At 43.9% G+C, this 119,687-nt stretch overlaps 1 protein-coding gene, 2 long non-coding RNA genes and 1 other non-coding gene across 8 annotated transcripts; 2 read left to right on the forward strand and 2 right to left on the reverse strand.

The window, feature by feature from the left end:
* Nucleotides 1–36,188: 36,188 nt before the first annotated feature.
* LOC143844570 (uncharacterized) lies at nucleotides 36,189–94,383 on the reverse strand. 4 transcript variants are annotated; one of them, XR_013234038.1, is made up of 5 exons: nucleotides 94,256–94,383; nucleotides 91,559–91,645; nucleotides 88,161–88,257; nucleotides 41,210–41,343; nucleotides 36,189–36,727 (listed from the first exon to the last, which is right to left on the reverse strand). It is a non-coding gene; the product is annotated as an uncharacterized LOC143844570 (long non-coding RNA). The 4 variants fall into 4 exon arrangements; XR_013234040.1 differs by lacking the exons at nucleotides 36,189–36,727; nucleotides 41,210–41,343 and adding exons at nucleotides 74,014–74,365; nucleotides 75,402–75,558; XR_013234037.1 differs by lacking the exons at nucleotides 36,189–36,727; nucleotides 41,210–41,343 and adding exons at nucleotides 74,014–74,368; nucleotides 75,402–75,558.
* TRNAS-AGA (transfer RNA serine (anticodon AGA)) lies at nucleotides 94,114–94,195 on the forward strand. The gene has a single exon. It is a non-coding gene; the product is annotated as a tRNA-Ser (tRNA).
* Nucleotides 94,369–102,932, forward strand: CFAP418 (cilia and flagella associated protein 418). Its single transcript, XM_077351852.1, has 6 exons — nucleotides 94,369–94,584; nucleotides 96,156–96,255; nucleotides 97,207–97,277; nucleotides 98,201–98,266; nucleotides 100,240–100,335; nucleotides 101,070–102,932. The coding sequence occupies exons 1-6, from the start codon at nucleotides 94,421–94,423 to the stop codon at nucleotides 101,227–101,229; spliced, it is 657 nt and encodes a 218-aa protein (XP_077207967.1). The 5' UTR covers nucleotides 94,369–94,420; the 3' UTR covers nucleotides 101,230–102,932.
* Nucleotides 102,933–108,366: 5,434 nt separating this feature from the next.
* On the reverse strand, nucleotides 108,367–116,882 carry LOC143844202 (uncharacterized). 2 transcript variants are annotated; one of them, XR_013233857.1, is made up of 4 exons: nucleotides 116,671–116,882; nucleotides 113,601–113,713; nucleotides 112,220–112,299; nucleotides 108,367–108,862 (listed from the first exon to the last, which is right to left on the reverse strand). It is a non-coding gene; the product is annotated as an uncharacterized LOC143844202 (long non-coding RNA). The 2 variants fall into 2 exon arrangements; XR_013233856.1 differs by lacking the exon at nucleotides 116,671–116,882 and adding an exon at nucleotides 116,311–116,357.
* Between the last annotated feature and the right edge of the window lie 2,805 nt (nucleotides 116,883–119,687).

Raw genomic sequence — 119,687 nt, forward strand, 5'->3', positions numbered from 1 at the left:
GTCTTCCACAAAGACTTCTGATGCGCTTCTGACTACCCTTTTTCAGAAGACGGATGGCTTGTGGTCTTGTTGATGTGGCTCTGAAGAGGCTGCAGTCATTTGTTGCTTTTCCTGAAAGCTGAAAAACCACAACGTTACTGGATCATTTTGTATTAGTATCTGGGAAGTATTAAACCACATCCCTGATTTTCATCCAGTTCACTTTTACAGTAATTGAAACCCAACAGCCAAAATGTGGTGTTCATTAGAGTCTTGACTGAACCTGCTGTTTCCCTCTAATTAAATTAAACATGTTCATTCATCTCCCCCTTCCTCTCTTTAGCAGCTCCAGTGTAAAGAAGCTCGTGATAAGCTTTCTTGTCTTCAAATTTGTGTCTCAGATCAGCGGTACATAGAACACCATGGCCAGGATTTTCATTCAGTGCTATTCAAAGATGGTGGTAGATACCTTCCGTTCCCTGCCCACAGTGTTTACAGGAACCAAGTTCAAAAAACCCCAACCATCTACAATCGTGGCCCATTCATACCAGAACACAATTTGACAGTGCAGTCAAGACATGATGAGCATGCATCTGTGTGATGTAAGCTATAATTGCAAACATTTCTCCTATTTTCAGAAAGATTGAGCACAAATAGACAAAGGAAAATGAACTTGAAACTAATTTTGGAGGTGTGAACAACTAAAACCCATGAGTGCTTCAATTTGTTCCATGTGATTTTTTACAAAGTCACTGTTTATGTAGGGCTCAAATAGAGGAGATTTTTGGGAGTTTCGTGGACAGGGCTGCTGATGTTTTCTTCTCTGAAATTCAGCTTCATATAGGCCTGATTTGTATCAAGGTAATGGCATGGGGACACACACAATTTTGCCAAAATAAAATTTATATTGATTTAGAACATTCTTATCTCTTCAGGGTGGGATACATGGTTCTCTCCACTCCTCCATTTTAACCTTATCACAACCCTATGAGAAAAGTTGGACCGAGACATAGTTACTGGACCGATATCATCCCATGAGTTTCCTGATGAGTTGGGATTTGGGTCTGGGCCCTATCCTCAGCCCCAGCTCTCAACCCCAGCAAACAGGACCCAATATATTTTATTTTTTGAGAAAAAGAAAAACTGGGTGCTCTGTTCATGACGCTCCTTGCACCATGTCTGCTTGACCTCTTGAGGATAATGAGTGGCTCAAGGTCTTCTATTAAGCTTCAGGGTTGTCTGGGTAAGGCCCCTCCTCTGGCCTCCATCCCAGCAACACCTCCAGACATGCCAAAATTACTTGTGGGAAGCTCACAATGGTAAAGTCCCAAGCCCAACTGGATCTCTGTTCCCTTGTTTACAAGCCAGCGCTACAGATTTTAACATAACTACACATTTTCATTCTCATTCCAGAGTCTTAAAAGATTGTACACTGTAACCGACTAGTTGCCCTCACCTAAATGGCCCAGGCTAGCCTGATCTTGTCAGACCTTGGAAACTAAGTAGGGTAAACCTCTGCTAGTATTTGAATAGGCCACCCCCAAGGAATAGCAGGGTTGTGATGTGGAGACAGACAATGGCCAACCACCTCTGAATGTTTATTGTCTTGAAAACCCCATAGGGTCACCATAAGTCTTGACTATGGCTTAACAGCACTCTCTAGTACCACCACAAAACAGTTAGAAGAAATAATGGCCCCACTTGACAAGCTGAAAAAGTGAGCAGTGACTCATGAAAGCTCATAAAAAGGTAAAGGTATCCCCTGTGCAAGTACCGGGTCATGTCTGACCCTTGGGGTGATGCTCTCCAGCGTTTTCATGGCAGACTCAATACAGAGTGGTTTGCCAGTGCCTTCCTCAGTCATTACCGTTTACCCCCCAGCAAGCTGGGGACTCATTTTACCGACCTCGGAAGGATGGAAAGCTGAGTCAACCTTGAGCTGGCTGCTGGGATTGAACTCCCAGCCCAATGGGCAGAGCTTTCAGACTGCATGTCTGCTGCCTTACCACTCTGCGCCACAAGAGGCTCTTTGAAAGCTCATACCCTGCCACAAATTTTGTTAGTCTTTAAAGTGCTACTGGACTTTTGCCCTTACCCACTTGGATGGTACATAGAGTCAGTGAAGACCAAATATCTCATCCCTAACCAATGGATGACCCATCCTATGGGTCCAGTACTTTAGCTATGAACTTCAGGCTCCCTGTTGGATCGACCACCTGTTCCCAGAAAATAAGGGCCTCCAATGAAGTCAAGAATGGAATTTTGCCCTGATCTGGTCCAATGTGGTATACTGTTGTTTTTGGTTTAATTTCTGCTTTATGTTTTTCGAACAAGCATATACATCACCAGGTAATACATTCCACAGCACTCTATTTTTTTCTCAAATGCTGAACCTTAAACAACCAGAAAGAGAAACATCTTTCAATCCATCATCAAGTTTAACTTGAACAAACACAAACCTTCACTTGGCATCCAAAGGAATGAAATTTAGAGAAATGTTCTATACCTGAGGTTTTTTATGCTGAATTATGACCTCACTTTTAAAGATTTACTTTGGCAATATTTCTGGAATGAATTCAGAAAATGCAGTTTTCTGGAGGAAACATACTTCCGAACAACAGTTTCCCATATTGAGAAGCACAGAGTAAGTGACATGACAAATGCTCCCCTTTGAAGGAGGAAAAAAACCCCTAAGAGTCGCTCACATTGGCAACACCGATGATTCATGAAGGCACCGAACATTCATTGCTGTATCCTTTAAGTTCTACATTAAAGCTTGATTTCAGCAATGCATGGAATAACCTGACTTGATCCAGTAATGCTTCAACATGGGCATAACTCAAAGCAAAAGCAGACTGTTCTGCAAACACTAAAGGACTGTTAGATGTTTCAGCCCTTTTCATGTTGGTGGAACGACTCTTGAACAGATGGTCTGCTTCTGTAAGTAGCACCAGTATGGTCAAATGCAGAAAATGGGAAGTCACCGTTGTTAATTTGGTCCCCTTGAAGCAGGAGGCCTATATTCCAATAGGTTCTTATCACTCCAGTGGGCATGCAGCTCCAAAGTGTTACTGCTATGAACTGAATGGTTTCTTGGAAAGCACACCACACAAGCAAACTGTAAACTGCAAACTGAATCAGATGCGTGAAACAGAAATGCTTATGAAAAAGACAAAAATCCAAAACCATGAGAAAGAAACAGATGGTTACTGAAAATAATAAGCAGATAAAGAGGCAATGCTGAAGAATGAGGAAACCAAACAAAATTCCACATCAGTAGGGATTGGGAAGAGAGTAGAGAGGGCAAAAAAGTTGATATAATGAGAACAAATGCGTAACCATTAATTGCCACTCTGCCATCCTTCTGTCCTTCTGGTTTTAATTCAGTTTCATACTACCTATCAGAAGAAAAGCTGAGCAGACACGGCCCTCACCGGCTTGTGAGCTCTCAACCCTCCAGCTCCTGGGAAGTAGGGGAAGGGAAGGGGAAAGATAGACCTTTGGAAACATCAAGACATCCTTAAATGGGAAAAGCTATGGTATATGCCAAATCTGCTTTCCTTGTAGCCTTTTTTACATTTCCCTTGGTCAGGGGGGGTACCATGATGGCTCCCCAATTCTCAGAGGTGGGGAGAGAAGTGTAACTTAATTTTTCCCTCATTCACTGTTTACTTTGGAACTCAGGGGGCTGCAAAACCCCATAACTTTAATATGTTCTCAATATCACAAAACAACATGTTGGCCTAAGCTCTTCTTATCAGTCATGAAACTGGTCATCTTGTCTCCCAGGGATTTTTTGCTTTCTCAGCAATAAGCAGTTCATTCTGGGGCTTTCCAATGAAGAGTATTTCTGAAATAGCATGATCCTGTGTACTAACAGTGTGTGTGGTCTGTGTGTATCTTTCCCCCCTTACCCAGTCCTGTGTAATCTGGTTATTGGTGCAACTCAGTAGTATTTTACCTTAGTTAGCAAAGTTCATATTTCGGTGGACACATTAGTTTCTGAGCTTCTTTGTAACAATCCCAACAATCCCACGGGGAGGAGGTTACCAGAGTACAATCTGGGGTCCCATCCTAGCTGAGCATCCCTTGTAATACAATAACATCTAGTACTGAATCATTTGGCTGGACTCTGTAGTTTCAGTTGGGATAGTTGTTTCCGCCATCTTGTGGGTTCTATATGTATTGTTATTGTTTTAATGGGTTTTTTATGGGGTAACTGTTCATGGTTTTAATTGTGAGCCACCTCAAGGCAACAAAAGACATGAGAGGCGGGATATAAATCTAAAAATTAATTAAATAAATAAATAAACAAACAAACAAATAAATAAAAGAAGATAAAAACGTAGTAATCCAGGCTTCTCCTTGCCCCACAATATCAGGATCAAAGATCATTGGGATTCTTTTGTGGGCAGGGTCTTCTGCCCTCCTTAACAAAAGCTTTCCATCACTATTGAGGGCTTTCCTGGTGTTTCCAAACTCCTTGTGGTATCATTGCAGTTTTAGCAAACTAAGAGCCAGGATTTGAAATCCATACTGTTCAAAGATGGGAGCTGTTCCTCCTCCAGTTTAGGGCCAAAAAAGTTCCAAATTAGCAACAGTTAATACCAGAAATCAGAATTATATGACCAAAGGATTTGGAATCCTCCCCTAAGAAAGTACAGTTCCCACAGGAACACAGAATCTAATTGTAGTGTAAATGGCAAGGAGGCATTGGGTTTAGTGGAGCTTTCTGTAGTAGAAGCTTGGGGCATCTCTGGTTATATGCTGGCATCAGCTTTTATGTTGTGGTATCCTAATGGATGCTTCAAATAAGAGTTGATATGAGTCTCCCTGATATGAGTCTACATGGACATACTAAACTTGTGGCCATCAGCATGCTCAACACATCTGAAGTATGTAGTTCTCATTCTGACTCCCTCTGTTTCCCCCCTGGGTCTGCCCGAGCTTTTCTCACTCATTCAGCCCCCAAGTGAGCCCCGTCCACCAGACAGTCTTTCTGTACAGACTCCATTCCCTTCAGCTGAGATGGTTTGGGGATGTATTTGGTCATTCCCACCCTCCTAGGACGACTTCCACCGTGACAGTTTTCAGAAATGTACCCACAAGAAATACACGACAGGAATCAAAACACTGGAAGAACTTATGCCCGTGTTTACTTATGAATCAGACAGGGTAAGTCACGAATTCTGGAAGCAGATCATACCCATGTCTGGACTTGCAAATCTTACTCACATCTGATTTCCATCATAAGATTTGTAGACTTCTAGAAGCAAAAATGGCATTGGCAGAAAAAGTAGTCTGTATAGTCACATTTATTCCAATAACAACCTGCTCTCTCTCTCTCTCCCCCACCCCCATATTTGGTACTTTGACTTCTTATAGTTTGTCTGATTCACACCAGGTATAATTCATTAGGATGCCAAGAGTGTAGTCATAGATCATGAATTCAAGGAGCTGAGAAGGGGGTAACATTGTTTAAGATTGTTCTACAAGTCCCCCATGTTAATGTGCCATGAAAATGTTCTGGTGTCAGGTGGAGATTCAAGGATGCTACTCCCTCCTGATTGTACCCATCCCTATTCCCACAGACCGAGAAATATTGTTCATCAATAAGCTAGTATTCTCTATTCATCTTTCTTGGGCTTTCTTGGTCACTGGGGAGAGGATAAACTGGCACAGAATGGTATGGAGATCTGGTAAGAAAGTGGTTGAATTGCTACCTCCCATCTTCTTGTTCAAATCTCCTGACTGTACTAGTAAGAAATGAAAGTTATTTAATGTGATCCCTGGTCACAGTAAACTCCATGAAACTTTATGGGGTTCCTCCATGAAAAAGGACTCAGATTAATCCCAGAACATAATGAATTCTGTTGCTTACTTTGCATCCAACCACACAAACAAACAGTATATTCAGTCTTAACCCTTTGTAATCAACAAAATCATTTACATTTTCTATATTCTTTAGAACGTGAATGGCAATGTGGTATTTCATCAGAAAAAAGGGTGACATCTTTCGAACTGGGCAGTCAGTTCTTACTAGATGGTGAAATAACAGGGTTTGCATAAATTCAGTACACTAGTTTGACATCTGCAGAATGTCGACATTTCTTTTTAAATACAGTTGTCAATGGAGATCAGGGTCCTGATGGAGCTCTCACAGTTTCACAGGGGCTGTAAGAGAGCGCTCTTCTACCAGGCCTATGGTTGAGGTCAAAGAGATTAATACAAATGAGCCTCCCTCCATTCTCTTTTCAAGTTCCTTTCCCATCCCCCCCCCCCTTCTATTCCCCTGCTAGTGATCGATGTTACCTGACACAGACATCAGGCTGGTCAACTATAATGGCTGGGATGTGGAAGGGGGGGTAGTTAATTAGACAGAATTTTAATTGTTAGTGAGTTGATGCTATTTTTAATAATATTTCATTTTAATTTAACGTGCAAATGAGTTGGGATGGGATAGATTATTTGTGTTTTGACCACTTGCTTGTTTTATTGTAATTTTTAATGGGGATTTATTGTATTTTAATGTTTTATTCTGTGAACCACTGCGGGTTCGAAAATAAATAAATAAATAAATAAATAAATAAATAAATAAATAAATAAATAAATAAATAAATAAATAAATAAATAAATAAATAAATAAATAAATAAATAAATAAATTTTGATCTGTGTTGTAAACTGCTCCAAGCCCTTTTGGGAGTTGGGCAGAATTAAAACCCAATATTAAATACATTAAATAAATAAATAAAACAGCTAGATCCCGAGAACCCTGAGGAGGTGTGTCTAGCTGTCAAGCTCCCATGAATACAAATAGGATTCCTAAAAGAATGCTTCTTCAAGTATATCCTTGTTACCAGCTCAGCAACTCCAAGATAAAACAAGCAAGCTAAAATACCAAGCAAATGATAAATATATGAGATCAACACTTTGACATCATAGTTTCTTTGAATATTCCCTTAATGCATTTGGGTTCGTGAGATTTGCTACCCAATCCTATGAAACAGAAGAAAGTCCCATTATATTCAGTGAAGCTTACTGTCTGGTAACTGCATGGGAAGTGTAGACTTTGACAGTCAAATCCTGAAGATAACAGTAGCAGTCTACTGAGCTATAAGTGGTATCCTAAACAGACTTATGTTCTACTAAATCCATTGAAATCACCGGCACTTAGATTCAGTGATTCAGCACAGCTAGGCCCTTTCAGTATCACAGCTGAATATTAAGGTATATATCAGGGGTAGTCAAACTGCCGCCCTCCAGATGTCCATGGACTACAATCCCCTGCCAGCAAATTGTAGTCCATGGACATCTGGAAGGTCGCAGTTTGACTACCCCTGGTATATACAATGGCTTCATGTTCTGGATATTACCTGCTAATATTTTAATTATCCAACAATTTGCCTGTTCCAGAAACATTCTCAACATTTAAAATAAGCATATATTCTGAAATCAGGTTAAATTGTTTGTAAAAGGACAATGTAGATTCACTTTGCCAACTCCTGCTGTTGTCAGGGTCCATTTTCAAAGCACAACAAATGGCCATTGTCATGAATGGCTTGTTCAAAACTCTGTCGAGGGGACACCAGTGAAGGCCAAAGATGCCTACTGATGCTTAGAGAAAAGTTAGCAAGGAAATACTGGACTTTCGTTTCCTATGGAAGTTTCACATAGCACTATGGGCTAGCTTTGCAAACGCTTTATGAATGGTAAGTTTATTTATTTGGCTAAGAGCAAAAAAGCAAACCTGATGGGGGAAATGAGGGCTGAGGTCATTATTTCGGAGTCGGTTGAGTGAAAGAGACAAGGCTTCCTTTATGAAAATGAGCAGACCAACCCATACTTCACAGCTATGCATATTCAAAAGCAGAATGGCTGTGCATTGCAGAGCTCCCATAGAGGCCATAGCCATGGTCTCTAGCAAACTAGGAGGGACATGCATCATGTATTCCTGCAAATCCAGTGACCCAGTCCTTTGCACCTGGTTGGCTAACAGCTACAGGTACCAGTCCAGCTGAATGGGTAGTGGGGAACGAGGGTCCTTACCAGGTCCCTGTCAGAAGACCATGGAGGCATGAGGTCCTAGCTGCTGAGTAGACAGCCTGCACGAGAACTGGGGCAGTAAAGTGCCCAGTGCATAAACAGTCTGTCTGGCAGCAGCTCTCCAGGGCCTCAGGTGTAGGTCTTTCATTATCTTCTTACTGATCCTTTTAACTGGAAATGCCAAAGACTGAATATGGGACCATCTGTAAAGACAGGTTGTTGATTCATGGTCCCCTTCTCATTAGACTCTATGCCTCCATAAAGTTTCCACATCAGGATAACAGTCTTCAGGCTTGCATAGTTACTCAGGCTCTTTCCTAGAGGCTCGCTTGCACTCTGCCTTCAAGTATATTATGGTCATATTCCGTTTTCCCCAGTAATTTATAGCCAGCTTGGTGTCGTGGTTAAGAGCAGCATCTTCTAATCTGGCTAGCCAGAGTTGATTCCCTGCTCCTCCACATGCAGCCACCTTGGGCTCACCACAGCACTGATAAAGCTGTTCTGACTGAGCAGTAATATCAGGGCTCTCTCAGCCTCACCCACCTCACAGGGTGTCTGTTGTGGGGAGAGGAAAGGGAAGGCGACTGTAAGCCTCCAGGTGGCTTAGCTTATAAATTCCATGTTGTAGACCAGGGGTAGTCAAACTGCGGCCCTCCAGATGTCCATGGACTACAATTCCCAGAAGCCCCTGCCAGCAAATGCTGGCAGGGGCTTCTGGGAATTGTAGTCCATGGACATCTGGAGGGCCGCAGTTTGACTACCCCTGTTGTAGACTTTCAGATAAGTGTGCAGTGTGTTTTGATGCGTCCATAATCCCATGTGAGATTCATTTGGTAATAAATCCAACTCTGTGTAACTGTGCATAGATTTATAGATGGTCTGTTTTTCCCTTAAGTTTATATTTGTCACAACTGAGCTTTGACACAATTTCTTTATATGATGTCCTCCTTGAACCTGTCCGGTTTGCCTTAGACAAAGAGTCCCTGACAATTTATTTTAACTACTTTTCAAAAGCAGATAAACACACACACACATTTAATAATGTGCTACTGCTTCTATTATGCCAACCAAGTACATTTTAGTCTGCTTCACACTGAGTGAATGAGAGCATTTGCTATGGATACGGGTTAAAATTGTAACCATAAACAGAAAGACCAATCTTTCAATAATATCATTTTAAGAAAACAAGGGGTGACTGCTACACTGTTGTAATGAAATTACCCATGTATGGCTGTTGCCGTGAGGTTTTGTTGTTTTTTCCATTGGATCTGAGAGCATCATACAGGCTTTACCCAACGAATGCGTTTCAGTGAATGATTTCACTTGTTCCTTCTTTTCAGAAATGGATAAAGTCACCGCCTTCTGTTTAGTGTACCAAGCAGCTTAAAAGTGAAATTTCTGTTTTCATATTTTATCCTACCTGCCCATTAACTCCGGTATCAGAGATGAGTCAATGGCCCCTGGGATACCCAGGGGGTCTTTCCCACTCTTTCAATAATTCACAGTCATTCGTTACCTCTTTGACTGCATAAATAAATTACAGACTGAAGCAAATTGAGGGCCTGGTACCTCATTTTCGTTGCTGGTGTAACCAAGATCTTGGATGGATATGTCATGGTGTCATTTGAAGAGCATTGCCAAATCTCATGTGCTGCTAAGCCAAGCATCATTGTGAAGCATATATCGCTCTGCTCTGAGTTTAGAGCAGGGCTCACTGGAGGGATGGGTCCACCACAAGGTTTTAGAATGGACGGGGTTGTCATCACTTGGTTGTTCCTCCTCTTCACAGTCTTCTCCTTTGCTTCTTGTGGAAAAGGTCTGCCAAGATCTCCTCAGCCTGCTCCCCAGCTCCTTTTGAGGCAGACACTGCAAACTGTACATGCCTGAAAGCATTCTCTGATCTCTAACAAGGCATTGGGATGCCTCCAGCTGTTTTCTGAGGTAACAGAATGGCTGTAGAGCAGGGGTAGTCAACCTGTGCTCCTCCAGATGTTCATGGACTACAATTCCCCTGAGCCCCTGCCAGCGTTTGCAGGTAATTCCAGGTGGGTCCCTCTAAAGGAGTTCTTAGTATATGCATCAGGATAGAATAGTTAGAAGGGCTATTGTTTTGTACCCCACTTTTCACCACTCAAAGGTGTCTCAAAGTGGCTTACAATTGCCTATGCTTCCTCTCCCAGCTTGCTGGGGGGTAAACGGTAATGACTGGGGAAGGCACTGGCAAACCACCCCGTATTGAGTCTGCCATGAAAACGCTAGAGGGCGTCACCCCAAGGGTCAGACATGACTCGGTGCTTGCACAGGGGATACCTTTACCTTTACCTTTACCTCTCCCTGCAGCAGACAACCTGTGAGGTAGGTGAGGCTGAGAGAGCTCTGAGAGAACTGTAACTGGCCCAAGGTCACCTAGCTGGCTGCATGTGGAATAATGAGGAATCAAAAACATGGTTCTCCACATTAGAGGCTGCTGCGCTTAGCCACCACACCAAGCTGGCTCCAGTTAGCAGTTCTAATAAGACAACACACAAATTGACTTGGCTGCATCAGTAAGATGCCTTTTCTCATGTAACTATGAGAAAACACTCAGCCACATTAATACCATTACTTCAGATATGCATCAATGTAAGAGAAACTTTGCTTACACTGACCAAGACTAGAAATTAGAACAAGAACAAACCCATAAGCTGTGCTTCCAATCCTGGACCTCTCTGCCCAATTAGCTCATAGAAGGGGAGCCTGTGGTCGCATCGTCCAAACAAATTCTGACACCAGCATTCCCATTTGGAACTCTGATTCTGTGCAGATAGAAGGACAAAGAATTGGAAGTCACCATTGGCAGCAAAAGTGCAGGCAAATAAATAATAATAAGACCACTCCAAAAATCTATTGCCTGACCCATCTGGTCCAGGTCGCTTGATGGCAAGAACAACCCTACACGCTAAAGGCTCAGAAAAGCGCTTTATAATTTCTTCTCTTGCCAAAATGCCATACAAGTACAAATACCGAGTGTCAACGCTAATCTGTTTTATACCAGCTGCTGACACTCAAAGCCTTGCATCGCCCCTGCCTTAGCATTCCCCACATGACATTATAATGCCTCATCTTCCAGCAAGTGAAACCAACCCTCTGAGTGTATCATTTCTTTTATAATAATACTTGGCCAAGGTCGAGGAATGAGTTGAAATAAATCCACAGTTATTGCAACTTAATGCACAAAGCCTTCTTTAAGGGCTGTGTCAATATGAATAAATTTAGATTCTTTGGGGTAAAGATATAAAGCTCCTCAGCATCCATAAATTAAGCCTCTACAATAAAAGCAATATGCTGTAGCAGAAAATGACATGGAGCCATATTTGGGATTGCTGAAATTAATTCATGCTGTCTGTCCCAAGACCTGCCGGGGAGGCTGTAATTCAGCTGACAGTGTTCTCAACAGATGTTGCCTGACTGTCAGAATAATAAAATAAGATATCTGGGTTTAGCTCCAATAGAGATGTGAAATGGAAATAAATATTAAGTATTTTGCCATCTGCTACATTGCTGAGTCACTGGAGAATATCATCCCCAAATGCACATACTTGTAGATTAATTGGTCTAGAATTGTCTGGCAGCTAAAACGTTTAAAAATATTCTACAACTAAGTGATTCCACTGAGGTATAAAAAGATGTACAGAGATTGCTATCAGGAGTAACATTAGACGGAGGGGCAAAAAACAAAAACAAAAGAATCTGGCAAGAAGTCCTTGCACCTTTTTCTTGTGTGTTAATTGCAAGAGCCATTCCAGTACCAAAGAGGGCTCAATATTAACCCCTAGTGATCCGGAGAATATTGAACATTCCAGCCCGAGACTAGGTACAGCCAGATGCCACAATGGGAATTTAGTCCCCAGTGTTTTCCCACATTCACCGTAATGAAAATAAGTAAAGTGCTCTCCCTTCGACGCTATGCAATGCAACGAGAAACTGCATTGGATGCCTGATGTCCCAACTTGTCCCCAGTTCAACATGAGAAGTAGTGTAGGAAGAGCATTTCTTCAAGGCAGGTCCTTTGACAGATCAGGGTGCATGTTTATTGAAGAGGGAAGGGCACATGGGAATGGAGGACAAGTACAGATAAGAGAAATCTGAAACAGGAACAAAGCGTAAGGAAACAGAATTAGATCTTGATGTGCTTTGCCAGGCTTTGGCAAAAGTCCATGCTATCAGCTGCAAAAGTTCTGATCCCACAGAAATGGTTCATGCCTAAAATGTTATAGATGGAACTGCTTATAATACATGAAGAATGATTCAACTTTCAGTGGAAGGATCTCAGATTTTGCCATAGCATTCTTTCTAAGTCGAGGACATGTCTGTTTGGTCACACTTTGGAAATCACACATGGGAAAAACAGGAGTGCATTGGAAAGACAATTGGGAACATGGAAACAGTAGGTGGGGAAATAGTTAAACATCACCTCCTGAGGCTTTAGCCATTTGATTTGAACCATGCTCATTCTTGGATGTTAAATACTCTGCATCTAGCCTCACAATGGAAGATCTGTGGAATTGTATGAAGAACAATGGCGTTACTATACTGACTATCTTAAGAAAAGAAATTAGATGCATTATATGGAACAGTAGAGAAGAAAGAGAGAAGAGGACATTGTATTTTTTGTATAGATTATAAGATGTGAGGTTTAATTTTTTGTATTCCTATTTCAGTTGCTGTTTTGTCTCTTTGTTAACTTGATTTCATTCTGAATAAAATTAAATTTTCACAAAACAAACACAAACTGAGAAATACTCTGCATCTGAATGGAATTATTTTGCGAGATTCAAGAATGGTGGGGAAAGCTCAATGTGACAGTCATTCTGGTGTGTCACTGTCTAGTTTTGGTTTTCTGAGCACTGGAGGGAGCAGTGGCTGGGAGGAGAAAGTGACTTAGCCGGATTGCTCATGACATTAGCAAAACAAGTTCACTTAGACACGAGAGAGGGCTCTGGGTGAGGACAGCCTTGGAATGATGCAATACTACCCCATAGACTTATTTTTTAAAAACCCCATCAGCTGTACTTGGAACTACTTTGACCTTGTTGCCCAAGAATGAACATGGAGTTAATCAGTATGGTGTGCATTACTGAAATGGCCAAATTCTTCCTCAACTTGTAACATTAACCAGAATTATTCAATTGCACCGAGTTCATTGGGAATACCTCTTCCTTAATTGTAGCAGAGGGCTTCAGACGTCATTATGAACTCGGCCTGGAAACCCAATTCAGAATGTGTAAGTAACATTTAGTTTTGTCCTGCATCCACATCGTTGGATAGTGCGTTATCATTGCACTATAGCAATGTGTGGACAAATTAATTCAGCTGTGAATGGCTTCTATAATAACACAGAAATAGTACAATATCCAGTCATCATGGTTAATAGTTCTCTTGGATTAGCTTCCATGAGCATGTTATGCGTACTCTGAAGAAGAGTTGGTTTTTATACCCTGCTTTTCACTGCCCAAAGGAGTCTCAAAGTGGCTTACAATTGCCTTCTCTTCCTCTCCCCAGTTCAGACACCCACTAGATGAGGCTAAGAGAGCTCTGAGGGAGACTGCGCTAAGATGACAGCTTCTAAAAGGGCTGTGACTGTCCCAAGGTCACCCAGCTGGGTGCATGTGGAGGAGCGGGGAATCAAACTCTGCTCGCCCGATTAGAAGCCACCACTCTTAGCCACTGCACCATGCTGGCTCTCTGAAAATAGGGAAAAAACCCTGCCAAATTGTGCCCTTGAAGAGACTTTCCTGGAAACACCACCATTTCTCTCCTCCCTTCCCCAGTGATAACCTCATAACAGCTGAAGTCTGTATCCCTGTGATATCAATGCTGTTATAGAGATATCCATGTGTGGGAGAAGTTTGGTGTTCAAAGAATAGAATGGCTCTCAAGAAGAGATATGTGGGCACTCCCGGAGCAATAACAGCATTTTAAATTATCCTTTTAAAGGTGTACCTTACTTTTTTAAAATCAATTTGGGAGTGAAAATTATCCTTTGAAAACAGGAAGTTTATCTGGAAGACAGAAGTACCTGTAGATTGGGGGGGGGGGGAGTTAAAATGACCTGAATCAAAAGTTATGTGATATTTATTTTTAAAGGTGATTTAAAGCACACACACACACACACACACACACACACACACACACCCTATGCTAATGCTGCGAGAAAGCTTGAAAATGCTGCCATCAATTTTAGAAATGTGATATGCAAAAAAGATGAACTTCATACAGGACGCAAAAGACTCCCATGATATCCTTATACATACAAAGTGAAATAATTAGACCTTGGATGAAAAATGTTGACAGTACAAAGAAAGACCATGATCTAATATCAGAACAAGGTTAACAGATGTCATTAAGGGGGATGATTAGCTGATGACGGAAGGTCACACCCAGTTTACTTCTCACAGTTGAAAGATCAAAGTCATCCGCTCCTTTTGAGAAAGACTGAAACAGTTACTTTAGGAAAATCCTTTCACATAACATTAAGTCTCCTTTCCATCTTGTCTTCCTGCGACACAAATTGTCGGGAAAAGACCATACAGTGTTTGATAAATCAAGTGAACAGAAAAAAAAAACAAGAGTATGTAATTGAATAAATGTAACTGATAAATTACAACACACAAAGACATGCAGACAAAACCCACTAGATGTGGTGAATATGGTATTTACATACCTACACTTCCTGAAAAAGATATTATGGGAATAATTCAAAGCCACTACGATTCATGTGGGCCCCTGAAATACCTAAGGGGTCTTCAATGGCATAATGAGTCTGTATGTCAATCTGCAAATTGGGCAAGAAGTGGCATGAACTTAAAACGGCTACAGATCCATTCCTATGTCTTTATATGGGAGGAAGTTCCGCTGAACCCAGGGAAACTCACTTCCAAGAAAACACCCGCAGGATTCAATTGCCAGATCGTGGCCTAGAAAACAGGGGGAGCATCAGGCTCTCTGACCTCATTGACCTCACTTGTTCATTTACTACCGTTACATCTTTCTCTCCAATGGGGACCATATTATCTTCTCCTCCATTTTATCATGACGACACTGTGAGAGGAGCTAGACTGGGAGAGTGCGACCATCTTTTAAAAAATACATTTAATTCTCCTTCCAAGACACTATTCTCAGAACGCTTGCATTGCATAGCAGGTGGGCAGGTTTGGGCCAAAAGAGCACCCGGACACAGGCAAGGGAGTAAAACAAGGCCACAGCTTCATTTATTTACAGCAGCAGGCCCAGCATGGGGGGACCTGTCCTCTCGCAGTCAGCGGACTGCTTGGGCCATCAGTTCCAGAGGCCTTTCTTGCAGCTGAGGCACACACTCCAGGCACGCCATTGGGGAACCACCCTGGAAGGGGGACAGCCAATGGGCATGAGCCTCTTGAGTGGCTACCCTCTGCTGTCTGGCACTGAGCCCACCAGGCCACCCCTGCCCTGCTCAGTGTGTGTCCAACCTCTTAAGGAGGCCTCTCCATTCTAGACAGTCAGCGGACTGCCCGGCAGGTGCAGGCGTCTAGGTGGCAACCCTCTGCTACCTGGGGAAGGCCATGCTCAGCATGTGACCAATCCCTTAAGGAGACTCCCTTTCTAGGCAGTCTGGTGCACAGACTCAGACTGCCTGCCAAAAACAGCTCCACCCATGCCCAAACCACCTCAGAGCAGGAGACAAACACTCTCTCCCACTCCCACCACTGCTCCCAAGCCTGTAACCAATCCCCGCTGTTCCACCCACCATGGTCCCACCAGCACAATGCCTTGCTACCTTGTGATGTGGCATCAGGGGAAATCCCCCACAGATGAGTGAAATAGTGTCAAATTGGTGGCTTGGCAGCTGGAAGAGGCACCTGGCAGCCAGAAAATCACAGCGTATTCCACTGCCCATGTAAAGCACACAGAGCTGTCTCCTGCCCCCTTGTAGGGCCAACGGGTATGAAGGAACAGGCACCCCCTGGAGGACCAACTGCAGCCCAGTCACCATGGCTCATCTGGGAAGCATGAGGAAGCACCACCCCCTTTTTGAACCTTCTGCTGTGCCACTATGGCCTTTCTAGGTGCTGTGACCCATGCAACTTTCACCCACACGCTGGATATTATACTGAGTCCTCCATATACTGTAGAATAGGGGTGGCCAAACTGTGGCCCTCCAGATGTCCATGGATGGTAATTACCATGGTGGTAATTGTAGTCCATGGACATCTGGAGAGCCATAGTTTGGCCACCTCTGCTGTAGAGGTTTTCCTCAGCAGCTCTGGAGTTTGGACAAAATGCCTCATTCCTGATGCCATGACCACTTACGTTACTGAATGTGTTTGAAAGGATGTACAAAGAAGTAAGTACCTTTGTCCTGGGATGTGCTTGGATCACATGTATTACTGAAGCTGAGTTGATGTGGTCACTGCTAGGATGAAAGAGCTGCTGGTGACCCTAACCATGATTCTGTGAATTCCGTGACGGAAGGCTAGTGAATGATAAATGGTGGTGGTGGAAATTTGACTTATGGCAACCCAGTAGGGTTTTCAAGGCAAGAGTGGCTTGCCATTGCCTGCCTCCATGTCATGTCCCTGGTTTTCCTTGGAGGCTGCCCATTCAAATGCTAGCCACGGCCAATTCTGCTTTGCTTCTGAGCTCTGACAAGACTGGTGTAGCCTAGGCCAGTGGTCCCCAACCTTTATTAGGCTGGGGACCGGCAGGGCATTGGGCCGCGCGGGCCACGCCCACGAGCCGCGCCCGGCCGCACCCGCGGATCGGGCCGCGCCCGCGAGCCGCGCCCGTGAATTTTTTACTGCGGGGGGGGCGGGTAGAGGGAGCCACGGCCCGGCGCCATGGCCTTTGCGGCCCGGCGCCGGGCCGCGGCCCGCAGGTTGGGGACCACTGGCCTAGGCTATCCAGGTCAGGGCAGATTATAAATATTATTGAATCATTAACGTAAGAAGCAACAAAGCAGGTAACACAAGGCCAGAGGCAGATAATTACCCTATATTCTCGCGTATAAGCCTAGTTTTTCAGCACCATTTTTCACACTGAAAAAGCCCTCCTCGGCTTATACGTGGGTATATATGGTAATTGAAATAAAAGCCTGCTCCAGCCAGGCAATCGTTGCTCTGGCAGCTTGTAGGACATCAACCGTTTGATTGAGGGACTCTTCCCCCCCCCTTTGTCTTCTCTTCTTCCTCTTCTTAATCACTTCTTCCAAACTATTCTTTTTGTTTCTGTGGGTGAAAAGCAGGGTACAAAAAACAGCAGCTATTCATCCTCTTGACTTTTCTGTATTTGTTGGGGGTGCGGGGGAGGCTGGATGGGAGAGTCTGTGATGATAGAGCATTTCCCACCCTCGGCTTATATGCGAGTCAACAAGTTTGCCCAGTTTTGTGGTAAAATTGGGTGCCTCGGCTTATATGCGGGTCGGCTTATATGCAAGCATATACGGTATTTAAAGGAGTTCGAAGTGGTTTGCAGAAGCTTTCCTTCCCACGGTATACTGATAGATTTCTTTTGTCACTCCCCAGTTATGCAGGTTTTGAAACATGACTAGTGTGAAGGCGGGGTGAGCATGGACACTCTGTGTAGCAATTCGACTTTCATCCCCTCAGGAGAAAACAATATTATCTGTATTTAACCTCATTAAATTGACTAGGAGATTTGCCCCGATGAAGATTTAAAGGCATTTTATAATTTGAGCGACTGATTGCAAATTTAATAAAATTCATTCTAGGGACCAGCACACCTCATCCTCTACTAAATATCTATAGCCAAGATTCTGATTAAAGCCCTTTCCTGATGAGTTAAAACAGCTCATAATCTGATTTTAATTAAGGCATCCTCAATTCGTTCTACAAACCTGCATTCTATGGGGATCAGCCAGTTTAAAATTAACAACAATGACCTTATTGATCATTATGCATGATCTGGATTTAACAAAAATGCTTTTACACTCCAAAAAATACAAATCTCCTTAATGGGAAAAATAAGGTTCTGAAAGTAAATCAATCATTTCTGGGAAACGGGATCTGCAGGCATAATCTGATGCTTTAAATAAGACTGAACACAAAGCCGTTTTGGAATAGAAGGGGGTAATTTGTTTGCACTGTACTCAGTAAAAATCTAAGAGAGCTGTAACCATTTTGCTATTACATAAAACCCTTTGCCTGCCGAAATTGTTATCGAGATGAGGACAGCCCTTTTGTCTAACTTTAGAAAATGCTTTAAAAATGGAGAGGCATTATACTAACCACTGGCCTGTATGAGCAAGACAGATTTGTCCCTTGTGGAACAGGCATCCATATGCCAAAGCATAGCTTGAGCAGAGTTTTTCCCCTTTGGGGAGCTTGCAGTTCTGCCATGCAGGACAATATCTGAGTCTTTCATCAGAAAGGGCACAAATGGCTTATTAAAACTATTCACATTACAATTTTCGGGCGTTTTTGGTGCATCGAACTAAGGAGGCCACAGAACTAACCTCACTTATACAAGAAAAGAAAGGCAGGGCTTAACCTTTGTCCTTTGGGTGATGAAAGAGCATCACATGATTGGAGGAGCACTGCCTGACCTTCTAGATGTGCAGCACAGGTGACTTTAGGGAGTACTTTAGGGAATGTTGTAACTGATGTATTTAAAAAAGGTCATATCAGATTGTCCACCTTATAGTCACAACGTGTCAATACAGACCGGTATCCCCATACCTATGTGGGCCTGTGGCCAGTATTATATTATTATTATATAGAAGGTTTAAATTCTCAATACTTATAAAATTGATAAAAATACTGAAGACTCAGAGGACTTGTCACTGATGAAAGAATCTCACTGGAAACGGATATTACCTGGATTCCATTTTGACAGAAGTCCTACAGAATAAAGAGCTAAGGAAAACTACAAAATAAAGGACACTTTTCTTTCTTTTATGAATATATTTATTGTATTGCCATTGGACAGGTCTGTTTCTCTCTGTTTGGTTTAATTATTAGACCGTCCTTCTTATACACTTGTATGATATATGCAATCACATACATGTGCAAACAGTTATTTCTTGGTGCACACAACCACATATATCAGGGGTAGTCAAACTGTGGTCCTCCAGATGTCTGTGGACTACAATTCCCATGAGCCCCTGCCAGCGAACGCTGGCAGGGGCTCATGGGGATTGTAGTCCATGGCCATGGCCGCAGTTTGACTACCCCTGACTTATATGCTGCATATGTAGATCTGTGCACTCATATCCAGCTGACTGTATTCTAATTACTCAGGCCATTAGCAGACACAAGCACTAACCACCATGTTTCTTTAATCATCTGGCAGAAGCAGCACCGCAGACTCATTTGCTTTTCTAAAGTGAGCTGTGGTTGTAAAAGGGCCTGATGACATCCTTTTTACTCACATCACCTCCTTTCCCCCTCCCCCTTCCATTTATTAAAGTTCACAGACCAATTGGTGATAAGCAAACAGAGAAAGGTACAAAATGCATAATTATAAGTACAGTACTTACATGATAAGATATCATTATTAAATGCCAAAAACAAAATGCTTACCCCTGCAAGAGAAAATAACCTTCAAAAGCCCATCAGCCATAGTTAACAGGCGTCTTGTCATTAGACAGTATATTAGAAGCCATGAAGGACATCCTATAAGAAGAGAAGAAGAAGAGTTGGTTTTTATATCCTGCTTTTCACTGCCCAAAATGGTTTAGGATCGCCTTCCCTTCTTCTTTCCACAACGGACTGCCTGCGAGGTAGGTGAGGCTGAGAGAGTTCTGAGAGAGACTGCTCTGTGGGAACAGCTTCTAAGAGGTCTGTGATGAGTCCAAGGTCACCCAGCTGGCTGCATGTAGAGGAGTGGGGAATCAAACCCAGCTCACCAGATTATAAGCCTCCAGTTTTAGCCACTACAGCAAGAGTGAAGGAGGGGGCTGCTGGCAGAGATAAGACAGTGGCTGAAATGGTGTCTTCCTATCTTCTGCTCTTGAGTTCCTCAAGTTACAGGACTGGTGTCTCTGATGCCAGCCAGATCTCCCTTAGTGATGGACAAGGGAGAGAGCCTGTACCACTGTTCTCCCAACATCTTATAAATTTGGATTTCAGGTGTTCTAAGCATTGTGATCAAATACTTTGGCCACCTCATGAGAAGGAAGGACTCCCTGGAGAAGAGCCTAATGCTGGGAGCGACTGAGGGCAGAAGAAGGGGATGACAGAGAATGAGGTAGCTGGATGGAGTCACTGAAGCAGTGGGTGTGAACTAAAATGGACTCTAGAGGATCATTGTCCATGGGGTCATGATGAGTCAGACAACACTTCACACCTAACAACAACAACAACAACAACAACCAAAGCATTGAGAGCTGACAAAGTTCATATTTCGAACCCTAACATTGATTTCTGAACCGATGAACTAGTCCTACAGGAGAAAAAGAGAGAGAAAGTATTCGAGTTTGTGACATACTAGCAATTTAAGTATGTGATGTTTGAGTAATGCTCAGAGGTACCTGCATTTGTTACCAGTAGAAGGTGAGAGGAGAGGACCACAGTTATTAATCCACCGTAGCAGGCAGATCTTTAAAAACAGCCTATTTCATTCAGTAAAACAACCCACAGAAAAAAGGTATCATAAAGAGAAACTGGATCAAATTCATGTGCAACTGCACTAGTACAGGAACCAGTAATATGGCAATATACCAGAGCAGGATTGCCAAAACCAGTTTGGGAAATTCCTTGATATTTGTGGGTGGGGCCTGGGAAGGGAGGAATTTGGGATAAGGACGAACTCCTGCTGGGTATAATGCCATTGTCCTTCAAAGTAGCCATTTTCTCCAGGGGAACTGATTGCTACTCTGTGGAGATCAGTTGAAATTTTGAAAGATCTCCAGGCCTTCCTTAGGTTGGGCAACCATATAGCAGAGCGGCATGTCTGGAAGCAATTTTATGGATCTTCAGTTGCCCTCTCTTTCTGTCTCTCAACCAAATGTTTCTCGGGTGTGCAAGACCTAAGAAAGTTGCCCCATCCCTATGGTTGCTTCATTCACGCACACTTCTCAGCATCACAGGACTGTGCCCCAGGTGCTGACACTGCTGGGAGGGAAGGTCACCTGAAGAGGGAGGCTTTGACTGTAGATCAAGTTGCTGACGTGATGGACATTTTCATTATTCCATAATTTGCTACTCTTATCCAGAGCCAAGAACTTCCCCTTTATTGCACAGGATAAAAATGTTATCAGCCTATAAATAACCTAAAAATAAAACACGTTTTAGTGCCTCAGACCCACACAAAAGCAATATCAAAATATTGCAGAGGGTGTAATTTTAAACCCACAAAAGCAAGATGTTTTGAAATGAAGCCAGAAAACCCAAGCTTGGCATTTAGGTCCTTAAAGCAACTCTGTTCTATCACGTAAATGTGCTTGGAGGATATTTGTAAAGTACATAGTGATAAGCCTGGCTTATTTCATTCCCATGAAGAGGTTTCACCACAGTAATATGAAGCTGAGCCATAAACCATCATTTCCAGAAACTTCACTGCTGGCCAATTTGAAATGTTCACTCGGTTGTTTTCCTTTTCTCCCAATAAAGAGAGCACTTCACAAGCCTGCTGACTGCAAAAACACACAGTTCCTACTATGAACCCTTTCCTAGGAATATGCTCTTGTGCAGGGGTAGTCAAACTGCGGCCCTCCAGGTGTCCATGGACTACAATTCCCATGAGCAGGAGTTTGATTACCCCTGCCTAGTGAATAGCACCGGCCTTCTGATCTGCTTAGGATATAACTGGAACACAAAAGTCGATCCTAGAACAACTGAAGCCTTTGGGGTCTCATTCTATATTCTGTTTGCATTTTATTTAAATGAAGCATATGCATTCTAGCTGACTTTCAATTACGTTTGCATTGTCTCACACACTCAACTGTTTCCTCCCTGTGTTTATATTTTACAGTTTGTGTCTCTTTCTTATTGAAGTTAATAGTATGGTTGTGTTTGCATCTTATTCATACAGATTCTCTTTCTGCACGCCAGCTGTTGCTTGATGGAGCTGATATAAACACATAATTAAATCAATATCAACATGCTGTTAATGTAAGGACTTATGACTCTTTATTTGCAGAGCAGCTTAAAACTTTTTTTGGGGGGGGAGGGTGAATTGCTAAAAGAGAGGAGGGCTCACGTAGGGAGAAGGAAAGGACCAGGGAGCTTGAGGTTTTCCCATTCCCATTCTGAGACCAGCAGGGAGGGCAGCCCAAACCCATCTGAGGCAGCAGAGAGCAGGTGAGCCAGTACAATGAAGAGGGAGCCACTAAAGCACACCATTCTGTTTTGGGGCATGCAGAAGTCCACAAGAAATCCAGCGTGGTGCAGTGGTGAAAGGTGGCAGCCTCTAATCTGGAGAACCGGGTTTGATTTCCCACTCCTCCTCAGCTAGCTGGGTGTCCTTGGGCCAGTCACGGTTCTCAGAGCTCTCTCAGCCCCACCTAGTTCCAAGGGCATCTGTTGTGGGGAGAAGGAGGGAAAGGTGTTTGCAAGCCACTTTGAGACTCCTTCGGGTAGTCAAAAAGCGGGTATAAAAACCAACTCTTCTTCTCAGTCCTAATTTCTCAACAACATTTATTTTCCTCATCCTATCCTCTTTCTGCCCCCTCTCTCCAGTAACCACGTCTTTCCCCCAGCCAGACCTTCTCTATGAATGAATTTATTTGTTCTGTCCATTCTTTTTCTCCCCAGCAGTAGCTTTTCTTATTTACAGCATAAGCAGGTTTTGTTACCTTATGAAGATGTGAAGCTCCAGCTCTGGCAATCTGATTCTGGAGACTGGCCATAATGGCTTAGAACAGGGGTAGTCAACCTGTGGTCCTCCAGATGTCCATGGACTACAATTCCCATGAGCCCCTGCCAGCAAATGCATGGGAATTGTAGTCCATTAACATCTGGAGGACCACAGGTTGACTACCCCTGGCTTAGAAGACTATGAAAGGTCCACAGCACTGGGCTCACTGGGAAGAGACAGGGCAAAGAGGGACAATTTGTGCAGACTTCACCTTACTTCGGAGTTATATCGGCTTGATGAAGTTTCCATAAAGCTTGGGCAACCTAGAAGGTGTTTCACGAATTTCATCTTGGATGGTTTAAAGATGCCTTGAACAAAAAGAATTACAGGAATGTGTAAGTAAGGTAAATAAGTACCCAGGCTCCAAGCTTTCCTAAGCATTAAACTCATTCCGATTACTCCCTCTCTGGCAGAGAGGGAGAAGGTGCAAAGGCCAGGGAGTCTATGGATAGAGAGGAACAGGTAGAAGGGGGAAAAAAAGACTGACCAGTACAAGAAATTCCTTCTGCACCCTCCTTGAGGTCACACATATGAATCAGTAGTAGAGGGGACCTCTGGGTAAGTGATAGTCAGGTGGAGTCAAGGAGAGTGGAGAAGGAATGCATTTCCTATATGGCACCCATTTTCCTTTCCAGTCTTCTCCCTCCACACACTTTCCTTTCCTACCTTCCTGTCCACCACACATGTGAACTTGATGCTTCTTGCAAAGAGGGAAAACTGGTTCATGCCATGGTTTGGCCAACTTTTTGCCATTGAATGATTAACGATGGCCTCTCAGTGATAGATCAGTGATCACCTTTAGTTGATCTAGTTTAGCCTATTACCTGAGAAAGTGATAGGCCAGACTGCCCCCAAACACCCTCCCTCCCTGCCTGGATATCTCTTGTTGCTTACCAAGTTGAGAAGTTTTCCCAGATCCCACAGGTGATCAGGCAACACATATGAGGACCCAAACTGTCATACGTCTCCTCCTTCCAAGCCGAGAAAGAGAATAATCCTTTGCTTTTGGATCTGGCACTTTGCTATATAACTAGAGCCAAAATTGGTCCCCCAAATTGTACTTAGCCCCCTAACCATGTTTTGGTATGTGAAGGTGCATGAAATGTGTCCCTGCTTCTTCAGACTTTTGTGTTACTTAGGAAATTTGCTTAGACAGACATGGATAGATAGCTACAACCATCCCTCTGAAATGCTTTCCTTCCCTCTTGAGTCTGGAGTTTGGCACAGGGTTTGGATACCTGGAGTGACCAGCTCTTTCCCCGCTGCAGTAAGGAAAGCTACTTCCCCTTATTTGATATGAGAGAGTGTTGGATGTCCCTATGAGAGTCTCTTGCCCAGCAGGCTATGAAAACTTCGAGATCTATCTGGAACAATTGAAATATGAACACTTCAGAGGCTTTCTACAACAGTTAAACAAATACATATCTCACAGGCCCATTAATCCAGAAATGGAATATCAGATGCTGTGGACAAACACCAGGGGAGGGATTCTGCCTTTATACTCTACTTCAAAGCTTCCTGGCTGGCCACGGTTGCAAACAGGATGCTAAACTAGATGCACCCCTTGACTGATCTCTCAAAGCATTTCTTATGTTATTATTACATTCTTCACTTGTAGTTGGGACAGGAAGAAAGGCATTGGTTCAGTCAGTGTATGTGTTTGTGTGTGTTCTCTTCCACATGTTCCCTTTCACATGCCAGCTCCAACTTTTTCTGCTATGAAAATTAGCCAGGCTTCCTCCGTGTGTGGTATCTCTTTCTTTTTTGACCAGAGGCCTTGTCTTCCAAGTGGAGCTGTGTGAACACAAGCCCTGGGGAATACTAAGGGACAGTAGAAAGGGGAACTAAGCAGGCAGAACACCACCCAAAGAATATGTTTTCTTCTTCCTGACCCATCCTCCCCTACCCCAGGTTGTCAAGTGGAAGTGAGCATGAACCCAGATGGAAGAAGGTCAATTGATAGCATATGGCCCTTCCCTAACCAGTCTGTTCACTTCCCGATCCATTTTGGACCATTTAAGTGGCTGGGTCAAAGGATGCTCTATATACCAGACTAGTTTGGGTTTTTTTTTCTATTTCCTGTCCTGTCTGAATGAAAAACAAGGTTCAACCACACAGGTATGTTTTCTTACAGGTGTTAACCTACAGGTACATTATCTCACCCTATTTATTACCCTGATCTAAATGAAACAGAAAAGAAATTAGCTGACTCATGAAACTCTTTGTTTCATTTGCAATTTTCCAGATTTCTTTTCTCACCTTGATGTTTTCTCCGTATTACTGAACAGCATCATGGGTGCAGGGATGAAGACTCTATCACGTCCATATGAGCCTCCTTCAGGTAGAGAAAAGCAGCATATAAGAACCAACGCTTCTTCTAACATCCATATCGTGTGAAGGATCCATAGTATTGATTCACTGGTATAAGCATTTATTGATACAATGACTGGAGATATATACGAAATGTTTTAGAATAGTTCACTGCTGTGTTTCTTTTTAAATGTAAAAAACCCAACCATGATTGTTTCAGTAGTTGAAAGGAATGTTCAAAACGAACCATGGAGAGTAAATGAAAGTTCTGCTGGTTTTCATTAGCTGTGTCCCCTTTTCTTGTACTGATGAAGGGCAGCCATAAACAGGCTGAGGAGGGGCCATGGTATCTTTAAGGCGCCACAGCTCAGTGGAGCTCCTACTCCCCAAGGCATGGCTGTGGTCTGCCCACTCTTTCTTCTCCTCTGGCTGTTCTTTTACAAGTTGAGAAGTTTGGTTCAGATCTGCATGCAAATATTGGGATGCTTATGCAAACATCTCAAGCTTACAAAAAATAAGAGATGGAAATCTCATGAAAACATGATTTATTGGAAGATTTCTAATACTTCCTGCTTCTGTTTGGCCTGGAAGTGTCACAAGAATAATATTTCTTGTGGTGTTTGCAGTTCTGGAGGTAGATGGAACGAGAAAGAAGTTGCATACACAAACGGAAACTATGCTTTGGAATAGTCCAACTTTTGGGGCTCCATGGAAGTTTTGTTCCCTGTCCAAAATGGGGAAGGTTCTTTTTTATATCGTTATATATATTCATTTTCTAATACTAGTCACTGAAGGAGGGATCTTTTAACCTTGTATTATGTGATATGACAATAAGTTGCTGATCTGTTCTTTTAACAGTCTGTAACAGGGGTAGTCAACCTGTGGTCCTCCAGATATTCATGGACTACAATTCCCATAAGCTCCGGCCACAAACACTGGCAGGGGCTCATGGGAATTGTAGTCAATGGATATCTGGAGGACCACAGGTTGACTACCTCTATGTTAACTGAAGAAATATTACTAGAGCTGCAGACTTCAGCAAGCATCCTAGGAAGTAAATTCAGTACAATTGAGCCAAAGTTAATCCAAACTAAGAGCCATATGTTCTAACAAATCTGTGGATCTGCTAAGTTCCATGTGGTAAGGGGTATTTTGTGTAAATATTTTCCCATGTATGCCTTTTTAAAACTGCAATTAAATTATTTACAAATTTCTTCTTGTACCTTGAGGTACTTCTTTGGGAACTTTTCCACTCAGATTCAAAACAGATGGAAAACTGGGTTCCCCCACTTCCCCCTAGGATCATGGGACATTGATGAATCGGTCCCTCAGGTACACTGGGCCCAGGCCACATATGGTCTTAGAGGTGATTACCAGAACTTTAAGTCTGATCCAGAATTCAACAGGTAACCAACAAAGTTGTTGAAGAATGGACCAAATATGGGATCTTCATGGTGTTGCTGTGAGGAACCTGGCTATTGTATTCTGGACCAGCTGTAGGTTCTGGATCATTGTTAAGGGCAGGCCTACATACAGCAAGCTGCAGAAATCCAGTCTAGAGGTGACCATCATGTGGATCACTGTGGCTAGGAATTCTGGGGCCAAGTAGAATGCTAGTAGTTTGGCTTGGTGAAGATGGCAGAATGTCAGCCATACTACTCTCATTACTTGAGCCTCCATCGAGAGGGAAGCATCTAGGATCACTCCCAGGTTCTTGGTGGAGTGAGCCACTGATAGCTACACTCCATCCAGATTGGGTAGGCATGCTTCCATGCTTGGACTCTTCTTGCCTAGCCATAGGACCTCTGTCTTTGAAGGGTTGAGCTTCAGATGACTCTGCTTGAGCCACCTTGTCACTGCTTCCAGGCAGCTGGCAAATACTTCTGGGGGAGAATCAGGGTGGAAGACTTGGGTGTCATCAGTATATCGATGATATTCCAGCCCCAACTACCACACCAGTTTGGCAAGAGGACACTTGTTTGGGGAAAAATTATATTTATTGAAGAATAACATGGACATTAAAACTACAATGAGAGGTCTGGAAAATTTTTGAACTAATTTCTCTGTCTATTGTTTCTTTGCACCCGTTGGCTTTGCCCATTTTCCCCCCCAGCAGCATCTTCTGATTGCATTCTGTTAAACATTGCCATGTACTCTGTACTTTGTCATCGGTCATATTCTAGTTGTTCTTCCAAACATATGTTTTCTGTCTAAAGTGAAACTAAATAGTAGTGGTGCAAGGAAATCAGCATAGCACTGTCCTACAGACAAACAGAGGTCAAGTCATCCCTTACCATCTGTAGTACTCCTCCTTGTATAATGTAGGATGGTGAGAATTTAAGCTCCAAACATAAGGATTTAGGAAAGACTTGAGTAGTACTTTTCTAACAATACCAAACTAATAACTTTTTGGCGCAAACATCCCAAAGCTGAACCAAGCATAATTTTTCAAAACAAAAACCGAAAACCATGGAGATCTTTGTGGGTATCTAATGCAAGCCAGATTAGAAAGTCAGACCACAATCTGGGAGACCAGCAGGGACCATTATGCACACATTGTATAATGCACTTTCAATGTGCTTTTGCAGCTGGATTTTCCTGTGCGGAACAGTATGGAGGGAAAGCATGTGCAAAAAGCATGAGAAAAGGGAAAGGAATTAGGTAAGAATGAATGTAAGAAAATCAAAAAGTAGACTGAATCCACAAAAGAATCAGTAAAATAAGAAATCTAGCAGTTTTTGTGTATTGCCTAAAACTTACCAGAATTTGATCAAAAAGACTGCTTTTTAAATTTCATTGAAGCCATCAATCCAAATCCTGAAGTATTTAGTGGAAAAATAAGCAGATTCCCCAACTTTCAGAAATATAGTATATAAGTACAACTCAATATATTCTGCAGAAAAACCATTAGTACAATTTAGCCAAACTTCAAAGCTAAATAGTTCAAATAGTTCAAATTAGAGTTACTTTTTATTGAGGGGTATGATTTATTTCCATGGACTTTACCTCCAAGTATACCTAGTCTTAGAGCCACGTCTTTAAGCATATGCCCATCTCCGATACTGAAATCAGTGGGGTTTAAAATGGGTATTTTTGGCCAGATCACACTTTATAATCACAATCCACCCCAGAATCAGAAGCACAAACCTAGTGAGATCAATTGTCACTGGCCAGCAAAACTAAGATGTGCCCAAAGTCCACTTTTTAAAATGCCTGGCAGTCACCAGGAAGGTCCCAGGGACATTGTGCTGGGGACGTGGGCAAGCATGAGTGAAATGAATTGTAACTACACAATGCCTCAGATGTGCTGCTGCACAAAGCCCATTCATTTCCATGAGCATTGTGTGGGGGATGCACCTGATTAATTGCACCCAGAGATTCCAGGCTACAGTTAAAACTTAACAAAGGGATTACATGTTTAACATATACCTGCAATGAGGAGAAATAAATAAACCACAAAACAACAAACTGGGAACAATTTTTTTTTTTTTGAGAATTTACTGCCTTTAATCCCCAAACAATACTTAGAAGCCAACAAAGTAAAAAGGGAGGGAATTGAAGTAGAAAATGAAAGATCAATTGTGGGGGTGAAAAGTTCTTCTGAAAAAGTTTTTATTAATTTTTTAGGTTTAAGATGATGAGGAATGCAGTATAATGAAGAAATCATTGGAATCATTAAAAAAAATTTCCCTCTTGGGAGATTTTTCATGGGGTTCATTTCTCTGCTGTCAAAATGAGGGGAAGCTTTAAAAAGTAATTATGCATGTTTTGGATTTAGGTCGGCAAAATATAGAGGCCAATTTCTCTCTTCTTTTTCTGCTTTCGGGCACTCAAAGTGGAGCAAAAAAACTTTCACTTCTGTCATATTTATTCTGATACCATTATGACTGTGTGCCAGCGAAGCGCCTCCTGAGGCAACAGGCCGCCGGCTATGGAGTCCCTGCGGGCGGCTGTCGGGGACTCCCATCCCTTAGGATGAAGAAGCTCGAAAAATGGCCGCCCGCCGCCGCCCGCTGCCGCCCGCCGCCGCCCGCCGCCGCCCGCCGCCGCCCGCCGCTGAAGAACCTCAAAAAATGGCCGCCCGCCGCCGCCCGCTGCCGCAGAAGCTCAAAAATGGCCGCCTGCCACCCGCCGCCGCCGACCGCCGCCTGCCGCCCGCCGCCGAAGAAGCTCAAAAAATGGCCGCCCGCCGCCGACCCTCTACGACGGCTCCTTTAAGGTTTGCTTCCTTCCTCCCTGCTGCCCTGTCCTTCCCATTCTAGCGCCCATTGTATTTGGGTTACAATGGGCTCTTTTCCTAGTTATTATTATTATTATTAAGATTCCACTCTTACTGCAACAATATCCCCAAGTACAATGTTACTGAAGCAGTTGTTGAAGTTTAACCATATATACTAAGGCTGGCTGGAAAAAAGGGGGTGAGGGAGCCCTGGCTCATCCTTTCCCACCCCCACCAGGGGATGAAAAGAGGAATTTAAATTTATTTATTTAAACATTTCTATGTTGCTTTCCCACCCAACTCAGCGTGTCCAAGGACGCAAGCAGTAAATCAGATGTTTTATCTGATGTTTTGTCTGGCTTCAACCGTAGGCCTGGTGGAACAGCTCTGTCTTACAGGCCCTGTGGAATTAAGGTCTTGCAGGGCTCTGATCTCCCTCAGCAGGCTGAGGCCAAGACTGAAAAGGCCTGAGCCCTGGACAAGGCCAGCCTCACCTCTCTTGGTCCAGGGATCCTAAGCATGTTTTGGAAAAATAATATCAAAACTCTTTGGGGGACGGGATGGAAGAGCCAGTCCCAGATTGTTTAGGACTTTAAAAATTAATACTAAAACCCTGAACCTAATCCAGCCTACAATCTTGAGCCAATGCAACTGGGAGAGCACTGATATCACACTTGCTCTCCAGTGGGTCCCTGTAAGGACCCTAGCTGCCACATTTTGGACCAGTTGGAGTTTCCAGAATAGTCTCAAGGGAGGCCCTGCACTGAGTGCATTGCAGAAGTCTAGTCTAGAGGTGACTGTTATGTGGATTACCCTGGCTAGGTCTGCTGCTGAGACAAAGGGTTAAGTTGCCATGTCTGGTGCAGATGGGAAAATGCCAGATGGGCAACATACGTGAGCTGGACCTCCATTGAGAGGGAGATATCCATAATCACTTCCAGTCTCCTGACAGAAGGCAACCATGTTAGTTGGGCTCCGTCAAGGGCCAGGAGCTTTGTCATCTGTCCCTCCACATGCTGACCATGCCAGAGGACCTCCATCTTGGCTGGATTTAACTTCGGCCAACTCTGCTTGAGCTGGTCCATCATTGCCTGTAGACGCTTGGCCAGGCAGTCCAGTGGTTTTGACAGTGGCTGTCCATGAATCATAGAATCATAGAGTTGGAAGGGGCCATACAGGCCATCTAGTCCAACTCCCTGCTCAACGCAGGATCAGCCCAAAACATGCTAAAGAATGATGGAGGAGCTGCTCTGAATTCCTCCCCTTAGCATGACTCAGTGCTATTTGATTCTAGGCCCCATGCTGAGATGTACATGAGCACAAAACTGGATAAAATATTACAAAAATGGGGGTGCCCATGGAGTGAGAGTTCCAAGGGTAACAAAGTCATCCCTTATATTTTTAATTGCATTTTCCTACAAATCCTAGAAGTAAATCAGTAAGCATGTTTCAACATACTAAAAAATATTAAAATGTTAACCCATTTAAACATCATGAACAAACTGCAACTCGCCCAATAAGAAGAAAATGAGCAACCTTTTGTGTGAAAAACTAGCATGTACTCTGACAAAATGTGGCAGATTAATGGGTGAGGTATGAATTTTTCCACACTTCCAAGTCTTGTTCTTCTATCCATTACCACATCCCTATTGAACTAAAGTGAACTTCCACAACAGATGCTGCCAGATGGACAGCCAAGATATTTTGTGGCTATGGCTGCACATTTGTCCAAATGTTTGTCTTTGAATGCCCAGCAAAAAAATTTCCAGCTTGCCTTTCCCCCTTTGCTTGACATAGAAACCATTTTATTTTTAAAGGCAGACTTGATATTATACTCCAGTGTTGTGTAATCAACTCTTGACAGTTTCTTTTAAATGAAAAGTTGCCTCAAAAGGCTGCAGTTTTTCATATACAGGTATTTTTTTTAATCTTGTTGTTGTTGTTAGGTGCGAAGTCGTGTCCGACCCATCACGACCCCTTGGACAATGATCCTCCAGGCCTTCCTGTCCTCTACCATTCCTTGAAGTCCATTTAAGTTTGCACCAACTGCTTCAGTGACTCCATCCAGCCACCTCATTCTTTGTCTCTCCCTTCTTCTTTTGCCCTCAATTGCTCCCAGCATTAGGCTCTTCTCCAGGGAGTCCTTCCTTCTCATGAGGTGGCCAAAGTATTTGAGTTTCATCTTCAGAATCTGGCCTTCTAAGGAGCAGTCAGAGCTGATCTCCTCTAGGACTGACCGGTTTGTTCGCCTTGCAGTCCAAGGGGTGTAGAGGGACATTTTCTCTGCTGTTATCTTCTTCCCTGCTCAAAATCACACTTTTGCCAAGTTGTAATGTTCCAGATGCAGTTTGGGGAAAGTGATTGTGATGGAAAATGGAGAAGTAGTTAACCGCCTTCTGTGTCAGCTGCCATCCTTCTGTTAATACTTGCAGCCTCTTGAGGCTCCTTTTCATTTTTATATTTTAAAAGATAGGTAGGACTTTATTATGTATATTACATAAAGATTGTCCTTCATATTATCAGAAGTCTCAACTACAGTATGAGAGAGAGCTCATTGAAGACTTTGAGCTATAGGCTTGTGTCCAACTAATCATGTATAGAACAATGATTTTCTGAGTTCCTCTCTGCTTCTTCAGTCTTTTCCAGCCACCAGGAGAATCATTCCAGAGGTCACACCTGTTACATATTTTAATGTGTCTAAGGGAATTTGTAGTTATGTTTCACTCGGTTGCCTGCTATGTTGAATCTGTTGTTCAGCTTCTTGCATTCGCTTTATTTGATGATGCTGTGTCTTGGTAAGACTGTCAGTTCCCAGTTCAGTTTTGTGTAAAAGTCTTCATGGAAGATTTTACTTCCCTTGCAAATATGTTATAGCTGGCAAAGAACATGAGACTGAAAAACGGCTTCTTATGATACAGAACTGTAAGTAGCAAAGAAATGATGAGAAATGGCTTATAGTGGACAAATGGAGGCTTTTGATGTGGCTGGAGAAGACTCACCTGCATATACTGAAGACTAGAAGAGTACTTTGAAGTTAATGAAATTCTCCCAGGAAAATGCTGCACTGTTAAGCATCCTGCAAGGAGAAAACCTACAGCCCTGATCATAATTTGATTGCACCAGGGAAGTCTTCTTTTAAAGAAATAGTGCAAATTGTTCAGCAACATATCACCCAAGCCCTTGCTTTTAGCAGAAATATTTGGATTTCACAAATGGCACCATGTTAAAAATTAACCTGTTTCCTTATTTGCAGCAGAGTTTAAAAGAAATCAGAATATTGTGGGCCATTCCACACCTGATATAGTGAAATACTCACCTTATGCAGATGCCATATTTTTGACATTTTGTACATTGCCAACATCCAGTGTCCAAGCAGCAAACCAGTAGCTACATCTTCCATTTTAAAGTGCTAGCTGGGGAATCACATAAAGTGGATTCCCACAACTAAAAAGCACAACCTAGAGAGCAATCAGCAAGCCACACGCTAAGGAAATGTGTGGAGCCAAAGTAGCACTGTCTCCACCTCCAATTCCAACCCTCGCACCTGCCTCCCTCTTCCTTCTCCCGGAGGAAGGTTGTTGTTTTTTTTAAGCAAACTGCCTGGAGCAATGAATAGGCATTAAATTGTGCAGGCAAAGCAAAACACATACACGCACAAAGCATGCCTCTCTAATGCCCCCCCCCAATCAGGAATGAGATTAATTTTTAAAAGATTCAAGGCTTATGATTTCATAAGAGATGGCATTATACAAAGCACTACGCATCTATAATTAGATGTATAGGTGTTTCAATTGAGAAGTTTTACTTAAAAAAAATTAGCTGCCATTGCGGGCCCTTTAAAACATGGAGATAGGTGACTGGCTGCCTGGCTTGATTGACAGCCAGAGGAGAGTCGCACGTAAAGTGCGTTGCTCTCTTCCACCATTTCAAGCAGGCATGCAAAGTGGCAAGAAGTGCGAGAAGGCAGCAGACAAAAGCAAGAGAGCCAGAAGGTGAGGAATGGCCAGAGGTGTGTTATTTTTTAGCATTACACCATTTCACAGACGTAACGCAATTTTTTTCAATGTGCGGAACTTCCCTGTGATTCCAAGGAAGGACTTAATGAGGCATTAAGAGACAAATCTGTATGTGATCTGCATTGTGAAAGTATACAAAAAAGAGACTTCTAACTGAGGAAAATCTGACTTGTGGTAGAAAACCGAGTAACAATGGAAACAGCAGCCCAGAATGCATTAGAGCCCCAAAGGAGTGCTAAAGTCAAACCAAGGGTGCACAAAATGGCTGCTGGGCAAACCAAGGAACATCTTGCTAGAGCCACCCATCCATGTTATAGATGAGGAAATGATTCCCACTTTCCTATGAAGTGTAGATTTAAAGATGCATACTGCAGGAAATGCAATAAAAAGGGTCATATTCAAAGAATATGAGGCATGATGAAGAATGAAATAAAGTTTATGCTGCTGTGTAAGATGAAAATGCTAAAGACCATGAGGTAGTTATGGATACAAGTATTAACTCAAATCACAAAGGTCGTTTAGTAAGCTTAGAAATATACAACGAGCAAAATAGACTAATCAGGTATTCAGTTAACACCAAATAGTGTCTGCTATCTTGCATGCACATATAAACAAACGTTTGCAGATATTAAAATGCATAAAACATTCCTGGTGTTGAAGACATGCCCCAGAGAGAAAAATAGTGTCCCAAGTGCGAACAAAGTTTATTGAATTTATCTGTTGTCCTGCATTGTGGGAACATGAATGGTTACAGAGAATGGTTACCCTTGGATTGAAAATTCATAAAGATGCTGAATTCTGACTCGCACAAACCAGCTATTCAAGTCCAGGACAAGTTGGAAGATATTTTAAAGTATCAGAAGTATTTAAATATAGTATAGGCACCATGTAGGCTATAAAAGCAAATTTGATGTTAGTTTAAAATGCACAGCTGAGGTTTCATAAATTCAGACCTGTCCTTTACAGCATTTGCCCTAAGATGGACACTGAATTAGATCACTTGGAAAAGAAAGGAATACATTCCAAGGTAGCCTGGAGAAAAAAAACGGAGCAGTACAGATTTGCAGGAATTTTAAGGTATGGTAATAAATCCCCTGTTAAAGATGGAAATGTATCCTTTGCCACAAATTGAAGACATATTTGCCAATCTGTCAGGGGGGCAAATAATTCAGCAAGACTTTTCATCCGCTTATTTGTAGATGGAAATGGACGAAGAGTCCAAGGCATGCCTCGTCATCACCACACCCAAGGATCTGTACCAGCAAAATAGACTAATGTTTTGTATTGCATCTGCTCCAGCTATCTGGCAAAGGGTAATGGATCAAGTTTTAGTAGGTATTCCAAGAACTCAGTATTAACTGGATGATGTCTGATGACGCTGCGGCAGATGGTGGCAGTGTCCAGCAGAGGCTGGCGGTGGCCAGTGGTGGCCGGCGGCAGCGGCCTCTAGATTGTTGTGCGCCTGGAATAACAGCAAGTGGAATAACAGCAAGGGGACAATCCAACAAGACAGCCAACTGTGAAGAACTAAAGACTATAGATAAAGAATTCAAACCAAAACCACATATTGTCTTCGCAACTAGGCTAACTCCTATTTTCTGTGGAGAGAATCTGATGACTAATCTCCGGAACAATATTGTACTTGGCCTTTGGCTTGGCTTGTGTACATAAATCATCTGGGAAAAGGATTATAGAGGCCTTTCTTAACTTGCAAATTCCACTTCTATGCCTCTCATTTATTAAAGGGGCTGACTGATGGCCTCGTGTCCATTCTGACTCTCGTCATACCTTCTGTGGGACTATTGACTTGGTTTATTTTAACAGAATTTGGTATAGGGTTATGAGATACCCACTAGCAACACTGGGGTGTGGGTAGGGGACTTACAGGAGCAAAGAGAGGCCTAGGCCAGCATGCACTGGAAGTGAAATCATGTTGCCAGCAATGGGGGCTTATCTGAGTTCAAACTATATGTTAGAAGTCATTTGTACCATAGAGTTTTGTCAAACACAAGCTCCCTTGTCGGCAGGGCGGGAATCGGAGAGGCCAATCGGCAGGCGCTTTGCGCCTGCCGATTGGCCCCGCCGATGGTCTGTCCGGAGGAAGGGGCCAATCGGCACCCTTCCTCATCCCGGACAGAGCCTGCCCTAACTCCTCCCCCTAAGCCCTTACAATTTTATTTAGTCCGCGGCGCCTGTAGCGCCGCGGGCGGGGTTAGGATATGTTAAATGAAACATGTTGTGATTGGTACTAACCTTTATTTTAAAATGTGGAATATCGGCCCCTCTTGATCTTGAGGCCCTAGGCTGAAGCCTAGTTAGCCTATAGGAAAATCCGGCCCTGCTGACATGCCCTCCTCTGGACCCACGCTCCTTGCTTAGAGCCACAGAATTGCTTGGATCATCCCAGGGCTCAGCCATGTGAAAAGCAGGGATGCTGAGTGATGCCTCCAACCTTGCCAGGTCCTCTGCCAGCTGGCTGAGCCGTAAGATCCTGCTTCAACAGGAGAGTTCATCAAACTGTAGCATATATACATTTACAGGAAAGCCAGTCCGCCAGCTTAGTTTGCAGGTTCTTTTCTCTTTTTTATGTGTTACTAAAGCTGTTTAAAGTGAGCCAAGACTGAAGAGGGAGTGGAAAGCCCACCAAGAAAAACATCACCCTTATAAGCTGACAACTCCATCGGCACCTGAAAAGGCTACATATAAGTCACTTTATTATTTAAAAAAAAATTCACAGCTGGCGATGACCACAGTGATATCCATGTTTATTCATTTGCATTCAACTGAACTCATAAAATTCAAGATTGCAGTCATTTGAAAATCATGAGTATTAAATATTTGGTGGGAAAAGAGGTTTTTTTTAAAAAAATCTTCTTGCTACTCATGGGAACACCCATGAATATCTTTTATTTCTTTTCATAGCTTTAAATCTTGATTAGTGCCCAAAGCCAATGGAGCCACTAATCCCACTATTGAAAGGAAATTGGACGTCATAAAGAAGCCCGGCTTTGTATTGGGGACGGGTGATGAATTACGGCTCCCATCCTGCCGGCTCTTTGTGGCTTTTCGTACCAAAATAAGAACATGTAGAGGTCGGATGGAAAAATCAGGCGTGGTCTGGGTTCTTCATGAACAACTTTTTGAGGCTTGGTTCTTCTAAATACCAACACGTTGGCTATAAATTTCACTTCGCCTCACATCCCAAAAATGGCTATAAAGATGAGGACAGGGATTAGAATGGCCACATTTCTTTCCTTTCCTTCATTGTGGTGGCTGTTTGCAGATCACAGATTCAACAGGTGGTCTGTTCCATGGCTGCCAGCAGGTCTAAAGAAAAATAGAAGCTTAATGGGCTGGGGTAAATATTCACCTCCATACCACAAAAACATTCGACTGCCATTCCCCATACATTAAGCCTGTGTCAAAGGGACAGGACACTTTTCTCCAGGTCTGTTGGCAACACTATGAGCTTAGAAAAGGGGTTGCCAGATTCTTTTCCAGAGATGGTGTTTATACCTTAAAATCACTTGAGAGACTGAGGCAGGAAGCAATGACTAAACCAGGGGTAGTCAAACTGCGGCCCTCCAGATGTCCATGGACTACAATTCCCAGAAGCCCCTGCCAGCATTCGCTGGCAGGGGCTTCTGGGAATTGTGGTCCATGGACATCTGGAGGGTCGAAGTTTGACTACCCCTGGACTAAACGATAGTCTTCTTCAGCTTCTCTTACTTGCTTTGGGACGAAGTTTCTGGTCCCAGGAAAGAGGAATGCTGGGCAAGAGACCAATGGAGGAATAGAACAAGCTACATTTTGTCTCAGTGCCTTAGTCTAAAAACTATGGATATCATCTCCAGACAAGAAATTGGTGAGTGGTTAGACCAGTGGTTCTTTCGGGGAGAACCTTCCTAATGCCGCGACCCTTCAATGCAGTTCCTCGTGTTGAGCTGACCCCCAACCATAAACTTATGCAAGTGTTCTTTCAAGAAATTAAACTGAAACTGACCAATGGGCGTGAAGATCCATTGTTCATGATGGTATATAAATTGGTTTTTTTCTGGGGTTTCTCAGTTCAGCTCTGCCTCTTGTCCCACCATGCCGATCTCGCTCAGACAAACCCTCTATCTCGATCTACCCCACAAGGCTGTTGTGTGGATGGCGCCCTCCCGTCCAGTCAAGCTGCTTGCCCTGCCGTGACCCCTGTGAAAGGGTCATTTGACCCCCAAAGGGGTCCTGATCCCCAGGTTGATAACCACTGGGTTAGAGCATCTAACTCGGAGAGGGGTGGTCGAACTGTGATTTTCCAGATGTCCATAGACTACAATTATCATGACTCCCTGCTGGCAGGTATGGTTCAGCAGTATGATTTGTACAACCTCCCAATCTGATGCTTTCGTTCCTCCCAAACAATTGTCAGATCCTGATACCTGTGCAGCAACTTTTCTGATCTAGCTGGTGTCATAAGAGGAAATCATTTATATATTTGCTTCCAGGCAAATCAATTGTGTCTAACTTCGTTTTGCAGTTTATTGGAAACCAAACATTTCATTCCAAGAGGGGGTGGCAAAGAGGCTTCCGGGGAGACCGCCCTGCTCATTCCATTTCTTGATAAATCTCTTTTCTCTTACTGGAGTGTGATGTTGTGTACATAGAGAAGGACATCTAGTGGAGAAGAGATAAATACTCAGGAAACTGGGACATGACCAGCTAAACAAAGCAAGATGGATAAAATCCTGAGCTGTTTTCTCTACCACATTAACTGGCAATGTGCAGAAGACAGTCCAAACCAGGATCTGCTCATTCCAAAACACAGAGGTTTATCAGCAGGCAAAAAATGCCTCCAACTCTCCTCAAAACTCATGTATTCTGTGGGTGCACCATTATAGTTAAGAACATCATGCTAGGATCGAAAGATAGTCGTTCAAATCCCTGCTTAGCTATGTAACCCCCTGGGTAACCTGGGGCATTTCCGCACCCTTTAAAGGTAGTGAAATGCTTACCTTAAGTAGTTGTTATATTCTGCCCCCTTCATATGAGGTCCTCAATTTTAAAGCGCTAGTTGGGGAATCGCATAAACTGGATTCCCCAGCCTATTTAGCACAAGCTATAGGAGAGCAACCAGCAGGCAACCAGCAGAGGGAAGGTATGGAGGCTCAAATGTACTAAAGGCACCTGTCTCATCCTGTCCTTGCACCCGCCTCCCTCTCCCTTGTTCCCAGGGATGGGAATTTCTTTTTTTAAAGGTCTAACATCCTGGAGCAACGAATAGGCGGACAAGCATGCAGGTGATGCCAGAAATAATTCCCCCCCACACCAAAAAAAAAGCATGCTTCTAAGCACAAAGCATGCTTCTAAAGTCCCCCTCCCCAAATCAGGAATGAGGTTAATTTTTTAAAATATCAAGACTTGTGATTCCATAAGGGGTAGCATTCAGGCTTCGTAACCAGTGCTGCAATGTATTAAGACGTTTTGAGGACTTCCCGAATACTCCGAGAAACAGGCTGTAATTTAAAAACTCATATTTATGCCATGCTTTAGAATTACCTAAAGTATTTGTCCCAGGGCTTTATCTTTAACACTTTTTGCTCCGTTTAATATTTTGGAAGCAGCCTCCTGGGTGGAGACTGTCCAGGACCCTGTCCATCCTGTGCACCTTCTGATTGGCCAGCCACCCTCAGGTCAGCCCATCCACAAACCCAGCGAAGCCTGTGGCCACCATTTAGCCACTGGACATTGCCAGGGAAGCAGGTCAGTGTCAGGGGCCCCGGTCTGGGGGTGGGTGGCTGAGGGGCCTGCCTGCCACCACCCAGCCGGTGCTCAAAGAAGAAGAGTTGGTTCTTATATGCCACTTTTCTCTACCTGAAGGAGTCTCAAAGCGGCTTACAGTCACCTTCCCTTTCCTCTCCCCACAACAGACACCCTGTGAGGTGGGTGAGGCTGAGAGAGCCCTGATATTACTGAAAAAGAAGAGTTGGTTCTTATATGCCACTTTTCTCTACCTGAAGGAGTCTCAAAGCGGCTTATAATCACCTTCCCTTTCCTCTCCCCACAGCAGACACCCTGTGAGGGAGGGGAGGCTGAGAGAGCCCTGATATTCCTGTTCCAGCACGCCTAGCCTTCTGCACTTGGTGGGGTGGGGAAGGTAAGGGGACTGCCTGGCCTGCCAAAGCCAAACCTTGAGAGGCTTGCCTTCAGCACACCCAGACTTCTGTGCACTGGAGCAGTCTGCACCTCATGGACCGGCCTCTCCACCAGCATGCCACCTCCCCCCCCAAACCACCCACTACCCCGCTAGCACCTGCTGCATTGACAGCTGCAGTGGGCTTTTTGACCAGTAAATCAATAAATATATAAATGTAAATGCACAAGAGTGAGCGTGATTATTTGCCCGATTGAGGAACATGGGGCATGCACCTCCTTCCACAATGCCTTCCTTTTAAAATTCGCTCCTTTTTACTCCTCTTCTATCTCACCCATCTAAGAGGACGGGGGTGGGGGCTGCCTCTCCTTGCTGGCGACTCCATGGCCAAAACATTATCGTGGCTGGATTTGATGGCAACGCTGTGACGGCAAGAGAGCTGACAGGCAATCCGCGCAGAAGTGCGTCACTCAGTCCTCTTTGTCAACCTGACCTGTCGATGATGCCATATCTCCTTCGTAACACAAACAGTAAATCTGTTAACAAATATCTCAGCTGGTGGCCTTTCTTCCTTTTGAGATCTTCTGTTTACTGGAACACATTATAACCATGAAGTTTTAATGTCAGATATTTTCGTTGTTCTTGAGAATGTCGTCTGCTTTTTGGGAGAAATACACAAAAATGACTTCACTGTAAATGGAGCCTGGGCCCCCTGGCTGCTTTCCAAGCGTTTCAACAAAGGGACCAGATGCCTTTGGGGTTTTTTTAAAATAATTTACCCTCTTGCACTATTTCCATTATGACCTGGGGTTATAACCCTCTTAAAACTGCAGACAGATATTGGCAACGAATTTTTCACTCATTCCTACAGGATTTGATTTCTAGTTGGAGTGAATCGAGGCCACTGGGTTTTGCGGGGCTATTCTATAAATCACAACTCACAATGCCAGATAATAAAAAAATATTAATTTCTAATAATATATAGGAATTGCATAAAACTCTCAGTGTTTAAGGCTCTTTGAATGTGTTATCTTTTGGAACTCCTGACAACATCCCTGTAAAGTAGACCAGTCTTCCCCATGCCACAGCTGCAGGACTAAAGTTGAACAGTTTGGTCAGCTGAATCTAAAGGTCAGATTTGAAAGGAGGATGGAACCTCCCATGATGTAATGCAGCTTTGTGTTCCAGCGAGTGGAGAACATGTTTTTTCCTAAGCCCCCCTCACCCCATACTTATATTCCTGATACTTTGATACACAGAACATTTGCAGTTTTTCTCTGGTTATCACCATGTTTTTTTTGTTTTGTTTATAACTGTGTTTTTTGTTTAAAAGGAAGGGGGAAAAACAAAACAGCTCCTCAAGAAAGCCTTTCCTTTTTGGAAGAGTTGGATTTTCAAAGACTTTACATCAGTGGGAATCAAAAGAACCTACTGGCCGGATTTTGAACATGGCGGTTTCTGGACATCCTGGTTTTCCCGCAAGGACCACTGACTTCAAAGGCATATTTGAACATTAGCGCAGTCCATCATAGGTTTTCCCTTAGCCAGTGCTCTCCCCAAAGTCCAAAGCTTTCTCTGTGTCCTCCACACTTCATCCTGCTCATGACCGAATGACATTATGTGTCAAATTGATCCGTTCCCTGGAAAGCAAGTATGGCTTTAAATATACTCACTGACAGGAATAGGCTCTTTCCTTCCATTTGCATCTGTCTGAGGAGAGTGGAGTGTGCCAGACAACAGGCGTTCGTCCAGGGAGGCTGTGTCTAAACAACTCAGTGTGTAAGAAGAAAGGTTGATGATGCTTTGCCTGGAAGGAAGCAGCAGAAGTCAAGTTCATACTGACAGATCACAAACTGACTGCTAAAATATACAGGGCATTTCCGCACACCAGGAAAAATAGCGTTACGCCAACTGAATGGCATAGTGCTAAATATTATCATGCCTCCAGGGCCTCTCCTCTCCTTTTCTGCTGTTTCCGCTACCATTTTGGGGTAGTGTTCAGCGCTGGCAGAATTTATCTATGTAAAGAGGATCAAAACACCGGCTAAAATAATTTTATTGAGTTAGAAACAACTTTGTAAAGAAGGAACCAGAGAGATAGCCCTGCCTGTCTAACTGGCTAAGGTTCATCTTCTGGAGGGAAAGACAGCAGGAAGTGTGGACAAAGGTCCAGCCAATCTTCGCCTAGACCGGCCCCGCCCACTCTCCGCCCACTTACCCCTTAACAAAATACAATAGTGGAAAGATGACCAACATGCTTTGTATCCATGCATGCGTGGTGATTAAATGCACATCAATACAACAACTTTCCCCACCCCTTGCTTGGTGGTGCAATTTTTAAATCGTGTTATGGTGCAAGCGCATTATTGCACATGCTCAGGCCAAAGAAAGTGGGGGAGGCATGACCACCACTCTCCTGACAAAGGGGGGTGGCAGGTTACAGTGGATGAGTGGGTTGTGAGTGTCCTGCATAGTGCAGGGGGTTGGACTAGATGACCCATGAGGTCCCTTCCAACTCTATTATTCTATGATTCTAAAAATGCAGAAAACACTCTGTTCTTGGACTCCTGATTAGTGCTGGGAGAAAACCACAGATGCAAAATGCCAGGTGCAAATTTGGAGTCTACATTTAAAATCCAATAAAGTGAAAACATGCCAGCAAATCATAACTGTGGAATCAGTCTGGGGCTCTTTTCTACTTGTAACTATTTTATTGATTGATTGATTGATTTTAAACTTATATAATGCCACTCTCCAGAGACTCGCGGTGGTTTACAATAACAATGAAAACACAATAAAAACCCCTAAAACACCCCTAACACATTAACTGGATGGCCGAATCACAGAATCATAGAGTTGGAAGGGGCCATACAGGCCATCTAGTCCAACCCCCTGCTCAACGCAGGATCAGCCCAAAGCATCCTAAAGCATTGGCGATCAATAAGGATTCTAACCCCCCCTTCAAGCACATGGGTCAAATAGCTCTTCCAGTGGGATCTAGGGTTCTGATCTAACACACATCATAAAGGGATCTTCCGATGATGACTCCGAGACCCCACCCTGGCCTGAGCCATACGCCTGGTGAAAGAGCTCCATCTTACAGGCCCTGCAGAAAGCTGACAATTCCGGCAGCTCATTCCACCAGGCTGGGGCCCGAGCACACGGGAAGAAGCAGCTTTTGCCCCTCCTCCCTAGGCTTGTTTTCATGCCTGCCACCACCCTGTGGAGCTGGCACGTGTCAGGGAGGCACAAAGTACATGCAAAACTAAGGGCCTTTTCGCACGGGGATCTTTGTTGCAAATTGTTTGCGGAAGGAAAAATCGCCATTTAAAATAGTGGAATTCGTCGTTTTGCACACCTGGCTTTGTAGTGGAATCAGTTGCGTTTTTTAGCGTTTCCCACAGGCTTCCGGTCTCGGCAGAAATCGCTAGAAAGGAAGCGCTATTGCCAAGCTCGTCCCGCCCCTGGCCGTCAAGCAGCCAATGGGCAGCCGTTAGCATGCTCCCAAACAGCCCCTTTCCCTTTAAGAAAGGTTTTTAAAAAAAAAAACAGACCCATAGCAACGAATCTGTGTAGATTCTTTGCTACGGAGAGACCCATCCAGCTGCCTAATGTGAGCTGTCGTTTGATTGTATGATCGTTTGCACGCTGGCTCGAGTGATAAAAAAAAATTCCCCCCCCCCTTCTCACGGGCTCGATTTTCGGCTGAATTTATGTGTAAAAAATAAAGGGACTTTATTCCAGCAAACGGGCTTTTAAGTGGTTTGTGCTTAGTGACTAAAGGTGAAGGAATGAAGCCAGGGAAGCCTCTAAACAGAAAGAGGCTCGCCGGTGCGTTTATCCCCGCTCGCTCCGAGAAAAAAAAATGGCGATCGCTTCGCCGGAAGTTTGGAGGAGAGAGCCAGGGGGAGGGGCTTTGAAGAACCAGCAACAATGGTAACGCACAGGTCTTTAGCGCTAGTGTTGCAGATTGGTTGCAGGAGTGTATCGCTATCCGGAGGGTGAATCCACTTTTCTGGATTTCCCTGAAAGCGCTAAAACGAAGCGCTTATTGCTGATCGGTTTCAGGAGTGTTGCAGATTGTCTACGACGTCGTGGGTAATGCCAAATTAGTAGCGTTTTCAATTAGCAACCATTGTGCTATTTTTAAGCCGTGGGAAATGGCCCTAAGTCCTGGTGTTACTCCCCAGAAAACACAAAGACTGGATAGGTGTAGATGGAGCCATAAGTTGTGCCAGAGCTTTTTTTTTTTGGTGGTGGTGGTGGGGGAGACATTATATTGTCTCGTATCCATAGGTGTTTCGACCGTATCTTAAATGCTATACTCAGGCTGTTTCTGCAGATGTGGAATGGTACAGTATAGCTCAATCCCCTCAGATCTGGGAAGCTAAGCAGAGTCAGTACGAAGAGTAGTACAGTAAGGAAGACTCTGCAAAGGAAGGCAATGGCAAACCATCTCTACTTCTCACTCGCCTTGAGAACCTCTTGCTGAGGTCACCATAGGTTGGTTACAACTTGACAGCACATACATAAGGTTGTTGCTAGCATAATGTTTTCCTAGAATCAGGGAGGTGTCCAGGGTTGGGAAGGTTTAGGAAGTTGACTAAGCCCCACTCCACCCTTTGACCCCAACTAAGTCTATACTGTTGGCAGAGTTACACTGGGCCAATGCCAGTGCAGTGTGGTGACACGACAATCCCTGAATATAAACCTGTGTATCTTTGGGATATGCCAGCAAAGAGTTTAATCACCATCCCAGGCGACTCAGAGACAGGGCTTAGGATCACACTGTAAATATTTGTGTTTTATTCTTGATTCTACATTGTTGTAAGTTGTCTTCTGACTTGTTTTTAACAGTAAGAACCAATACATTTCTTAAGCAAAAGGCAAAATTGAACTCCAAAGATGGGCACCATTTTCCATTTGTCCCCATTTCATTTCACTTGGCTGTTCTACACGGCCATTTGGCATGTTGTGCTGGGTGCTTCTCCATATTGTCCATCACAAACCTTGGCCCTTGGAAAGGTACTCACTTTCTGCCATATTTACAGCTGATAATTTTTTCCTTGGCTTTTGCTTTCTTTCCCTCTGCCAGTTTCTAGCTCATGACGGCACTTCACATCTCAGTCCATGACTGCCTGGTTTCCTTAAGAGTCTCTGGTGAGACATATTTGTCAAAGGCTTTTTTGAAAGCCTTGGTGATCTTCTCCTGAATTGGAGGGCATGATTTCATTTCACAAACCTAATAATTCCCTCCCCTTCCAAAAGACTCTGTCACAAATCAGCTGAAGTAGGAAGGGGAGTAAGGTCTGAATAGCCATTATTTGTACGCGGACTGGCATCAACCCTTCCATACTGATAATGCTTTCCATGGAAATTCTGGCCATGTCAATTTTGGCAGAGGCCTGGGAACTATATTTGGAACATTTAAGAAACCTCCAAGGAGTGACTTTATACTTTAATTCACATAAAGGGGTCTCTCCTTAAGATTTATTAAAAACATGGGTTCTGCTAAATTTCAAACCAGCCTTCAAAGGACATGACAAATATGAATGGCTAAGTGAACCACCAGGTGAGAACCTTTCCTTGAGCCATGGGGTGAATATATGATGACGGGGGGGGGGGGGGCTTAAGAATCTGAAAATATCTATTGCATCTACAAGCTATCCCCATGTCCATCTTTTCCGCTTTTCTTCTGGGGAGGGAGTTCAAAGTGGCTTATGCCATTATTCTCCCCTCTTCACAACAACAACCCTGTGAGGCAGGCTAGGCTGAGAGAGAGGAACTTGCCCAAGGCCACCCAGAAAGCTTCTAGGGCAAAGTGCGGGTTCAGACGTGGTTCTCCCTGCTAGGGATGCCCGCCTCCAGGTAGGCCCTGATGATTCTCTGCTTTTACAGTTCACATCCAGGTGACAGAGATCAATTGAAGAAAATGGCTGATTTGGAGGGTGGGCTCCATAGCAGTATACTGAGGTCCCTCCCTGCTCTGAATCCCGCCCACTCCTGGCTCCACCCCTAAAGTCTCCAGGTATTTCCCAGCCCAGAGCTGGCAAACTATTAACTGCTTGAGTTCACTGCCTCCAATCGTACAGTGGATACTAAACTTTCTGTCACCCTAAGATGCTTGGAATATAAGAACCATCTTTATGAGTTCCGTCTTTCTCTCCCATGATAGGAGAGCGTGAAGTTATTCAATCTGTTTTTAATATTATAATTTACTGTAGTTATTAAATTATATATTTTCTGGTTGCTGCGGAGCACTTAGGGTTGACGACTCCAAGCTGAGTCATTCCTGGAGATTTGGGGTGAAACCTGGGGAAGGCAGGGCTTGGAGAGAGCAGGGACATCACCTGGATATGCCAGCTTGCTGCAGTGGTTAAGAGCAGTGGCTTCTAATCTGGCAAGTTGAGTTCGGTTTCCTGCTCCTCCTCCACGTGCAGCCAGCCGAATGACCTGCAGCCCGTCACAGCCCTAATAGTCCTGTTCTCACAGAGCAGTAACATCAGGGCTCTCTCAGCCCCACCTATCTCACAGTGTGTCTGTCGTGGAGAGAGGAAAGGGAAGGCAATTGTAAGCCGCTTTGAGACTCCTTTGGGCAGTGAAAAGCAGAGTATAAAAACAACTCTTCTGTAATGCCACCGAGTCCACCCTCCAAAGTAGCCAGGGGAACTACTCTCTAGGGGAACTGACTTCTGTCGTCTGGATATCAATTGCATTTCCAGGAGATCTCTGGGCCCCACCTGGAGGTTGGCCACTCAAAGCCTACTCCCTGCCTCATATTTCCCTCCACTGACATGCATTTGACACCACCTTAAAAAAAAAATTGTCACTAAGAAAGAGGCCTGAAATCTGTGAAATAGCTTTGATTAGGACCTGGGCAATCAAACTAAAGAGCGTTCCAGATGGTGTCAGAGTTTGGTTTCCTTTATTCAGAGCCATCTTGTTCAATCTGGTGCTAAATGAGAGTGATTCAGTTGGCCTCTCTAGGCTGCAGGCACCATCTTGAAGACTTTTCAATCTCACCACTCTAGGATCCAAGTTAGGGATGCTCAGAAACCCACTAGTTTTGAACAAGGAGCCTATTGTTCAACGGAGTATATAATCCGCTGAGCCATTCATTGCTGTTTGGCTGGTTGTTTCGCTCTATTCCTTCCTAATAGTGCTGCAGAGGGCAATCTGTGTTTCAGCCAGCCAGCCAGCCAGTGTTCTGCTCTTCTTTGGCCACACTGCTGCTCCAGCTGGCAGAAAAGTATTTAGGCAGTCAAATCAGTCACAACTCATGTAAATCAGTCCTACATTCAGGAAATGTGCTTTAAATATCCCTACCCTTTGGTGCCTGCCTGAGAAGCCTTCAGCAATCTATTTGGATCTGCAAAATGTTCATGCGTGTAAAATCTGTGGCATCACTTCAGCCTGGTGCAACTAGAGAGAAGCTAGCAGGAAAGACATAGATTGTAGTCCTGATTCCCAGCTCCTCCTCCACATGCAGCCAGCTGGGCGATCTTGGGCTGGCCACAGCTCTGATAAAGCTGTTCTGACCAAGAAGTAATATCAGGGCTCCCTCAGCCTCACCCACCTCACAGGGTGTCTGTTGAGGGGAGACAAAAAGGGAGGCAATTATAAGCTGCTTTGAGACTCCTTCAGGTAGAGAAAAGCAGCATATAAAAACCAACTCTTCTTCTCACCTATCTATCTATCTATCTATCTATCTATCTATCTATCTATCTATCTATCTATCTATCTATCTATCATCTATCAAATTTATATCCCGCTACACCCAGCAAGCTGGCTCACAGCAGGTCACAGATAAAAACCCCAATAAAAATTATCCCATTAAAAATATTATCCCATTAAAACACCCATTAAAAAAACCTTGTGGCGGTGACAATTCTAAAATTCCATAGTGGTAACTATCATCCGGTATCTCCTTGCCACTGTCCCATCAGGGACTGAAGGAACATGAAACAATTTTTGTTCTGTGTGTGTGTGTGCACTCTTGTGCACATGAGAGTGAGATGTACATGGGGGGCAGAGGAAGATAACATTTTGCCAGGAGCCTCAGAAACCTGGAACTGGCCATGACGAACATTACCAGGGAAGCACAGAATGGGTAATGCCTCAGCAACCCTCTGTCTCAAATCAGAATCAAAATGGGAATCTCTCTCTGTCTCTCTGTCTCTGTCTCTGTCTCTGTCTCTCTCTCTCAGTATGATGGTCTCTATGGGGGAGAACTCATCTACTTTCATCAGTAAACAAACTCCTGTTCATTATTATGCATTAGCCTAGAGAATTACATTTTTCCTCAGTGTTTTCAGGGATTCCCCTAAACATAGCTCAGGTCTCTTTTTGCACAGCTTCCCTCACCAGTGAGTGGAGCAAAAAGAGCCTTGGTCCAGGGTGATCCAGTAATGATGGGCTTCTTTTGGAAGGCAATAGGGCAACCAGAGGCTTCGGCCCGAAATAAATCATTGCCACTGAGCGCTCTAAGACAGAACAGCAATATGTTAACAAAGCAAAAGATGTCTCTGTCTGAGGTACATATTTTGACATCAAAGCGCCGTGAAATGAATAGGAGTCCATGTGACATCGATGTCTTGGTATGTATTTGTTTTTTTAAGAAAGTGGCCCACACATCTAAGGCAATATGTGAACGTATGATGGAAGCGTTGCCATGGTGAATGCCATGCATCATTTTCGTCGAGTAGCAGGATAAATAAGTTTGCGAGAGCTACCTCAGAGGTGTCAGTGGAGATGCAATATTGCATACCCTGCGGTTCTAATGTTTCTCTTGAGCTTTCTTCTTTCTTTCATTATTCATGAACAGTACAACATTCTGTTATAACAGAGTTTAAAAGGGCAGTTCATTACTGATTTACGTCACAGGTTTGTCCTATAAATTTAAGGGCTCTGCAGAGCTGTGGTTTAGAAACAATGCAGTCAACTACAGGAGTGTCTTCAGTGAACAAAAAGAGAGCAGTCTTCACTGACGGTTTTCTTAAAAGCAAAATACAAGATATTAAAGTACATTAATAGAGTCTGAGATCTGTGCTCCAGATCTGTGAGCATAAAGTTTGTCTTCATTTTTGTTCTGTCCAGCGAGGCAGCTTTTAGCTAAAAAAGAGTTTGGCTTGTGTTGGACACTCTCTGTTGACAGCTAGTCACCTCGGGCTGTGGGACAGAACACTTTTCCTCTTCATGAAGTAGCTTTATTCACACTGTTCTTTATTATTGGAATGAGAGACAATCTACCAGGAATTCGGAGTGGGTGAGTTGCATGACACACTATCATTGAAATTTCATCTCAGTAGGGTTTATGAAAGAGAGGAGGAGAAGAGGAAGAGTTGATTTTTATAACCTTACAATCACTCTCCCGTCCTCTCTGCACAACCTGAAGAATTCAAGATTTACAGAGCTGGAATGGTACCCAGAGAACACATGTTGCAAGACAGGCCCAAAAGAGACAATAAAAGAACATAGCTCTCAATGCAAAACAATTCAAAACATGATATGCAACTTACAACTTCTACTAGATAATGACAATTATCTTTTACAAATACTGGAGGATAAAACTTTTCTTGCCCAGAGACAACTCCCCAATCTTAAACAACTCCTCACTCACATTAATATCTAATTTGAATATAGACATTGGTACCAGGGCTTGCAATGAACCCAGACTTCAGCTTTGCTGCGCCATACACAACGACACAATAAGCGGAAACAACATAATCTGGTAAGCGGTTTACAGAGGTGTTCTCAGCATAACTCGAATCTGGCTCAAATCCCATGAAGGCAGAGGAAGGGGGATTTTCACTGACTTCCCACCCTTGCTGCAGACTCTAATTCCCCCATTCTCCACAAATAGTGTTTCAGAAGGCATTTGGAGTGAAGGGGTAATGGAAAAGCCATACTCTGCAGGCAGAAATCCCTTCTATCTATGGAAACCTTCCACAGGGACTTACTCAATTATTTAATCATGTAGTTTAAAGCAGCTTTTGATTTAACTGGGTTTATAATGTGAACATAATAATTATGTTTGTTACTGTCTTCATGTACATCCCAAACATCTCCACTTCTGGCTCTGCATGAACAATGTTAGCATGAATGCGTGAAAGATACTCAAAGGGACAGGTGAAATGCCTCTACCATGTGATTTCCTATAATAGTAGCTGGCCAAGCTTTGTTCAGGACATTATTGTACTCTCCCTGACCGTTTATGCACTGGGAATTTCACTGCCCCAGCTCCCATGCAGGAGCACAAATAGGAGGCGGATGAGGTGCACCAGGCCAAATGCTCCCCCGTGTGGGTGCAGGAAGAGGTGGGGCAACCTGCCACGACTAAAACTCCAGCCCGCAGCACAGCATGAAACCTCCAGTGCATAAACGGTCTCTCTTTCTCATCTGGATCAGACCTGGTTCACCCACTGCTATCGGTGTCTAGTGATGGGTAGGTGTGGCCACATGTATGCCTCTTCCCAGTGCTTTCCCATGCTGATTTGCAGTTGATTCCAATTTGATCATAAAGGAAGACATGTGAGAGTATCCTTTGAGACCATATGAAAAACATAGTTCTAAGATCCTCAGATCGTGAGGTCCCATAAAGTCATAGATTCTGTACTGCAGCATATATATGTGCATGAAAACCATTACAGCAAGCTGTCACATAAATCAATCAGCCCAGGAAATAGATTCCAGATATGGTACTTCCCCCCCCCCCCCCCCATCAGACATTTCTCCCAAGAAAGGCAAACTCGAAGTCCTGTGTAGAAACTTGGAAGTTTATTCAGGAGACACCTTCCACAAGATTCTTCGTTGCTGAATCTAGGGTTAGGAGAAAGCTTGGAATAGATATAGGGCAAAGCCTGCCTCCCCACTGGGGCCATTTGGGCCCACAATTCAAAACCACACAGCACACATCCCTTATCATCAAGGGTGGTACAGTTTATGCCTTGACACCTCAAGGCAGAAACACAGTCATGACACCCAGACAGCGATGTGGTTCCAGATGGCCAGGAACCTGGGGAACAGGAAGGGGGATGACAGCAGCTCAAGGTCAGAGCCCCAAGAGGGGTTCTGAAACTTTGGTCAAGGGGTGACATGACACACACACACACACACACACCCCGTCTCTGTGCATTATTTTTAGCAACAACAGAAGATGGGATGGACTTTTCAGGGAGGGGGGTGTTCCCCTGAATTACAAAGAGAGCCAGCTTGCTGTAGTGGTTAGGAGTGCGGACTTCTAATCTGGCATGCCAGGTTCGATTCTGCACTCCCCCACATGCAGCCAGCTGGGTGACCTTGGGCTCGCCACAGCACTGATAAAACTCTTCTGACTGAGCAGTGATATCGGGGCTCTCTCAGCCTCACCCATCTCACAGGGTGTCTGTTGTGGGGAGAGGAAAGGGAGGGAGATTGTAAGCCGCTTTGAGCCTCCTTCGGGTAGAGAAAAGCAGCATATAAGAACCAACTCTTCTTCTTCATTTAAAGCTTGCACTGAAAACTAAATTGTTTGTAACATGTAATTCAATGTGTCACTTACCAAGGGCCTTCCATACCTAACAAAAACTCGAAGGTTCTGTTGATCTCCCGTACTAATTATCACAATGTTTTTGCACACGATAGAGATGGCAGGAAAAAATAGTGGCAAGACTGATTGAAAATGGTAACTATTGATGACTGTGATGAGTCACTACAACCCAAAGAGATGGTGGTCAGTAGACGATCAGGTTCCAGATGCAATTCGGTGGAAGAACTACTCTTAAAAACATGAGCTACTTTTTCATTGTGTAACTGAAGTGATGCGAAGCGATTCATGTAAACATTTTGCTCCTTCTGTGTGCAATCCTCCCCCCCTAAAAAAAAAAAACTCCTCAGTGGGAAGATGGGAGGGGTTGCTTGATTTAGTGCTGATGAGCAAAGTTCTTTTTCTGCTTGGCTTTGGTTTGTGATCCATAGGAAATGATTGATGTGCTGCATTTCACATTGATCCTGGCTCACTAAATTGTTCCAGCTGAAAAAGCAGCATTAAAAACTAACAATTTCCCTAGCTGGAAAAATAACAGATGACTTTATATGTTGGGTGAGAAGCTGTCTTCTGTCGTTAGTGTATTAGAAAAATCACCTATATGAGCAAGCATGCACGAGCATTGTTTGAATTTTTGAGCTAACAGTAGGAACATACCAAACATGAGAAAAGGCTGGCTCCCTGGTCGATCTGTTTTTTGCTGCAGACCACTCTAACCGTGTGGTGACTTCACTGGGAATCTTTTAAAGCCAAGAGGTGCTGTGCTGATTTACAGAGTAGCCTCTTGAAAGGACTCTAGAGACAGGGAACTTCTGCTCAGCAACCCGTTTTGTGGACGGACCACTCTGAAGAAGAAACTTGACTGGCAAGCCAAGCACAACAAAACAAAATCAGAGTCCAGTGGCACCTTTAAGACCAACAAAGATTTATTCAAGGCGTGAGCTTTTGAGTGCAAGCACTCTTCCTCAGACTATGAACTGACCATCGTGACAGTGGGAATAGATAAGCAAAAGTAAGCCAAGGTTAGAGCACCTTCCTTATGAAGAAAAAAATAGACTGAAGAGTCTGGGACTTTTCAGTATAGAAAAGAAACTATGGGGAGAGGGGACAGGACAGAGGTTTATCAAATCATGCATGGTGTAGAGAGAGTTGACAAAGAGACATTTTCTCCCTCTCCCCAAATATTAAACCTCGATGGCATCCAAGGAAGCTGATGTGCAGTAGGTTCAGGATGGATAAAAGGAAATACGACTTTACACAGAGAGCAGTTAAAATGTGGAATTTGCCACAGAAATACACAGCTTTAAAAGGGGATTAGATAGATTCATGGATTAGATAGATTCATGGAGGATTCATGGAGGATTCATGGTGACTGAGGGGGATCTCTGCATTTAGAGGCACTAAGCCTCTGAGTTGCAGAGATAGGAGGCAACATCAGGGAAAGGCCTCATCCTCTATGCCAGGGGTAGTCAAACTGTGGCCCTCCAGATGTCCATGGACTACAATTCTCATCAGCCCCTGCCAGCATTCGCTGGCAGGGGCTCATGGGAATTGTAGTCCATGGACATCTGGAGGGCCACAGTTTGACTACCCCTGCTCTATGCCCTGTTGTTGGTTGTCCAGAAGAACTGGTTGGCCACTGTGTGAGACAAGATGCTGAACTAGATGAACTATCCATCTGATCCAGCAGGGCTCTTTTTATGTTCCAATCTTTCCCCCTGAAAATGGTCTATCTGTTCAGCTGGCCCCAATTGCACAATCACCTATCTTTCTCTTCACTAGGATGTCCACTGATGATGATGATGATGATGATGATGATTATTTTCGATTTATTTCCCGCTACTCCCTAAGTGGCTTGTGGCAGGTCACAATGTCTTAAAACTCCATTAAAACTCCCATTAAAAACTTAAAACCATCACAACATGGCAGACGCAAAGAACCCCTTCCTACCCCCATTGCTGGGGGGGGCGAGAAGAAGGGAGCCAGCGATGTTCAAGGAGCCGGGGGGGGGGGGGGGACAGTTGATATCCCTCGCCAACCCCAGCCTCAACCATAGACCTGCCGGAAGAGCTCCGTTTTGCAGGCCCTGCGGAAAGATGTCAAATCCCACCGAGTGCAAGTGATGTGGGTGACACATTTCATCCAAACTTTATTTTGAAAGTCTCTGCTAAATCCAAACCATAAGGGAAGCCCTAACACATTACCAGTAGCCAGAAATCATGCTCCCATCTCTGAGACTGAAGCAGGAGTGGACTGGGATGTTAAAGGAACCCTGGAGAAAGCAGGAAGTCGACATCTGTTGCCATGGTCACCATGACCTTAGGCAGAGCTTAGAAAATTCTGGGGTTGTATCAGCACCACAGGGACCACTTAGCTTTACTTGCTCTTGACTGCCAGTGGCTCTCCAGGGCAATGACCTACCAGGAACTTTCCTAGTAAATCCATCCAACCCTGGCCTATGACTGGGCAACGAGGAAAGCAAAAACCCTTGGAGGTTGTTTTTAAGCAGGCTGCCCTGCACCTTCAAGAAGAATGCTCGCCCTGCCCATTGTTCTTGGAATTGACTGAGAAAATACATTTTTTGTTATTGTGTAAGTTAGAAGAAGACTGTAACGAATGTCAAAAATCTGAGATAACATCCTTTATGGTATCCGTATAAGAGAAAATCTCTATGTGAAATCTGAAATATACTACTTATGGAACGTGAAATTGTTTCTCATTCTTCTCGAGCATATGAAGGAAAGGTCATCACTGTTTATTATGTACACCGTAAGGTAATATAGATACAAGGTATACACTATCTGAGACTGACTATGTTACAGCTCTCTGCTGAAGTTTTATGAATCCAGCTTTACCGTCTAAGTTTATTTCTTCGGAGGTGTATCACCAAATAGCTTTATGGGAGAAGAAAAACTCATATGTTAAATTCTCCCCCCTCACAGCTGTACTATGAGGTCATCTATTCCATCACACTGTCAATGCAAGATTGTTCCCTACAGGGTAATTTTAAGTCTGCTGTCTAATCCACTTTTAAGAGTCTCAAGCAATTGGGGGGGGGGGGTTGTCCAGCACTGGCCTTGGGAATCCGTTCTGCACTCTGACATACAACTGACATTATGTTTTGCTCACTGGAGCAAAGAAGCAGATTAGGTTTTGAAAAGTAGTATTTGGCCAGTATGCCTTGGGTTTTTGTTTTTTAATCTTCCCTCTTAATCCAAAAACGGGCCTATGTTTTGCGAAAAGACATATTATGTATTATTTAATCGAACGCATTTGTATGCTATCTCTCAACACAAAATTCCCATGGCAGCTCAAACTAAAGTTTAAAAAGAAACCAAGAAAATGATCTATTAAACAACATAATGTCTGTTAAAATGGCAACAGCAACACTGGCAATAAAAACTGCAACAGCCCCCCCAGGGGCTCCCTAGTGCAGTGCCCATAGACACTACTCTGCCTGCCAACACCTTTCCTTGTGTCTGCTAAGCATTTTCAGAAAGTGAGTAGGGCCAGGTGGATATTTTGCTCAGCAAGGCTTTGGATTGGTCACTGGAAATATGATTGGCTCCACCTCCTGTGACAGCCATTTTGTGGCTGCATCCACCACACTGCATCAGAATTCCAAAGGTGCCTACAAGTTCAAAAGGGTTAGGGGCTCCTGAGATATCCTCATGCGTTATTCCAGATAAGGCAGCCTAAGTCCAAACAATGACCATTCTACCATCCGGGCACAACAACACCTGGATCTTCCCTGTTATCGCTGCAGTCCACATTTTATTTCACAGGGAAGCAAACCAGTCACTCCATTTTTTATAAACACTATTTCTTTCTGAGTCTTATTAGCGAAATGGAATCCACTACCACAGTTGCTTACCAGTCATAGAGCTTATGGGAGGTTATGAGAGGCTCAGTGAACAAATGATCACAGCTGTTGAAAATGCATGTTTGCCTACTGGACAGACACTGAAAAGTTGGCAGCTTCCTTTCACGCCATTGAAACTTTATTACAAATAACAGGACACCTATCAATGGTTTCATCTAGGTGGATGATAACATTTGTGTGTTTAGGACGGTAAGACGGCAATTCATGCCTCAGTTAGATGGAAAGATTATTTATATAGGCTCACTAGTAACAATAGTGCTCCAAAGAAAATGGGTGGTAATTTCATTTTTAAAGTGAACTGTTGTGCCATTCATTGGTATCCATTCATTGGTGTCCTGGCACTTAGAAGGGTGTATTCTGTTTAGGATTGCATGTAAAAGCTGGTGTTTTGTTTATTTTGTCTTTGAGCACTTTGTCTTTAGTTCTTTCATTGCCATCTCTCTGTTCTTGTCCACTTCATCTTTTTAGCAAGTTGAAGTGAATTAAAAAGAGAAATAATAAAACCCGAACCTCCAAGAGAAGGAATCCCATGTGTATATAACAACAGACAGCCTAAGTCCAACTACCAGCCCACCATCAGAGCACAATAGCACCTGCATTCTATCAAAATATGTTTGAATATGTTATATCCCAATTTAACTATCATGGTTTTTCTAAAAACAAATCCTTAAGAATGGTAGCTTAATGAAGGTCACTAGGGGTTTTCTGATGAAGAGTCTGAACCACCACACAGAATCTGTGTTTCAGTTCCCTGGGGAGAGGGTCAAACTGTCAAAAGAGTTATTTGGAAGGCTAAGGACACAAAATAATTTTTTCATACTGGTCCACAAGGCTAAGAAGACCATCATAAGATCAAGTCAGGCTGTGCATTCCAGTTGGTTGATCATCAACAGATGATGTTGGGTGGAGGGAGAATTTATTTATTTATTTATGATGTTATCTACCTTTTTGTCAGACATATCTCATGCTCCTGGTTGCACTCTATAGCACTAGTTTGTGCAATAGTAGCCTACCATCTGAATACTCCAGGTGACTCTTGATATACATAGTAATTCCACTTCTCTTAAGACATTACTAACTAACCTGGATATTCTACTGTATGAACCCTTTTCAAACAAATTTTTTGGGTTTTGCTGTCAAGTCACAGCAACCCTTTCCAATATTCAATGCAAAAGACGTTCAGAGGTGGTTTGTGATGAAGTTATGGCAGATATAGCACATGCCCTGGGTGCCATCTGATGGGAAAGAGCTACTGAGCAATTCCTATTAAAGTCAGAAAAGCCATCTTCAGATAGTGAAAAATGAGTTTTTTTCAGAAGTATGATCTGTTTTTAATGATCAAACTACAAAGAGAAGACGCTGAAAAAACTGACCTTGATCATATCATGGACCAGTTTTCATCAGTGAAAGCAAGGAAGGTACAGTTATAATTTTCATATTGTGCCTTCATTTATTAATTAAAAGATTAACAAGCTTGGCTTGAGATTACCCCAAAGCTAGAAGGACTCCAGAACATAACCTGACATACTGACATCACCTGGAAGTAATGTCAGCATGTTGGGGTTATCAAGGGGTGTTTGCCATAGTTCTATTTTCCATAGATATGTCTCTAGTGGTTTGCCATTGTCTGACGCAACGCAGCCATTGGCCTCCTTGGTGGTTTCCCATCCAAATAATAACTAGGGATAACCCTGCTTAGTATCCAAGATATGAAAAGATCAGGCTAGCCTGAGCTATGCTGGACAGAACATTGAAATGAATACAAAATACATAAGAATCATGCTCCAGAAAAGCTCCCATTAATTTCAATCGGGCTTAGAGATGAGAACCTCCAGGTGAATTGCATCCCTTGGCTCTTCAAAATTCCCATCCTTTTCTTGATAGATTAATGTTGTGCAGATCTGTGTCTGTTGTTATGCCCACAGGGACTGTATTTAGCACAATGCTAAATGCACAATGCAACTTGAAGGGTCATTCTGACTACAGCTATTGAATGGGCTTCTGGAATTTTCATCCACAGAGGTCTGCCTTGGACCTCTTGGGATGGAACCATATCAGAAGCAGTTTATGGTCATAAACAGAGATGGGCATTACCCTCCTCCCCCAAGCCCCTAACTGCTGCTATAAATAAATGATCACATTCAAACTTGCTAATCTGAATGCTTACAACCAAATGCCATTATTTAGAAGGTTATAAATCTTACACACATCATAAAGAAATGGAAAGTCTGAATCATTCTATAGCTTGTGCTACCTCATCACCATCTCAGATTAAAAGGGGAAAATGTGCTTGGAAAATTAGAACATGAGCCCCTGAAAAGGTTCAGATGCAAGATTTAGTGATGTGTATCAATGTTTTATTTTCAGATGTGCCAACAGGGATGGTTCAAATGGGAAAACAGCAAGCAGTAATTCCCAACAGTTTGCTGAGGGAACAAACTAGTGTAAAGTACCAGAACTGCTAGCATGCCAGAAGTAAAAGAAACATTTCCCATGAATCTTAAACACCCGTTCTCAGACAAGGCTGCCTAATGTAGTTGTGCATGATCTAGGCTTGCATCCTTGCAAACAGGAAGCATCTCCAAAATCAAAGTGTTATTAAGAGACTCAATAAAATCAGAGTCCAGGAGCACCTTTAAGACCAACAAAGATTTATTCAACGTGTGAGCTTTCGAGTGCAAGCACTCTTCGTCAGACTAAGAACTGGCCATCATAACAGTAGGAATATGTAAGCAAAAGTTAATCCTGTTACATTAGTAAACTGTGTCACATTACTAAGAGACTGAATGACATAGGAAACAAGAGTTCCACGAGTGGAATTCCAGGATAATATGGTCTGGGGAAAAAAAAACTGGCATGTGAGTGGCTAGCTTGACCAGCGGCAATGTGGAATCTGGACACCAGTCCCTTTCTGCAGACACTCCATTAGTTACCATCACTTACCACGTTCAGTTCAAGCTGCTAGCTAAAAGCCACAAACCCATGGACCTACATGCATGTAGGACTGCATTTCCTGCTATGTTCCCCTGAGACAATTCCACCCATCTGAGCAAAGCCTTTTGAAGTCACTGCCCTGCCAACAAGTAAGTGGACAATAGCCCACTGACTTGCATTCTATGTGATGGCTCTGACATTCTGGACAGGTCTATCTGAGACTATTAGAAAAATCCCTACATTTTGCAAAAGGTATTTGGGCAATGAGGCTTGATGGGGATTTAGCCATTAGATAACTTGAGAGAAAGATGCATCTAGAGACAATTCTAATTCCCCTGCCTGGCTTTCATTTGTCATACCTTCTCACTCTAAGAATGACAGGTTGACTTAGCAGGCCACTTTGGTGCTGAGCTTAATTTTTGACAAGGTTTCTTCAGCTTAGCCAGAGTGGGCTTTCTTTTTGTCTGTTTCATACTGTTGCTCTGATGTAGGTTATTAGATTAAACAAGTGGTGGGGGCGTTTTGCAAGAACTTGCTGGGAGGCCAGTTTTGTGTAGTAATTAGGAGCACCAACTTCTAACCTGGTGAGCTGGGTTTGATTCCCTGCTCCTCCACATGCAACTAGCTGGTCAACCTTGGGCTCGCCACAGCACTGATGAAGCTGTTCTGATCAAGCAGCAATATCAGGGCTCTCTCAGCCTCACCTCCCTCACAGGGTGTCTGTTGTGGGGAGAGGAATGGGAAGGCGATTGTAAGCCGCTTTGAGACTCCTTCGGGTAGAGAAAAGTGGCATATAAGAACCAACTTCTTTTTCTCCTTCTCTGCTGTTTTCATTTTCCCTTCCCTGAAACACCAAATCATCTCTCCCTTTTTCCTGCCTCCTCTTCTCTTTTATACCCACCTTGTGAGGTATATAGATATAGATAACTAACATTGTTGGCTTTGTGAGCCAACTGACTGATGGGCTTGTGTGGCATCTTGTTAACCCTTCCCCAAAACAATTCCTTCCTTCTTTCCTCCTGAAAGCCCTCATATCCTGGCCTTTTTAAAACTTCCTTCTCTACTTCCAACCCACCAACCTACCTATCTTTTATCTGCCCCTTGGCTATATTATTTATTTTAAAAGCTTTTTCTGACACACATGAAATGCACTCTTGATACAGAATAAGACCATAGCTGAGAGTGGTGGTCCTAGACAATATATATTTTAGAAAGTGGGCTCCAAAAAGAAACCCTTTGGAAACATTGGTTGGGGCTACACCAAACAGATTTCTCTTGAACCCCCCCCCAGCAAAACTTAGAATTTGTTTTTAAACAAGAGAGCATTGTAAAGTATAGATTGACCACTGAGGAAGACCCCTGTGGGTCGAAATGCGTTTGGATTGTTGATCATGTGCCATTAGATATGTATTGTTTTTACTTTTTAAAAATATATTATTGGTGCACTTTAATGAATATTTGTAATATTTTAAAAATATTGTTTTAACATTGTTTTGCAGCTCAACTTTAGAGGTCATTTAACTCATAAGTCACCATAAGTCGGAATGGAATTCATAGAACCATAGAGTTGGAAGGGGCCCTACAGGCCAGGATAAGTATTTTTCCAGCCATGGCTTGAAGGCCGCCAATGAGGAGGAGCTCACCACCTCCGTAGGCAGCCTATTCCACTACTGATTATGACTTTGAAACATTTTTTCCCTGATATCTGGCTGGTACTGTTCTACACATAGTTTAAAGCCATTACTGAGAGTCCTATCTTCTGCTGCCAACAGGAACCTTTCCCTGTCCTCCTCCAAGGGACAGCCTTTCAAATACCTCAAAACTGCAATCATGTCTCCTCTCAACCTCACCTTCTCTGTGCTGAACATTCCCAAGTCCCTCAGCCTTTCCTCACAGGGCTTGGTCCCCAGGGCTTGACCACCCTCAGTGCTTTCCTCTATACCCTCTCAGTTTTGTCCACATCCTTTTTGAAGTGACAGCTCATCACACACAGATTAATTAAGATTAATATTTTGCCACAGCTCAGTTTTTAATTAACCTAAATAGGAGTCCAGTAGCACCTTAGCTTAACAAGACTTTTAAGGAATGAGCTTTCAAGAGTCAAAGCTCCTACTCTGAATAGCCTGTTGGTCTCTAAGGTGGAGACTGGACTCCAATTTAGGTCTTCTACTGCAGACTGACACAGTGACCCTCAAAAACCTAACCCACATATCCACATTTTGTGTCTTCAGTCTGGGATGTGCAGACAAGGAAATGCAACTTGCCACATCCTCCTTGCATATTTTCCTTTGGTAAAGAGGTCTGGCAGTTGTTTGCATTGCCTCCCCCCCCCCCCCCGCAAACCTGAAGAACTTGCTTTACCGGACAGAACCATGGGACAAAACAAATTCTTATTCAATTAGGTTAAAGGGCAAAATCTGAAAAGCATCAGAAATAGCAGAATAGCATGCGCATGGCTTCCAATCGGAGATGTTTTTAAATAATTTTTGCAACCCTGTGCCTTGACTTGGGTGTTAAAAGAGATGATGTATTTCCTCCTATTCATTATTTGCACTGGACTACTGAAGAAAAAAAAAACCATGAACTGTGTAACATATAATATTATTGGTGCCAGGAATAACAGTGCACCTGTGCCTCATTAGCTGGTGGAAAACCATACCCCAAGGAAACAGCAAGGTCTCAACGTGAAGCATTTCAGCCTAAGTAACAGAGATGCCTCTTTGACAAAAGTGGATGGACCTCCCGGACATGTGGTCGGTATGCTTACATATGGCTGCATTGCCATCTTGAACCTTTAGCCTAAGCCACACGGAATTCGGTTAGTCACAATTCAGTGATATTATCAAGACATCACATCTTTTCAAGGGGACGTTGCACGATTGCTTCTGGTAATTTAAAGCAAAATGTTTCCTTTTACGGAGGAAAGAATCTATTTGTTATATTTATGATCTACTCAGAACTGCACTCAAAAATAATTTTCAGCTCAATTTGTGTGTTTTAAAGGTCCATTTTCATTGCCATTGTTAAACGTACTCATTTTGTGTATTATATTTGTTATTCATTTCCTCCACGCTCTGTACGGCTTTCCGGAAGCAGACTAGGGCAATTGCCGCAGCAGGGCAATTAAGTAGGCTGAGTCTCCTGGCCCCAGCAATTGGGACGGAGCATCCAGAGTCTGCTGCAGTCATCTGAAGTCAGCTCCATGATGGATGAGATTTTTAGGTCTTAGTTTAAAAGAAGAAGAGTTGGTTTTTATACCCCGCTTTTCAGTTTCCGAAGGAGTCTCAAAGCAGGTTTATAATCACCTTCCCTTTCCTCTCCCCACAATGGACACCCTGTGAGGTAGGTGAGGCTGAGAGAGCCCTGATATTACAGCTCGGTCAGAACAGCTCTCTCAGTGCTGTTAAGAGCCCAAGGTCACCCAGCTGGCTGCATGTGGAGGAGCGGAGAATCAAACCCGGCTCGCCAGATTAGAAGCCACCATTCTTAACCACTAGACCAAACTACTATATGAGCTTTTAATCTTATTTGTGTCTTTGTTCCTTTGCCCATTTAAGCCTACAAATACAAACAAGTGGTTCAGTTCTGAGTGCAAAACTGCAAAAAGAAGGATCCAGCAATTGCATAGGGAATTTAAAAGACTGATTACATGTTCTAGGGCAGAGATCCCCAACCTGTGGGCCGCAGACCACATGTGGTCCTTTGTCTAATTGGAGGTGGGCCGCGAAGGACACCTTCTCCCCCCCCCCGGCCCTTTACTTCACCCCCCCAGCCCTTTACAACACACTTCGGGTGTCATTGTCTCCCATTGTGTTTGTATCTTAATTTGAAGGGATGTTTAAACATTACCGTAGCGATCAGAGAGCGTTAGGGCAGTGGTTGAGAGTAGAGGAGTAAACTACCCCCCCCCCACTGGGCCTCAGTAAAAGGTGTTGAGTGGTCCCCGGTGAGTGGTCCCTGGCGTTGAGCGGTCCCCGGTGATAAAAAGGTTGGGGATCACTGTTCTAGGGGATTTATTGGACCTCAAAAAAAGATATAGAAACTTAATCCAGGATAAAAAGTGAGAGAGAAAAGTACAAGGGCTGCTGCCTTCTTATTAGATCACTTAACAACAATGGGTCATCAAGTTTGTGGAAAGTGGTTTCCATGGCCATGAATCAGAGATCCAACTTGCCACTATGAATCTCTGCTTTTCGGTAGATATTTTAAGGAGCTGTTTTGTTCTACTTCTTCCAACAATACTCAGGTAAATGCAGGATGACACCCCCCCACACACTGCACCCCTGCAATGATATCTGTCAAATGAGATCCACCAAGGTTTCTGACCCAAGGTCCCATTTGAATGTCTCAGGCTAAATCTGTAGTGGTGGAGAAAAGTTCCAGAACTTGTTTCCTTTCAGATAAATCAGACAAGAGAAGCTCCCCTGGTTTGGAAGCATTCTGTCATTGTTCCACTTTTTAGGTTTGATCTAGCCAACTATTGGCCAACTAGCCTCCTGTCATCTGTTGAGAAATTATGCACCAATTGACACATCAGCAAACAAACATCAACTAGGAACACTAAACACCAAAAATCACCCCCCCCCCAAAAAAAAAAGATGCCATTTTTAGCCATTTAAAATTTTGGGAAAAATACATATTCCTCCAAATGTCATTTGGAAGAAAGTGGATAATATCTTGAATTAGGCAAATCCTAAAAGAACTGGACATTTATAAGCTAATTTGCATCCTTCTCCTACAAACCTACAAGGGAGAAGATTCTTCAGCTGTTTGGGCAATCTCTTCTGCTGTAGCTGCCCAATAGGATTTCTTAATATTTAGTTCCATCTTCCTGTCCCCTATTGTCCCCTAATTGTCCCCTAATTGTCTTTCTTCTTGCATCCTTAAGTACTGGATCACTCTCCTTTTATTTAACATTATTTTAGGCTATTTTCCACTGCCTACCCAGCCCCCTTTCTCCACCCTCTGTCCCCCACCTTAAACCACAGCACACTAACCACATTTTCTGGAAAACGTTCCAAAAACAGCTACAGCTTTAAAAGAAGAATTCCAGCCACTTGCTGGCCCAGAGAAAGTCTCTACAGCATCACCTCCTGTTGTGACTACAGGTGCTCCTCTTTAACCTTTCCCTCTCTTGCAGAATCCAGTCCACCTCGCGCAGGGCTCAGTGATCCAGAGCCGCAGTCTCCTCTTGTGTACACATCTCAAATTCTGCAATTAATTTCTTGGTAAAACAGCTGCAAATGTTCCGAAACAATTGGCCACAGCTCCCTTCAAATATGCATTGGATTTTTTTTTGCAGAGGTGGGGGGAGGTCAATCTAATTAATGGCACATTAAAGGTTACACATCTTAATGGAGTTTCAGCTTATTAAACTATCATCTCAACTGGAAAAGTTCCAGATGCTCAACCAAGTATACGAGGGCCTAAACATGGTATAAAAAATTAAGCAAACAGATACAGATATGCTGTCCGTTTTTCACAATGCGTTCCTATCATAGAATGGCTTGGAGGCCTGAAAGAGGCCTGGGTCATGGACACTCCAGAAGGGACACAAGGGGCAGGATCTTTGTCACCTTTAAAAGTTACATCAGATCTGAGAAAGTGTCTTCTCTTTTCACAAGTCTGACCTAGCAGATCACAAATGGGGTCTGAGGGAGGAGAGGAGAGGAGAGGAGAGGAGAGGAGAGGAGAGGAGAGGAGAGGAGAGGAGAGGAGAGGAGAGGAGAGGAGAGGAGAGGAGAGGAGAGGAGAGGAGAGGAGAGGAGAGGAGAGGAGAGGAGAGGAGAGGAGAGGAGAGGAGAGGAGAGGAGAGAGAGACAGAGAGAGAGGATCCTGCCTAGAATTTCCATGGCTGGAAGGAGGAATGGTGGTTTCTGCCAATTCCATCTTCCCACAGGAGCCAAAAACACTCCCTGAAACCCTGTGCCTTGGGGAAATGGGACACCCAGGAAAAACTTGATGGGATCAGAGATTTCCCACATAAGGGAAAATCAGGACACACACTCATGCACACTTACAAAATCACCCCTCCCTTGCACCCCTGCAAAATTCTAGGCAAGTTCCGATCCTGTGTGTGGGCCTAGAACGCAAATTCCTTGCCAACTATGAGTAGGGATAATTTAGACAGACAGACAGACGGACAGACATGTATTTCTATCTCAGTTTTTTACCCAATGGGGATTTAACTGTCCCCTTCTCCAGTTTGTCTTCATAAAACAGCTCTGGGAGTACAACTGGCTCAAGATCACCCAACGAAATGCCCTGCCAGATTGGAGATATGAACCTGAGCTCGAACCCCAGATCTGACACTCTGATCACTACACCCCACTGGCTCTCTTTTCTGTTCAGGACCAGAGGGATTGGCTCCATCCTTATGCTTCCAGGCCATTAAGTAGTACAGAAGCACATGACCCACAGAGAAATAGCTCCCACAGTGCTAACATAACGTTTAAAGGGACCCCTAGAAATCACCACAAAGGATTCTCCGATTGTCCTAGGTGTACTGAAGGAACAGACTCCACTGCATCCATTTCTACCCAGAGGCCCTCTTTAATCGACGCAGTCCTCCCCCACCCCCAAGTTCAAAGACATACGAGACTCTCTCGGGTTCGCTCGAGTCCTGCTGGCCTGAGGTATCCCGCTTAAAAACAGCTGAGATCCCCAGTTCTGTTGCCCTTGGCAAGGCAATAGTTGCAACAAGCGATCCTTGGGGAAGCCAGGGGAGATATTGGATACCTTACATTCTGCTGGTCATTTTCTATTACAGTTTCTGTCAAGTCCAGCAGAGCACGTGGACCGTCTTGAGGGAAATAAATCTATGGCACACTTGAAGGAACCAGTCCAACACTATATTGCTGGCTGAACACCAAGAGCCTGCTTCACACTCAGTAACAGCTTGTGCCCTTACTAATAACTGATCCTAGACGCACTGCTGGGCCTCTCAGGTTGCAGCCACAGACAGATTTGAAGGGACAAAGCATAGCAACCCGTTCTGCTCAAGCTGCTGTCGAACCATCTGTCTTATAAGTGTTCGCAGGCTTTGAAAACATTGTTCGGCTCCCTCCACCCTTGCTGCAAGTCAAAGCACTGTAGGAATACTTTCCACGATGGATAAAGGAAAACAGAAACATATTCGATAGTTATCCCGATTTTCATACCGGAGAAATCATGCCGCTCTCCTTGATTGTTCCAGGACTTTCTCCCACGTTGGTCTGAAATTGTTCGGAGAAAGTTCGCTTTGCCCTGATGGGATGAGGATTTCATCTCTGCCAGTAGGGAACCAACATTTCACTACAACCAACCTGGGGGTATGATGAGGCCAGGGTGCACTTAGGCGTGGATAAAGGAGCAAAGCTGGAGTCCAGGGGCACCTTTAAGGCCAACAAAGTTTAATTCTGGGTAGGAGCTTTCACAGCTACCCACCTGAATCTATCAGCATCGATAAATGGTCATTAAGCAAAATATTTTGCTTAAATGTTGCCTTTGTGGTCCATTTGGTTAGCACACATTTCATTGTACATATGGCCGAGGGAGTAGTTCTTCAGATGGCAAGCTAGAATTGGGGCTGGAGGCTGGAGTCAGACCCTCGCTTAGCCATTCTGTGAATGTGGGCCAATCGCTCTCATATATGTCACCTTGGGGTTTCATTCCTCACCTGCCTGGGGCACCTGAAATCCCTTTGTGGGAGGCCTTAGCAAGCTGTGTCATGTTCCGTCTCTGAACAGAAGGACTCACATGGGAGTAGTGACAGCCAGTTAAGCGGGCTTTATTTAGGCACTTCCAGTAAAGATCATCAGGGTGGCTGCACCACTCCCTTTCCCTGGCCTCCTAGTATTCAGCCCGGCCTTCCGCATGCCAGCCATCCCGCCTTCATGCCTTGCGCTTCTCTGTTTTCCTTGTACTCAGAACCAACCAACTCTTCTCTGCATCTGCTCAACTTTGGTGCCAGTTTGGTGTAGTGGTTAGGAGTGCGGACTTCTAATCTGGCATGCCAGGTTCGATTCTGCTCTTCCCCACATGCAGCCAGCTGGGTGACCTTGGGCTCCCTACGGCACTGATAAAACTGTTCTGACCAAGCAGCGATATCAGAACTCTCTCAGCCTCACCCACCTCACAGGGTGTCTGTTGTGGGGAGAGGAAAGGGAAGGCAACTGCAAGCCACTTTGAGACTCCGGGTAGAGAAAAGCTGCATATAAGAACCAACTCTTCTTCTTATTATTATTTGAGATGACAGATTCCAGGTAGAATCTGGAGATCCCCCAGTTTCGCAGTTTATCCCAGGCAACAGGGTACAGCTCCCCTGGAGAAAAATAGCTGCTTTGGAGAGTAGATTCCATAGCATTATACTTAATTGAGAATCCAAAGATGATGGAGTAATTTAGGGGAAGTATTCGTCTTACCTATTGATACTCTGCCCATTACTGACAATTTCAAATTGCTCCTTAAGTCACAACCAATTTTCCTGGACAATTTGTCAAAAATATTTTCTCACCTGTTTTCCATATTCTGAGCGATACATTCTCAAATATTTAAACTTCCTTTTTTCCAGGTTTAAAATGTTCTGACTTCTAATTAATATATTTCTCAGTGGTTTCTGACTTCTGCTAATTCATTTAGAGCACGGAGACCTGGTTTATTCACAATTTTCTGGAATTCCAGAAGTAATTTCTTCAGATTACTCTCTATAATACCATTCATGGAAGACATTATTTTAACTTGTCTATGCTTAACTCCCGGCCCGTTTCCTGTTCCTCCCCCCCCCCTCCGACTCCTACCTCCTAGTGACACCTATGCTGGCAAAATTAACCATCCATGTAATTACTGTAATCAACTACTGGTGCTGACAGCTGTTTAATTTATTGTTTTAATATTTACGGATATTGTTTTATTGGTTTATTGAAAATCCAAATTTCATGGTTTTATTGTTGATGTACATTGAGACTGTTGTTCACTGCCCTGAGGTGGCTAATCCAAGAGGGGCAGTATAAAAATCAATTTGTATATATCATTAATCATTTTGCTTGACTGCTATTGCCAGAGCCTCAGTCAACAAAGCGGGGAAACTGGACATCATTGTTTTGAAGCACACGTTAAGGTGGATAGCCTTAGATTCGGAAATACCTGGAGATCCGAGCCTGTAGAGTGGGGTTTAGGAAAGGTAGGGATCTTGGTAGGCAGGGTGCCATCCTCCAGGGCCTGGAGTTCTCTCAGAATTATAATTGATCCCTGGGAAATACAGATTACTTCCCCTGGAGAATATGGCTACTTTGGAGAATGGATTCTATTGTACATTTTCCACATTCTCCATAGTCCACCTCCAAAATTTCCTAGAATGTCTTAACCTGGGGCTGGCATCCTTATCAGTGGGTAGCAGCCATTTTCTCCAGGAGAAGTGGAATAAATGGTTTAAAAATAAATGATAAATATATGATTTATGTAGTTTGGACATCAATTCCAGGAGATCTCCAATCCCCACCCAGAAGCTGGCTACCCTATGTTAGTCTGATTATTTATTTAAAGTCTTTATATCCTGCCTTATCTCCTCAGATTCAAGGCAGCTAAAATAAACCAAGGCCGATTGATCAGAATATACAACATTCTAAATGTGAACTCGCCACAGGTTTATACAAAGGCTTTATAAAAGCAGCCATGCAATTGAAGAGAGAGAATTCGTCCCACGCACTTCCCACCACCTGCTCCACTGGCAAAATAATTACTTAACTCCCTGATACTGTCATAATGACCTGTTACTGAAAAGTTAATGTAATCGTATACATTACAGTGGCTTGGTGTCAGTTAATCCTGTATTAATATTTGTTAAAGTAAATCACCTGGGACTAAAATGTGTTATAAGAGCATCAAGAGAACTGAAAAAGATAATTAATAGCTTTTAGCTTCACACATTGTTCACATGTTGTCTGAGCCAAATTTGACCCACTGACAAGCAATATGCAAACAATAGTCAACAGGATTTATAGTTACCTTTGCATTAATGCAGCAAGAGTGCAAATGTTAAATGAATTATGCCATTGGAAGTTCAGCAGTAACAACTGGTAGGCCATAGCCCTCTCCATTGGTGAGGCACTACCCTCTATCACAAAGGAAAGGGAGGACAGCAAGTATGGATGCCACTTTTCACAAAACAAACATGTGTGCATGCCTTTTGGGTTGAGAGATCCAAAGCAGCCCCATTCAGGCCTCTTCAAATCCAGATGTTTACAGCCCTCTAACAACCCATCCTCTCTTTCGATCCTTGGAAACTTCAGCTCTCTTGATAACAGCACAGGCACTAGCCAATAGACTCCCGTGGCACTCCTGCAGTCAGATCCCAGGTAGTGCTACAAATCACAATGGCTCCACCAGCTGGGGAAAGAATTACATTTTCCCCACTCAGCCCCAGGAAAATATGATGTCTCAAGAAGGGAAGAACAACTTTGACCAAAAAATGTGTGGCAGGATCTCATATAACAAATGAGCAACACAACTATTTAATGAGGTGATAGGAATGGATCAAGATGATCTTTCCTCTAACCCACTCTGGCCAGATGGTGAGTTTACCTGCAGTAATGATTTTTTGATCTCCCACAGATGTACAATGGCTTACATTCAGATTTAGCTAACATCATACAATAAGCTGCCACAAGAGTAGATGAGTGTACCTTAGCCACGCATATGAGAACACCACAATGGCTAAAATCAATCTGCAGTCAGTCCGGTCCCCATCTGGATCCAAACTGTAGAGAACCAACTACTGGGTTTAATCTAACAACTCAAGGTTTGTGATAAATAATATCAACCGGGATTGACTTGAATTTTTTTCCAATTGTCCAAGTAGTCTTTGAAGTTATCATGATCTGCATTCCTTCCCACTCTAGTCAAGGTGCACAAACCTGAGAAAATGATTGTGTGGTGATAAACTGACCTCAAAACAGTATGATTACTTGTCATGAACAAATGATGCCGGACAAATCAAGTTTCCTTCTTTGATAAGGTAATGACTTTGAGGGACTAGGGAATGCGATAAGTATTCATGACATGTTCATTAAAGTCTTGAGAAATGGGATCCTGGAGGAGCTATACACCTTTCCAAGGGGATTTGTACATTTGGGAGAGAAGTCTTGGGATTTATCAGCATCCCACAAAAAAAAAAGGATTATGATTTTTTTTCTAGCATGTGTCTATGAGGAGTTCATCATCGCTGTGAAAAGCATTTTTCACTATGACGGCCACCTGTACTCCACTCAAGAATAAACCTTATCAGATCACCAATACATGCCAAGAAATGAACAGATGGAAAAAGTAACATAAAACACAAGTGAAAATGAGTAGTGTCGATTTTAATCTGAGATACTAATGGAATTCAAGGGTTTTTTTTTAACCAACTCTTTTATCTGTTGCCCCAGGTAGGAGGAAACAATATACATTGACAACACAGCCGGCCACATTCTTGTTTCAGTGCTAGACCTGTGACAGTGTTCAAATCCTATGCCTGGTAGCAAAGAGCACCTTTATATAAAGCTTTTCATTACATTTCCATGTTTTGACTTCCCCTGTGACATAATCCTACCATCTTCTGACTTCTTGACATTGACTGATGCCTTAGTTATGATTTGTGGCATGTTTTCACTGCATTGGATTCTAAATGCAGCCTTCGAATTTGCTCCCAATATTCTGCATCTGTGGTTTTCTCCTGTCATTGGTCAGGAGTCCAATTGTGGCATTTTCTTTGTGAGAGTGGGTGGTCCCACCTCTCATCATATCTTCCCCACCTTTTTGGGGGGTGGCTCTGAGTGTGCACAGTAATGCACACCCAGCTGGTTGCATGTGGGGGAGTGCAGAATCAAACCCGGCTCGCCACATTACAAGTCCGTACTCCTAACCACTACACCAAGCTGGACTGAGGGTCCAGGTCTTCACTAGCAGCCCATTCCACCAGGCTGGGGTCAGGGTCCAAAAGACTCTGGCTGTGGTCACGGCCAAGTTCATTTCTCTGGGGCTGGGAACCACCAGCAAGTTGGAATTTGCTGAGTGAAGTTCTTTTCTGGGGGTGAAAACAAAGAGCCAGTCCCTCAGGGATGCAGGTCCCAGACCGCATAAGGCCTTAAAGACTAAGGCCAGGAGCTTAAACCTGATCCAGAATTCAACCAGCAACCAGTGCAGGACGAATGTGGGCTCTCCACGGGGTCCTTGTGAGGACCCAGGCAGTTCCAGTTATAATCTCCAGGTCAGGGAAAGGCCCGCGCAGAGTGAGTTACAGTAACCTCACCTGGAGCCTGGCAGCCACGCATATCAGGAGTGAAAGCTGCACAATCACTGTCCCATTCAACTTGGGCAGTGCATGAATTTTCCATGTGGGTATAGCTTCCATTCCATGCCCACCTAGAAAAGATGCTTTGCTCTCCAGTTCCCAAAGGCCAAAGGGGATCATGCAGGCTGCGTTCCCCATATAAGCAGCTGACAAGCGCCCCATTTGTGTGAATGTGCTAAGTCTTTGAGGTGTCACCGGACTCTTTGTTGCTTTCATTCCCGGCCCAGCTCCTTCAAACTGCCATCGAAATGAACAAATGCTGTATCAATTTTTCATGCTGACCCTAACCGTCAAATATGAACTCTGCAGTAAATTCTGCCGGCCCTTCAAATGCAGACTTAAAACCTGATCCTCACAAGTCGGCCCCATTTATTTTGGAGCCTTACGTCCAAGAAAGGATGCTTAGGATTGCTGCATTAATCACATTAAAATAGCTCTTGCCGCAAGTTATACGCCCCCCTTAGGAGCCCGTCATCTGATCAGAAATATAAATTACCTCTTATATTCATAGCTAAGCATTGCATACAGTTTAGCTCCTTAATTACGTTTAGTCACCCTGCGCTGTAAAAACGTATCGGACCCCAGGAGCACTCTATCCACGTTCAACATCTGGTACTCATCACGTCTTGTAACATCCGTGTTTTATCATCTCTTTTCAGCCACAGATTCCTTAGGCAGCATAGCAGAGGTCTGATTCCATACTATCTGAACAACTTGCAGAGGGGGGGGGAGTGTCCGTTTTACATGAATTTCACAGTGATGGATCTTTCAAAGATGAAGCATGAGGTGTTTGTGGAAGCAGATCTTTCCCTGAATTCTCTCTTTAGACCTGTGGATGGGGCCTCCAAAATCCATCCAAGGGTGGGGGGGATATCTGTGAGGGATCCTGTCAGTTGCCCAGCTCATTTCATGATTCCAGAGGCAGACCAGGTCATCAACAGGAGCACCAACCGTAACTATAAGAAAATGCTGCAATACCATCTGAATTCCAGTTGAATCTATCAGGCTGAAGAAATGGACCATCTTAATTGATCCACATCCCTTGGTATCCTTGTAAATCTAAGTCCTATCACCTACCAGCTTGGTGTAGTGGTTAGGAGTGCGGACTTCTAATCTGGCATGCCAGGTTCGATTCTGCGCTCCCCCACATGCAGCCAGCTGGGTGATTTTGGGCTCGCCACAGCACTGATAAAACTGTTCTGACCGGGCAGTGATATCAGGGCTCTCTCAGCCTCACCTCCCTCACAGGGTGTCTGTTGTGGGGAGAGGAATGGGAAGGCGACTGTAAGCCGCTTTGAGCCTCCTTCGGGTAGGGAAAAGCGGCATATAAGAACCAACTCTTCTTCCTCTTCTTCTCATCTGTCCTTGATAAGGAGATTGTATTCAGTCTCTCTGCCTTCAAATCACCTTCTGACTGCCAAGAGCAAAATCCCAGGTAAACTGTGACCTGAACAATGTGTGAGGCCTACTCCCAACAAAGGTGGCTTCAGTGTGGATTTTTAAGTAATAGAATCAAGAGACTTTCTGGCCATCTAGTCCAACTCTCTACTTAATGCAGGATAAGCCTGGAAGATTTCTGACAAGTGTTTACCCAGCTACTACTTGAAGACTGCCAGTGTGGGGAAAGCTCACCTCCTCCCTAGCCAGCCAGTTCCACTGCTGAACTACTACTATAAAAAAGTAAAGAAATCCTAATATCCAGCCAGAAACTTTCTGCCTGTAATATAAACCTATGATTGTGAGTCCTAGGCAGAGTCTGCACTTACTTTGTTTATTCCATTGTCAATCCTGTTGAATTCAGATCGCTTTGAACTTCCTCTTCCCCCCCCCCCATTGAAACAGGAAAGTGTTCTGCACGTGGTTAGAGTAGTTCAGAAGGGGGAGGCGCCAAGCTTCTTTCTTTCTTTTCTTGAAGGGTGGGGGGAGAGGAGCCAAGCAGGGAGCCTCTTTCTTTTCTTGGAGGAGGGGGGAGATGATCAAAAAAGGCAGAGAAGGGAGAAAAAATCCAGGACCGACAGAAGTTCAGAGAAATTAGGGGCTTCTCCTTTAAGGCAAGTTTGTCACATGACCACCTGTGGCCAATCACGGGTCCTCTACCATGGAGGAGAGCCCAGATTCAAAACAGACTTAAAATTTTGAGGGTTAAAAGCACTCTAAGATATCGCACAATAAAGGTAGGGTCACTCCAGATCAATCCTTCTTGCTGCAGAAGGAAATTTTAAATCGCCCCAAATCCAAACGGAAATCGCATTCTGTGTAGAGGGCAGGGACTGAATAGATCTGGGGTTGGAATAAAAGCTCCGCGCAGTTTACACCCTAGCCTCTGGGGACAGCTCCCTGCCTCCTTTCAAGTGACCGACTTTCAAATCCTTAAAGAGACCAGTCATGTCCCCTCTCATCTCATCCTCCCCAGACTGAACATTCCTAGTTCTCTCAGCCTTTTCAGCTTGTTCTCCAGGCCCCTGATCATCCTAATCACTCTCTTGTGCATCCCTGCCTTGTATGCTGCCTTGTATGCTATCATCTCTAGATGGGCCTATTCTTGTCTTCAAAGGGAAAACTGAGGCAAAACAGGCACTGAGTCATTCTGCTTTCTCTCTTAGACCGTTTATGCACTGGCAACTTCATTGCCCCACCCCCCTGTCAGGAGCACAGATCGGGGGTGGATGAGATGCACCAGGCCAAGTACTCCCCCATGTGAGTGCAGGAAGAGGTGGGACAACCTGCCACGACTAAAACTCCAGCCTGCAACCTGGCATGAAACCTCTAGTGCGTAAACGGTCTTACAGAGTTTTTCCATTTGCACCACCAAACAACCAGCAAAATAACAGCGATGTTGTTTTTGTTGTATTTTATATCATTTTTTTAAAACATGAAATAGAATTAAAAATTCAGCTAAAATTATGTCAAAAGAAACTTGTTCACATGTTTAAAAGTCAGAACATTACTTGTGCTCTTTGATAGACAGTGCCTCAGGATCTGCCTTTGGAGGACCTCCACTGTTTCAACATATGGCTTGTGTTTGCACCTTGTACATGCTTCATGCATGTGGAAAAAGCAAAACACAGCAAAGTCACTAACTGCAGGACTGTAGACCAACATCTGAGTCTAGTGATTCCTTTAAGACCAACACAATTTTATTCAAGGTATAAATTTCCATGTGCTACATCTGAAGTAGTGTGCATGCACACAAAAGCTTACTTCCAGAATTAATCTTTATCAGTCTTCATGGTGTCCCTGGACTCAAACTTTGTTCTGCTGCTTCAGACCAACATAGCTACCCACCCGAATCTGTCTTCATAGCAGAATACAAGAAAGTAAGAGTTATATAGGAGAGCAGATTGTGCAGCTACATCTAGATGAGTCCGCTTGTCACACTACACGTTAGGAGTTGAATGACACTGCCAAGTAAAAAAAACACACACACAATAATATGAACCCCAAATAGCTGTAAATTCCCCTCCGTTAATGAAAAAAGAAAGTGGCTGGACAATTCATTTTAACTATTTATGGGTGAATATTATCATTTATTTGGTACGTTGTCAAAGTATTATTTTCATTACACCAATAAATACTGTAGAAGTCAAAATAAAAAATGCTACAAGTTCTGGAACTCGTCCTATCTAAATCTCTATGATCTGGAAACATTTGGCAAGGGGATTCAGTAATACAAAACAGAAACAGAAAGGGTCCTGTATAAAACTCTAGGGAAATGCCAAACTATTAATTGCACATTAAGTGTATGGTTTTTATTTTTCTGTTTAATAGCAACTATGCAGAGCCAATGCTACAATATAACACTACAGTGATTTCCACTATTACAAGTTCAAGTTATTTGGGCCCCCAGAGTAAAACGACAACATAAAAAATGTATTGGCCATTTTAATATTCGAGGTAGGGAATAAGAGAGACAAATTCTGATCCATTAGCACATGATTTGGCAAAAATTAATGATAAATCAAAGTTGAGAGCTGGCAGATATTCTTGCAATTAGAAGATTGACCACTTACTTCTGAATTCATTTGCTTGCTTGAATTATTTTCATCCTCTTGAGAAACAATTTAAATGAACAGCCAAAGCCACAAAATATTAAATCAAAATCAAGCTAGCCACTGGACTGAAGTTTCTAACCAAACTGGTTGGCCCATATTGGCGATGTTAACACCATTAGCAGCCCCCTGCTGGAAAAAGGCATAGTTAGAGGGAGTTCACAGTGGAGTATTTATTTAGTAAAGAACATCGCCCATTATGGGCGACACGCATTAATGGGTTTAAACTACAAGTACAACGATATAGGCTAGATATCAGGAAAAAAATTTTCACAGTCAGAGTAGTTCAGCAGTGGAATAGGCTGCCTAAGGAGGTGGTGAGCTCCCCCTCACTGGCGGTCTTCAAGCAAAGGTTGGATACACACTTTTCTTGGATGCTTTAGGATGCTTTCGGCTGATCCTGCATTGAGCAGGGGGTTGGACTAGATGGCCTGTATGGCCCCTTCCAACTCTATGATTCTATGATTCTATGATTATAATATTCTATTATGCCTCTGTTCAAGGGGCAGGGCATTTTTTCCCTCCAGGTAATGCTAGCTGAGAGAGAGAGATGAGATGAGCCCAATCTCACCCAATAAATTCCCTTGTACCATGAGGACTTGAACAGATCTCTCAGATCCTAGTCTGGTTCATACCACACTATGGCACAATACCACACTTTACACACAGAAGTCATAGGTGCTTATCACTGGCATGTCTGGCTACAAAATTCTCTTATCATAGGGCTGGGGAAAGACCCTGCCTCGGCCCCTAGAGAGATTCTGTCTGTTGCAATAGCGAGACCGGTAGTCTCACTCAATGAGGGTAGTCAGGTCCCTCCTGGCAACCAGCCGGGGATGGGGGACTTTCCAGGGTAAAACTAGCTTCTACTATAGAGTTTTTGCCCAAATACCAAAGCATCACCTGGAAGTCACTGCCATGATGACATCACTTCCGGCAAGGTGCCAGCAACATGGCCGGACCTTCCTCTTTCTACTGGTAAGTCCCCTCCCGGCCAGCAGCTTGGTGGCTAAGGGGCAGGGCCTGGCAACAGGAGACCCCTGCCTCTTCTGTGGGTCTGGCAATCCTAGACGTGCGAAGTTGTCAAGGGCAACTCCACACGCCCAGTGGTGTTTCCTTGTGGTTCTTACCACACCAATTATCAATCAGGCCATTTAAGCTTTACCTTCAGCACTCCTATTGGAAGGGCAACTGCTACACAGCACAAGAAGAAGGGATATTTGCGGGTCAAAGGAAATCCCTTCCATCCACAGAAATCCTCTGTGAGATCCCCCTTCACTGGCTGCTCTCCCCCAGTCTATCGATGCACAGCAATGGAATGCCTGGAAATAACAAGAAGAATGGCAATAAAAATAATTCAAGTGTCCCACCAGACCGTGCTGTTCTAAGGATTACTGAGATAATGTATGTGAATTTCTTTAAGCATTATAGAGAATATGCTATTTAAATACTAACGTATCACACTTCCTCATTCAAGAGTGCAGTGCCCACATGTAGAGGGCTTCCCACATTGCTCCGTGTGGCCATTTTCTTCTCTTCCTCCCCCTTCACTGCACGCACACAGGCATGCACAAAAGCAAAAGACCAAAGCGCACCAGGGCACGGGAGGTCTGCACACGCCTACCCATATCCGAAACGATCCCATCTTTTGACACAGCAAGTTATTCAAGATAACTGTTCCATTTGTTTTAATAAACATTGGCAGGAAATCAAAGAAAGGACTGTGTGAGCCCATGAAAGGTGTTTTCAAGTTAAACATGGAAAGAATGCAAGAGATGCAAGTGGTTCTATGATATGGGATGTCACTGCTTCTCAGTTTTCCTAAGAGCTACATTCTTCCTTGGCTACATGCACTGCATAGAAAATGAAAGTTTCCAAACCTGCATGCAGAAAGCTGTCTGCTTAGTCCTCTGTCTGTGTTTGTGCTCAGAAATCAATGACTATAAGTATTTTTTAGTCTTTTTTGATAGAAAACTCAGGTATCACCTTAATCTTCTGTAACAGGATCCAGCTCTCCCAGTATTTTCATTTTTTTAAAGGCCAAAGTCAGTCCAAACAACTAAAAGTGATGTGCTTGCATAATCAGCCTTCCCCATTTGTTGCAGATGTGACAAGCATTATCTGTATTCAGATAATAAAAAGATAAAGGTAAAGGTATCCCCTGTGGAAGTACTGGGTCATGTCTGACCCTTGGGGTGACGCCCTCCAGCGTTTTCATGGCAGACTCAATACGGGGTGGTTTGCCAGTGCCTTCCCCAGTCATTACCGTTTACCCCCCAGCAAGCTGGGTACTCATTTTACTGACCTCGGAAGGATGGAAGGCTGAGTCAACCTTGAGCTGGCTGCTGGGATTGAACTCCCAGCCTCATGGGCAGAGCTTCAGACTGCATGTCTGCCACCTTACCACTCTGCGCCACAAGAGGCTCTCCATTCAGATAATAAAGAACTTATATAACATGCCAAGTGAGAATACTGCCCATTAGTTTAAGTTATAAATATAACTAATCTGACTGCACTAACCTCTGATATTTAGTCATTATATGAAATTTTCAGATTTGGTTATTAGTCTGCTACTTTACTAACAAGAGGCAAGACAATGGAAGAGGAGACAATGACTCCTCAAATATATGCTGACATGGTTGTTGTCCAACCATAACCGTTTGCCAATGTTCCTACTGATCTTGATTAGTATTCTGTACAGAGTGCTTTGGCTTGCCACTGATCACTATATTATTTCAATGGCTTTGGGAAGTGCGCTTTCTGATTCAATATAAACCCAGGACCTGTTTGTATGATCTATTTACTTGATTCATGAATCTGCAGTTTGCAAAACAGAATTATTCTGGAGGGCATTCTTTGGGAGAAGTGGAGCTGAGAGCTGCAATGTAATTGATCTGTTTGGGAGGTATCCTGTACTCAGGAAGATGTGTTTTTTTCTTCCACTTCTTCAATCATGGCATTATGCTGTTTTACTAGGAATCTCTGCTGCTAGACTCAAATATGGTTTTCATAGTTTGTAATCCAGTTGCTGATTGATACAATAGCATTGTTTGACTGTGAATCTTTGACGTTAGGTTCAACTATTGTTATCATTCAAATGTTATCATATTTCATAATCATAATACTATTGGTTGATTTAATAGGTCTACCGTAATTGTAACCTGCCTTGAGACCCAGTGAGAAGGGCTCTCCAGAGTCTCCATTTGTTTCTCTACTAAAGAAAACTATTTTACTCTTTTGAAGACCTTGGTGCTTAATTCCTCTTTGCAAATTTAAACTCTGCCAACGCAGAGGACGCAATACCAAGCTAGGCAGACTGATTGTCTGACTTGATTGAAGACAGCTTCGTGTGATAAGCCGTACAGGGGATTAGAGAAACAAATGCAGTGTTTGTACTCAGTGTTAGACAGGGCTTAGCCAACTGGGGGAGAAAGAGGCCAAGGAAATGATATGCTTCTAACCTCAGTGATTGCACTGGACTTCAAAAGGGGTAACTCTGCTTAGGATACCACTGTTAGAGCCTGCTAAGTGTAAACAGGCACACATTATATCAAATTACTCCTCTCCTGCGTCCTCCAAGGATATGAAGTCTGAATGAGCAGAACCTGCTCAGGATCCCTGGCCCCAAGGATGTCAAGCTGGCCTCAACCCACGCTCTCCCGGGTGGGATCAAGGCCCTGAGGGACTTGGGACAGTTTCACAGGTCTGTAAAACACAGTTGTTCCACCAGTCCTACAGCTGAAGTCAGAAACAACACTGAAATTCTGGCCTCCCTGCCCAAAACATCAGCCAAGCTGTGACCATACTGCACCAGCCCCTGCCCCCCTCCACTGGGAAATTAGAGCTGGTTGGTTAGGATATGTAAAAATGTTTTGTGGTAGTTATTGCTGTGATAGTTATTGTTGTGAGTTATTGTTGTTTTATTGTTTACCCACCCTGAGCCTTGGGGGAGGGCAGATCATATGTTGTTGTTGCTCAGACACAAGCAATCAGGGACGGGGAAGGGTCAAGGGATCTTTCTGCGTGGGAGAGAAGAACCACAGATTCACTGTCTCAGCCTGTGGGTGGTGGCTTCTCCTTTGAATATTTTAAACACGTATTTTCTTTAAAATGTCTGATAATATTTCTTTTAAAAAGAACCGCAAGAGTTGAGTCCAGGAGCACCTTAGAGGCCCACGAGATTTCCAGGCCAGAGCTCTTAGGCTCAAAGTTGATACCCCGAAATCTTGTTGCTCTCTTGTCGGACTTAAATCCAGCTGTTCTACTGCAAACACTAACATGGCTACCCTTTGAAATTAAAGACAAGAAGCTTCCTTTAAAAACCTGCCTTAAAATGCTCAACGTTTCTGGCTAATAACAGAACTAGAAATTCAGTTAGCAAAAGCCAAGCAGGACATGAAGGGTTAAACTCCTTCCCTCTAACTATGTGATCCAGCCAGCCTTCTCTTGATGCATCGTCCTGGCCCTGGTTCCCTCCCTGCTTTCACTCTGCTGTTCGTGCTTCTTTCCTTGTTCACTCCCGTTGTTCTTACGTACCTACATCCCTCGCTTTTCCCCAAAAATCTCTTGAATGGCATTTGGCTAATTCCCCATGACGATTCAACCTCCAGACTTTACTTCAACGCAGAGTAAGGCCACAGACTCATTATGTGCAACTTAATCCAATGCAGGTGAACTGAACTCCCTTTGATTCTTCTTCTTCCTCTAACTGCTCCTTTCCAGATTCATGGTTTGGCTTACTACAGTAAGGTCAATATGTATGCATTTTCCCTACTATTTGCTTTCAGTGGCTGCAGAGATTAGTCATCTAGTACAATAAACTTTTATTTCATAAATTATGTGTACAACATACACAGATCCCAGAGCATCTAAACATGCTTATTACTGAAGGCCAGGGTTAGCTCCTGTAGGAATTATGATAAATACAAGAAAGCCAATGATGTACACAGGAAAAAACTGCAAGAATCCATGATTCATATTTTCTGTCAGAGCCCAGAGAAAATATAGCTCTGCTGCAGGTGCAGCTGAATAGATCCTGCTCTTTGCTCTGGAAAGCAAGCATAGATTGTCATAATTATTATAAACTATATGATATATGAAACTCCATTTTGTCATTCTCTGTTAGGCATGGTTTTTCTGTAGCATAATATCAAAACGTTTATAAAGTGCTTGATATGGGAACTAGACCAAAGCTATTTTCAAAGGGTAGCCATATTCACCTGCAGTAGAACAGAGAGATTCAAGTTCAGCAGCACATTTGAGACCAATAAACTAAGCTTTTGCTGCCTTTATCAGCAGCAGGTCTCCTTAGGCTGAAAACAGGTAATAGGTTTTTTTCCTGGCAGATAGAAGCATTGTTGCTTGGGGTGTGAATATTCTAGGGGTGCTTAAACCACTCCTGCTAGTTTAATTTATGTCCTACTTCCCAGTTGCAAACACAAAGCCGATTTTTCAATGGCTTGTTCACCCGCATGGTCATCCGTTTAGCACAGGGGTAGTCAAACTGCGGCCCTCCAGATGTCCATGGACTACAATTCCCAGGAGCCCCTGCCAGCATTCGCTGGCAGGGGCTTCTGGGAATTGTGGTCCATGGACATCTGGAGGGCCGCAGTTTGACTACCCCTGGTTTAGCATGTTGATCCCCCTATTCTTTCCTGACACAGTTGGCTTTTCATGCAGTTGGTGTTTTTAAGCAGCCCAATTAAATTCTACTGTGCCCCTCTTTGCTACGTCACTGCTCCAGTGGGCAGGGAATTGTTTATACAGTTAAATCAGTCACAAAACATGCCAGTCATAAGTCAATGTCATGGTTTTTAAAAAAAATCCCTTAAAGTTCTCTGCCTTGTAATGTGGAAAAAGCAAACCAAAGAATTAACCGTTTTATGAAATTAAAGCAACTAAGTGACCTTCAAATGAAAGACTTTGACACTAAGGTAGAATGCCAAGTGATTTACTGGTGAAGAACAACATCTTAAAGATGACTTTGTGATCCAACCTGGTAAAGATAAACTTTAAAAGAGCTGAAGTAAACAGACAATAAATTAAAGCAATAGAAATCCTTAAACATGACAATGCATTCTTGTAATGAATGTTTTTACCTTTCTTCTATCAGAGATATTTAGTGTAGCCATTTTTCTAATGTCTTAATAATTTTATCACGATTTTAATGTGCAGAAACCATCAAGAATCTCTTAAATTTAAGACATGGTGCATGGAAATGATGTCACAAAGAAATTGCTCTTCTTGGCTAATCCTACAGGCCACAGGCGCATGGGAGAAACAAGCGGATTTTGCTCCTTCCCTATAATTTTTATTCTCAGAATCAGTTTTGTGAATCTTTCCAGCTATGTAATCCTCTCAGTGTAACAAACGACCAGTTTAAACATCCACTGCCAAGTTCAATCCACAGATGATGCTGAGCATCTCCTGGATCAGTGAGCCATAATTGTGCAGCCCGTCTACCTTGGCCTTCCTTGTTCTGCCAAGATAATCTCCATGTGTTTGCTACATCTTCTTTATCCACTATATATTAAATGTTCTGACTTCCTGAATTTTTCCATTTGCTGTAGGAAATAACTCGCTACTCATCATCAGTGGCCTTCAAAGACTACATATATTCACTCAATTAAACTCAACATGATTCTTGAGTTTGGGTTATTTTGGACTAAAGTGCCAACTTGGAAGTTCTCTAACCAGGTACTTGCCTCAAATGTAGAGAACAGACCCCAATGTTGTAATGATCCGTTTCTGCCCAAATCCCTTGTATCGTAACCAGCTAAGCTTGCAGGGAGCAGCATATTACTGGGGAGACCCGGAAGGGTGGCTGCCCTGCTTCCCCTTACGTTCATGTAAGAATAAGGGCAACTCAGCATGCATGTTTGGATCCTGAGGATATGGTTGCCAATCTCCAGGTTGTGTTTTTTTTATTTTTCATTGTTATTTTTATTAAAGATTACTGTTTACTGTTGTAACCCACCATAAGTCAGCACTGCTGGGAGTGGCAGGTAAGAAATTAGACAAACAGACTTCTCTGAGACCAAAAGTTGAAAGATGGCACAAAGAAGTAAGACAAACACCATTAAAGATTTCCCTCTTTGATTGGCAAGCATTATTGTTTCCCTGACTTTTTTTAAAGGGCCAACATATTCAACATTTCCCCAGAATCACTTTTGGCTGATGCCTGAAAGAACAATACCTTTTAAAAACAGGACATTCTTTGCTTTCTGCTGTTTTTCAATTGCATTGAGGGGCCCTGAAAAGCCACGGACCTCTCCCTAGCAGAGAAGTTTAACTAACACTTTATAAAATTACATAATTATTCATTATGTTCCAAAAAGCCATCAGGGGGATGCTGGAAATATGTCACGCTCAGTGGAGCCTTTAAGAGGGCCAAGGTATAGACAACCTATTTTATTGATCTTTTTGCCCTCCAGAAATCCCTCATGCACAGTGCAAAAATAGAACCCAAGATAATGAGGATGTAAAGAAATCAGAAAACAACATTTCATCTCCCTGCTTTTTATTAGAGGGAACATTTCAAAGGTTTCTGTCGAAAGATCATGGACATTAGCTTACGAGATTGAAGTTCTAAATATTGTAAAGATTGGCTGGGACCTGGGAATAAGTTAATGGCTCCAATCACAAACCTCCCATCTATGGAAAGCTAGCCTCTTAGGAGGCAGAAGTGAGTCTTGGCTTCTCTTCCATGATCTAGTATTTGACATGCAGAGAACATTTGAGACAGTGGGTCTCAAAAACATTACTCGTAAAGAGGATTAACCAGAGAGGATCCTAAGTCATTTTGAGAAAATGAAAGATAAAATGACTTTTTAAAAAGTGATACACCACGTGCAAATGGTATCCTACACAGAAATGCACAAACCCACACTGCCTGGTACGGAGGTACACCCTCAGTCCATCAAAGTCAGGATTGTCTACTCAGACTGGCAGAGACTCGCCAGGGTCATGCAGAGGAGGGGTAGTCAACCTGTGGTCCTCCAGATGTTCAGGGATTACAATTCCCATGAGCCCCTGCCAACAAATGCTGGCAGGGGCTCATGGGAATTGTAGTCCATGGACATCTGGAGGACCACAGGTTGACTATCCCTGATGCAGAGGACTTTCATACTACTGTTTCAAATTCCTTAACTGGGACTGAGCATGGCCCCCATATTTGGGGTCATTAAACTTAGGTTAGAGTTTGTTATGTTGAAGTGTAGCACAAAAAAGTCTCAAAGTTGCTAACAATTGCCTTCCTCTCCCCACAGCAGATACCCTGTAAGGTAGGTGGAGCTGAAAGAGCTCTGAGAGAACTGTGATTGGCCCAAGCTGGCTGCATGTGGAGGAGGAATAGTGAATCAAGCCCAGTTCCCCAGATTAGAAGTCACCACTCCTAAACACTACACCAAGCTGGCTCTTAACCATTACACCAAGCTGAAGGATATTGGTTGTTCTGAACCAAGTGGGCAAGATCTGGCTTGTCAGAGGCAACACCTGAAAAGCTGTGGCGTTCCAGATATGTGATGAAATGGAATGAACACATGAAGCCCTATCAAGTATTATCTACTCTGGCCAGCAGTGCCTCCTTGGGGTCCCAGGAAAAGGTCTTTCACATCAAGTACCAGATCCTCTCAAATGGAAATGCAGGGGATTGAACCTTGGACCTTCAGCATTCATGGCAAATTCTCCACCCTACGGCCATGCCCCCACAAGGTGTTGCTAGTTAGGAAGTACAAAAGGATGCTGATGTTTGGTTTTGTCCAGGAGTTCTAAATGTGGGCAATTGTTTCATTTCCTTTTGTTTTTCTGCCCTTATTTTGGACTTTGGTTCATCAGCTGCACTGCAAACCTCTGGAAGTGTGACCTTTCCACTTTTTGCTAGCAGCTGACTAAGCTAACGTGACATAAAAAAGTAACCAGCTCCCATAACCTTAATTTTATGGTTGCAAACTATATTTATTGCTATATCATAAGTTTCAAAGGACTGCTAAGTGTTTATCATGGGAATTCTGAGAATTTTCCTTAAGTTAGATTTATGGGTAAATGTGCCATTAAAATGAGAGAAGTTTATGGTCCTTTTTAAAATTCACTCTGCAAAACAGAATGCCAATTTGATTAAACTCAGAACTTAATAATGCAAGCCAAACGATTCTTCTTCATAGTTTTGGGCCTCTTTCTTACATTACTTTTATAAAGGCAAAGGTTCAGCCGCTCTGCAAATAGTTTTCTCAGTGGGAAATTCTGCAGATTTTCATTGCATAAATCTTCAGACATGGATGGGACCTGAAACCATACCCACAAACATGAATACATGAAGCTGCCTTGCAACGATTGAGGCCATTGGTTTGTCAAGGTCAGTACTGTCTATTCAGAACAGCAGTGGGTTCTCCAGGCCCACTATCATAGCACCTCCTACGTGATCTTTTAAATTGGAGATGCTAGGGACTGGACCTCGGATTTTCTGCATACTACCAAGCAACATCCTATTGCCCCGATAATATCCTCAGCTTTTCACTTGTTTCTTCCTATGCATATTCACGTTTTCCTTCCATTGCTGTGCTGGAAATCTACATGACTTTAATAGGATTAACTCATAGGGATGGGCACAAACTGGGAAAACATGGTTCGGTTTGGTTTGTGGTTCATGGAGTGCTCAGTTCACGAACCATGACCTGTCACAAGCTTTTTGATGCCAAATGAACCAGTTCAGTTCATGAGGTTTGTGACAAGGTAGGATGCCCCCCTCCCCAGTATGCTAGAGACACCAAACTCACAGGGGATCTCCAGGTGATTCTCCACTACCTGCCCTCCCACTGTGGTGAAGACTGGACTTAGAGGGTTTGAGTGACTGCCCCCCAAAGCAGGTGCCCCCAGGAAAGTGCTTCCTGGTGGAATGGCAGGTGCAAGTTCAGGTGTGTATAAAATGGATTCTGTAAAAATTTGCGGTGTCAAACTTGCATGAGACCTCTCTTTATTGCTCCTCTACATGCCCTTCAAGCTATGTGCAGATTGAACTTTATAGGTTTGAGTTACCCCCCTCCCAAAAAAACAACAACATGCCTTCAGGAAAACTGTTGGGCACTGGTTCAGGGAATCTCACCCTGCTATGCACTCCTCTTCAATCTCTCCAAGTTGGAGTGCATTACTTTTCCAGAGTCTCAGTTAAGGGCTCTCAAAAAAGGTGTCCCCTGTGCTACCTCTAGAAGAGGCAGCTGCCGTTCTATGGAAGAGTTCAGGTACAAGCAAGCAATACCAAACTCATAAGAAAAATGCACCTGAGCAGAACTCCCCCAGTCAGACACTGGACGCAAGGCAAGCATCCTCCCTACACTTGCAGCCCTGGCCTTCTCCAAAGGCTAGCTCTGGATGACAGAAAGGCAGAATTCCCAGAGTTCCAACAGGGGCTCCCTAATGCAGGGCTAGTCAACCTGTGGTCCTCCAGATGGTCATGGACTACAGTTCCCGTGAGCCCCTGCCAGCGTTTGCTGGAAGAGGCTCATGGGACTTGTAGTCCATGAACATCTGGAGGACCACAGGTTGACTAGCCCTGCCCTAATGTAACCCCATGAGTGTTTGATGGGCACCATAGCCACACCACATGAGCAAGGGAAGCATGCCCACATCTCTTACAATCCCCCCCCCCCCCCGGTTCCGAATACATCTATCAACTGTGAGGGTTTGAGTTATGCCCCCGCCCCCCCCCAAAAAAATAATAGGTCCCCAGGAAAGTACTTTTGGGGGAAATATCAGGAGCAGATTCAGAACTGTGGGTCCTCAGTCAAGGCACCCAGTAGCTAAGTAACCCCCACTCAGCATTAGCTGAGAAACAGAATGGCTCAGAGATGACTTCTTCAGTAAGAAATGGCAGCTTCAGAGGGTGGGGTCTATGGAATCAATAATGCCACCAAACTCCACCCTCCCCCATCTCTATCCTCTGCAGGTGCTCGCCTCCACTCCAGTTGCCACCCTCATACTCCCCATCCACCTCCCCGCAACCTGAAGTCATCACCAGAGGGCTTAAGTTCTCCAAGAGCTGGGATTTCAGCTCTAAGGGCCTGTATGATGAAGCTCTTCTGCCAGGCATATGGTTGAGGCCAGACTGAGGTCCAAGAATTACCATCAGGGGATCTTCTAGAGTTGGTGAGATCAGGTTCCCCGCTCCTAAGGAAGGAGCTCCAGACTGCTAGCTGGACAGGGGTGGGGGGAGGAGATGGGTTTCACTCCAACTAATAGCCAACTTAATGTATTTTAATGTGTGGGGTTTTTAAGAGTTTCTTGTTTTATCATTTGATTGTAAACCGCCACAAGTCTTTGAGAGCAGCGGTATATTAAAGTGTAAATACACAAATAGTAAACAATATGCATATTTTCCCCCCCTAAAGGAACTGAACCATTTTAAGTGATTAGTGATGCAAACTATCTTACATAATAAAGACTGTGTATCGTTTCTTGCCCAACGTTCATGGATTGAAGTGTTGACGTATGTTCATGCACTGAAATAATGCATGAGAACTATTTCAAGTATGTTCCTAAGTAATGGATGTGCCTCTAGGGTTGCTTCCATATTGGATATTAGCTCTCTCCAAATTAGGGGCAGATTACATTTCTGGGTCCCAGTTACAGACACTCACCCCCCAGAAAAAGATCTCCCACATTTATACTCTCTCACCCCCCTGAGTGTGAACACCTCCGTGCGCCATGATTTTAATTTATTTATTAGATTTCGAAACTGCCCTCCCATACGGCTCAGGGCAGTTCACATACAACATTGCAGGGATATGATGGTGAAAGTGAGTGCTAAGTGGGCTCCTCATGGGGGGAAGAAGTCCTCTACCACATTGGTCCCCAGCCTTTTTATCACCAGGGACCGGTCAATGCTTGACAGTTTTACTGAGGCCCGAGGGGGTAGTCTTTTGCCGAGGGACGTCGCCGCCGCTGCCTGAGCCCCTGCTCCACTTGCTTTCCCGTCAGTGCCCCTGACTTCCCGCCGCCCACTGGGCGGCTCTGCCAGAAGCAGCTGTGCAGTGCCACGCCGAGGGGGAGCCCCAGCCATGGTGGCCGCTGGAGAGCACCAAAGGTGAGCTGGCGGTAGAGTGGCAGGGCAGCCCCCAAGGCAGCAGCCAGGGAGAAGGAGGAGGAGGAGGAGGAGGAGGAGGAGGAGGAGGAGGAGGAGGAGGAGGAGGAGGAGGAACCGCGGCCTGGTACCGACTGATCTACGGACCAGTCCCCGGACCAGGGGTTGGGGACCACTGCTCTACCACAGACTCCCATTTCTAGGCAACAACCTACTCTGCCAAACCACCGGAAACTGGCTCTAGCTGAGCATCCCCAGGAGCCTCAGAGCCTCCTGCCCCTGATCTGTTCCTTGCTAACACTCTTTGGAGAGGAGGACTCTGGCAGCCGTGATTCAGAGGGTGGGGAGAGCATCTGCCCTTTCTACATCTCAGCTCCTTGTTGCTGCTTTGCCTAGAGTGCACCCCTCCATGACCCCTTCCAGCACAGCACCAGAAAGCAGGGGTGCAAGCCCCCAACACTTTTCCTCCTCCGTCCTCCGCTGGCACCTGCAAAGGGTACCCCCAACCATGTTGGCACTGGAGGAAAGAGTGGCAGCCAGCAGGAAGAAGTGGAGAGAAAGAGATTAACTGCTGGACTGGTCTGCATTTTACACATTACAATTATTTGGGACTCTTCTGTGAGTGTTTTGGATTACTGCGACATTTGCCTGGTGTTAAAATTATGTCTGCATAGTCCATGCAATTATTCTTAAGGCGAGAGATGAGAAGTTGTGCGTCATGCAGGAGATTAAAAAGACAAACATTTGTGCAACTATTTTATACCACCACCCCCAGCCCAGCAATCATTATACAATCATAGTCTTACATCCTTCTTGCCCAGTTAGTCCTTTTGCTGAAGTAACTCTTGCTTTTAAAGTTACAGATGATAATTTGGCGATTTTCCAGTAACATTTGCGAAATTAAATGTTGAGGCTGTTTGTGTGAAATGACCCATCAAATGCAGTTAAACTTTGGAGACTTTATTTGTGTTCCCTTAAATGTCACACTCCAGTGCCCCCTACTGGTGGAGATGGGCCAAAATCCAAACAAAATTCCTGCCGAGTTTGGTGTTCGGGAAGGAAACAAAATATGGCATTATTTGATCTGATCTGAGTTTAATTTCATAACATTTATGCATTTGAACTATATCATGGGTTAACCTCCATAAAGTAATCCTAACCAGTTAATTTTCTGAAGAAAGAGTGTCTCTTGACCCTATTTATTGGTTACTTTGTTTATACCCCAATTTCCTCCCTAACAGGGACCCCAAATAGCTTCCAACATTCCCTCCTTCTTTATTTTATGAAGAACGATTGGAGGTAGAGTACACTGCCAGTATGTGATTGGCCTAAGGTCACCCAGCAAGCTTCCGTGTCACACCGGGAATTTGAACCTGGTTTTCCCAGATACTGCTCTGACACTCTTCTTAACCAGATACTGCTCTGACACTTTTCTCAGGCTCTTATGCTAGTTTCTAGAGCAGGGGTAGTCAAACTGCGGCCCTCCAAATATCCATGGACTACAGTTCCCATGAACCCTTGCCAGCGAATGCTGGCAAATGCTGGCAGGGGCTCATGGGAACTGTAGTCCATGGACATCTGGAGGGCTGCACCTCCTGCCATTTGGAGTTGCCCAGTAACATTTTGGACTATAGATAAAACATTACAGGGCAAAAAGAGCTTTCAGGTTAGCACTGGAGAAGTCATGGCAAGAATATGCAGCACAGTAAAGCATTCTGCAACGGGAAAAAGTGGAGAGAAGGGGTCTTTGGGCAACGACTTTTCACTGTGAGGAGAGGGGATGTTCGCAGGTATCTCTCTGACCATGTGTGAAGTAGCCCCCTTAGCAGGGGGCTATTATTTCTAAGTTACCTGGTGAGCAGGCTTCGTTCCCCAGTGACCCGTAGCGCTGACATCTCTCTTTCCCTAAATGAAGCAGGACTTGCTAAGCGCCAGCAGGGTCCCAAACCTGTGCCAGAGAAAGCAGGTGTGTTGTGTTTGTTTATTTGATGGTTCACATAATTATTGCTGAGTTGGAAGTGGGAGCTCTTTCTTTGGGTATATATTTATATACACACAACCAACAGGACACCCCCCCCCCTTGCCAGAAACTCTTTTACAATGTTTGCTCTACCTCATAGAGATCAAACAGGCGTGGTTATGAGCAGAAATGTTGAAACAAGGCCAGATTCATTAAAAAGGGATACTGGCTCGTGGGCAGGGGGTTGCTGCTGGGCTAAAAGGGGATTTCCCCCACCCCTTTTTTTTTTCTTTTTAATTTGCATTGCAACATCTATTTATTTAAAAATATTTTCCTGCTGTGTCTTGTGCATAGTGGGACACCTGTGCTGTTCCAAGCTGACCTACTTACCCAGTTCTTGCTCTTTTTTTGCCAGTGCGGCTGTAACTACTTAAAAATATGTTATTCCTGGGTTAGCTGAAGCCCTATGGGAGACGGATCCAGATCTTTTCATAAACAGGTCGATTGGAAGGCTGAGCAGACTGGCAACAGGTGGTAATATTTTTAACCTCTGTGTTCTCAGTTCAGATATAGTGCACTCCACTCTGGGCTGTGCAGACTCAGCCAAGCCATTTGTATTGGACTCGGGGTTCCGAGAAGTGAACCATCAGGGGCCTACGGTTGCATGCAGAGACCCAGTTCACTGGGTCCCACTGGCAAGTCATGTTCTCTCACTCTAATCTGCCTAGAACAGTTGATGTGAGGTGAAAAAGGGGGCAAGCAGTACTGGGCTTCTTGGGGAAAGGACCAGGCTAGAAATGTAATATGGTAGCCTGACCATTGGTCTATCAAGATCAATACGGTTCACTTTAACATGAGAAAGCCACCCTGGTGCTGGGGTTAAGTGTTGGACTAGGATCTGGGAAACTCAGATTCAGATCCCCACTCTGCCCCGGCACCACACTGGGTGACCTTGGGGCACTCACACACACTCAACAACCCTGTGAGGATAAAATGGTCGAGAGCTCCTTTGGGTCCCCATTGGGGAGAAAGGTGAGATATAAATAAATGTATAAATGATATCTAAGAAGAACCTTACTGGATCAGGCCAGTGGTCCATCTAGTCAGGCATCCTGGTTCATACAATCGTCAACCAGTTGTCTCAGAGCATCAACAAACAGGCATAATTGCCAAGGCCTTCCTGTTCCCATTGGCTGCAGAGGAAAGGACGCACAGTAATGGGTTTAAACTACAACTACAACGATATAGGCTAGATATCTGGAAAAAAATTTTCACAGTCAGAGTAGTTCAGCAGTGGAATAGGCTGCCTAAGGAGGTGGTGAGCTCCCCCTCACTGGCAGTCTTCAAGCAAAGGTTGGATACACACTTTTCTTGGATGCTTTAGGACAGTGGTCCCCAACCTGCGGGCTGCAGCCCGGTGCCGGGCCACAAAGGCCATGGCGCCGGGCCGCGGCTCCCTCTCCCGGCCCGCCCCCCCACCCCGCAGTAAAAAACTTCCCAGGCCGCAAGCTTGCGGCCCAGGAAGCTTTTTACTGCGGCAGGCCGGGCAAAGGGAATCAGGGCCGGCCTGCGCCCACGCGGCCCGATGCGTGGGCGTGGCCTGATGCATGGGCGCGGCCCGCGGGTCGCGGCCCGATGCCCTGCCGGTCCCCAACCTCAGAAAGGTTGGGGACCACTGCTTTAGGATGCTTAGGGCTGATCCTGCATTGAGCAGGGGGTTGGACTAGATGGACTGTATGGCCCCTTCCAACTCTATGATTCTATGATTGTCTCTGTTGTCTCCTAGAACTTATAGATTGTCTCCTACTGCCTCTGAATGTAGAGGTTCCTTTCAGGCACCATGGCTAGAAGCCATTGCTAAGCCTGGCTAATCAATGCTCCTGTACTAAAAACAAACTTGGGGATGCTGACTACAATAGATGGATGGATGGATGGATGGATGGATGGATGGATGGATGGATGGATGGATGGATGGATGGATGGCATGTCCCAGGTTCAGTCTCCAGTTAAAGGATCTGTTGGGTTATTTATTATTAATATTTATTATGCTTTGTTCAGACAACAGCTCCATTTTAAATTTCTGCAATTCCTAATCCTATTACATTACTTAATAGATATGTAATACTAGAGACGGTATTGACTTACATCATGTAACCTGTCTTGAATCTCAGTGAGAAAGGCAGACTATCAAAACCATTAATAGATACATACACACATTAGCTGCATCCTCCAAAAGTTGTGCTCAAAGAGGCTTGCAGTAATAAAACCAAAAGGAGAACATGTCATCAAGTCACAATCATCTCATGGAGACCCCAACCATATAGTGCTCAAGAGATTAGTGTCTTCCTCTGCATAGTAGCTGCTGCCTTTCTTGATGGTCACCCATCCAAGCACTGACCTGGGTTGACCCTGCCAAGCTCCCAAACTTTGACAAGCTTAAGCCAAACTGGATCATTCCACAGAACAAAATAGCAAGATAAAAAGCACAGTAAAACCAGTTCAGCAAAAAGCAATTAATAACATTTTACCAAACACTAATGAGGGCAGCACAGCAATTACAAAAAGTATTTACCCAGTATCTAAAGCAGGGGTAGTCAAACTGCGGCCCTCCAGATGTCCATGGACTACATGGACGAATGCTGGCAGGGGCTCATGGGAATTGTAGTCCATGGACATCTGGAGGGCCGCAGTTTGACTACTCCTAATCTAAAGTGCCTAGACTAGGTGCAGGTAAAGTGCTGCAGGAAGAGCTGAGGTGCCACCACTGAAAAGTCCTGGCTCTGGTTGCTACACGCCTAGGTGGGGGATCCTGAGTGGGGATTCTGAGCAGCTCTTCAGATAGCCTTTGCGGGCCGGAAAGAAGGCCAACGGGTGGGAGGGGAGAAGAAGAAACCCCTTTCCAGAACTCTGTCCTTTCTCTTAGCCTGCTTGAAAGGCTGCCAGAGAAGTCAGAGACTTGAGCATTCCTTAAGCTCTTCTTGCTGAAGCGACCAGCGCTCTCCCCACATGTGATGATGTATTTTGAGACAAAAGGGCTCTTCGAGATTTTCCAAGCCTTTGGGCTCCTCCTGATCCTTTTTCAAATTACAGGGATGAACGCATCCTAGGGAGAATTGTGATTAGTCTAAACTCTCCACAGCTGCGAGGGATGAAGGTAAAAATTCCATTTGAGGATCCACAACTTCTGGACTCAATTTACCTACATGACACCACGACCTAAACTGGGGGAGAGAGAGAGAGAGAAAGAGAGAGAGACTCGGAGCAGCATCAGTGCTATTCAGTTTCTTACCCGAGCCCCAACCGCTGAGGGACTTGCAGCCACCCCACCCGACACGTCTGTCATTACGGGGCAATGATATTATGGGAGCCTCGGGATCTGGAGGAAGGGGAATGGAACAATGATATAAAAAAGCTTCAAGCAGGGGAAAATCTAAAGAGGGGCTCGCAATTCATTACTTATGGTACCAGGGGGATTATAAAACACCTTGTAACTGAAAGGCTTTGCCTGAAGCTGTTAAGGACTGCGGGCTTTGCTTCTTCTTCTTTCTTTTTTTCTTCAGAGGCTGACGCATGTCGAATGATCTTGGCAGGAGAAATAACAGCAATCGGCTTTCTGTCTTTCTGCTCAGAAGAGACGGCGGGTTGTTCAGAGGGGCTCTTGCCGTTGTTTCCTTGGGTTACCGATCCAACACAAAATAACACAGACGATTCCCTCTCTGTCCCTTTTGTGAGTCAAAAGAGACGATCATGGCCAGATGCCAAGGCAAGGGCCTTTGAAGGCCAGGCAATTGAGAAGCATCAGATGTGCGCTGGAATATCTAGCAGGTACCTCGAGTGGCCCAGAGAAAGGTAGATTTAATAAACCCAGGGCACTTCAAGAGAGGCGAGGTGTCTGTTTCTTCAACTCTTATGAAATAAAGCAGGGCAGCACCACAATCAGTGGTGGTGACAGAGCTGAGCAGGTGGTTTCCAGTGTAATCCTAAACCAAGTGACGCCATCCTAAATCCATCAACTCTCCCAGGGTTGTATAACATTGCACTTTCTTTCTAGCTTATATTAGTAACTTGTAGGGATGGGCACAAACCTGAACATTCCAGTTCAGGGTATGGGGTGGCTCCCAAACCAAGCCAGAATTTCCCCAAACTGACCAGTGAGATGACTAGCAGCCACTGCATCTTAACAGTGGGGCTGGAGCCCCCATCAGTTATTAGGCTGAAATGGCTGAGAGCCATTTCATTGGCCTGTTTTACTTTCCCCCATGTTCAAGTGGAGAGCAAAGCAGGTGGGTTCAATGGTCGGGAGCCATTTAAACCTAACAGCTGACAGGTGACAACCCCCCCCCCCAAGCTATTAGATTTAAATGGACCGAACAGCCAAACCAAGCCAGACAAACTGTTCAGGGAAGGCGTCTTCATCAAACTGTAGTTTGGGGGGCCAAGTTCTTGCCATATTTTGGGGGGGCATACAGGGTTCAGGCCCATCCCCTGTATCTTGTATTTATTACATTTTAAAGCACACTGTCATTAAGATAATGCATGCAGTTTTCAATAAATGAAAGCAATTATTATGAAAGTTCCTTTTTGTCAAGGAACAGAGTTGCCAACTTTGGACTTGAACAGTGATTGCCCCTAGATGGGGCCAGGAAAGAGCAGGTCTATAATTCTATGAAATAAAACTTTCAAATGCTTTAAAATAACTTTTATTTGACTGTTTTTTATTCATTGCTACACTTGTTTTACCCATTCTCTCTCTGTGTTCGTTCAGGATATCAAAACCAGATTCGTTCGCTTTTTCGTGCTCGCGGCTAGGTGGCGCTGCTGCTGCTTGCCAACAATGTTGGTCTCCTTTTTAAGGAAATAAATTTGAATCTATCCTTAAGGAAATAATAGCCCCTTCTCCGCTTGTACCAGGAGGATTTAAGCCCCAAAAGGCAAAGTAGAGCTACTCCCGGCCCCCGGGGCAGCCCGATACCCCTGGCAGAGGACTGTGGCTTCAGAATTCTGCACAAAGACAGACTCCTGCAGGAGTAGTCAAACTGCGGCCCTCCAGATGTCCATGGACTACAATTCCCATGAGCCGGGGCTCATGGGAATTGTAGTCCATGGACATCTGGAGGGCCGCAGTTTGACTACCCCATCAGGGATCCTCGCGAACTGTTGCGTTCCCCTAAGGGTGGCCAAACTGTGACTTTCCCTATGCCCAAGGACTACAATTCCAGTTGGCTCAGTTGGCTCATGGGAATTGTAGTCCATGGACATCGGGAGAGCCACAGCTTGACCACCCCTGCCCTAAAGGCACCAAGTCGTCTTATGTTTTCTCCATCGCAGTAAACAGAGAATGCATGTCAAATCTACCCTCCATAAAAATCGATTTAAAGTTGCTTTTATGGATGCTTACGAGGAAAAATCCCATGAAATCTTCTTCCGGGTGAGCCTGCATAGGATTGCCCGACACACGTGCAAAAAGACGGGCGGCGAAACGCGGCGGCCGGAGTTGCAAGCCGGTTTTCTGCGGGTAACAAAACCCTCTCGAAACCCCGTTTTCAGAAATAAAACAGGGACAAGATGTATGCGATTCAGGAGCTAAAACTAGAAAAGTGTGCATGGCTTTTTACCAAAAAAATATATATTTTTAAAAATCCACTATTGCTCTTTGGGAAAGTTTCTTTAAAGAGAACTAAGCAGATCCTTCTATGGGTGCTAATTCTAGATGTGCCCGCCTTTAAAAAAATCTTTCAACACTTAAAACCTCTCTCCAGTAGAGACTATGAGCAGTTGTTCTGTGCAAGGAGCATATAGATTAAGTAAATTCAGCTGCCATATGAACACCATTCTAAACGTTCTGTAGTCGTGGCCGAGTGGTTAAGGCGATGGACTAGAAATCCATTGGGGTCTCCCCGCGCAGGTTCGAATCCTGCCGACTACGGATTTCTTTTTTTTTTCTTTTCCCCCTTATTTTAGTTTACCGCATTCAACCAGCCTGTACCTTAGTTGACATCGTTCTCCTCTGGGCCTCTTTATTTATTAACCGGCTTGGGTCCGCCAGCGACGAGAGCGGAAGGAAGGGGCGTGGTCAGTCTGTCATTGCCCGGCCTCTCCCCCCCTCCCCGCCGTCTCCTTGGCAACGGGAGGCTGCGATAGACGAGCTAAGATGGCGGACGACCTAGACGAGCTGCTGGACGAGGTGGAGAGCAAGTTTTGCCGCCTGTCCAAGCCGGGTTGCCCCGACGGGGTCCGAACTCAGGGAGAGACAAAGAACCGCCCGAGGGAGGAGGAAGAGCCCACTAAGGCGGCCTCGTCTGGAGAGAGGGCCAGGTGAGCACTGCGCATGCCCATTCCTTTCTCCTCCCCCCTCCCCTCGCTGATAGTGACCGCAAAGAGATCGCGGATCGTACCACACTTCCGGTTCCCATATGGGAACATGAGGGGCGATGCTTGCAATTTAATTTATTTCCTTCATTATCTTCAGCCTTTCTTCCCAGTGGAGACCCAGAGAGGAAAGCGAGATGTTTAGCTGCAAAAAAATGCAGATACTCATTATTATTATTATTTTTATATCCACAAGCTGGCCAAAATCCTTTAAACAGTGTGGGTGTTAAGCAAAGCAAGAAAAGGAAAGGATGCTGCTGAGTTTAGGGAAGAGCCCTGCTATGTTTCCTCACACAGAAGGCAGCCTTCAAACAGGAACCAGGGCTGCCTAGAAGTCTCATCTTTGGGATCTCGGTGGGTGCTTCATTCCCTGTCTTCTGGCACTCACCACCCCATTGCTGCTGGAATTCCCGCCTGATGGGTTGCAACTTGTACTGGTGCAACTTGTTGCAAGTGCACTTCATTCACCTGCTTCTGTCAGTCATGTGTGCTCTCCCCTAAATTGCCTCCATCATCTGGCTTTCCCCACAAATTATGTTGCTCTTTATTTTTTAGTACTTCAAGCATCTAAGGGAGAGAGAACATGCCTCACCTGATCCATTTATTAGTCTCATTTTTAACATGCTTTTCAGCAACAATGAAAATAGTGTCTATGACCCAACAGGCTAAAAGGTGCTCAAGGAGGCCTTAAACCCACGGATACAGCATGGCAGCTGCACAAATGGAATATTCTCTGGTATAAGCCCGATTCTGCAGTGACTTCCAAATGTAGTGTTTTGTGGAGAGCACCTGTCAAGTTTAGAACTGTGGCTCAGTGGCAGAGCATCTGCTTGGCGGGAGAAGGTCCCGGGTTCAGTCCATGACATCTCCCATTTAAAGCTCTCTCAGCCCCACCTCACCTCCCTCTATTGTGGGGAGAGGAAACTGTAAGCTTCTTTGAGACCCCTTCGGGAAGTGAAATGCTGAGTATAAAAACCAACTCTTCTGCTTCACATACCTACCCACACATCCAACTATAGACCTTGAAATCACTTTTTAATAAACTGCATTCCCCATCACAAACTGACATCTTGCTTTACTGGGAGTTCTTCTGTATCTCAATCAATGCTATAATATTTGAGCAGGAAACAGGTAACATAGGGGGTGCATGATGGACACACACCAAGGAGTTGCTATTGGTTGCAGATCCTCAGCATGTGTCTATTTCCTGCCACAAGTCAAGCAGCACCCAAGCTGCAGGCTCATCCTGCCACAGAAAGTGCAAATTGATCAGTGGTCTCTAGCCTTCTGGCTGCACTTCCTGCCCTCCCTTAGTCACTGGAATTTCTACAGTCCAAAACTACCATATATTTCTATAGGGTTTTGTCCCTATGATTCCTGCAGGTTGTTCAACTCTAAAAGACTCAACTCCACCCACTATCGTTACTGAGATCATTGTATTCCTGTCTCACCCATCCTGTTTTCCCCATTACTTTTCAGAAGTTTAACAACAGTGTTTCTTTGCAATTTTCTTGCAGATTTTCCAAAATATCAACAAAACATAGTAATGAAGAAGAAGACTTGGATGAAATAATTAAAGATATAATGGATGGAAAGAACTTTGTCCAAAGTCCTGTGGTAGGTAAAACTGAGAGAATGGTGGGGGGCATGGGAGGTCATTCAGAGCTATTAAAAACAAAAACAAACCAACAAAAAACCCTGGTAAAGGAAACTTGTGAGAGTCAAGAGTTTGAAAAACTGGGAATTCAGATTGATTGTGGGCACTGCAATAATAATAGGTGCTGGTAGTCTTTTGTTTGCCTTGAGACAATGTGGCAAATTAAAGAAAAATAGGCAAAGAAGCTTCTGCTGAATGTGGTGGTCAATTTTGATTGCTTCCCAACAAACTTCATAAATGAATTTAAAAATGTTTTAGTTGGGCCAGTTTATACTCACATTTTCCTTCCCCCTGTATGTATTTGCATAGCTTCGAAAGAGACAACTGAAATACAGGGGTAATTCCAGAGTGAACATCCAGCGCATTGATTCAGCACTCCTGACAACCACTAGCTGTCTAGAAATAGATCCTCTGCTGATGGCTGCTAGTGAAAATAGATTAGATCAAGTAGGATCTGGGTAAAATAGGGATCATAGAACAAAACCTCTGACAACTTCATCTTTACTTCCAGAGTAGTTAATCAGCCCTGGAAGGAGGATAGGGGAGCACTACATTTTCTAGAGCTGTTCACTGCATCTAGGAGCCCAGAGTTCATACGCTTCTTTATGCATTGCAATCACAGTTCTGCATATACAGTCCCTTGGTGTATATGCTGCTGCCCCTTTATCAAAGTCCAAAGACCTCCCACTCACTTCTGTATTGAACTGATTACATTCCGTGGACCTAACCTGCAGATGGCTGTTGAAACAGGAAAGTTTGGAGACCAACATACAGTTGTTAATTGTCTGCCCTTTGCCTGCTTCTTACTGGAGTAGGTTTACAGCCTTTGTTTTTTTAAAAGCAACAAAAAGATTAGGTGCAAGACAGTACCAGTTAACATGATCAGTCCTGTCCTCTCCTCTCTTTCTTAGAAATGTATATCTAAATGTCCCACCCTCGCAGCTGAAACTAATATTGCCTCCACTCAGGCTCAAGGTAAGAGGTAAGTAAAGCTCACACTTGTGAATAAATACTCTGATGCATAATTTCAGTATTACTATACTTCTATATCAGCTGTATTGCCAGACAATAAAACTAGTTAAGCTTTTAGGAAACTCAGCTTTATTACTTAGGGTGCAGGATTTTATGAATTTTGAAAACATGGAACTAGTGTGTTGAATGTAGACTGGCAGTTCCATAGGCACAAGGATTTCTACCAGTAAAATACAGCTTTTCTTGACCCCCAGAAGCCCATAATACTGCCCCCCCCAAAAAAAAATCATGGGATACAAGGGAATTGAGGAACATTAAAGTATTGTGGGCTATTTTATATCCTGTGTTAGTGGGTCAAAACATTGCAGATTCTTCATTTATATTTGCTTCCAAGGTGTGGGTTGCACACATAATAATACAATGGTTGATTCTGAATTGCTATGCTTTACAGTTCTCCTGAAAACAATAGATTTGTTGAGAAAGTGTACATGCTCGCTAGAATAAGCAAACCTGATAAAGTTAGCAGTGCAGTCCTAACTGTCCTTATACCCACGTAAGTCTGTAGACATTAATGAGTTTAGGAGTAACTCTGCGCGGGGTTTATTTGTTTATACTTAAGATTTCTATGACTGCCCCTCCTGGCTGGCTCAGTGCAGCTGGCTCAGTGCAGTTCACAACATAATTTACAGTAGTTCCACAAACAGTTAAAAGAATAATACACAATTAAAACATTACATTGATCAGTAGTCTTAAATCATAACTTGCCATTACCATTTGCCATCGTTGCTTTGACCTGTAGAACCTCATCTAGCATTCAGAAGGAGAGTTTATGGAGGACAGCTCAATCTGGGATGTTCTGTGTCAATGATGATAATATTTGTGTTTTTATTTCATCTTCAATATTACTTACATTTTCCATTTTAATTCTCATAGATGTTGCCCAGTATACCTTGGAGGAAGCACTGCACCGTATGGTATCGGGACCAATATTTCACAGAGGTAAGTTTTGGATTTTTAAAATTCTAACGAGTACATTATTAGAACTACATGCTCTCAAACTATTCAGCCAAAGTCACTTTCCACAAAGTGCCAATCTCAGCATAGTTACACCCATCCAAGCCTACCAAAGTCAAGGGGATTTATCCAACAAGCTTTTCCACTGGTAAAACCTATGGCTATCAAAAAGGCTATACTGAAGATGGTATGACCTGCATGGACTAAACTGAGGAGGGCTGTAATAAGGAGGTGAATTGGGTGAGTGAAAAAACTGGCCAGATCTGATCCAGGTGTGACTCAACTAGGAAGGCACTGAAAGTCATTTCAGCCTGTGGCAGCCACAGCAGAAAAATGATGTAGGCCATCATACTTTGAAATCTTTGACTAATATAATGCAATGTAGTTTGGAATGGTATATATATATATGCTTTTATCTGATCTGCAAATTGAGACAGCCAAATGCTCTACTTCAAAGAAGAAGATGCTCAAGATGCTTCCAGAGGAGAGGTGGAGGGCAGAAGAGCAAGGTCTCAGCTAACTGCTGTCAGCAATTGATTATCTAGTTGCCCATTATTCTCTTAACCAGGGGTAGTCAACCTGCGGTCCTCCAGATGTCCATGGACTACAATTCCCATGAGCCCCCACTAGCGGTTGCTGGCAGGGGCTCATGGGAATTGTAGTCCATGGACATCTGGGGGACCGCAGGTTGACTACCCCTGCTCTTAACCATTTGTTGAACCCAAGATGGTTCCCATGCAATTCAATCTCAAGGGAATACAAACAAATCCAGATGGCTGTTTTTTCCCCATTTATCTTTGGCATCTGTTAACCATTTTCATTATGTTGTATGTTAATTTGCCCTCACACTTCGCCTATAAGTATGAACTGGTTACTTCCATTCCATGACATTGTATCTGAGGAAGTACATGCACACAAAAGCTAATACCTTGAATAAAACTTTGTTGGTCTTAAAGGTGCCACTGGACACCTTTAATTTGTTCTGCTGCTTCAGACCAACACGGCTAACCCACTTGAATCTATATTTTGTAATAATAATTCATTCTGAAGATCTGTTGGATGGCTAATATACTAGCAATAATTTAATATAATAATATTTAACTGTAATTTTTCTGATACTTTCTTCATTAGCTCAAAAAAAAAAGAATCCACCCTACGGAATAATATGGGTAACATGCATATTTATTGATGTTTCATATTGGTTTCCTTTGTTTTTGCACATAACATGCATGTGCATAAAGAGGCACCATTCTAGAAAATGCATATTCTACAATCAATCAATCATACCTTTATTGGCATTACACATAAAAAAACAAAATAAAGATGCATATTCTTCAATGTGTGAGAAAAGAGAGGGGGTGTCTCTTCTAAGACAGCACTTGCTTTCTTATAAAAATTGTTCAAAGCTTTTAGAACTCTCGTGATCATTTAATCAGGGGGAGACATTTACAGAGTTACACCCTTCTCAAGCTATATATTGCTATGTATTTAGATGGCTGAAATTCTGTTTAGGATTGCCTTGGAACATTTCAGTGATTTAAATATTTCATAATGTCACAATATTTCTGTTGCTGGTTTGTATCCAAGCAGTATCACAAGCAGATAATGAAACTTGTCTTGCCTCCCCCTTCCACCATAACCCACAAAATGTATCCCCTGGAGGGATCATCATGTAAGGCAGGGGTAGTCAATCTGTGGTCCTCCAAATGCCCATGCACTACAATTCCCGAGCCCCTGCCAGCAAACGCTGGCAGGGGCTCATAGTAATTGTAGTCCATGAACATCTGGAGGGCCGCAGTTTGACTACCCTTGATGTAAGTAATTGGAGTGGGATGGGAGAATTGGTGCAAATAACGTCCCACCCATCTGCCCACCGCCAGTAGAAGTGTCCATCTGTTTAAAACCAGCTGTTGTATTTTAGAAACTCAATGACATTGGTCCCGTCTTCCTTTGGACAGAACTTGTGATCGACTACGTTGTACTGCATGTGACTTCCGTGTTTTGCACAGTGATGACTATCAGTGGGATAAGTCATGTGATTATCTCTTCTTCAGGTATGCAATTGAGAGTGTGTTCATACTGTCAGTGTACTGGTAGGCACATTGACTTTTTTTTTCTTTACGTCTTCTAATAATTTCAGTCCATATGAAGAAACACCCAAAGCAAATGAAACCACAAGGCAAAAATGTTGTGTCTTCTTGAAATTTATTAAATACAATCCTGAATAATTTTGCAACCAGAACAGGGTCCCGGGTATTCAATCCCGCTTTCTAGTGCTTCTTCAGTGGTTGCGATTATAGTCTTAATATAACATCATATAATATCACCAGTATAGTACAATTGTACCCCAATTGAAGAAGTGACCCCTTTACTAAAGAGCTGTTGCCTATGTGATATCCTGTACCTGTACTGGGTAAGCCAGTTTTGTTTGCCTGATCTTTTCTATGTAGATTTTCTTCTCTTTTCCTGTTGCTGCCTGCCCTGCTTGAGGTCTAATGGTTTTTAGCTACTCTTCAGGGTTTTTTATATTGGAATTCTAAAGGGTTTTGAATGAATATTGTTGTATTGTTATATTGACTGATAATAAACCCTTTTGGATCCTGCATTGGGAGAAAGGTGCCATAGATTCCTTCCCCCCCCAAAAAAAATGAATACATTTTGACATAGAATGAGAACCGTTTTTGTGAAATGCCAGAGTTTACCTTATCCTATGAACATCCATTATATTTTAACTTCCCTGACCACCACCCCACACAGATATTTAAAACAGATTGTTCTTGCTTGATAGGAATAACATGCCTGAATTCAGCAAGTTGAGGACAAAGATGGTCAAGAAGAAAGGAACACGGGCCTATGCTTGCCAGTGCAACTGGAGATCTATAGATGAACTAACGGACCTCAGTATGGACAGACAGCTCCATTGGGTTTGCAGTAAACACACAGAGTGACATCGCCCTGCCAGTTCAAGCAGCCATTTCTGCATGAAGACCACCTTCGGCATTCATGGACGATAAAACAGGCCCATGTTGTGTGCACTGAATGAATTTCATTATCCCAAGAATAACCTGAGTACTTTTACTGGTCTGCAGGTCCCTTGTGAACTAGCTAAATTGGGTGGGATGGTCATTCAGAACCTCAGCAGCCTGTACCCTAGAGAACTGGATGGACATGACTGTTAGGAATGGTTAGACTCATCAGATTCCTTCACTGTTACCAGTACAAGAGGGAATGGAGGCCTGGGGCCTAGAAAGCATTTCAGAAGCGGAGGGTGCATGAAGAGAAACCTGTCCAAGCTGTTCCTTTGGCTGGAACACTCTTTTCTCCCCACAGAGTGATCTTCTGATGTGTGCATCTGAAACACTAAACGTTTAGGCACTTGGTATATTCCTAAGAAGGCTCTGCTGGCCTTAGGAGAAGATAATAAAACCTTATCTCTGGTTCCTTCTGGAAGACATGTATCGAAATAACATTTTGTGGCTGTATCAACAGCAATGAAATAGTGTGGGATCTTGAAGCTTGCAGTCTGAGCAAGAGCAACTGTCAGTATTACTCTAGTCTTGTGAGGAAAAAGTTCAACATCCTTCAGCCACGCTTATCCTCATGAACCTGGGAGCTAACACAGTGGTATTTACCTCTGAGTAAATGCATGCACAGTATTGAGCTGGGCCACTATTTGGTGGTGCTTTCCACCATGCCTTGCACACTGAGTCACAAGGACTCAAAGGGTTTTTGTTTGGGTTTTTTTTGTTTGGTTGGTTTTTGCATCAAATCTATTTATTTGTGGACGGTGGGAAGTGGGCACTTGATTGAAAGGGGAGCAGAGAGGCTATGCCTTCCTTTACCCATCTCTGCTCAACCTCTAAGCTAATGAGACCATTATCATCCAACAATGGTTATGAGTGAGCTCAAGATAAAATGATCATCATGTTCACATTATCTGTTTACACCAGAGGTAGTCAAACTGTGGCCCTCCAGATGTCCATGGACTACAATTCTCATGGGAATTGTAGTCCATGGACATCTGGAAGGCCGCAGTTTGACTACCTCTGGCTTCGTATCAAAATACTAACAGAAATAAGGTAGCCTTGACCTCTTTCACACACACACACACACCCCTCTTCAGGTTCTAGTTTTAAAAACACTGTTGTTGCAGCTGTGGTATATCGAATCAGGAGGGGCTTTTTCTGAATGTAGTCCTTGTTTATATATAATTTTGTAAATCTGTTCATGTAATGCCCTGCTATTTCTCAGTGTTTTGTGTTTTGGTAGCACCGGAAGCTTCAGAAAATGTGTCATGGTTTGTTTCTGTTGAGACAAATATAGAAGGTGAATCACAAACTGGGTTCGGTTCCATGTGTTTCTTCTGCTTGTACAGAGGGGAAAGTGCTGGTGTTAGCAGAACAGTCAGTATGACTGAATCAACAGCAGACTAAGAAAACAATAATTACATCATGAGGTAGTTACCTGAAAGTAAGTTCCGTTTTATTTGATTTGCTTTTTGTATCATCTGTTTAGAATCAGAGAGTAAGTAATCTGCAATAAGCATGCTTCAAATACATGTCAAATTGAAATCTAAAAGTTGTATTGAATAAACATCCACTCTTTTCTGTTTCTCTGTAGTATTACAATCAATAAAAGCTATATTCTTGCAGATGTGAGCAAATGGATTTTTTTAACACTTATATTGTACTTTTCTTAAGGCTATAATCCAAAACATATCTTCCTGATCATTAGCATCACTGAATAACATGGGACTCACTTCTGAGTAGACCTGCTTAGGATTACTCCCACAGTGGCTTATACATTTTAAAAGCACTCAGGTTAAAACCACAGATGGAAGAAGTGAAGGAGGGGGGAAGAGGAAGAGGATCTCATACGCCGCTTTTCTCTACCCGAAGGAGTCTCAAAGCAGCTCACCTTCCCTTTCCTCTCCCCACAACAGACACCCTGTGAGGTGGGTGAGCTGAGAGAGCCCTGATATCACTGCTCGGTCAGGACAGCTTTATCAGTGCTGTGGCAAGCCCAAGGTCACCCAGCTGGTAGCATGTGGACGAGAGCGGATTCAAACCTGCTATGCCAGATTAGAAGTCTTCATAAATGAAATTTTAAAAAGTGGTCTAGTTTGAGATTACTGAGATTAAGTGAGGTAATATATGGCGGGATATAGTATCAGATCTGCCCTTTTTTCCTTTCCTTAATAACAAGTCACGGGAAAGCCCCGTCTGAACTGAGGCCACAAGCAAGGAGGTTAACACTTCCGCTCCTCCACTTTTTTGCTGACTCCACAGTCCTTTCTCCTAGGAGCTGCTATTTGCCAAGAGAAGGGACTTACAGGTGTCTTTATGTGTTCCCCATGGCTTCTGGGAAAGGCATCCCAGGAAAACAGTATGGAGAAAAAGGTTAAATCCTCTCTCCCTCTTACACTGTGGTTCTGGGCTAGAGCAGCAGCAGCTCTGTAACAGCTAGGAAATCCTTTCAGCAATAAACTCAATTGATGAAATTCAATCTTCTCTGCCCCCCCCCCCCCAAATATACACACACAAACTCACTGCCGGCATTATGGGGTAATAATACTGGCCTGGTTAACAGGGCTAGTTATTAATATAGTTGTGACTTGTATTTTCCCGTGGCTCAAGAACCAACTTATAAAAGTACAACAAATCCCCAAAGATGAGATATGTGAAGTATTTGGAACACTTTATGGGTGCTATATCCGTTCTGCATTGTTAATCTAGAACAGCAGATTTCTCATGATCTTGGTAATATTTCATTAATATTAATGAAAACTGTAGGTTGTAAACATGGGCATGGTTGATTACTTGGTTCTGAGCCACCTGTTGGCCAAGCTGTCGATCAACATAATCTGAATGAAAGACTTGGTTATTCTGTTCCAATTGCAGAAGGACTGTCCCCTCCCCCCCAAAAAAAGGTTGCAGAATGGTAGATTTCCAGGACTGCTGCACTGTGTGTTGATTGGTTGTTCTCCCGCCATTTTGCACAGCAATCTTATTTTTATAAAAGACTCTGTTTAGCCTTCCACTACCTCTTCCAGCCTCCCATTATGGAGAAAAGAACATATGACCATAAGCAGCATGGTTTATGCCAAGGTGGTTTCAGACAAATATTATCGTTCTTGTTTCCAGTACTCATCGGCTTTTGGATTTAACTTGTGGTTGTTGAAATGGCATGGGGGAAAATGGTTCAAAATATGTTCACAGTGTGGGTCAGATGACAGAGAAGGCCCCTAGTCAACCCCATAGGTTGCCAGTTAAAGGATCAAGATGTAGTAACTGTTGAGAAAAACCCCTCCCCCCCAAAAAAGCCCTGCTTTCTCACTACATCCTGAATACAGCTGGATCAGTCAATGGCCCTGCAGCACTGGACAGTTTTGTATCTGCAGGTAAAAGTTCTTTTGAGCCCCCTTTGGAGGCGTGGTTAAGTGTAATATATCAATATGTTCCACCTTTTCTGAAATACAAATTTTCAATGATATATTTCGGTCTGATATTCTAAATGCGTAGGAAGTGAAGATTCTTAGTCATCTTACTTTCATCCGGAGAGTTTATAACATCAATATTTTTAAGTAAAATTGATGTTCCTGGTTTGAAACGACAGAGGGCAGGCTTGCACTGACATAGACTTTTTTCAGTACAGGCCATTGAATAAAACTTTTCCTTCTACAGGTCATAAAAGGAACTATGTAACTCAGAAAAGGCTGTCTCCTTGTTGAAGTCTGAGTAACACAAGACTATTCCATGAACTCTCTCACACACAGACATTCACACTCTCCCTCCCTCCGCTCATGTCTTTTATTGATCTCAATTTTGTTTTTAGCCTTAAAATTGATCTTTGATTTGACAATGTTTTGTTCCGTATCTGATAGGAATTAGGGAAGGGCACAGACTGTGCCAACTCCCAGCAAGATTCTCTTGCTATGTTTGTGTCTTACACATGTACATCCATCTCAGTTAGCATCATCCACGGTGTCTTTAATCATGAGTTCCTCTCTTCATCCATGCCCACAATGAAAAGGGAAGTGTAATTTAAACTCAAATGGTGATGATCAAAGCTATGGCAGTTGGGGAAGTCCCACTGAACAGAAATTACAGAGACTGTCTAATTACCAAGTATTGGCTTACCTCAAGGAACATGGTTTTGAGTTACCCAGAACTCTTCAAACAAGTTCAAAGGGAGAATTAACAAGTGACAGTGTTACACAGAGAGCCATGTCAGCTGTGTCTTCTGAGCAGCAGGATCAGACAGGAAGACAGATTCTACTGTTTGTTCAATTACAGAGAGCCAGTTTGGTGTAGTGGTTAGGAGTGCGGACTTCTAATCTGGCAAGCCGGGTTCGATTCTGCACTCCCCCACATGCAGCCATCTGGGTGACCTTGGGCTCACCACAGCACTGATAAAGCTGTTCGGACCGAGCAGTGATATCAGGGCTCCCTCAGCCTTACCCACCTCACAGGAGTGTCTGTTGTGGGGAGAGGAAAGGGAAGGTGAATGTAAGCCGCTTTGAGACTCCTTCGGGTAGAGAAAAGTGGCATATAAGAACCAACTCTTCTTCTTTTTCTACAGATATGGGAGTCATGTAAGACTGACAGTGGATAACGTAACCACAGGTTTCAACACATTTCCTCCAACTTTGCAATGATATGTTTACCCCAGTTTCAGAACGGAAACTTGCATTAAGTCGGAGTTCGAGCACTTGTCGCTTCTAAAACCATTTGCCCCAAAACATAGCACCCTGTCCTTTCTATCCACACTGGGAAAGGGGGGACCCCTTTGAATTGCTGCTGTTGTGCCATGACAAGTACAGCCACTGCAGTTGGGTTGGCTGACATGGCACCAGAGTCTCCCGCCTTTACCGAAACAAGGCACAGTCAAACCCTGCCCAACGGATGGATCTTGAAGGGCAAAAGACCTAAAGGGCTGCTGCAGTCAAGGTCACTGCGAGGCACACTACTTAAGAGAGCTCAACTTTGTCTGGATCGTGGCAATCATGTTAAGCCTTCATGACTGCAGAGGGAGGCATTTTATGCTTTCTTCCATGAAATATTTAGTTTTATATTGCAAGGAAGCTGCAGGATAAGCACAGGGAGCCTTCCAAACTACAGTTTACGACCTAATTATTTTAATGATAATGGCATTAAAGTTAACAGCATGCAATTAAGATGCAGATAGATAAGCCACGAAAGAAAGAAAATAGCCAAACCCTTGCTTTAGCAGTTGAAAATGCTACAATGAAGGAAGCATATACCTTAAAAAAAAAACAGCAGCTAGAGCTTTTTTTTTAAAAAAAGAGAGATTAAGTTTGTAAAAGGTTCAGTTCTCCTGCACTTAAAAAATTCTGAGTATGAATCCAGCCATAACTAACCATTTTTAAGACCCCAATGGAATTGTTATGTGCATGCCTAACAATTTCATCCTACAGTTATACCCTTTTAAGTCCATTGAGGTTGATGGACTTAGAAGGTTGTAACTCTGCTTAGGATGGCACCACTGATCTCTCCCACTGCAACTGAGAGATGTTAGCTTTGGCAGGACAATCACCCATGGTGCGGAGAGGAGGGGCAGTGGCAGCAGCATCCTGTGCCTGCATGCACCCACCAGCTGGCGTGTCACCATCGCCCCTCCTCTCCGCGCCGTGGCACTGGCCTCCTATGCGCCGCTTTGGGTTTTGATGATTGCCGAGGTGGCCGAACCACGCCGAAGGGCACAACCCTACAAAACCTCCTACTCCTTTGAGCACCCTTCCTCCCTGTTTACCTTCAGATGAAGAATGGACAGCATTCTCTCTCTTTACAAAGTCAGTTCTATTCTCAGTACAAATATTTATTCTTTAAATCAGCCTGTACTGTACACCTTTGCATATTTAAATGCTACCAAAAACTCTTCAACACCGAAACCTTCTAAAAAGCAGCAGTGCCTTTGCAGGGACTCTGAAATGAAGACCACCACTCTAGACAATAGTCCATTTCCACAGACATAGCAAACCCCACATTGACCTACCAGGCACTTCTAAATGACTGGACATCATAGACCAGGAGTGGCCAGATTGTGGCTCTCCATGTGTCCATGGACTACAATTACCATGCTGGCAGGGGCTCATGGGAATTGTAGTCCATGGACGTCTAGAGAGCCACAATTTGGTTACCGCTGTCATAGAGTATGCTGCAAATTCTTAAATGGGGAAACATGTCTGTTGGAAAGATTTCCTGTAAGCACCAAACCAAAGTAATGAAAGTGAAGGCAGAACAAGCTGTCCAAAATAGTCACTGAAAGTACAGTTTATAGTGAATGGGACAGGGCAGGGGTATCTTGGGAGCATGTGTGGCAGATGGATGAGAGCTGTGCTGAACTGAGCTCTTGACATTTGGCTTTTAGCCTATTGCTAAATCCTAAAGCCTATCTATGGCCCTCAATAGGGTTATGAAGTTCCCACTGGCAATCAGTGGGGGATGAGGAATAGGGTTGCCAGATCCAGGTTCAGTTCAGAAACTTCTGGAGATTTGAACATGGAACCTGGGGAGGACAGGGAACTCAGCAGGGTGTAACACCATGAGTGCACCCTCCGAAGCATCCATTTTCTTCAGGGGAATAGATCTCCATAGTCTGGAGATGAGCTGTAATTCCAGGGGCTCTCCAGCTCCCACCTGGAGGGTTGCATCCCTTGCCCTGAATGAACTGACCCAGTGAATCCAGGACTAGCATCAGAGTTAGAGTTGTATGATATGCCATTTTTCTATTTGTCTGCAAACTGAATTTTTGCATTTCTTTGTATGTGACATCAAACTCCCAGTGGGGGGGATGGGATAAAGATAAATAAACTCCACTGTATGATCTTGTCAATGTTGTATAAGGCAATACATCACTCTTTCACAGGCAGGACTCCCAATGCACACAAGAATCTCCCATGTAAACAAGGGGTTTCTTGTCCACTTAGAGTCTAGACCAGGGGTAGTCAACCTGTGGTCCTCAAGATGTTCATGGACTACAATTTGCATGAGCCCCTGACAGTGTTTGCTGGCAAATGCTATCAGGGGCTCATGGGAATTGTAGTCAATGGACATCTGGAGGACCACAGGATGACTACCCCTGGTCTAGACCATCATGTTTTCCTTCTTCTGAGGCTGGGGCATAGAGCTGTCCATATCTGCAAGCCAACTGCATGCAAGACAGATTGTGAGCACTTTGGGGATTGGTACCTTCAGCCACAATCCAAATACAGGCTAAATTGTTCTTAAAGGTCATTCGATTTAATCAGTGGATTTAAGCATGCTTAATTTGAGTGTGGGGTTTGTCTTTTCAACTTAAACTCAAGTTAACTTATATCACACACACACACACACACATATACACCAATGCAGTCAATATTTTAATGGTGTCCTGAGTATGCAGGACTGCTCTTGAGTCAAAGGAAAGAGGATCCTTCTTCACATGTATTGCATCTTTTCTCCATTTCCATGTTGGTCCCAATTCTCTGATGAAGGCACATGGTGCTTCAGTGCCATGCAGGGGATGGACGGACGAGATTTGTGATAATCCAGATGTGCAGAGAGTTACATCCATAAATCCCTGTGCATGATGAGATGAGAAGACCATCCCTGCATTAAAGTGTGTTTTAAATAATCCCTTCAGCTGACTATTAAAAAGGGATACTTTTGTAATTGCCGTGCCACTGGAGAAAGGGTGGGCTGGACCATTCTCCCTCAGGTACACTATCAGAGGCTGCTTCATCGTCAAACGGTTACAAGGGTGCAAGATGCGTGTGAGAGAGAAAAAGCTGGACCACTGCAATAAATCCAAAATAATCCCTTAGGAATTAGTTTTAGTTCACATTAGCGTAACTGAGAAGAGAATTCTCCAACAATCCTACCAGAAATCCCATTAACTTCAACAAAATCCTTTTGCTATGATACCTATTTGATTTGGATGACTTGACAAAGGAAATTTCATTCTGCAGAATGTGGACTGGCCTTGATTTCAGAATTGGAGAGGAAGGGGGGGAGAATAGGTTAGAGGCCAGGGACATCTCTCCCTGACCTATGATGGTCTGAAAAGTGGGTTGCTCCTGCTTCTCTCTCTTTCCTTTCCTCCCACCAGTCAACCTACTTTTATGGGCCTCCATCCTTCCCTCACCATGACAGCTTCTACTTGGGGAAGACTTTGTACAAGTGCTGGCTGCCATCCAAAGCTCAGTTACATAGAAGGAATTCTACAAAGGCTTGGGGGAAGGCATCTCCATACTATTTTGTCTTTCCTTGATCTTGATACTTATCATATCCTCACCTTTCCTTGCTTCCTTCTTTCCTTTCCAGCCCACAATTTTCCTCAAAAAGATCCTGGAAAAGGCTCTGTGTCCTTCTCAAACGTCTTATGACAGAAACCAAGGCTTGAAAGCTGGCAATGCAGTCGTAGTTGCCTAGCAATTTCTTAAAGCTACAGGTGCTGCTTCTATGAGTTTGGGTTGGGGTGGAGGTTAATCCCTAATGTGGGTTTTTTTCAGATCTTTCTGCAAATCTGGAGCTTTTCTCAGGTTTATAGAAAGATGTGTCCTGTCTGCCCATGGCTCCAGTCTCTGGATTTATCCAGAGTTATCCATGGATAACTATATATATTGATTATGTGGGGGCAGGGAGCAAAGCTAATGTACTCCAGACCTAATAAGTATGATATGGGAAATTTCAGAGGAACCTCATTACTTTTTTATCATTACCTTACTTTTTTTCCTCAGCAAATACTTTTCTTGCTACAGAGAGGCTTAACAAATTGTAGACTCTTGGCAATGTATCAAAATGGATTTTGAACAGACTGAAGTTCAGCTTCACAGCTGCATTGGGAAGAAAAGGTCACAAAATTCTCCCGATGCAGAACAATGGAAAACAGAGTCTCTCCATTTATGTGCTGGTAATTATATAACTAGAGAGACAAGTTAAGTATTATTTGAAGGCCACTGCCAAATGCGGGTCCCTGAAGAATGTTTAATTGGGTCTCAGTACTTAATTTCTAAAACAAGAGGCATCAGGGCTGTGAAGCCTACCTGACTTGTAAAGTTTCATATGACTGAAATCAACTCTTTGATTAAGCATATCTACCATTAGACAGTTATCAAAGTGTAAGTTGAGATGTCTCCGTCTGTCTGTCTGTCCAAGGAGATTGGGAGCCTTTCTCCCCACTGGAGCTTTGTGTGACAGGAAAAAGATAAAAAGTGTTTATGTGCGTGTGTGTGTGTGTGGGGGGGGAATTCAGAGTGCTGGTAGCAAACTTTAAAGCCCTCTCTAGTTTGGAACCTACCTGCTGTAATGACTGCCTTCTCCTATATGAACCAATTGTTCTACACAGAGAACTAACGCGGGTGAAAGGCAGAGAATTGGCTTGGCGTGCAGGAGGACCCTGGTTCACCCTCCAGCTATTAGAAAGGGTCAGGTAGCAGGTGATGTGAGGGACCTCTACTTAAGACTTTGGAGAGCTGCTGCCAATGTGAGCAGACAATCCTAACTTTGGCAGAGTCTGCACTTACTTTGTTTATTCCATTGTCAATCCTATTGAATGCAGTTCAATTTGAACTTGGGTCTTCGTCTCCCCCGCCTCCTATTGAAACAGAAATGTGTTCTGCATGTGGTTAGGGTAGTTCAGAACGGGGGGGGGGGTCAAGCACAGCCTCTTTCTTTTCTTGAAGGGGGTGGGTGGGAAGAGGATCGAAGAAGGCAGAGGAGGGAGAAAAAAATCCAAGACCAACAGAAGTTGAGAGAAATTAGGGGCTTCTCCTTTAAGGCAAACTTGTCACATGAGCAGCTTTGGCCAATCAGGGGTCCTCTACCACAGAGCAGAGCCCAGATTCAAAATAGCCTGCTTTCTCAATCCGAATCTTAAAATATTGAGAGTTAAAAGCACAATAAAGGTAGGGTCACTCCGGATCAATCCTACTTGTTGCAGAAAGAAATTTTAAATCGCCCAAAATCCAAACAGAAATTGCATTCTGTGTAGACGGCAGGGACTGAATCGACCTGGGATTGGAATAAAAGCTCCATGCAGTTTACACCCTTGATTAACCAGTGGTCTGATTCAATAGAAGGCCTCTTCATATGTTCATGTATAGTTCCAGTCATGTTAGCAGGTCCAGCATCAGGTGCACTATTTGACATTAGGCAGGTGGCAACCCAAGAAAAGGTCTTCTTGGTCCTAGTGCTGACATTTTGGAATTCTATCCCCAGGGAGATCTCTCTCTCTCTCTCTCTCTCTCTCTCTCTCTCTCTCTCTCTCTCTCTCTCTCTCTCTCTCTCTCTCTCTCTCTCTCTCATTGTTTTTCACCAGAATATATTGTGTCTTTCCCCTACAGTAGCTTTAGACAGCCAGAAGACTTGACCCCCTCCCCCATTACAGCAGCTCCACTTTACAACTTCCCCCCAGGGATGTTTTTCAGAGCCAAAAGGCATGTTGGGAACAACAGTTACAGAGCTCTTGTTACATATCTTGACTGAGAGGGAAAACATGAAAATTATTACTCCTTCAAAATCTTCCTCCTGACAGAGGGAAATGGAATTTGGTCTCAGAAAATGCAAGTAGATTCAAGTTACTGTGACTTTGTTCTGTATATGCAGGACATTAGACTTGGATACACCCGAAGTAAGTTAGGCAAATATACTGTTAAAAAGAGGGAGTAAAAACACATGATTGTCATTAAGTCAGTCCACTGTGATTTAGGTATTTGGGCAGGAATCAAGCTGACAGCAGTGGTGAAAAGTGGACTCCGTGTGCTTTGAGCAGGCTCTGGAGACCTCGTGTTTGTGAGGGTGTTTCTTCCAACCCCACCCATCCTGTATACAAATTGTTATTTTGTTTGGTGAGGAGGGTTGAAGCGGGGGAGGGAGGAGGACGCATCACAATGAAGGCACAAAATTACTCCTTTCAATCAGGACTCGGCTTGTTTACCAGTCGTAATTATACTTTGCAGTCATACTTAACAGCCAGGTACTGGGTTCTCCTCAAATTGGCTCTCGTCAGAATTCTACCTGGCAAAAAACCAAAAGAAAACAGGGAATGACGGACCCAAAGGAATCCCTCTAGTCATGGAGCACACATCAGCCCCATCCAGTAGCTCCATGGCAATCAGTGACAGACTCTCTCCCACAGACTGATTATTTTCACTCTATCAAGAATGTCCCACCATTCGCAGAAGAAGTCAAGGCAGCACCTACATGGTCCTCCCGTCCCCATTCAACCTGGCATCCGCACTTCCGCTCATTAACCAACAAAATTGCGGTGTAAAGTGTCATCAAATTGTAGCTGATTTAGGATGACCCCATAGGTTTTTCAAGGCAAGAGAATAACTGAGTTTATGCCATGCCCCCCCCCTCTGAATAGTCAGCCTGGACTTCTTTGGTTTCTCCCACCAAACTACCAACCAAGTTCTTGACCCTGCTTGGTTTTTGAGATCTGATGAGCTCCAGGCCAGGGTGTCCAGACAAAATACTTGATTCAAAACAGAAGGGATTCAACTGGGTAGCCATGTTGGTCTGAAGCAGCACAACAAAAGTCAGAGCCCAGTGGCACCTTTAGGACCAACAAAGATTTATTCAAGGCGTGAGCATCAGATAGGAAGAGTGCTTGCACTCGAAAGCTCACGCCTTGAATAAATCTTTGTTGGTCTTAAAGGTGCTCCTGGACTCTGATTTTATTTTGTTGTCAAAATAGAACAGGCGTCATTTGCTCTGTGGTTAAATGTTGCCAAAGTTCATGTCACTTCAGGCTCAGCTCAAGTACTTTAAACCAGTGCTCCACGACCTTTTTATCACCGGGTACCGGTCAATGCTTGACAATTTTACTGAGGCCCGGGGGGGGGGGTAGTCTTTTATCAAGGGACATTGCTGCCACCGCCTGAGCCCTGCTCCGCTTGCTTTCCCACCGACACCCTTGACTTCCCGCCACCCACTGGGGGGCTCTGCCAGCAGCAGCTGCGTAGTGCCACGTCAGAGGGGAGCCCCAGCCATGGCGGCCGCTGGAGAACACCAAAGGTGAGCCGGCGGCAGAGTGGCAGGGCAGCCCCTGAGGCAGCAGCCGGGGAGGAGGATGAGGAGGAGCCACGGCCCGATACTCACTGATCCACGGACCAGTCCCGGTCTCCGGTTTAGGGGTTGGGGACCACTGCTTTAAACCACACTGGCCTTCCTCCTGATAGACTAAGACTGGATCAAGTATTAATATATCCACAAGCTGTGCACAAGCAGCCCTCCATTCTCTGTCTGGCAGCCTTTTTCAGGCAAATGTCACCCCTCCCTTTGTTTTCCATTACATCACTAGCTCTAGCACTGACCTTTCGTTTTCTGGGCTTCACTTGCAATTTCATGGTTTAAAAGATTAATGCTGCTGATGCCACCTCCTGTTAAGCAGTCTGGTCTCTATCCCATTCTTGTTGTGCTTCGTTACCTGTGACAAATGGCTGGATTACTGACCGTGGTGGAAAGGGCTGCAAAGTCACAGCCAACCCCATCGGGTTTTCAGGGCAAGAGCTGTTCAAAGGAGGTTGTCCATTGCCTAGCTCTGCACAGTGACCCTGGGCCTGGGAGCACCTTCCCACCCAACCTTGCTTAGTTTCCAAGATCTGACAATATCGGGCTACCCAGGATCATCCATGTTCTTCTCCAACTAAGACATTTTTAGCCTGCCCTTTCTCCAAGGAGCCAGACGTGTTTCCTCCCACGCTCTTTCTATCCTCTCAACAAGCCTGCAAGATAAGCCAGGCTGACAAGGAGAACAACTTGCTCAAGGTCATGTTCATGGCTGAGTGGAGACGTGAATCCATGTTTTCCAAATCCTAGTTGGGTATTCTAATGACTACACAATATTGTTTCTGTGCCAGGCCTATGCTAGGCTTCCTGGCTTGTTGCCTGCAAATGGCTCAGGTGCAGCAGGAGGAAATGGGGCGGAGGACTGCATGCTAGCATTGCACCACTGTGTTCGCATCACTTCCAGGAAGAATGGGAGCGACATGGTAGATGCTCTAGCAGTTACAAGAACTCTATGGTTTAATGACATCATTTCTGTTTTTTACAAGAAGTGATAAATAGTGCACTAGTATGCCACTGGTGCCCCTGGCCCCATTTCCCAATTTCTCTTGGGGTTGCCATGTGGCCTGGCATTCCTAAAATGATCCTAAATATAAATGATGTTCTGTGCTGTCCCAAGTTGCTTGTTGATTTCCTAAACAACCACATATCAAACATTGTCTATATTAAATGAATCATAGTCTCCATATTTAGCTAAGTGAATCAAGTCATGCATAAAGAGAGCTGAGAGTAAAATTCAGATGTACTGAAAATTCAGCAGCGTTTTACAATGCAATTTAGCTGTTTGTTTTTTAAATATCTATGCTAAATATGAGAATCTGTCTTTCCATGAGGCCATTGTTTCAGTCAACGTAAGCTCTGATTGACAGGCGCTCTTCAAGATCTCAGTCCGTGGTTATACCCTGGAACTTCAGATCATTTAACTGGGGAGTGATTAAATTAGGGATTTAGGCACATTCGTGTGATTATAAATATAGAAACACAGCATAAAACAAACAAGCAGCAAGAAAAGTGAGAAACCACATGAAACAGAGCCACTAAACTATTATTTTTACACTGTCAGTTTAGACTAAAGCAAACATTGACATATTCAGTAGGTTCTTATTCATTTTGACTATATGCCCAATTAATATTCCTATCAGTCAGTTGTGCAGACTGTAGTGACAGAATGTGTAATGCAGAGACCAGGAACTGGTGACCTGTGGATTTGCCCTTAGCTTGGTTGACCTTAGTTAGATCTGGAGCATTTTGGTCTGAGAGCCACACTGAGATCTCACAGCCATTTGGCATGCCTGGCCAGGCCAGGATCTGCCTAAGAGGTTTGGCTAGCTGTTCTAACCCTGCTTCTCCAGGGACCACCCAAAAAGAGTCTGCAGGCTGCTGTTCCTACGTAAATTACTTTAAGCCCTTCCTCATTCAGTTAGCCTTTATCGATGATCCTGAAATATTACCCATATTACCCATACCCCTCAAAGAGCCTTGCGCTCTACCTCCTCCAACCTCCTGGTGGTCCGTGGCCCCAAGGAAGCCCACTTGACCTCAACCAGGGCCAGAGCTTTCTCCATTCTGGCCCCCACCTGGTGGAACGAGCTCCCAGAAGAGATCAGGGCCCTGACAGAACTGAAGCAGTTCCACAGGGCCTGCAAATGGGAGCTCCTCCACCAGGCATTTGGTTGAGGTTGACCCGGACCATCGATTCCAATTGACACTCAGCCCCCCCCCCTCCTATTACGACCATCACTAATCTGCCTAGCCCACTGGGTCCCAGCAAGAGTAGAGCTTAGGCTCCTTTGCAGTTCTATCATATTATTATTGCTGTTATCATGTTGGGGTTATTCTTGTTGTAGTGTTATTGCTGTTGTCACATGTGTTACCTCATGTTATCTGTATCTGTTTCCTGTTCCATGTAAACCGCCCTGAGCCTTTGGGGGAGGGCGGTATATAAATATAAATATAAAAAAATAAAATAAAATATCATTCCCTGTTTGGAACTCTCTTATCAAGAGGGGCAACTTTCCAACAACAAACCAGAGACGATGCCATTGGACATCCAAGCAGTATTTGTTATGTTGATGAAAGAGGCATAATCCAGGTTGGGGGGGAGTGCATACTGTGGCTCTCCAGATACCCATGGACTACAATTATCATAAGTCCCTGCTGGCTCATGGAGACCCACATTTTGGCCACCCCTGACAGACTGCTGAGCTTTCTGTTTTAGTGTACTACTTCCTTTTTCATATTGACTGACCTGTATGGAAATGAAACTTATAACTCCTTGTGTTTTTGTTGCAATCTCAACTGTTGGAGATTTCCTTTTCAATTTTGTTTTTTCATTTGAAAATTCAAATCTGAGAATAGCAGGTCACCCCTGTGGTCCATGGGCTGTGCGTGATCCAGAAATTCCCAGTGACGCTGAACCAGGAAAACCAGCCGTCCCACATCTTCTGAACCACTCACCTCGTCTCCTTTTTGCAGCTGGGAAATGGTGGGACCTGACACAGACAAATCTGACACTCATACAGCTCCATGAAAACCCAGTCTGTGAATCAGGTTAAACATTGTCAGAATTAAACATTTCTTTGCAGCGCTTCTGTGGCTCTCTGGAATGTGGCATACATTCAAAAATGCTTCAAACCCACAAAGAAAAACAACTTTGACTTCAATGGGCCAGAAGAAGCATCTTATGACCATGCCCTGGATAGAATACAGTTAGTTTTACAGAACTTACTGTTTCAAAACCTTCATGATATTTGACTGCATTCTCCCAATACAGAACCCTCCCTTTAAGCCAGGTAAACACATGCAAGAGCTCCTTACCTACATCCCTCAATAAATCTTTCTCCTTTCCTTTTTTTGCCATTGAGTCAAAGCTGATTCATGCTGACCTTACAGGGTTTTCTAGGCAAGAGGTATTTGAGGTGGTTTGCCATTGCCTGCCTCTGTGTCACAACCCTGTGGCCTATGAGACTGAGAGGCAGTGTGGTTCAACATGTACTTAGGCCAGAGAGGTTTGAGTTCAAACTTTTATTCCCGCACAAGCCCACTGAAGTGATGATCACAAGGGCAGAAGCTGGACATATTGTTCACTGCTGCACAGAATGGTGTGACTTATTTCTGAATGAACTGTTTCATAAAATGGGACTGCAGGATAAGGGCACATGTGCTTTGAGGCTATTTGGGTGTGCTACTGTCAAAGGGAACGTGGAAGGAAAATATTAAAGACGACAAAATATTATTCCAGAGGGCAACACTCTCAAAGACAGTACTACATAGACACCCATCACCTCTTCCCCAGCAGCAGGGATTCCGACCCATTGGTGCTAGCCATTTTCAAACGAACGCTGGACCTTGCATGGGGTATCAGTGCAACAAAATGGTTGTAGTTATGGACAGTAACATTGGCATCGGCTTCCTACACACTGTAGTGAAGAGCCTAAACTGAAATATCTTCCAACCATGGTTGGAGGACCCTTGGCAAGAATCACTGTTTCTGCCTGCAAAACAATGAACTTCGCCACTCCCGGGTATGTGGTGGAGGTGGCTACATTAATTATGTAACAGTTTCCCATCTAAATATGCTACTGAAAGTAGAAACCAACAAGCCTGTAGTTATCTTAGTGCTTCCTTCTGTGCCTGGGGGCTAGACCAGCTCTCGATGCTGACTGAAATTTCCTTTTAGCCTTTTAGAACCGGTTCCTTTGGATGCCATATGCACCGGGCTATCCAAGAGAAATATGCAGTAAAATACTGATGCAAAGTAAATAAATAAATAAAGAGCAAGTGGTGGTCTAGTTGAAATTTCAGTAAGCGGACAAACCAGTATTTTGTTCCGGGTGCTGCATTTTATGCTCTGGAATGCATTTTCATCTCTAAGACCGTTTACGCACTGGAGGATTCATGCTGGGCTGCAGGCTAGAGTTTTAGTCGTGGCAGGTTGCCCCACCACTTCCTGCACCCACATGGGGGAGCATTTGGCCCGGTGCACCTCATCCGCCCCCAATTTGTGCTCCTGCATGGGAGCTGGGGCAGTGAAGTTCCCAGTGCATAAACAGTCTAAAAGATGCTTCCTGTCATCCTGAGGGGAGGGTTGTGGGTTTTTTTGTTTTTTTTTAGGAACAAAGTAGAAACCATGTTATGAACCGTCTCTCCAAGTTTACTCCCCAAAGAGCACTCAGCACGGCTAGTACTAACTTGCTGGTGATCCCCAGAGAAGTACACCTGGCCTCGACCAGAGCCAGGGCCTCTTCAGAGCCAGGGCCTCTTCAGCCCTGTCTCCAGCTTGGTGGAATGAGTTGCTGGCTGAGATTTGGGCACTTTCGGAACTGTCAAAGTTCCAAAGGGCCCATAAAATGGCACTCTTCCACTGGGCATAAGGTTAAGCACTTACTTACTGACATCTGTATGTCCCACCTCACATCATCCCCCTCTCTTTCCCACCTAAGCCTGGGTGAAACTCTGGTTCATCTGTCCCCAAGTCTTAGTGACAGAGCATGTTTTGTTGGGGGTTTAATATTGTTTTAAATAGATTGTTTTCAATGCATATGTTTTTTATCTTGTATAAAATTTTAATTGTTGTGAGTTTTCCTGGCACTCTTGCTAGAAAGGGGCAGCCTAGAAATAAAAATATTATTGTAATAATAAAATTGCATGGGGAAATTCTGCCCAATTTCAAAGAAGGGCTGTTCCTAGCACTGCACCCTCCCTACCTTTTTCATGACGGTTTCATTTATCTACTGAGAACTTGAATGTTACTACTGCTTACTGTTTCTCAGCAAAGATCTTCAGCTAGAAATGTTGGCAAAACTAGTGTTACGCCACAGTAACAGGGGATTGTGGTCTGTGACATCATACAAAGTCTATTTGCAGCCACTGGAAAAGAACATTGCTTGTGTAAGAAGATCCTAACAGGATTTGCCATAAATTGCTGAGGCCTTACACACACACCATACAGCTTACGAGGTAAGGGATGGGCATGATGTGTCACAGCCAACTAACTCTGCAGTAGTGCTAAATATCCATCTGCGGTTATAGAAAGCAATTGCAGCATTTCTAAGGTGATTGTACATCTAGTGTGCACTGGAGAAGGTAGGCAGTTGCCTTTCAGGAAGCAAAGGGACACTCATGATGCTTAAACCAAAGATTAAAGAGGATTGTATGGCTATTTTGGCTATTTGGGCACAAGTTTTGATGGATCTAGGTTGAGCGATCTAGAAAAGCCCTCTTTTGGTCAGGAACAAGTCATAATATTAACAAAAAGGGTGGCATTAAATAACTCTGTTTTATGTACATTCATTCATTCATTCATTCATTCATTCATTCATTTATTTATTTATTTGGGGATTTACACACTGTCCCTCCCAGCAAGTCGGCTCGGGATAATAAAGACATTATCATAAACATTATAACATTAACATTGGATTTAAAATCAATCAAGCCAGTTGATCAGCCAGATAGCTCACACCACTATACTTAGGATTAAGGGGGAGGGATATAGGATATAGAGGGAACTCTGTTGATGTTTTCATCCAATACCACCATGGTGTTCATTGCCCCCAACCAAATGCCAGGCGGAAGAGCTCCGTCTTACAGGCTCTGCAGAACTGGCTCAGTTCTGTCAGGGCCCTCAGCTCCTCTGGGAGTTCATTCCACCAGGTGAGGGACAAGACCAAAAAGGCCCTGGTCATAGCTGAGACCAGACATACCATCTCTGAGCTCACACCATACTATGTTATTTTGACTGAAAATGTGTTATGCAAGTTTTATCATGTTCAGCCTTTAAATGCCAGGATCATCTTTTTAGGGTGGGCCTTTTGTCAGTCATCTGAAGTGAGGAA

Source organism: Paroedura picta, chromosome 9 (genome assembly GCF_049243985.1).
Source record: "Paroedura picta isolate Pp20150507F chromosome 9, Ppicta_v3.0, whole genome shotgun sequence".
Lineage (NCBI taxonomy): Eukaryota > Metazoa > Chordata > Lepidosauria > Squamata > Gekkonidae > Paroedura > Paroedura picta.

Bases quoted from the DNA above. Each gene is read 5' to 3' on its own strand.
- CFAP418 (XM_077351852.1), top strand. From the start codon at position 94,421: ATGGCGGACGACCTAGACGAGCTGCTGGACGAGGTGGAGAGCAAGTTT. The intron at 94,585-96,155 runs GTGAGCACTGCG...ATTTTCTTGCAG, and splicing joins TCGTCTGGAGAGAGGGCCAG to ATTTTCCAAAATATCAACAA. The intron at 100,336-101,069 runs GTATGCAATTGA...CTTGCTTGATAG, and splicing joins TGTGATTATCTCTTCTTCAG to GAATAACATGCCTGAATTCA.